This window comes from Cricetulus griseus (assembly GCF_003668045.3).
Source record: "Cricetulus griseus strain 17A/GY chromosome 1 unlocalized genomic scaffold, alternate assembly CriGri-PICRH-1.0 chr1_0, whole genome shotgun sequence".
Taxonomy (NCBI): domain Eukaryota; kingdom Metazoa; phylum Chordata; class Mammalia; order Rodentia; family Cricetidae; genus Cricetulus; species Cricetulus griseus.
The window spans coordinates 253,886,039-254,030,217 of record NW_023276806.1 but is presented as its reverse complement, the minus strand read 5'-3'; the positions used below and the strand labels follow the sequence as shown (position 1 = coordinate 254,030,217).

At 43.8% G+C, this 144,179-nt stretch overlaps 1 non-coding gene and 2 pseudogenes across 1 annotated transcript; 1 reads left to right on the top strand and 2 right to left on the bottom strand.

The window, feature by feature from the left end:
- The first annotated feature begins 11,849 nt into the window (after positions 1 to 11,849).
- LOC113831429 lies at positions 11,850 to 12,013 on the top strand. The gene has a single exon (XR_003481056.1). It is a non-coding gene; the product is annotated as a U1 spliceosomal RNA (small nuclear RNA).
- Positions 12,014 to 48,906: 36,893 nt separating this feature from the next.
- LOC100759791 lies at positions 48,907 to 49,969 on the bottom strand (annotated as a pseudogene).
- A 4,671-nt stretch (positions 49,970 to 54,640) lies between these two features.
- Positions 54,641 to 127,063, bottom strand: LOC113831891 (annotated as a pseudogene).
- Between the last annotated feature and the right edge of the window lie 17,116 nt (positions 127,064 to 144,179).

The following is a 144,179-nucleotide window of genomic DNA, read 5'->3' as shown; positions in this document are numbered from 1 at the left end:
CATCTTGCCAACCCTTCAACATGCTGACCCTTTGACAACTCTTTGTGCCCTGATTCCAGGCTCATATCACTGACATTTCTGCCTGAGCCTGGCCCAGGCAGCCAGGTATATATGCCTGTTGGTCCGTGTATACTTCTTTCCCTGAACCAGAGTCAGAAGACCCCAGGAGACAAATGGATATGTCTAGCCAAATCCTAGCACATTGGCCTGGCCCTGGGATACTCATTTCTAATCCCATCACCCAGCCTTCAGCAAAATAGCATCAATAAAACGGGAAGGGAAGCGATTCATTTACACCGAGTTGAATTTCCATTTTTCTAAGGTTTCCACACAATCATCCTTTATGAGATAAAGTAAAATCACATGTTTATACAGTCTCTCTCCCCAAGTCCCAAACATTTTAGCAACATTATCTAATGGAACACCTGGGGTTTGAGAAACAGGGCCTGCACAGCCAGCACTCCTGATGCAAACGCTTGTGAATTTTCCAGATGTATCCATTTCCCCTTCGCAGTAGCAAAAGCTTGTCGGGAAGCTGTCTCCTTCCCCCCTTGCCTGCTGCTGCCAAACCCAGCTCCACAATACATGTGTCTAGATGAATGTCTCCTTTGAATTTCCAGTAGCACGGAAGTCATTTTTGGATTTGTTTCTGCAAGTCCTTTGCCTGCCTGTCTGTGACAGGAGCAGTGCTAAGATTAAATCACAGGGTTGCAATTCTTCTCCCTCCTGCTCCATCTCCGATCTGGGATCAAGTTTTCACTCTCCGTCCCCGGAGTCTGTTAGGCTACCAGGCCCTTTTACTACATACAAACAGTTCTTATGGCTGCCAATCTCAGATCACTGAGGCTTGTCAATTCACAGGTAGCTTGTTTCCTCTGGTTCCTGGCGAGTGTCCCATTTCAATCCACCTTGCCCATTATAGCCTCATAAATGTCACCCCTCTCTCACCCTGGCTGAACGTTGCTCAGGGATGCCTGCTGTCCGTGGCAGGGGTAGGCAGAATACAGGGAAGCCAGCAGGCTGTATGTGTAGATAGTTTTCCTTTTTAAAGTTTTACTGAAACACAACTGCACCAATTTATTTATGCAGTGTCTGTAGCTGTTATCCAGGGATCTATGGTGACAGACTTCAAAGCCTCAGTTCACCATCTGCCCTCCCATAGATGGGACTTGCTAACCTTTGTACACACAGTAGGGCCGGCTTCCCTTAGCCCACCATGCAATGTGCAAGGCCTGGCCCCAGGGCCTGCTCTTCCTGCCTGCTCTCTGTGTGACCTTCTCCAGTCCCATCTGGCACTCGTGGCTGACTGCCTGCCTGGCCCTAGAACCCGTCTGTTCATGCCGGAAATACATAAGCCTCTGCCTGGAGCTCTGTGTGAAAACTCCTGGCAAACACTCACCAGTCACTCAAAAGTCTCAGAAGGCAAGACCTATGGTGTCACTTCCACACCTGTCCCCACAGCCAGCTGTCGTCCTCTTCAGTCCTCACTGACTCAAACGCTTCTACTGTCACACATCCACTGAAGCCTCATATCTCACAATTCCTATTGTCTAGGTGTTTCAAGAGGCTGGATTCTGATGGCTTTGAAGGATGGTAGCAGTGGCAGAGGCAGTGGCGGCGGTGGCCAAGGAATAGATGCACATATCAGCACGAAGTGAAGGCAGGTTGGCAGCATTGCTTTTCTTTCAGGCTGCTTTACCTGGGGCTGCCTCTAGAGGGTGCTGCCCACTCCGGAGGAAGGTGTTCCTCAGTGAGTGCTTCCTGGAAATGCCTTTACAGATATAGTTAATCAAGATTTACACCACGATATTTTGGGTTTTGCTTTATTTGTTTGTTTGAGACAGAGTTTAGTGAAGGCCAGGCTGGACACAAATTATTTGTCTAGCTGGGGCTAGCCTTGAACTCTCAGTCTTCCTGCCTCCACCTCCCGAGTGGTGGGGCCACAAGCAAGTACCCCCACACCAAGTGTTATGCAGTGTTAGTGACTGAGTCCAGACCTCAAAATGTGTTTTATCATTTTGCCTAATATTGTATTTGGGGCACAGTCGGACAGGTGGCCAGAGTATGCCTCCTCCCAAGATCGCCTCCATGGTGCAAGGATGGTTTTTGAGCCTAGTTGATTTTTAAGCAGCAGCTATCAGAGAAACTGAAAGTGGTAAAGCGGTGTGGCATTATCCTTTTAGAAGAGAATATTTACCACTATAACGAATGGTGCAGACTTTTAATCCCAGCACTCAGGAGGCTGAGGCAGGTGGATCTCTGAGTTTGAGGCCAGCCTGATCTACGGAGTGAGTTCCAGGACAGCCAGGGCTACACAGGGAAACTGTCTCAAAAAGCAAACCAACAAACTCAAAACATCTCTGTTTGTAAGAGATATATAATAAAACAGCAGTGTGTGTGTGTGTGTGTGTGTGTGTGTGTGTGTGTGTGTGTGTGTGTGTGTGTGTGCTGGGGGCGGGGTTTCCAGAAAGGAAGCAGACATACAATTCCTGTGTTGGGTCCCTAGAACCCATGTTCACTACTGCCTGTTACTCTAGCTCTAGGAGAACAGGCACCCTCTGCTGGCCGTTTATGCAACTTCACCTATGTGGCACACAGACACATACGTGTAAATAAGAAAAAAATAAATTTTAAAAATCATTCAAAAATCAAACATGTAATGAACTCAAGGTGTTTCTGACCCCACTCAGCCATGTTGTTTCATTCAGTGTCACCATAGCCTTTTCACAGTGCATGCTGTCACCTCAGACGGAGCCACCAAACACTTCCCCAAACACATCAGTGCAGGTTCAAGGCTACATTAAAGTATGAATTGCAGTATATAAAATACTTAGTTTTTAATTTTACATATACAAACGTATCTGCATCACATGCATTTAGTGACCACTGAGGCCAGAACAGGGCATCGGATTCCCCCAGGGATGAAGTTACAGGTCTGGATGCTGCCACATGTGTACTGGGGCTTTTAATATTTCCCGGTCAGCATTCTTTAGGTTGTTAGTATCACATGTCTTTGGGTTGTATGGTGTTAGAATGCTTCATTTTAAAAATTGCCATTTGAGTTGCTGACTTGCACTTCATTAAAAAAAAATGTTACATGAATTTTGGCTTCAGATTAGAATCGGAATTTCCAACAACTTCTAAGATGGCTCTAGACATAACTTCTGTCACTTCTATTATGTATTTATGTGAAGTGGCATTCCCAGCGATGGTGATTATAAAATCAAAATATTGATCAACTCTGTAAAACATTGAAGATACATCCTGTGCTATTGAATATTCAGCCAAGAATTAATTCTGTATGCAAAAGTAAAGGAGAACTTCCAGGTCATTAGTGTGCAAAGTTGCTTTTGTCCTAATAAATGGTGAAATTACAAGCACGGGATTGTCCTGAAATAAATTCTTTGTAAGTTATTATGAATAAATGTTTCATTCATGCACCTACTCATTTATCTATATCCCTTGATGATGTGACAGCTTCTCAGACATAAGGGGTTGATGTGGAAAGAATGTTGGAAGCCCTGGTTGAAACCATCTATTTGAGACTGATTCATATCTCTGGACACCAGTACACACATGCGCTCTGCATGGTAATGAGTTTTAGTTTGTTTTTCTTGTTACTGTATCTTTGTTATAGGAAACTCCACTGAGAATGCAATTGGGCTAGAGAACATTATTTTCCCTCTGGAAGTTCATACTCTGCGCATATTTAATGGGCTCATGAGTCCCCAGTCCCCACTCCTAGCTTGTTCCTCCTTCTGCCCTTTCCCCTCTGCTTGTGTTCACCAACCATCACCCCCCTCACTGGTTCTAGCTCTAATTTCCTCTTATCTGGTCCTCCCCATGGACTTCAGTCCCTTCTATTCAAGCATTAGCCCACCCCTCTTCCACCTACAGCTTCCTTTTGCCTCTGGACTCGGGCATCCCAGGTCTGTGTGGCTCTTAGAGACCATCTTCCCTGCTTTGTTGCAAGCAAGACTGTACGAGAACATTTCCCGACTAGTGTTAAATTAAGTCTTTTGAGATCCAGGGAACCTCTGAAATACAGCAGCTTATTTAGTTAGCTTTGACTGACATTAGCCAGAAAAGCACCAGGGCCAGAACCACCTTGGACCAAGAGCATCTTTGTAATGAAAAACTGGGGAAGTAGAGCATAAATTATTTGCAGAGAACCTAAAATGGCCAAAACCAAATGGGATACCATGAAACAGAAGTGTTTAAGAGCTTCTGGACAGGTTTGGATTAATAGCCACATGCAGTACTCCCCTTTGGGCTGTCTTCTAGGTCCCCATGCACTGGGGATGTGACTGCTTTGTCACATTTGCTTGTGGCTGTTAACAGATTACCATCCCTCATGTCCCCTTCTCCATGTCCTGTCCTTGTAACTGCCTTTTGAACAACCCAGGAACTTCTGCTTATCACTAGTGTAAGCAGGAGCTATTGCCAGGAATTCTGCATAGTTATTGTTTCCCTGGGAAACCAAAAGATTCCCAAACTCCCTTCCCCTTACACAACTGAAGAGTCTGTCTCACCCTTCAGGGCCCCATCATGTTATCAGTGGCATCATGCTCGAACTCTCCTCATTTTATTGTAGCTGGGCTGTTCTCACCCAAAGGAGGAGACCAGGACAAGCTCTTTTTGAATTTGGAGATTTTATTGAGCCACATAGACTAGCCAGGGTCATGCACTCTTGTGACTACAAGTCTAGAGTCAGCCCCAAGCTAAATGAGCAGGCCATTTATAGAGGTAAAAACCACAAGTTTGTTACACCCTGCGGATGTAGCCATGCTTGCTGTTAGCAAGTGTGATGGGATATGAACTTCTAATAAGAATAGGGCGGTTGTGTCACCATGGTATCTGTTTGATCCAGAGAGGAGCAGGAAGCCTTGTGGCTACAGAGGCAGAACAATGGCGGGTGAGTCATGGGTTTGGTAAAGTACTGTGTTACAGGGTCAGGCTGACCCCAGTTTTAGCCAAGGCTGGGTCAGGATTTAGCAAATATGTTTTTCAGAATTGAAGGCTCTCTCCCCTGCTATCCATGGAGGCCATCTCTTCTAATGCTCCAACTTTAGGACCTATCATGGCTACCTATGGCCATGAGCCTGCTGCTCTGTTTGTTACTTACGGTCCTCCAAGGGGTAAGATTGTCCCAGCTTCCTGACTACAAGCATGTTTCATTTTATGTGTGATGACACCCACAACCTGGAGCCTGATTGATGCACACTCATCTGACATGTGTGGCTTTTGATAATTCACTATAAAAATCTCACTGTCCCCAATCCCTGTCTTCACAGAACTCACTTTCTCATGGCAGAGTCAGTAAGGACAACACAGAAGGTGATCTGTGCTCAGAGATCTCATCCCCCAACTGTGCCCCTCACCCAACATTTTACCACATAAACTGTAGTGCCTAGAGGCCAGGCTCGCCCTCTTCCTTCCTTCTCTCAGAACAGCACTTGAGTTTGAGGCTCAATGCTAGCCTCTTCAGTCCTCTAGGACACTCGAGGTGAGAGGAAAGCCATATGGATGAATCAATAAGATATGACTGGTGGAAGTAACCCTACCAAGTGAGAACCATACAGACCCGAGGTCCAGACAGGCCCAGCCCTGTGACCCTGGCCAAAGTGTCTGTCAACGTTCCAATGTGTAATATTAAAGGAAAACACTTAAGGTTAAAATCATCATTTCCACATAAACACAAAATGATCACCAGTTAGGTTTAACTCATTACTTAGTAAGGGAACTAGTAATATGTGACAACCAGATGAAGAAAATGTTTAAAGACAAGCAGGTGCAGGTGTTAGGTTGCTAGTTCCTGAAACATTGGTATCTGAGAGTGGGGGGAGGGGCAGAGCCATTTAATCCCTTTGCAATGGAAGTCCCAGATGCCAGACATGGATCTACAGGACTTAGTGTTTGTACTTGAGGACTTTGGTCTTGGCTTTGGCCCGATCTTTCCTCACTATGTCCCCATTTCCTCTTATAGGAATGGTACTATGCCACTGTATGCTGGAAAAGCAATATAAAAATATTACAGGGCGTAATAGTTAAGAGATTGCTGCGTCTCATCTAGGAAGTTTTAGACTGTGGTGTGTGTGTGTGTGTGTGTGTGTGTGTGTGTGTGTGTGTGTGTGTGTCCGTCTGTCCACCTGTCTGTCTGTCTTTTATTGAGAGGCTTGAAGTAGGGAGGGTTTCAAGGGATCAATGCAATGTAGTTTCCTTGGCAGGGCAGATCTTAAAGCTGGACTTTGGAACAGTGTTGACACTATTAAAGACTGTGGGGACTTTCAAAGTTGGACTGACAGCATTTTGTAGCATGAGTTGAGTCTAGGGAGGTCAGGGCTGGCATGCTGTTGTGTGACTGGGAACTGTCCGCCATAGGCTCCTGTGTCTGAACACTTGACTGGCAGTGATAAAGTTTGGGAAAGTTGTAAATCTTAGAGAGAGGGAGCCCTGCAGGGGTGGGGTGGGGGCACCCAAGGAAACTAATTTGTAAGGCTGGAGAACCTCAGAAAATAACAGAATTCACAGTTACATTTGACTGGGGGAGAGGGGGTTCCAGTAGCTATGCCGGGCACTCCTGAGAAGTGCCATGCACTGGTCTCATTCATGCTGGGTGGGCTTTCCGAAGATAAAGTTGCTCTGAGTCCCCTATGCTCTTGTAAGTTACCCCTATAAATTCATTGGTTCACCAAACTAGGGTGTAATTGCACTATTCTAGTCTGTTGCAGGTATCTTCCTTGGGCGAATATTTTTTTTTTTTTCATATCTAGAAAGGAACACGGAACAGGTGATCAAGAAAAGTGAAGGAAATTATTAGATATTTGCAAAGGCGCTCACTAAGTCACTCCAGGGCCATGTTTCCTGGCACATTCATTTGCATTTTGAGGGGGAAAAGTCATTTGCATTACTATCAGTTTTCTTTAGGACTAACAGACTTGTAAAATAGCCCAAAGATAGTGCAGGGGCACAGGTCCCAGAAGAATCAGGGAACTTGGCAGGCTGCTCTAGATGAGCACTCAGCACTACCTGCCTTCACTTCAAAGTCTTTTACAAAATTTTACTATTGAAATATAGATCTCTTTGAACGTGTGGCAATAAAACACTTTTCTTGGTTCCTGGCTTCTCCTGGGTAGACATTTTGAGAAAATTCTCTTCTCTCTCATTCAGTATAATCAAGTCACAGAAAACACTACCTTTTAGACAAATGCTTCTGGGAATGTACAACAGGGAGGGCTCTGAGGATAGAGGAGACCGTGTCCACCTCTGATGAGGAGGATGGTCTTGGTGGAAGGAATCTTCCCCACTTCCAAGCTGTGTCTTATTCTAGCAGCATCCACCTCAGAATAAATCCTTAGGGCACAGGACACAGAGAACAGTTCTGTCATTTGGTAGCTTCTGGCCATGGCCACACCAGGATCAATACATGTAAAATATTATTCTTATATATGGTATGTGTGTATATTGTTATGTGTACATGGGTGCATGTAGCCACATGATTGCAGTCCTGCAGAGGCCAGAAGAGGGCACTAGAGACCCTGCAGCTACAGTTACAGGTGAGCCAGAGATGCTGCCGGGAACAGAACTCAGGTTTGCTGCAAGAGCAGAATGTGCTGTCAACCACTGACCATCTCTCCAGCTCCTGTTTATTTGTTTTTAATTATGTATATGCAAATGTGTGTGAGTGGTAGGGTGTGCATGTGTGTCTGAGTGTGTGTGTGTGTGAGTGGTGGGTGTGCATGTGTGTGCGTGAGTGTGTGTGAGTGTGTGTGAGTGGTAGGGTGTGCATGTGTGTGTGTGTGAGTGTTAGGGTGTGAGTGTTAGGGTGTGCATGTGTGTGTGTGAGTGTGTGTGAGTGGTGGGATGTGCATGTGTGTGTGTGAGTGTGTGTGAGTAGTGGGGTGTGCCTGTGTGTCTCTGTGTGTGTGAGTGGTGGGGTGTGCATGTGTGTGTGTGTGTGAGTGTTAGGGTGTGAGTGTTAGGGTGTGCATGTGTGTGTGTGAGTGTGTGTGAGTGGTGGTGTGTGCATGTGTGTGAGTGTGTGTGAGTGGTGGTGTGTGCATGTGTGTGTGTGAGTGTGTGTGAGTGGTGGTGTGTGCATGTGTCTGCGAGTGTGTCTGAGTAGTGGGGTGTGCCTGTGTGTCTCTGTGTGTGTGAGTGGTGGGGTGTACATGTGTGTGTGAGTGTGTCTGAGTGGTGGGGTCTGTATGTGTGTCTGGGTGTGCACATGCAGACAAGCCCTGTGGAAGCCAGAAGAGGCCCCAGATTCTTTGGTTACAGTTGTGAGCTGGCTGATGTGGGTGCTGGGAAGCCAACCCCGTCCTCTGGAGGAACAGGAGGTCCTCCCTCTTTACCCCCGAGTCACCTCTCTGTCATCAACAGTAGCCATCACCCTAGTATTGTTTTTCTCTCTCAAATGATGAGTTGGACGTCACAGTCTTTCCAGACTTTCATCTTACAGAGCTGTTTTCTGGGTGCTGAAGGACGTGGCTTCTCTCAGAAGACAAACCTAGAGCCATCCCAGGCAGGACCAGCTGCCTGCAGTCAGGTCAGCCCCTACCCCAGCCCTTCCTGCTGCTCTTTTCCTGGAGTCTCAAGGCTTCCTCCTGTGGGGCCCTCACTGTGTTCTTTTCTTCCCCATTTGACAGAGCATCTGTGAATCAGAAAGCACCAAGGTTAGCCCTGGCATCTAACCCCCCTTCAGCCTCTGTCTGCTGATGGGTGAGCCAGATCCTGTCGCTTTCCAGTTGTAGGTAGAATTTTCCAGAGAGCACCATTGGAGAAGGATGGGAGGAGGGAGAATTTGAGCCATGGTGCAGGTCCAAGCAATGGCACAGCCCCAGCCTCTCCAGAAGACCATGCCATTCAGGGAAATCCCCCACCTACAGGTATCTTCCAGCCACCACTGACTCCACCATCCTAGATAAGAAGGGCTTCCCTCTCCTGATTCCCTCTCATCATTGAAGCCATGTCACACCGGTAGACAAGACAACGTGGCCATTGTCTCATTAATTCTCTGATATCCCATCTTTGCATCAATTAAATGTTTCCACATTCCCATCTACCAGCTTGATGAACAATATTAGTTCAACGTATTACCAGGAAAGTAATTAAATATTTGTTCTGGGGTAATTGTATATAAATTGCATGACAATTGAGTTGGTGGTGTAATTAGTGAGTCTTAACTGGAGGCTCATTTACAATCAATGTTTAATTTACTAACAACTGTTTTGGCTTACATGTGAATTAGACGCCTGTTGTTGGCCACCCATACCCATGGCTTTCAGAACATGCCTTCTCCCTGGCTGGATGCAGTCAGTGATGAGGGTCTCCAGTGAGTGCTGAGCCCCGGAAGAGCTCAGGACTGTCTCTGCAGGATAGGAGTGTTAGAAAGAATGGAGGTGGCTACCTCATCCTGAGGATCTGCTGTGGCCAGGGTGCTGAGCTAAGCATACATGGGTAATGGGCCTGGGTAATTCATTCAGACCTAACAACAAACCTGTAACCAGACACTCCTTTATCAACTGCATTTTATAAAGGAGAAAAACTAAAGCAAAGGGGATTTGGCTTCAGGGGTTCATGGGGTCCACAAGCAAGGTCTAACTACTCTCCCTGTAATTTCCAGCCCATCTTTTAGCTAGTCAAATCCTTCTGAGTTATCCTATTCCACTCAAGACCATCTGTACGGCTGACTTCTTGCCCTTGCCCTTTCCTGATTTGTCTCACTTCAGAAGCACTCACCAATGTGTCAGTCAGCATGAGTTACAAATGTTGCTGTAACAAATAGTCCTGAAATGTACATGGCTTACACTGAGGTTTATTTCCCCATAATGCTATATGTCCAGTCGGGCTGTTCTGGTGGTTGTAAACACATATTATGTCCTGTTTGCTGGACTTTCCAGCTACCCACTTGAGCCTCTCTGCTCTAAGCAGTCTTCATCTTATGAGCCAGGTTGACAGAGGAAGCCAACAGTATCAGATTCAGTGTCTCAACAAGGAGAGCTGGCCCAGAAAACTTGCCTGGAAGCAGTGGGGTTTCTCTGGCTCACATTTGGTGTCTGAAAGCAAATATGTAGAGAGCACAGAATTTCAACAGGGCAGGGAATTTTTTTACCATGCTGTAGGAAGGGACCCCCAAAGACAGAGGACAAGCCTATCCATGGGGTTGGGATGAGTTTCCTTTCCCTGAGGGCTGCTTGCAGCAATACCTTAAACAGCAGCAGAACTTCCCATAGATCCCACCATTTCTCCCTGAATTCTCATCAGAGGGCTGAACTCCTGCAGATCTGCTCCAGGGCACAGCAGTCCTGCCATCTTTTCTTCCTTCCTTCTTAAGAATATTGTAGGAGGGACCATTGGCTCCCCAATAATGACATGGAGACTTGTTATTAATTATGAAAGCTTGGCCTATAGCTTAGGCTTGTTCCTACCTAGCTCTTATCACCTTACTAACCCATTTCTATCAGTCTTTGTGCTGCCATGTGGTTCATGGCTGTTATCTCTTCCTGCCTGTCTTGCTTGTTCTTCATCTCTACCTTCTTCTTCCCAGCATTCTCTCTGCCCCCAAAATGCTGCCTAGCTATTGGCCACTTAGCTTTTTATTAGATCAATCAGAGTGACACATCTTCACAGTGCACAAAAAGATTATTTCACAACAGAATATTCTAGAAGACACATAGTAGGTGCTCTGTCATTGTTCCTTAAGTCAGTGAATCTGATATAGAGAATGAGATTTCTTCAAAAAGCTCAGGTTCTGCATTCCTATGTGACACTATAAAGGTCCCTCCTCTTCCAGACTGTTCTGGAGACCAACAAGGCAGTAGATGTGTGAGTGATTTTCTACATAATTGACGAACTAAATGTAGATAAATCACCAGGAGCAGATGGCATTCACCAGAGAGGAGTAGAGGAACTCAAGGGTGAAATTGGGGGATTGTGGGCCAAAACATGTAAGTGCTCATTACAAAGGGATGTGATTGCCCAGCGAGCTAGAGAGGCTGGCTATGCCTCCGCCAGGGCCTCAGGGGTACTGCTGATGCCCAGGAAGTCCAGCCAGCTGACCAAATTTAGAATAAAGATGAGTGCCCCAAACAAAACCACTATTTGGGGAGAAAAGCTTCTTGGTTGCATAGGGAAAACATTCCTGTTTCAATATTCTAGAGCTCTCTATGGGGAACTCTAGAATACCGTGTATACAGACAGAGGCAAAGTGCAGCCAAGGGCAGACATGAGACTTATCTCTCAGATTCATTTACCCCAAGAAATGGATCTACTGAAAACAAAGGCAAACCAAACCCAGTCATCCTAGGCTAGCTGTTTTTGAAGAAACTCTTGTTTAAAGTAGACAAGAATATATACCTATTAATAATTTATAACCACAAAGATTGTATTAACTTCTCAAAGACATCTTTGAAAAGATTGCTTTTGCTAGACAGACATGGAACCAAACTGCCTCTCAATGTGTATTTCATCTTTGATCAGAGAAACTTATTTAAAAGTTTATTTAATTTTTTACTTTTGTATATATATGTAGTTTCCATGGAGGCCAGAAGAGGGCATCAGATCCTCTGGAGCTAGAGTTACAGGCAGTTGTGAGCTACCTGACCTAGGTGCTGGGAGCCAACCTATAGTTCTCTGTGAAAACAGCAACTGCTGAGCCATTTCATTGTCCTCCAGAAAGCATTTTCAGAGGGTGGCAGTTGATGCAGAAACTCATGCTGACATAACTGGTCAGCATGCTGAGAAGAAGTGTCCATTGAGTGTTCTAACCCAAACAAGGCACCAATAATACCCCTTTACAAAGTCCTTGGGGCATCACAGAAGGGGGCAGAAGGACTGTAAGAGCCTATATACTTAACTGGCAGGGGTGATACTGTGATCATGAAGGTGGTTTTCCCAGGGTAAGACTTATCTGTTGCACTCTGGATGTGCTGACCCCCGAGATTTCTGCAAATGCAGGAAACTTGACTGTATAATTTGAGGCAGTGGGGAACTGCATTTGTGCTCTCTCCTAAAAATAAATGAAAATATGGAAGAAAGAAAGAAGGAATGAAGAGAGATGAAGGAAAGATAGAAGAATGGGAAAGAGATAAAGGAAGGAAGGACTGTGAGAGTCAGAAGGAAACACTGTCTTCTGGCCTGATATGACCCTGCAATCATGAACACACAGCAGCATCTGTGGCGAGCTGTATAAGCTGTGTGTCCATGTGTCATCCCTTCCCCTGCATGTGCCCTCAAGTGCACACACACACACACACACACACACACACACACACACACACAGGCACACACACGCACACACACCCACACACATGCACACATACACATGCACACATAAGCTGTGTGTGCATGTGTCATCCCTCCCCCTGCATATGCCCTCAACTGCACACACACACACACACACACACACACACACACACACACACGTGGAAGAGAGAAGAGTTGGGAAGAAGGGGTCAGCAGGAGTGCAGGGCATTAGAGAGTGTGATTGTGTGAATATGATCCCAGTACAGTGCACACATGTAGGAAACTAACCCCGGGACTTTCTCATGCCAGGCAAGTGCTCTACCACTGAGATGCATCCATCTCCTGCCCTCTTTTCACTTCTGAGACAGGCTCTCAATAACTGCTCAGGCTGGCCTTGAACTTGGCAATCCTCCTGCCTCAGTGTCCCAAGGAACTGAAGGTTTCAAGGCCTGTGCCACTAGACCCATCTTTCTTGCAAAATTATCTTTAAACTGTGAAGTTGACAGAAAAGTGTTTATTAGTCAGCGTTTGAAAAATAGTACAGAAAACAAGCAAGTCACCCAGCTCACAGACCTAATACAAAACTGAAAACCAGGAAGCCTGCTTAACAATTCTGTGATCTTTTCAACAAGACACTGGAGGTCTTGATCCCCACAGATCCCACTTTAGGAATCTGCTTTATTAATCATGAGAAAGTAAGTGGGCCAATGACCAATTGTCACAACAATGGCATAGGACAACCCACCTAATAACAGAGATGACAGTGAGTGGCTCACAATTGCCTGTAACTCTAGCTCCAGGGAATATGATGCTCTCTTCTGGACTCTGTAAGCACTACACTAACACATGCACACAACAACACATACAAAGCTATAACATAATACAAAATAAATCTTAAAAAAACATTTAGTCTTTATTCCACCTGCATCCCCAGAAAGCACATCCTGCTAACCTGCTGTGGAATAATGCTCTTGTACACTGTAAAGATTTGTCACTCAAGCTTGTACAATAAAATGCTGATTGGCCAGTAGCCAGGCAAGAAGTATAGGTGGGGTGACCAAACTAAGGATGATGGGAAGAAGAAGGGCAGAGTGAGAGAGATGCCACTGGCAACTGAGCAAGCAGGACATGTAAAAAATGAGGTAACAAACCATGAATCACTTGGCAAAGTATAAATAGTATGGGTTAATTTAAGTGTACAAGTTAGCAAGTAACAAGCCTGAGCTATTGACTGAGCATTTATAATTAATATAAGCTTCAGAGTGGTTATTTGACACTGGACATTTGGGACAGGAAACATCTGTTTACACTAACCCAAAGGCCACTCTTGCCAGGGAAGCAGGTAGGCTATCTGCAGATCCTCACCTCTGCTTCTGTTCCTCCAGACACAATCCACACAGTCTCATGTCCAGCTTCATAGCAGAACCCCTGCTGTGATCTCCCTTTCCTCCTGATTGCATCTCCAATAGATCACAAAGACCTTCTTCTCCAACCTTCCTTTCTCCAACTCATGCCATTTTCTTAGTTTCCAAAACCAACAGCAGGCATTCCCTGGGAACACACCAGCTGAGGAGGCCAGGGAAACAGGGCCACAAAAACTTCATACCAGGCAACACACAGCCATCACACTCTCTGAAAATTTAGAGAGGAAACAGAAGCCAAGAAACAAACCATCCACCAAACTACAACTGATCCAGAAATCAGCAATAGAGCTACATTCATCTGAATCCCAGCTGCCCAGACATGAGCATAGGAACATAATCGGGAATGTTCTTCTGTGTATATGTTTGTCTTTTGGCTGATGAATAAAACACTGATTGGCCAGGCAGGATGATATGCAGGACTAGAAGACAAGGAGGATTCTGGGAAGTATAGGCAGAGAAGAGTTGTCATGTGATCCCAGAAAGTGAGATAGCTGAGTAGAAACTGCCACTAGCTAATGGTAGAGGTCTGGAGGTTTGTATGGGTAGATAGGAAGTGACGTAGCTGGACAGTAACATGATATAAACAGGGACAAACAGGAAATCGCTTTCTTGTCTTCTCTGTGGATACACTGAACAGATGCGATATAGACCCCAACAGAGTAAGAGGCTTGGACCTTTTCTCTGGTAAGACAAGACCACGTAGAAATACTTGGATTTATAGAAATAGGTTTATAATTAAGACAGAGCTAGCCAATAAGAAACCATAGTCACTGGCCAACAGCTTCATAAAGTGTCTGTATGTTTCTTTGGGGCAGAGAAGGGCAGCAGGACCTAGCTGGGCCAAGAAAACCTCATGTTACAGGAACATACAGTAACAGTCAAGGCGACATGTCTCCACTAGAGCCCAGCTATCCTACCACAGCAGGCCTGAATATTCCAACATAGCTGTAAAGCAAGAAAAAGACCTTAAAACAGTCTGTATGAAGAGGATAGATGTCCTTAAAGAGGAAATGAATAAATCCCTGGAAGAAATCCAGGAAAACACAAAGAAACAGTAGAAGGAAATGAATAAAACTGTTCAGGACCTGAAAATGGAAGTAGAATCAATAAAGAAAATCCAAACTGAGGGAATTCTGGAAATAAAATATTTAGGAATTTGAGCAGGAACTACAGAGGAGAGATTCACCAACAGAATACAAGAGGTGGAAGAAAAAATCTCAGGCATCAAAGATACAATAGAAGAAATGGATACAAAACTTCTGGCACAAAACATCCAGGAAATCTGTGACATTATGAAAAGACCAAATCTAAGAATAACAAAATTAGAGAAAAGATAAGAAACCTAGCCCAAAGGTCCAGAAAATATTTTCACCAAAGCCATAGAAGAAAAATTTCTAACCTAAAGAAGGATATGCCTATAAAGATACAAGAGGTATACATAATATCAAATAAATTAAAAAGTCCCATTGGCATGTAATAATAAAAACACTTAATGTACAGACAAATAAAGAGCATTAAAAACTACAAGGGGGATAGGACAAGTAATGTATAACGGCAGACTTATTATAATTATACCTGACTTCTCAATGGAGACTAAAAATCAAAAGGGCTAGGACAGACATGCTACAGAGTCTAAGAGATCACAGATGCCAGCGAAGAATACTACACCCAGCAAAACTTCCAGTCACCATAGATGGAGAAAATAAGACATTCCATGATAAAGTCAAATTTAAGCAATATCTATCTACAAATCCAGCCCTCCAGAAAGTGCTAGAAGGAAAACTCCAGCCGAGGTTAACTACAAGCATGAAAACAGGGAATACACATGAAAACACAGCTCAGAGCTCAGATCAGCAAAGTTAAAAGAAGGGAAACAACTCTCTCTCTCTCTCTCTCTCTCTCTCTCTCTCTCTCTCTCTCTCTCTCTGCCACCACACCACCACCACCACCACCACCACCACCACCACCACCACCACCACCACCACCAATATAACAGGAATCAACTATTGTTGGTCATTGTTATCTCTCAATATTACTGGTCTCAATTTTCTCCCGCCAAAGACACAGACTAACAGAATAGATGGGAAAACAGGATCCATCCTTCTGCTGCATCCAAGAAACACATTGGACATTACCTCAGGGTGAAGGGTTAGAAAAAGATATTTCAAGCAAATAGACTGGTTTAACTGTTTTAGTATCTGAAAAAAAAAAAACAACTCCAAACCAAAACTAATCAGAAGAGATATGAAAGCACATTACATACTCAAAGGAAAAATCCGCCAAGAGGACATTCCAAGTATTAACATGTATGCACCAAACACAAGAGCACAAGTTTGTAAAAGAAACACTACTAAAGCTTAAATCACACATTGACACTCACACACTGATAGTTGAAGACTTTGATACCCTACTCTCTCACCAATAGACAAGTCATCCACACAAAAACTTAAACAGAGAAATGCTAGAGGTAACAGAGATTATAAACCAAATGAACCTCAATAGAAATTTACAAAATGTTTTACCATGACACAAAAGAGTATACCTTCTCCTCTGCACCTCACGGAACTTTCTCCAAAATTGACCACATACTCAGACACAAAGCAAGACTCAACAAATAGAAGAAAATTAAAATAACTCCCTGCATCCTATCTGACATCATCATGGATTAAAGCTGGATACCAATAACAAGAGAAACAACAGAAAGCTTATAAACTCATGGTTCAATAATGAAAATCAATAAACATAATCTAACATATAAACAAGCTGAAATAAAAAACCACATGATCATCACATTAGATGCAGAAAAGGCCTTTGACAAAATCCAACACCATTTCGCGATAAAAGTCCTGGAGAGATTAGGAACACAAGGGAAAAGATTTTTTTAGCCATATCCAGTAGAAGACTAATATACAAAATATATAAAGGACTCAAGACATTAGATATCAGGAGAACCAATAACCCAATTAAAAATGGGTTACAAATCTGAGCAGAGAATTACCAATACAGGAAACTTAATGGCTGAAAATCACTTAAAGAAATGTTCAATATCCTTAGCCCACAGAGAAATACAAATCAAAACTACTTTGAGATTCCATCTTACACCTGTCAGAATGGCTAAGATAAATACCACAAATGACAGCTCATGCTGGAGAGGATGTGGAATAAGGGAGAACACTCCTCCACTGCTGGTTCGAATGTAAACTTGTACAGCCGCTGTGGAAATCAGTATGGTGGTTCCTCAGGAAGATGGGAATCTGTCTACCTCAAGATCCAGGTATATCACTCTTTGGCATATACCTAATGATGCTTCATCCTACCTCAAGGACATTTGCTCAACCATGTTCATTGCTGCTGTATTCATAATAGCCAGAACTTGGAAAAAACCTAGATGTCCCTCAACAAAAGAAAGGATAAAGAAAATGTGTTATATTTACACAATGGAGCATTATTCAACTGTTAAAAAATGACATCATGAAATTTGCACTCATCCTGAGTGAGGTAACCTAGACCCAGAAAGATAAATATGGTAGATATTCACTTATATGTGGCTATTAGCCATTAAATAAGTAATAACTTAGCTATACTCCATAGACCCAAAGAGGTTAGGTATAGAGGAAGGGACTGGATTGAAGCATGGCTCTCCATTGGAGGGGGAAATAAAAATGATTTCATGGGGGGGGATAGAGCAGGGAGTAAGAATAGGATCATCAGCTGGGAAGGGGAGAAATGGAAACCCTAGTGCAGTGGAAACTTCCTAAAATATCCGAGTATTGGGATCCTAATGAAGTCTTCAACTAATGAAGGAAACAAGTCCCCACTGGTTATCTCTTGTCACCAAGTGAAGCTTCCAGTACTGGATTGGGTTACTTCCAATTGAGCAGATAGTCAAGTGGGTCTCCTGGAAATCCCCAAACAATTCAGCCTGCTGCAAAAACAACAGGTTGGTCTCCACAAACTGACAACAAGGCCCCATTGCTGAAGACAACATCAACCCATTGAACATGGAGAAGTCAGTGAAGCTGGTGCCTTAATAGAGCCTTCACCTCAATGTTCTAGTGTCTTTGGTACGGGAAGGTTCTCTGAAGTCTACCAAAAAGAAAACATAAACACCTGGCCACAAAACTCATCTACAATTTGTCATACCCACACATACACTAGGCAATGGTGGCACAAAGCTTGTGGGATGACCAACCAATGTCTGATTTGACTTAAGTCCCACTCCACAAGATGGAACCCATACCTGGCTCTGATTGGGTGACCAAGAACCAGAGACTGGATAGGCCAGAGACCTAGGGCTAAAGCAGTACTGATGGTATCATCATCACCATCACCATCATCATAATAGGAGGATGAGAAGTAACAATAAATGACTCCTAATGATATTATGTTATACAAATACACACAGCCAGACATTTCAGAGTCAGACAGACAGACCTTGGAACACACCAGTTTAAATGTGATGACTCTGTGAAATCTCTCCCCTCAGAGCTCATAGAACCCCATAGAAGAGGAGGCAGGAGGAGTGTGGGAACGAGAGGGGATGGAGGACACCAGGGCAAGGCCCTCTAAAATCAACTGCACGGATCTCATATGAACTCACAGAGACTGAGCAGCAAGCATAGGCCCTACATAGGTCTGCACCAGGTCCTCCGTGTACATGCTATGGCTTTCATTGTCATGAGACTCCTGAGTATGTGAGTGAGTGGGTCTTATTCTTGTGCCTTCTCTTGAGGCTCTTTTCCTTCTGTTGGTTTGCCTTGTCTGGCTTCAGTGGGATGGGTTTTATCTTTTATATTTGTTGTTTGAAAATGTTCACTACCCTTAGCCATTAAGGAAATGCAAATTAAAACTAGTTTGATATGTCACGATACCTCAGTCAGAATGGCTATTATCAAGAAAAAAATAAAGAAAAGTGATGTCATGGAAAATGTGTCTTTAAACAATCCTAAGTAACTAGGGGGTGGTTGAGGAGGGTCTGAGGAAGCTGCAGCTGCCTGGTCACATGAGTCTTGCCAAGTGACCCTGATTCTCCAAATCAATGTTATTCTTTTATGACAACCTATCTTTTGCAAATACTGTTCCTTCTCTTGAAATGCCTCCTCCTTTTGAAAACAAAGACTGACTCATTCCCAGTCATTCTCACCTCCGTATCATCTATGGCAGTGGCAATGAGATAGGCATCATCTTGCTCCTTGGGCTGCTTCAAATTGTAACTAAAATAGTGGGGATTTTAGTGTTTTAAAATTAATATTCTACATCCTAGGGATGATGGGAGAGATTGCTGAAGGAATCCTAAAAGCCACCTGAAGCCTAGCCACTGCACGGGCATGCGCTAGTGAAGTGCCTGCAGAGCCCAGAAGGTGGCATAATATTGACAACATTATAACCTGTTACACTGCTGTGGAGGAGATGGCTCAGTTGGTGAGGTAAGCATGGGGAACCTGAGATCCATCCCCAGAACCATGTAGAGCAGCTAGGTGCTGTTGTATGTGCTTGTTCCAGCACTGAATATGTAGATACAGGCTGGCCCCTGGCACTTGTTGACCAGTCAGTCAGCCTAGCTGAATGAGCAAGCTCCAGGCCAACAGGAAAACCTGTCAATAAAACAAGATGGGCAACATCTGAAGAGCCACAGCCAAGGTGGCTCCCACATACCTGCATGCAACACACACACACACACACACACACACACACACACACACACACACACACACACACACATCATGCTACACTGAAGAAGGGAAGGTGCAGATGTACAGTGACCAGGTCACCTATCATTTATCCCTGGGGTGTGAACATAACAGAGGAGATTAGAGGGATAGAGAAAGAGTTTTAGAAAATCCCCACGCTCTCCTTTAACTGGCCCATGTGGGGCTCTCTGCTCCTTAGAGAGGAGCAAATAGATGCAGAGGCACATACATTGAGTCTAATTACATTGTTACTTATAGGTTCAATTAAACACTCTAGACATTTTTATAATGTAATTTCAGGTGGGATGCATTGCATCAATGGCATTAACCTTTAATCATAGTTCTTTCTCTTTGAAATGAAGTAATGACCACATTAATTAGTAACAAAATGATTAAACTAGAGTTGAAGCCATCAGGTGATGACTCCCCTCCCTGGTCCTCTCCCTACATTTAAATGTGGCCTTTTGATTTTCTTCCCCAGAGAAAACATGTCTCAGGATGTGGTGTGTGTGTGTGTGTGTGTGTGTGTGTGTGTGTGTGTGTGTGTGTTGGGGAAGGGGCTACAACCCCCTTCTCCTCCTCAAGGGTCCAGGGATGAAACCTAGGCACAGTGAGAGTCTAGTGAATTGGGATCTGCTGGGTCTGGTCTTGGGATGACTATTTGTCCTCTGGGTATTGGTAATTATCCCTTTTAAGGACTATTGTGTGGTTGTATTGGTAACGTTTTTGTGGGAGCCCACAGTATTGACTCCGTTCCATCTTGATTTAAGGTTAGAGAGTTCAAACCTATTCTTGCTCTTCAATGTTAAATCATGTATGGCCAAAGGTGTGGCCACTAGATGTCATGCTCCTCAGGAACAAATAACAGGATGTTTGACTTGGGGCATGGTTACTAAATGTTTTGAGAATTGAGGGAGTTACACTTGTTTGTTCCTTGTATCATGGTAAGGAAGTCTTTTGTCCTCCCCTTTTGCTTGGGGTACATAAGGGCTATGAGTAATAAACTTGGGGATGCTGCAGTATTCACTGAGCCCTCCTGACTATCGTCTGACCTTTGTTTTTTTCCCCTCAACCCTCACTCCCCTTTTCAGGCACATTTGAACAGGCTGGCTGTTCCCAATACTTTTCTCATCACTCTGTTTACTTTGGCTCACAGTTCTAAGGAACCCAGTCCATCATGGTGGAGATGGCATGGCACCAGGAGTGTGAGGCTTCTTGCTCACATCTCAGTGAATCATTAAGCAGAGAGAACCTGCAAGACTCAGCAGCTATCACCCCTGTGTTAGTTACTTTTCTATTCCAGAGAGATAAGAGTCCACAACATTTTACAACTAAACCATGCTCCTATGGCACCCAGTGGTGTGAACCTGCCAATCGTAACAGCACCAGGGCCTTGCTAAAGTCAGCTTAGCCATGGATGCCTGTTCACCATTCCTGGAGGCTCCCAGAATCTCAGCAGGCTGCAGGTAATGCAGCCACCCCCACTCCCTGTCATATCTGAGCCCTCACACTGTCCTCCCTAGCATGCAAACACTCATCCTCTCTCCCCTGTTATTTAGGGAGCTCTACTATGTGCCAGGGATCATGGGAAGTGCTGAAGTAATTAATACAGATATTGCTGCCTTTCTCAAACACTGTTAGGTTCAGCTACTTCCTGTGCAATACTGGGTTGATAATTACTACATGGAGAGAAGAGGCCCTAGGGAATGCTCCTCTGGAGGGTGCACCTGTGTGTGCATGACAGGTACCATGGAGGCGTTCCTGGAGGGGTGACAGCCAAACTGTCATTTAGGATAAATATTTTTGCTACTTACGACATTGGCAGAATTTGATACATCATGGGAGGGGAACAGCCTCTCACCATTTCTCTAGGTCTTTGATTGGCACATACCCACTGCCATCCCTCCATGGATCACCTGTAACCAGGGAGCTTATCCCAGGGTCCGTTAGCCTGACCACCCAGCTCAGCTCCTGACTTTCAGATGCATGTTAACTTCAGCTCCCATGTTCTGCCCTCAGCATCTGAGGTCTCTGGACAGGACCACACAGAGAACTTTAGTGCTCCCACCTAAGTGCTCACCAGCTTTCTCAGTTCTGCTTCCTCACACACCAGCCTCCTCTAGCCCCCATCCCTTCTGGCTCCAGCACTATAGTTTGAGCCCCAGTGGGTCTTCCCAGTGTCAAGTGACAGTTCATGACACATCACAGGGCTTCTACACTTAGACCTGGGGCTCTGAGTCTACACAGGACCAGCCTCCCATACCTCCATTATCTTTATGTGAGGAGTCAGCATGATATTTACACATTCACGTTGTTCCAAAACATACATCTACGGCTATGCCAGTAGACCTCTCCATAGATGCCCAATAGTCAGTCTTGACTATTGACCTGTGTTCTGTCCATCTTTGAAAATTTGCCTGGCTTTACTCTAGGACCCAAATGAATCTACTCACCTGTCCTTGGCTTCCTTCTATTTCCCCTTCTTATTTCTCACTGGCCTGCCTCTAACCAGCCCTTCTCCATGCCTCTCGTTGTCTGCCCTCCCTCCCTCCCTCCCTCCTTTCTATTTACCTTTTCATACCTTCATTCCTTATCCCCAGTCCCACTACTGTCCTCCCCACTTCCTCTATCCCAGGTGCTTCCATCTCACTGGTCTTGCTCTTCAGACATCTCATTAAAGGTAACTGCTGACCTGAATTCTGATTCCAGTGTAGCTATGATTATGCTCCACAGGAGAGCCCAAAACAGTCTTAACCTATTCCACAGGAACCAAAAACAACTCCCGAGAAAGAAATTTAAATTTAACTGAGGCTGCTCGGCCATCCATGAGAGATGTCACCACAGCCAGCACTGCCCATCTCCCTGCCATCCACATTGCCGGCATCAAAGATCCTCTCCAACACCTTAAACTGAGACTTTGACATCTCTTTTCTATCTTTTTCAGTTAATTAACTAGAGGATAGGGCAGTTGGTGAGCTTTGTGAGACAGGTCCTTTATCTCTGATTGTCCTCTGGGAATGAGGCACTTGGCAGGCCTTGGAGCCTCCATTTGTCTAAGACCCCAGGGGGGCAGGGGGCAGGGGCAGGGGGCAGGGGCAGGGGGCAGATTGGTAGCACAAGTCAGGAAATTCACATATGTCAGGAAAACTCTAGAACCAGAGTGTGTGGGTTAGTGCTCATTCCATAGAGGGTTCTAAGAAAGGTGGGAGTGCCAGGTGCTCCCTGAGTACAGTACTTTCCCCAGGGCCCACCAAGAGGACAGCTTAGAACTCTGGGGCAGGTCTCTGCTCCTAGATTCTTGTCCCCCCTCTTCATGAGAACAGCTCCTAGGGAGTCTCTCACAGTCCTTGTTGAAACAGAGCAGGCAGAGAGGTTACCCAGGGTGCTTGGCAGTGCCTGGGAATCTGCATTTATAGAGGTTCCCTGGCACACTTAATGTTCCATGCCAATGCTTTAACCTTGCTATTCAAGGTTTGTTCAACATACCCGAATGGGGACCAGCTGGAAATGCAGTTTCTCAGGCCCCACCCAGACCTCCTGGAGCAGAAGCCACACCTGACAACCTCTACTCTAGGAGTTCTCATTAAGTAGGAATGGAGACAGGTCAAGAGGAACCACTGTCCCCAACCTGCAGAGACAGGAACAGAAGCCAGTGAGTGGAGAACATCCTTAGACTGATCTTTCATTTTCTCTCTTCACACACAGCACAGCCACCATGGGCTTCGTCCAGCTTCCTCCTCTGGGAAGGCCCAGTCCTTCCCAGGAGACACTGTAGATCGCAGACCCCACCTGCCTGCGGCCTTAGGGTGCTGCTTTACACTCATGTTCCCTCAGAGGTACTGACCTGCCATGCTGCTCCACCTTCAGTCACTCATCAGTTTCTCCTCAGAGAGAGCAGCCACCACAACAACCTCCCTTCAGCTCCTAGAACTGATCGCAGGGCCTGGCGAGAGACCAAGAGGGCAGTTTGGAGTGGCATTTGCAATAGCTGCCATCATTATGTCTACTTATCATGCAACTTGAGAGGAATGCAGCGATTACATCTTTCACAGTTCACCGAGGAAATGCCAGGGCAGGATCTCAAGGCAAGAGTTGGATCAGAGGCCATGGAGGAGTGCTGCTTACTGGCTTGCTCACCCAGATTCCTTATAGCACCCAGAACTATCAGCCCACGGGCAGCACCTCATACAGTGAGTTGGGTGCCCCTATATCAAACATCAGTCAAGAAAATACACTATAGACATGCCCACAGGTCAAGCTGGTGGGGACATTTTCTCAAATGAGGTTTTCTCTTCCAAAATGATTCTAGCTTGTGTCAAGTTGACATAAAATTAACCAGGACAGTAAATGCTAGCAGTTAAATTTTAGTGACTGTGTATCACCTAACCAGGAAATTACATAACAAGTTAAGACTTACTATATGACCATCATTCCTGTGCTTTGTGTGTGTTAGCTCATCAAGAGGCCATGAGTGAGTAATCCTCACACTTTCCTGTAGAGAATTCAAAGCCCACTGAGATCATGAGGCTTACCAAGGTCTTAGCGTCATGTGGCTATTGACACAGACAATGCACACTTTCCTACTGCACTGTAATATCTCCTAAGTCCTCAGAGTTGACTCATGGCTGTGATAGACAGGGCTCAGGACAGGGGAGAACAGCATTAGTTCTTGCCTCAAATCTCTTTCTGCTCCACCCTCCAGCAATTTGCTCTTCCTGATTTTGTAAGCCAGTTGCATGAAGCTGCACTGTTTCTAGAGCTCAGAGAATTCTAGGACTTACTCCAATGTTATCACCACAAGCAAGACTGAAGGCTTTTGATTTTTAAAAACAGGCTGTTGTTCAGCTAGTTCAACAATGGATGCCTACCAATGGAAGGTCCAAGAATGCAGTAGTTGTTCAGTCCACAAGGCTGGATGATGTCTCAGCTAGGGTCCCAAAGAAGTGTGCCCTAAAGCCAGTGAAGGAATGGACTTGCTAGCAAGAGTGAGAGCAAGCAGGCAGAGAGTGAGCTTCCTTCTTCCTTGTTCTCTATATAGGCTGCCAGCAGAAAGAGTGGCCCATTCTACAGATGGATCTTCCCACCCTGAAGACTTGGATTAGAAGTTGGTGTAGCACTTCAAATGATGTAATTAAGCAAAATTCCCTGGCAGGTGTGCCCAGTCATTTGGGTTTTAGTTGATTTCAGATGTAGTTGAGCTGACAGCCAACAGCAGCCATCACAATATCCACTCTTTTTTTGCTTAGCTTTCTATTTGGAAAATACACATCAGGGATCAAGAGTTAAGATACTGGCTGCTCTTCCAGGTTTGATTCACAACACCCATATGGTGGGTCACAACCATTTGTATCTCTAGTTCCAGGGCATCCAGTGCCCCCTTCTGACTTCCTCAGGCACTAGGCACACACATAGTGCACAGACATGCATGCATATGAAACACACATGCACAAAAATTAAGTTTCTGGAAGGATCCAAGGACCTTGCCTTCTAGACACTTAAAATGACATGGACAAAAGTGACAGCAGTCAAACAGAGCAGTGTGGAGGTGCAAGTGGCACTGGCATGGAGCAGAGTCAGGGACAAGCTACTGGTGGAGCAAGAACAAGAATGTGGCCCTTCCAAGGTCTCATGTCACCCAACCCCTGAAGGTTCTTGACAGACACGTGATGAACACATGAAGTTGAGCTTGTCTTCCTCAGAATTTTCACATCTCAGCCATAGAGGACAGCTTTAGTTTCATTTGAGGAGATAAGCAGCATTCTTGACTGGGGGGACAGCTGGAGTTCAGGAATTAGGAAAATAAAGAAAGCTCAGAGAGTGAGTTGGCAGAAAGGAAGTGGTGCTCACAGACCCAACTGTCAAGTTACTATCAGGACAACCATGACCACCTGGTGACTAAGGCTCACATTTTTTTTGTGTCCTAGGAGCATCTGATCCTAGAGCAGGAGCCTTTAGTCAAGTTCACCTGCCACCAATCATGGTACACTTGAAGCCACCCTTCATTTTCCAAGTCCTTTAGCACTGTGGCCTGCCCTCCTAAGCTGACAGCCCTGGAAAAGGTTATCCGACACTCTGTCATGTCCTTGCGACCTTGGAGCATGTGGGAGCCTAAGTCCCTAAGCTGGTCCAGGTGAGAGCACTACTGGTGATATGAAGCCCGCATCTTGGGAACATTCCATTGAGGCAGGGAGAAGAGGCGTGCTGAAATTAAGTAGTAGGCACTTGTCTTTAACTCTGTCCCCTTGCCAGGAAATAATGTTTATTTGGGGCCAAAGAAACTCCCCCTACCCCACGAAAGGAGAAGCAGGAATTCCTGGGCTCATCACAGCAAGTTATCAGGAGCAGTATCTTAGGGAAAAATAAATAAAACAACAAAACCACATTTTCCTGGATGACACAGCTCTTGCAGCTGCTTAAACTCCAAACTCTGAAACCCTTCCCCAAGGCCTGAGGCATAAAATAAAGAGAGGAACTTTGGTATACTGGGCTTTGGGGCACAGCAGGTGTGCACAGAAGCTGAGGAAAAAGTGCCCCCCCCACCTTGGTTGAATGAGTTCAGGCTGACCTGCATTTCAATTAAGGGCTGACTACATATGGGAAGCAGGTGTTTGCCTTGGGAGGCGTGGTAGATCCAGTCAGCCAGCCTGACTTTACTGCTATTGGTGACTGGCAGGGATAGGGGTGGGACCTAGCTGCTAACTGAGGGAGAGGAGAACCTATGAGAAACCAGAGGCCGGGCTGCTCGCCCAGAATGCTTCACTATAAAACCCTGCTCTGCCTCTGCTCTGGACACTTGTTAGAGTGTCACTTTCTGCTGGGGGAGGGGGGTTGTCATATAAAAATCTAAAAGAAAAAGGGGAATGGGGGAACGGGGTGCTGGGAAGCTCTCTACAGCTCTGAAGCCCTGGGAAAGAACTGGGGGAGAAACTGCAGCTAGAAAGCTAAAGTCCCTTATCTTGGTGGCTTTTAAAGTAGCGGTACAGTCTTGCTGCTCCATCACTTCTGACTAATGGTGCCTGCCTGGTTGCTGCTCACTCTTAATGTTTTCTGGGATCACTGTCTCTCCCCTTCCTTGCCTTTCTGATTTGCTTTTACTCAGAACAAGGCTTTTTTCGTAAAACTCCTCTCAACTGGGAAGGAAATGCCTTCAACTCCTAGGTAGCTAAAACAAAGCTCTCTTCTACCCTACTTGAAACACCAGCTTGTCTAAAAAATCTTGCTCTGCACTGAAGAGTCAATTGGAGACTGAAAGGTGTGCGGTCTATTAAACTTACAGTAGGTTTGAGCTTTTCTAGTTAAAACTAAAAACCAGTTCAAACCGGCTTAAACTAGCGGTAGTCCGGAGGGGGCGTAGCTTAGTGTTAGTTCCTCCAAAAGCCAAATAACCCAAGTTCCAGTGTTGTCCAGTTATAGGAAAGCTTATCAAGTTCCTCCACTGGGAAAAACAAGTAGCTTGGATTCAGATACCGGGTCTTTAGGGGAGATTGGCTTTTCTCTCAGGCTTCCTAGTATTCTCCTTGGAGTAAACTGCTAAAGAGTGCCTTAGTAGAAATGGGATCAGCTGGGCTGCTGGGGAAGCCAAAGGGGTCCACAAGCCGGAAAGTGTCTTCCGTGCACTCCTCTAAAGAGAATCTGCCGAATCTGGGGGAGCAGGGGTATGTTAGAGGATTGCTCAAGGAGCAGTGCTCTGACCACTCCTGGGGTCACAGCAGAGCAGTGCCCCAGTTCTGAGATGGTCACATACCTTTGTTCACTTCAGGAGGGGAAAGCGGGTGCGTGTAGTGGGGGTGGGGTGGGGTGGGGTAGGGGTAGTACCAGGAACCATCATGGCCTCTGGGATATTGCATCTTCCTCTCTTACAGCTTGAGTTGCTCTTGAGTGTTTTAAAAACCAGTATTCTCCTGGAGAAATGCAAGCACCAACTCCCAGGTGCAGGGCTCAATACAGAATGCTGGCCCAAGTGGATCCAGGTGCAGTTAGACCAATGAGCTGTGTAGTCAGGATGGGCCCTGTGTCAGGGTGAATGCTCAAAAAGCCCAGTTTCTCCTGGGTGACTTACGTGGGGAAGCCAGCTATAGCTCAAAGAGTTTCCGTTTGCCTTAGATCTGTACCTAAAAGCATTCACCTGCTCAATGGACTTCTGACAAATGCAGCCACAGACTCCTAAGAACAGCTTTAACATGAGTGATGGCCAAGGTGAAGATGGGTACAGGCAGGACCAAAAAATCCATACTCCAGACAAATACCCAAAACGGGCAAAAGATAGGTTCAAGAATCACGTGAAACCTGAGTGGCCCAACAGGGAGCTCTAAGGGAAGAGAGGTTAAGGTACCTTGGATGGGGCTGATCTGAGGATGAGCTTGTGGAATGCTTGGCCTACAGGTAGACTTGGAATCCACAGTGTAAAGTTGTGATCCTTGGAAAAGTAGGCGAGTCCTGCCACTATCGGTTCAGCCTGGTGTGAACCAGAGCTGGGTCTAGTGATGCGAAGCTTAGCGGAAACTCCAGCTCTTAGTACTTCAGTGAATGTCAGTTCAAACTGGGGGTGGATCGAGGTTTCGTGTTCTGGGTGGTAAAGGGAGTTAGTGGTACCTAATTTGGAACCACTGCTGATGGTGCTAATTACAGGGAATTCATAGGCAAACCGTGCCAGGACTCGTGGGCTGCAGCTCACCTGCTTGGATGCTGGGTCTGTTTCGATCTGAACATGGGTTAGATACATTCTCAGTGATGACTATTCTTATCTCAGATCTGGCATTGCATGAGGCTGGAAGAGCAGAGCCCATCCCATAAAGCACACAGAAGCGACTAGCCAGTGAACTCGGTAACCAGGGATTTTTGGATCTTAATTGTGATAACTGAAGCCATCTGGGTTTTAGTTAGGGTTTGTTACAGTTGCTGTGATAAAACCTGATCAAAAGCAACTTGAAGAAAAGGCTTATTTGTCTTAATACAGCCCAAGTTTGTCCATTGAGGGAGCCATGGCGGGAATGGAAGGAAAATTTGGAGGAAAAGCCCTGCTTTACTGACTTTACTCCAAACTTGCTGCTTACTCCCTATTACTTCCTTAGCTTCTTTACATAACCCAGGCCACCTGCCCAGGGTTGGTACAATCCCCAGTGGGCCAGGCCCTCCCTCATCAATCATTAATCAAGAAAATGCCCTACAGACTTGGCCTACAGGCAATCTGATGGGAGATTTCTTTTTCAATGGTTTCCTTTAGCCAAGTACCTCTAACTTGTGACAAGCTGACCAAGGGAAAAAATAAAAAGATCCCAGCCTCCACTAGAATTGAACTCCACTAGAATGTTATTGGCAGTTGTCTCAGTTACTGATAGACCCATGACCAAAAGCAAGTTGGAGGAAATGGTTTATTCACTCGGTTCCATATAACAGCTCATCCTCAAAGAGGGCAGAAACTCAAACAGGACAGCAATCTGGAGGCAGGAACTGATGCAGAGGCCATGGAGGGGTGCTGCCTACTGGCTTGTTCCTCATGCTTGCTCAGCCTCTAAGAAAGCACTGGATGGTACCACCCACATCACTGGGAACTGGGCCCTCCTAGCACTGACAATGCCTTACGGCCAGATCTTCTGGAACCAGCACAGTTCACTTCTGGTTTTGTCTTAATCTCTAGATTACTTCCCTGCAACATATCCCCTTTGGCAATCTAGCCCCACAAAGGCATCTATCTGAACTTGGAGCCTATGTGGAAGAGGATGTGGGACCACATTGCCTCTTCCTCACTGGGGTAAACTCAGTCATTCACAAGGAACAGGGACACAAATGTGCTGGTGGGCAGCTCAACTGTCGGGAGCCAGCCCTGGTTAGAAATAAAAGTCTTTACAACCTCCATGCTAAACCGCCAATTTAGTCAAGCACCCCACCCCTTAGGTTAGTCCAGGACACCTGCCCAGGCCTAAAGGCCTTTAAAACCCATTCCTCTCCCTTACTTCCTTTCTTTACTTCCTCCTTTCTCTTTAAAAACTCCTTGCTTATGATGAATAAAACAGACCTTGACAACACATTGCTTGGTCTCGCTCTTTTCTTTCTCGCCCACTTATTTTCAGGCTTAGTCCGCCTTGGGACCCACGAATTACCAGAACCCCGAGGGCCGGGTCACTCAACCCTAGCCTTTTCCCGAAAGGCCCGTCTATGCCTCCTGGTGCACAGAATTCACTGTGCTGGGGAGGGGGTGAGCCCAGAATTCCCATTGCCTCTGGATTTCCAATACATGGCACGTGATCCTTGAAATAAAAACATGCTACTGCTTATTTTTGCAAGGACGAAAGGGTGAACAGAAAGGCAAGCCAAAAGAGCAGGGCTTGTCATTGCTCTCTGCATTTGAACATTTCTACTCATACTTGGAGAGGCCCAGAGGAGCGAACTCTGCCTCCGTTTGCTAAGCACACGGACACTAGTAATACATGGGTCCGAGGATTCTATATACCAAAGGAGGGGGGGTTGCCCAGGAATGTGTGGACATTTTATGAAGAGCCTACTTAATCAGGAACACTGGAGGACTGGGCAGAATCACCCAGCCGCACTTGGGCTGGTATGAGAGATGCCAACAGAGCCTAGGAATGACAGACAGGTGACTGCCTCTTGAGCAGGTCCAAACTTAAGACTAGTGTAGGAAATCCAGAAGGCAATGTCCTGAGATACTAATATGCTTTGGCAGACCTTTATCTAGGCAGACACTAAAGTACATTTTTAACTTCCCTGGTGTGGCCTGTTAGGCTAAATAACCACATTAAAACATTTGGTTACAAATACATGTATGTTTATTTTGAATAATGTATGCAATGTATCTTGACAAGCCCACCTTCTACTCTCCACTCAGACTTGTTCCAGGACACCCTCAACATGCTCTTAAAGATTCCTCTTTGAATGCACTGAGCCCATCCAACTAAGTGTTGACAACTGAACATAGGGGTGTGGTCACCCACTAGGGTGTGCCCAAACAGCCCTCCCCAAAAGACTGTCGCCCCTCCCCAAACAGCCACCAACTGCCAATGTCGTCTGAGCTGTGTGTGGGGCTGTGCAAGACTAACTTTGCTGGGAGTTTTCACTGGCTAGCTGGATCATGTGCAGGCAACCTTAGCGGCTCTGAGACCCTGTAAACAGACAGGTCCTGTCCAGGAGGAGGAACTGGACAGCATTGGCACTGTCCCTGACCTCCCTGTCCTAAATGTTCCCCTGGGCTTCATGGATGGGGTGAAGATATACAGAGGTGTCCTGTCTTCAGCTGAGCTCTGCTGGTCAGCTATTCTGTGTAAATTGGATGGTTGAGGGGGTGGGGTCATTGCATTTAAAAGCTACCCACTGCAATATGATCTTGACCTCAGTTGAGCAGCACAGATGAGGTACTGTCAGGGATGGGGGAACAGTCTAAGGCATTGTTGATTTTACCCCACATCCATCTTGGGAACATGCCCAGGCTTGTAGTCTCTGAAGACCTCCCCATGAGGCTCTGAAGGCAAGTTGGCAATTCGGTCCTTCACTCTGCCTGAACACTATGCCCTGGGGGATGTAGATTGACCATAGCACTGAGTTGCTGTTCTCCATGATAAGTGGGAGAATGATGTCCTCTCCTTGAGACTATAAGATCCTTCAAGCTCATGGGCTGACCTCACAGCAGCCATACCCTGATGCTGATCGTGCAAGCAGTTCAATTCTGCACGTTCTATTTCCATTGGGGGTAATGATGCTGTGTTTTCTCACTCCTGACTGCCTATGAGCACCAACATTGGAGGACACAGCCCTGTGTTTGATACTCAGGCTTCCTTAAGCCAGCACTTGAGTTTCAGGTGTTGGCATCTGGTCTGAGAACATGAACTCCAGCCCTTGAACACTTGCTGACTCCTCACAATCTGGGCTACCATGAGCCCAAGAGTCCTGCACCAAAAGCTACTTGTACAAGTACTTCTGAAGGAGCCTTGCCATGTGACGGACAGACCATTGTTTGCCAGTCCATCCAGTAGAAGGTATTCATGAATAGCTCATGGAGGCACATGATCAGTTTGGGCATGTCATTTCAACATGACCTTCAGGAGTGGGCTCAAACTTCTTTCCAGGGCTTCAGTATGAGCTTGACTAAGGTTGTCCCTGGGATGGACATTCACTTTCGAGGTCCCTGTTAACTGAGGCCAATGACATGGCAATTTCAGAGCCCTGGCTCCTGGCCTGCTGAAGCTAAGACTTCTACTCTCGTTTTTTGTAGAGTGCTAGACCTCATGCCCTGGGTGAAGGGACTTGCCCATAGGTAGGGTCACTTTCTACTCAGTTCTAGATCATTCCTCCAGGATGCTTAAAGGCTGTGTCTCAGCTGATCTTACATGTACACCACTGTCCTGCATAACATTGTGAACATTACTCGTTCATGTGTGGAAACTGAAGACTTCAGAAATCCTAGAGGCTGGACAGCAAAACCAGGTTTCCAGAAACTCAAAATTTAAGGAAGGAATCTGCAGGTCCATACTGACAATGGCTAGTTGCTTCTGTGTGCTGTTGTCAGGAGAACCCACTTCAGGACCACTGATTAACCTGAAGCCACATAGCTAAGGAAGATGCCTTCAACCAGCACTGGTGCATCTTTCAAGTCCTTGATGGTGGCACTAATCTTCAACCTCTCCAAGGATGTATATTGATTCACTTTCACTAGAAGTGGCAACTCTGAAGGCTTTCCATTTAGTCTTTTCAACCACGATAGCCCTCGCCCCACAGGTCAGGAGCAATGTGAGAATTATAACTTAATTATATCCAACTTAAACATTTTGGAGACTTGGGCAAATAACAGCAGGATGAGTTCTCCACTCCAGTGGGGACCTACTGTGAGTCAGACTTCAGCCAAGATTGCATTAATCACCTGGCTTCTATAAGCTCCTATTGTAAATGGAGGGCCTGGTGTTTCTTGATCTCCCAGAATCGATTCAGGACCAGCATCCAAACCCTGGGAAGTGACTGTTTGCTTTCCCATGAACAGTCGTGCTTGTGAAAGGTGGTAGTGCCTCTGCAGATGGACTGGAGAGACTAATAGTAAAACTTAGGTGTTACCAAGTTCTTCTCTTGGAACCCAGCCACCTCGTCATTCAAGGGGTTTCTAGGTCTGCAAACTCGAGTCTGGAAACTGATTTATAGGCTGATTCCTTTCCCTTTTGCCATGAACCAATGTAGCCTTTCATTCACTTTTTTGAACTGATCATACAGATGAAGCAAAAAATCAGTTTATCTAGTTCGTACCTGGGAACACCATGATTAACCAGTACAAGAGGTCCATTATGGGTCATGCCACAATAAAAAATTGCCTGCCTAGGCTAACGTTACAGGTTAGGCCATTACGGACATTGCTTAGTCTCTGCTTCCCCATTAACGATGATCGGCTGGCCTTTGGCAATCCAGTGCTGCCACCTGGTCTCTGCTATCTCAAGGCCCAAGGAGACCCACTGAAGTTAATTCAACTGAGCAGCATCTCCAGCCCATGTTGAACTGGTGCCCCTTACCACATTAGGACTAGTGGAAGACTTGTCTTCTGGGCCTTCTCATTGTGAAAGTGGATTTTAAAATAGTGCACCCACTCCAGTATTGCCTTAAAATCCCTGAGCCTTAAAATCAAGTTAGCCAAGGGATATTGGGCACCTCAAGTTCCCTTTTAGTAGGAAATACTTTGACAACTGGCTTCAGCCCACTGTTAGCATCTTTAATGGCTTCTATATTAAACCTAGACTATCCACTCAGTGGGCCTGCTTTGAACTCAGCCTGGTCCAGAGTTCTCAGCTTCAATAGGGTCCTCCCACACATCTCCTTCCAAAGGATCCTGTTCCTTAAAATTATGCCCTTTTTAGCTGCCAACATCCTCCAAGGCAGGGACTTGAATTTTCACTGTAATTCAGCCAACAAATGAGGCCTATGGTTTGACTTTTCCAGAACTTGAGCTCTGTGACCACTGCAGAGAAGAATCTCTTACAGGGTACACTCAAACTTTAGTGTTTACAAGCCATCTGGAGCTAGTCAATTGTATTAAGCTCACTATTTTCATTACTGTACTCGGATGTTAGAAGCTAACTTTACCATGGAGCCCTCATCCCTATCCCTTGTCATTCTAGAGATGCTAAGAGCAACCATCCAGCAGCAACATTTTCCTTTTTCCCCCAAATAGTGAAATTTCCTATACAGTCACCAAACCAATTGCTGCTCACAACTGGGGAATCAGAATGATGCAATGTATGTATCAAGTTTGTAATATAGTTGACACCATGGGCTTTCGGTACCCTTGAGCTCCCACAAGAGGTGTCAGTAACTAGAGAGGGTTAGAAAACTGATGTTGGCAAATTGGAAAGCCTTTTCCAGAAACTTCAGATTCAACATTGGTACTTGCTGTAGAACCAGTCTGGCACCAAATTTTGTATGTGTCAGGGGTCTCTAGAGAATTTAAAAGAATGAATCTCTCTATATTGACTGGAATGACTTGCAGTCTGTGGTCCAGCTAACTGAACAGAACATCCAAGAATCCAGGAGATGCTCATTCTGAAGCTGGCTGTTTTAGCTGGTCTTCAGTAGATGCTGGAATCCCAAAGTGCAGGCTCTAATACAAGTGTAACAATGGACTTGCTAGCAAGGCAAAAGCAAGTAGGTAAAGAACAAAAGCTTGCTTTCCCGTATTTTAGATAGGCTTCTGGCAGAGAAGGTGTGTCCCAGAGTAGAAGTGGGTTTTTCCAGTTCAAAAGATCTGAATTACAGGCATGTCTTCCTACCTCAAAGATGGAAATTAGAGGTGGATCCTCCAACTTCAAATTAAGCAAATGTAGGTCACAGGTGTGCCCTCCATTTTTTTGGGGGGGGTCTTTAGTTATTTCCAGATGTCTTTTCATGGTTGTCAATTACATCACACATGTAAATATCCAGGAACTCCAGTCCACCCAAGCCTGCACCTGATAAGCAGAGCCCAGTGACGTCACTTGCTCAAGATAACCAGACACAGGACTGAACTCCAGGATGCCCACTGGACAGTATATGAGCGGAGACCAAGAGCAAAACACTGCTGTCACATCTTCACGACTGCTGCAGAGATGTCACCTTGATCTACCCTGAAGTTTAGAGAGTCTGTCAGGGATCCCCACCCATGAACCAGAGACTACCATGAGAGACTGGACACCCCCCCCCCCGCCTTCAGCTAAGATAACTTCACACAACTGAGCCATGGAGATAGGCTTAGGGCCATGGTTAGGAACTTAGTGTGAATCCTGTGACCCTCAGAGTAGTAAAAATAGAACTTCTGTCATACCAACTACATGTACTTAACAACCTTCTTGCTGGAGACAGAAAACTGGTTCCTGGAAAGTGGATTGTTATTACCAAGGAAGAGCTAGAGCTCTTTCAATATGAAGAGCTGTAGACATTTCTTCCCTGGTCGAGAGATCATAGAATGTTAGACAATGAAGCAACACAGAAAATCGGAAATGGAGAGACTGGACTCCTAGATGAGCAGCTCCAGTGAGAAGCCCGATGAGAAGCACTGCCCTGAGTATCCCAGGAAGACACTGAGACTAAATTTTCAGCATCTCTCCTTCCCTCCTTGCAAAGTGTTAAATTCTCAACTCAAGCCAGCTCACACAGGTTCTCAGAATCCTTCCACTCTGTCCTTCCAGAGGCCCAGTTCCAATGACCACGGTGGCTCCTTGATGGATTTTAGGGTGCCTTTATTTCCTGTGTTTTAAAACTAGCATCCTCTTGCCTAGTGCTGGGATGACTGTCTCTAAATGAGTCTGGTCCAGTTTTCAGCCTGTCTCCAGATTCGGTCATCTTCTCCACAGCTGTGGATCTGTCCATCGCTCCCTCCCCCACACCCCTTTTCTTGCGGTATTTCTCTCCAAAAGTTTTGTAATTTTCACAATGATTCCGGGCTGTAGCCAGGAGTCTTTTCAGGAAGTTCTTTTCTTTTCCTCGATGTCTAATTCTGTCCAGGGTGGGTGACGTCTATGTGGTAGAGCCCAGCTCTATGAATCTTCTCACAGATGCTGTGCCCCGCCCCCATGTCCTCAGGGCACTTGTCCCCAAACAGCCTGACCTGGACAGTGTTGCTCCCACAGAGCTCCCTGGCCTATTCACACTGACTAAATTTTCCTTCATGTGTCTAATTACATGAAATGGGCACCCCTCTGCTCTTTCCCTTCCAGACCTCTTCTCACTTGCTCCTTGGTGAATTGAACAGTTTTCATCAAGGTCTGGCATCTATATTTCTGCTTCCAGTTGTAAGTGAATTGTTTGTGGATCTCTATGTACTGGACATACCAGCCTTTTGGTGTCTTGTTCACTTGACACAGCCCTTTCTTCCCAGCCACTTTGTGAAGTCTCCTCTCCCACCCAGTGACCTTCATGTGGTCATGTTTGGGTGGCTGAGGTACTTGTTGTACAGTGTTGTGGACTTCATGATGAAGCATCTCCTGAGAACTTCAAGAAAAGTCCTTCTGGAATTCCTCTGAAAAACAATCCACAAACTATTTTTTCAAAGCCAGCAAGAGGTTTTCTGAGATTTAGACATCCATAGGTACTTTCAAAGTCTGTCTTGGTCACGTCATTGCTTCTGGCTCATCTGGCAGTGCCACCCAAGCTTCTGGAGTCCTTTTGGCCTTGATCCTGTTGGCCTTTGGGCTCAGAAAAATCCATCCTGGAGTTGAAATAGACTCTAGTAAGAGGATCTTATAGAATGTGGAGACGAAGACTCACCCCAGCTGGCAAAGCATTCTGTGTGAGTAGCCTGGCCTCGGGTTCCCATTGGATCTCTTCTTGACATCCCATTCCCTGGAAAACACTTCATGTAAACCACAAACAGCAACAAAGGAAGCTGAGAATTTTATTTCTACAGCCATTTGAGGCTGGAACCCCCTTTAATCCCAGCACTCTGGAGGCAAAGGCAGGATCCTGAGTTTGATCCAGCCTACATAGCAAGTTGCAAGATTGCTCTAGGTATAAGACTGTCTGCTGCTGCTACTATTAACTGCTGCTAATCTTGTCAGGCTGTAGTGAATCCTGTAGTTAATAAACATCACTCCACTGGTTTCCTGTAACCAAGCAGTTGCATAACTGGAAGCTGTGCCAGCATGTTTGAGAGCCGGCACACAAGCTTTGATCTTTCTAGGTCCCTATTAAATGTCACCCATGTGGCTGTAAGGAATTTCCTTCCTACAATCAATGGCTTTGACATTGCCCGGAAACTACTGAAATTTCTGTTGGGTTGTGCTGTGAAGACTCTCCTAGCAGTGCTGAATTAGGAGTATCTCAGCAGTGAGGTCCCACTGCTGTTAAGATGGGAGGTCTGGCACACTTGTCTATTTGTGCCTGTTTTCATCCTCGAGGAGTTCCTGATTGACTTCTCGGTGACCACTTCTGGGATGTATGATCATTTGAGGTGATGTAGATGGCTCATGCCTGTTGATGCTCCTCCACTGATGGGTACCAAGGACATACTTGCAATTCAGGCACTTTAGGGGTCCATTCTACTCTATATGGGTCTTTGGAAGGTGTAGGTAGAAGATACCAGGGCTGCCTAACAGCACTGACAGCCTCTGCCTCAGTAGACTGAAGGAAAAACAGGAAAGGAAGATGAAGGCAAACCTGCAGTGCAGGCTGGCTCTCCTGGATATTTCCTTCAATCAAGGGTAGCCACTCTGATTCTCAAGGAGCTAAACCACTCCACTAGGAGCGGCTGCCTTTCCTCAGTCTTGCCTAAGACAAAGCTCTGAGATGTCAGGGAAGGAGGTCTGAAGATACCTAGGGGAAGACACTCTTCAATGCAGGAGCCTTAATACCATCTATTGCTCCAGTCCCTAAGCCCATTGAGTTCTCTGCATTTGAAAACATATTGCAGTCCACACCCTGTGTGCCTTATGTTGCAGTCCAGCTGGTCCTATCTCAAGAAGGTTCTGTTTCAGCTAAACTCCAGGTTCCCATGGAGCTTAAGAGGGAAATCGGGCATGAGGGACTGTCCCCTCTGACCTGGTGTCTGATGCCAGACCACCTTGCTTTTCATCAAAGCAGAAGGACCCTGAACCAGGTAGCTGGAAGTAAATGAGACTTGATCAGCAAATGAGACTTGATCAGCAAACACCATCTGAGACAGACAGTTCAGCATCAGAATACAAGCGGGGATAAACAGGAAATCATTCTTCTTTGCCAACATGCTGGGCAGTCCGTGGAGGACACCAGGAAAGTAATAGGTCCCTGGACCACTCTCCAGTAAGACGACATGGGAATACTTAGATTATTAGAATTGGGATAATTTAGACAGAGCTAGCCAAATAAGCTATAGCCTATGGCCAACAGAATCCTAATGTTTTGTGTGGTCATTTGGGGTTGATGTGGCTATGGGACCAGGCTGGCAGGAAGAGCACACATTACAGCATCCTGTGTCCACAGAAAGGCTAACAGGCTGGAGCTCAACTACTGCCCTCCTGTTTCTGTCTCCATATCTGAACTTTAAGGCTGGTGTGTGAGACTTAGTAACCTCTCCTGTTTCCATAGTGTCTTGAAGGGGGAGGGACTTTCACTCTGTTTCTCTACTTTGGTTCAAATTGTAGGATTAATTTCAACTCTGTGGGGCTATTACAAAAACATTTGTGCATGGGAAGTCTTCCTACTTGAAGTGGATATAAGGGTACTTCTTGGGTTTTATTTTCTTGGGAAATGAGGCCCATCTGGCTTTAATTGAACATAGTGAAACTGGGGCTGGGGTAAAGGCTAGGCACGTCATTGAATAAATGTTGGAGCCTGTGCCAAAAGATGAACTGTGATCCGGGATGGTAAAGTCTCTTTATTCAAGAAGACACCAGGGCAAAATGCAGGCCAGAGCGAGGTTACAGGAACCCAGCAAGCGCAGCCAGAAAAGGGCTAGGGTCTTCTGGTGCAGCCCTTAAAAAGCTCCCTTATGTCACACCGGCTTTCCTTCACCAAGCCCTTATGAGCGAGTCCCGGGTCCACCTGGCACCTGTCCCATGACTATTGGGCGGGGCTAAGGTGTCTCCCTACAATTCCCCTTTTAGTCTAAAAAAGGATTAAAACTTAATGGTGTAAAATATCCAAAACTAACCATCATAAAGGTGAAATACAAGAAGATAAAATCTGCTATGGCACATCTTATGTCTATTCCAGCTAAGTCTTAAAGTCATGTGGAAAAGGTGTCTAACTTGAACACCTCCTTCCAATGCCAACTCTAAACAATAAGAAGGTCATTAACTAGGCTTACACTACCCTAATAAACAATAATGGGGAATGGGGGCGTAGCATCTTCTAGGTTACTTCCTGCTGAAATGGGACGATGATAGTCATGTGGGGGCCCTGTGGAAAAAAAATGCTAGTACAGGGAGTCTCTAATGAGTTATGTCTAGTCCATGTTAGATGAGATTTGTTTGAAGATCTACGTTGAAATCCTCAACTTGATTGAAGTCATTACTCAAGGTTCTGGTTGGAGTGTCAGTCGAAACGGAGTGAGTTGAATCCAGTGCAGTTGGGGAGGTGTAGTCCAATTCTTTTTCCGGAGCATGCAGGGATTGCTGTCAGGCTGGTTCTTGTCGGCTATATGGGATTCAAACATAAGTGTCATCAGAGAAATGTTCGCTTGTTCATGTATGTGTACTGGGAAAGGCAATCCTTGAAGAACAATTATGAGATGGTGTAGGACTTGAAAGAGCCAAGAAAAGACAAAGACAGTCCTCTTAATTCTTCTATTCTGTATTACAGCAATTGGCTTCTTGATATAACACAAACTTTAAAATGTTAAATAACATGCTTGGATTTTTAGAGTAGGAAAGCCAAATCCAACTCTAAATCCGGCATTGATTTAATTGAATAGGGACTAGGAAATGAAGAGGCATAGTTATTTGAGAGACAGCTGTAAATTTTACCATATGGCACGTTCCTTTTGTTCGATGGTTATAGCTACGTTCTTTCCTTAAGTATCCACACATGTAGTGTCCTTTGACTTCTGGAGGAGGGTTCCTCAGTAAATACCTGTCGGTCATCCTTGTCGAGAGGGTTGTCTTCCTCAACTCGAATCTTGATCAATTTTGATGGTATCCAAAGATTTTCTTCTGTGGAGACAAATGCAAAACCCCTACCCCAACATAACACATGTCCAGGTTTCCATACCGAGGTCAGCACATTTTTGAAATACACTGGTTGGTTCAGTTCAGCAGTTTTTTCCGTAGTCCAGTGTCTTTCCACAGCTGTTTGTCCACTGTCATGGCATTAAGAAAGTTTAGCGTTAATAAAGCATTATGCAATCTGTTTGGGGGGTTTCGACTTACCAGCTTGCCTATGGAGCATCTCCTTAAGTGTCCTGTTAGACCTTTCAATGACTGCTTGTCCTGTAGGGTTGTGTGGTATACCTGTGACATGCTTAATGTTATAATATTTGAAGGACTGTTCCATTTTTGTGGAGACATATGCTGGAGCATTGTCAGTTTTTATCTGCGCCAGTATGCCCATAACTGCCATCACCTCCAGTAGGTGTGTAATAATGGAATCAGCTTTTTCAGAGTTGAGAGCAAGTAGCCCATTGGAAACCTGAGAATGTGTCAATGGTATGATGCACATATTTCAAATTTCCAAATTCTGTAAAGTGAAAGACATCCATTGGCCAGATCTCATTCCTCGGAAGGCCTTTAGGATTATATCCTGCTGGCAGTGGAGTTTCCTTATAAAAGGAACAAGTAGGATAAGTTTCTCACTATCTCCTTGGCTTGTTGCCAAGTCATGGAGAAGTCCTTCTTTAAACCCTTGCTATTTACATGATGCTTTTTATGAAATTCTGAGGCTTCTAGCACAGTGCCAATCAAATGATCGCTCTCGTCATTGCCTTGTGCCAGTGGGCCTGGCAGACCCATATGAGATCTGATATGTGTAATGTACAGTGGGTTACTTCTGTTTCTGATTGTTTCCTGTAACTGCAAGAACGAGGTTAGTTCAGTATTATCAGGGACGAATTCTGCAGTCTCTATGTGCAAGACGACTCTCTCTGCATATTGGGAATTAGTAACTATATTAAGAGGTTCCGTAAAATCCATAAGCACCATAAGAATTGCATATAATTCTGCTTTCTGTACAGATGTATATGGACTTTGAACTACTTTAGTTAACTCACCTGCTTTATAACCAGCCTTACCTGTTTTGTTAGCATCAGTGTAGAAAGTAAGAACTCTAGAAATGGGAGTTCGTCTTACAATGCGTGGAAGAATCCAAACTGTCTTATGAATTTAATTCTGTCGGTTTTGGGATAGTTGTTACTAATTGTTCCCAAAAAGTCGGTGAGAGCTCTCTGCCAATATTCATTATCCTTCTATAAGGAGGAAATTTCATCATTAAAGGTACTATAATCTCTGCTGGGTCTTTCCCAGTCAACTGATGAAGTCTTAATTTGCCCTTTAAAATCAAATCAGAAATCTTTTCTATATACGTCTTTAACTTTGTTCTGCTTATGTGGCAGGAATATCCATTCCAATATAGTGTCTTCCCTCTGCATCAGAATCCCAGAAGGGTATTCTCAGGATGATAAGATAACCAGAATGCAGTCTAGATCAAGGTTTATCCGATCTACATGCGCATCCAATATTCTGTTTTCTACCCATTGTAGCTCTTTTTCTGCCTCAGCAGATAATATTCGTGGACTGTTTAAGTCCTTATCACCTCTTAGTGCCATTTTTAAATGCTTTAAGTCATGTCCTTCCACACCAATAATCGTCTGTAATTGAGAAATTTCTCCTAGTAGCTTCTGAAGACTGTTAAGAGTTTGATAACGGTCCCTTCTAATTTGTACCTTTTGAGGTCCGATTCTTTGTAAGTCTATCTTCTATCCTAAATAGTTAATAGAATCTCCTCTTTGTATCTTTTCTGGGGCAATTTGTAAACCCCATCTAGGCAGAACCTCCTTCACCATTTTAAACATACATTCCAAAGTTTCCTCACTAGAATCTGCTAAAAGATCATCCATATAATAAACAAGAGATTGTGGAAATTTTTTTATGAATTATTTCCAAAGATTGTTGTACAAATTGTTGACACAAGGTAGGGCTATTTAGATCCCCTGCTTGAAGAGGAGTCTCAGAAATTTTGGCAGATTTCCAGCCAGGTCTTCACAGAACCCCCAGGAGTCAAACTGGCAGTGCAGACACATGGTCACGATGGGGCCACATTCCAGATGTAACCACTGGTCATAGGTCTTCATCTCCAAAGCTAACGATCTGAGGGGGCAGCCTAAGAATCTTAGGTTTCATTACAGATCTCACACTGGGAGCCTTGCTCACTCCGAGGAAGGAAGTTGTGTTCAGTTGGAGATACTTTTAATGACTTGGACCAAGCTGCCCACATTTCCAGGCTCCAAACTTCCTACATGCCACTAGCTATTTGCTGTCCCAGGGACTGTGACTGGCAGGTAAAAAACATACTTATTATGACAGAGCACACGTTACAGGACTGCTACTTGGGAATAATAGTGCTTAGGAACCAGGATCTCGGTATGGTAACTGACCTCCATGTTTCCTGTAGGGGTCATTAAGCTTGCCTGTAGGAAGTCTCCAAGAGAAGTGGAGGTACATAGACTTCCTGGGAGACTGGTTGAGACATAGGCTCCAGATGGGAAGCTATTCCTTCAATCTACTGAGGCAGAGGCTGTCAGTGCTGTTAGTCAGGCTTCCCTGCTGTCTTCTTTCTACCTACATCTTCCAAAGTCAAATGAACATTTTAAATGCATAGCAATCTTCCCTTTTCTGTCTGATTCTCAGGCTGAGATCTCCAAATTAAGGTGAATGTGCTGACAGAGTGACTCATTCCACAGTGAGACAGACTAAGAATGACAAAGTCGGGATTAGATAAACACTCGTCAAAGATGTCCACTTCAAATTCAGTGTCCATTCATATAATTAAGACATCTCATGAGACGATAGGAAATCTCTTTACCAGGGCATGTAACATTTTGCATATTCAAGATCCCACTAGCCTTGACTCCTCCACACTCGGGGACCTGACTTTGGTCAGAGAGGAAATTTGGGATAGTCTCCAAGTACATCATTAAAAGCTAAAGGCATTAAGAGTGGTCATGAGGTCAGCAGATAGAGCTCATTCATTGGTTTAGAGCATTTGATGGTCTAGAAAATCCATGGTGTCTGGTTCATTCCCCTGTTATGGATCAAAACTGTTAATACTGTTCCAGGGGATATGATGTCCTAGCCTTGGTGGATACTACTTGAATAGCACACAGATAAGCATGCAGAGAAAACACATAATATCAAAGTTTTTCCAAATGGCAGCATTGAATACGGCTACAATGCATTGGAGAAAATGGCTTAAATTAAGACTTGGCTGTTCAAACTGCTAGAGAACTTTCTATGACATGAAATAGAGCAATTCAGGTTTTTATCACCTGATGGCACTCATTCAGTGAGAGATTAGAATTCCAAAATTGCAGAGACAGGGAGGTGTAGTGTTTGCTCCATTGTTCACACTACTGACAGGTCTGTGTTAAAATGAATTGCCAAAGGTTGCCATTCAAGTCAGAATGGTCACTCATGTTCTAAAGTGTTCAGACACTAGACCTGAACTGACCATTCTTCACACACTAAACAGTTCTCCGTGCATATTAGCAAGCAGGTGTGTGCTTGTGATGAAGTCTCCAGAGATTATGTAGTCATTAGGTCAGCCTTTATGATCTATTTAACTGTATGGTACAATTGGGAGGTGGTTAACAATAGGAGGGGCCTGTCCAGAGGAGCAGGTCCTGAAGGTATGCCCTTGCAGTATCCTGCCCGGGGCTCTTCCTCTGTTCAGTTGTTTTCTCTGACCGCCATCAGGTAAACTGCTCCACTCTGAAGATATTCGGAACTTTGCTGGGAGTGAGTTTTCCCAGCCTAGGATTTGGAATATGAACAGATTAGGCAGTACTTGTCTAAGGATTCCAAGGAAGATAGGATGACAGGCACAGAACATCTTTGCCTGAATTGCTTACCCACTGACTAATTCTTGTCCCCTGTCCTTCCTAGGCCTCTATCCAAGTCAGCACTTCCTGCTCACAGGGATAGTCGGCACCCTGAGAGTGGACAATCCCTGCTCTTCAAGCCCTCTGTAGGTCCTAGCCTGAGGACAACTGTGGGGCTGTTCATCTGAATTTGGGATCTGAACCTTTTGTCATGGTCATGGTCATGTTCTTGTGCTCACTTCCTTTTTTTCATGCAAAACTGTTTTATTAGAATCTGTAATGCTAAGGATGGTGGGAAATAATATCCAGCTTAAATCCCTCAAACCAGAGAGGGATCACAGCTGAATAGTGAGAACATTGTATGCTCAACACCAAGTTCATTCTCCCTTCAACGTTATTGTTCAAAAAGAAATGTATGTGAATATGGTATAAATCTTTAAGTCACACAAGGAAAAGACAGACCTGGAACACACCTCATCCAGTCCATTATGCTCTGTACTATCCTGTGTCTATGGTCTTTCATACCCTGATTGTGCTAGGATACAATCCATACCATTTTCAAATCTCGTTTCCTGTCCATGGTTGGGCCTTCACTGTTGGCCCTCAGCCGATCAGGAGCCCCTGATTCTCCAGGGACACACCTCTCGTCTGAATCTATGAAACATTGTTTTTAAATAAATCCAAATCCCCTTAAACAGTCATTCTGTGTCTCTAATGCATCACTTGAGTCCTGGCTTTCATTTCTCAGAGCCCAGCAGTAATCTGTCATTTATACCCAACAGGAGCATAGTAAGGCCTCCAGGATATAGACACAGTATCCCTGGCAATCTAGACATCTGACTCACAAAGTAGACCTCTTTTGGCTCTTATAGCCAGTCATATTTCCATGAGATGAGAGCAATGTTGGGCAAATATGTCTGGCATGACATTACCGATGCTATCATAGATTTCTTCAGGAGTAAGGTGTACCTCCCAGGCCAGATGTCTCAGGTTGGCAGTGTGCTGCAGCAGCTTCTTCAGACTGGACACAGATAGGAAGTTCTTCACAATTCACCTCAACCAGCTGAGAACACTGGCTCAGGGCAGGGAGAGGGACACCAATTTGGAAGTCCATGAGCACATACAACCCCTCAATTTTAATGTCTGCAGTGTATCTGTCAGTCTCTCTAGCAGCATTCCTAGAAGTGGATGACTTAAATTAAAAAAGCTGACACCAGTCAGGTCCAGATGTGAGCTGATGGATGCTTAGATCCTGGGAAAGATAAACTCATATCTGATTCTGATAGCACACAGTGAGTGGTTGGAAGGGTCTCTAAGGGACTCCTCAAGGACCTGAGTACTTGGTCCAGTCTTTAATTCAGGAAGAATACCCCGTTAAATAGATATGCTTGAGCTTGATGAGTTGGGAGACCTGGGAAATGATCTTTCATCTCTTGGTTGCTAATCCATGGAGATGGAGTTTCTGAAGGTTCTCATCTTGCCCTTGTAAGCATTACAAGGGATCTCATGTCTCAGGGAACAGTCGCCTCCAGTATAGATCTTGGCTCTAATATCTCCAGCAGCTTTAGGGGGTTAAAGGCAGGGACGGCCCAAATCTCCAGCTTTTCACAGTTCACCTGCAGAACATCTTTTCTCTGCTTGGCCCATCAGTGGAAATACTCTGGACATTTACAGAGATGCCTGGACTTGAGGAAAAGGTTCATCACAGTCACAACCTGCTTTCCCTGTCCTATTGGATAACCCACCACTGGTTGGGTCTCACTAACGACATCTGGGGAGCAGACACGATCCTCTATTCCAGCCCATGCATTCCAGAAGTGAAGTGCTGGATCTTTGGGATGCCCAACATTTAGTTTGCAATTCCTAGGTCGATCATTTTGCTTAATCAGCAAATCAAGGCCACCCATCACAGCTTTCAAGATCACCAGATCGGGAATCTTCATCAGGGCTCCCAGGAAGGCATTGCTGAAGGGCCAGGGTGCCTCCATCGCTGTCAGGATATCTATTTTCCATGGAAGGCGCCTTTGAACAGTGTTGGGAAGAGTTCCATGGGTACTTCCTTCAGAGCAGATATAACCAGAGCTTCATCTTACAGCAGACTTCTCATTGCCAGCTGCTGGAGTGTGGATGGGGAGCTCCTCCTGAACTTCGTATACACAGGAGCTCATGCTCAGGCTCATGCTCAGGCTGAAATGGCTGATCCATGTAGGACCTCTTCCCCATACCTCACACTGCTGCCTCTTTCATGCCTGTCTTCAGTGTGGCTGTGGAAGAATGCCTGATGCTCTCCTTTGCTTATTTTTGAAGCATAGTTCTGAGATCTCTTGGCAGAGGTCCAAGCCTCGGAACTAGCTGCACTTCAGCCTGTTTCTGGCAATGTTCATGCTTTATACTTGGCCTCAAGTCTTGATAATGTACATTCATGGAAGACTTCTTAGGCTTTCAATGACATTTCACCTTCTTGGAAAAGTCTCTAGTCTCAAAAGACCAGACACTTCTATGTAACTCTGGGGCTTTGGTTTGGGTCTTATAGGAAACCTGAGCTGTTCAGGTTGGTCTTACCTAAATCAAGACATGTTTCCAAATGAGAAACCAGACATGTGGAAAATTCTAAATATCCTTCTGTACTCTGCTTGGGACGCTATATTTCTCCGGACATCGTTCAGATCTCCAGCAGTGTTCTGAGGATGTTGTGCATATGTGAGGTGCATTTTGGGTGTTCCATACTTCATGAATGCAAAAAAGTCCTTAAATGAAATGGGGGTGCTTCTCAAATTCCTTCTTTCCTGGGATCTTCAGCATCACCTTGCTGGATTTGACTAATTTCCTCAGGTAGTGAGAAATTCTGTGTTCATTCTGAAAGACAACTTGGATTTCAGTTTAAGAAAGGGAGAAATCTATTTCCCTACAGACTGGATGTGTCTGGGACAATGTAACTGCAAATTTTCAATTTGAATGCCAACATTCTGGTGTTGTAATGATGACATCCACCCCTGTGTTCAGTAATAAAGTATTCAGTTTGGGTCTTTGGTCTGTTATAGGGGTCTACCAATATACGTTGTTTCCCCCATGAATTTTTGGTTCATCCTCCAAAGCTATTCTACCACTCACAGCAGCATGATTTTTTACAAAAGGCACTGGATTTCTTAATTGTTCTGGGGAGGGTTGTCATACACTGAATGACTGGACCTTATTTGACATAAGGGGGCCTTCAAGAGCCCCCCCCAAGAGTTTCCCAATAGTAAAGGGTTGCCTAATTCATCTGTTGATCTACATTCACTGGTCCATTGTTGGCCTTTGCTGCATCTTCTACATAATCCAGAATGTTGGGGCCTTCTATTTGGGTTATGCCCAGAAGAATTATTTTTCTTGAAGTACATAGTAAGTTTTATTTAAAACATCCAAAATATCATTGTTACAGTTGTTAGTGAGATTATTTTACATCGCTTTTATGGAAATGCAGGGTATAGTTTACACCTGCCATATATCTGAGAGTGCTCAAAAGCCACTAGTGGCCCTTGGCTGCAGCGTCAGCCATCTCCCCGACATCAAGTTTTATATCTATAACTATTTTTACAGTTGACTATGAAAGCTTGTAGCACCTCTCCACCAACGTCATAGCAGCTCACCCATCCAGAACTTCAATTTGAGCTTAAGTAGATGTTCTGGGGTGAGATGAAGAGGCAGTATAAGCCTGTAAACCTAGTTACAGGGGATGCCAGGCAAGCTTAAAGTCAGCCTGGACTTGATTGCAAGTTCAAGGTCAGTCTGGGCAACTTGGTAAGACCCTGTGTCAAAAGAACAGTAACAAAAAACAAAAGGATTGCCAAGAGTGGTACTCGAATGCCAGCCTGAAACAAAGCCCTGAGTTCAATCCTGAGCTCTACTACAGAAAGAGGCATTGCGGAACATTCCTTTATACTGTCTGAAGATGTGTCACTGCGATTGACTTAATAAAGACTAAAGAGTTGAACAGCAAATAGCTAGGCAGGAAGAGGTTAGGTGGGACTTATGTGGACAGAGAGGACTTGGAGAGGGGGAAAGGCAGAGTAGCCACAGGATGGAGAGGAAGCAGGATGGGCAGTACAGAGTAAAGGTAACCGAGCCACGTAAAAGAATGTATTATATAAGAGCTAGTAGAAACCAGCCTAAGCTAAGGCCGAACTTTCATAAGTCTCTCTTTGGGCCACCAGGTCAAAAAAAAATGACAAATCTGTGTAAGGAGAGGGGCTAAAGGCGGGCCAGAATACATCATCATTGTGAAGTGGCTAACTATTTCTCTTCTGACATAATAATTGGTATTGGTTGATTATTGTCCTCACCCTTATTTACTTTTCTCTCTTTTAAGCACATTTTCTATTTTCATTACTACTCTTAAAATCTTAAGATGAGCTGGTGGTGATGGCCTATGCCTTTGATCCCAGCACTAGGGGGGCAGAGGCAGGCGGATCTGAGTTTGAGACCAGACTGATCTACAAAAGCTAGTTCCAGGACAGTCTCCAAAACCAGAGAAAAACCGTTTCAAAGATGAAGGTTGAAGGTTGTGGTAGCATTTATTGTGAAAACCAAAGCTACAATCTCTTCTTGAAGCCATTAAAACTAAAGTGAGTGAATATTTACTATTCAAATCAATGGTCAGTTCAATTTTATCTATTAAAGAATAGTTTGGATTATTTCACCTTGTCCATTATTACGTTTTTATACCCTGACAGATACAAGAATGGAAAATTAGAAGCAATTTTGTTTGTAAAGATAGGCAAAAGGCAAACCTAAGCCATAAGTCGGCAAAAACAAAAGAACTGAATGTTTCATATAATAATGCTTTACTTAGGAATCAGTGGTGGACTCAACAATTGAGACAACTCAATGTAGCTGGCCCAGGAGCAGAATAAAAGGGACATACAATTATCTCAATGATTATAGAAAAAAAATCTATTGAACTCAATATTTAGTATAAACTCCTATCTAATTAATAGAGAATGTCTTACATTTGACCAGACATCAGTTTAAAAAGTCATTAAATACTATGCTTAGCCAGGTGTTGTGTGATAGACCTTTAATCGGTGTTTGGGAGCTGAGGCAGAAGCACTAAGTTTCTGTGGCCAGCCTGGGCTATTTATGGATACCATATGTTGAACACCACTAAAACAAAACCATAGCAGAAACAGGACAATTAGTTCAGGGTCATTCTCAATTAGAGTTCCAGGGCAGCCTGGCCTAGATCCTGTTTCAAAACAAAATCCCAACAAATCAACAGACATTTGCTGGGCCTTGGTGGTGCATGCCTTTAATTCCATCACTCAGGAGGCAGAAACGGGCAGATCTGAGTTGGAGGCCAGTCTGCTCTACAGAGTGAATTACAACACAGCCAGGGTTATACAGAGAAACCCTGTCTGGAAAAACCAAAACAAAACAAAGGACCATGCTTAACAGAGAAATGGAAATTTTCCCATAAGTTCTATCAAGAGTCCTCACTAGCACAAGTGGGAGGTTATCCTGCGAGATCATAGAAAATGGAGACTCAGAGAGGAAACTCGTATTTGAAGGAATCTACTCATTTGCTGTGGCAGGGGTGCTAGACCTCTCAAGGGCTTGGGCGACGAAGAGTCATTGGGACTACACAGCTGCAGGGATTGGAATATGGACAAAGGGCAGTAGGAAAGTAATACTTAGAGAAGGTGGTGATGGGAAAGCCATGGTTTGTGACATTATAAAAGGAGACAGTGCCAGCCTCATAGTCTAAGAAAACCCCGATGTGGCAGGTGGCACTGTAATGGAGAGGAGCAAGGAGGTGAAAGAGTCCTCATAGGCTCTGTACTCATGCTTATGCTGCAACCCAATCACCCAGTATCTGCTCTGGGCCTGATATCTGGAGTATGCATTCTGCTTGCCCAGATACTGGCTGAAAGAACATGGGTTCCACCGGGTTACTGCATACACCCAGGATCCACGCTGTCTTCTTGGTCACATCCACCTCCCAGTATTTTCCTGAGAAGTGCTGAGAGCCCAGAACACTAGTCATAATGTTCCTCCAGACAGGAAGGCTTGGACAGCTTGGCACCCACAAACCTCACCTGTCTCCGTGTTTTAGACGGTACAAGATTTAAATTAGCCGTCTGTGGATTCAGACTCAGTCCACCCAGTTGCTTTGGACGGTTGTCAATTCTTGAAAGACTCACAGCATCTCTTTGAGATGCGGGGCTCGAAGCAAACTCTTCAGCTTGGTGGGGAGAGCTCGAGGCTTCCTCAAGGTCCAAAACTCCTTTTTGTGACATCACTCGCATCCTGCAGCAGCTCCACTGTGGAACCCTGGCACCAGTGCTCCAGATCTGAGATGAGATCTTTCAGTGACTGGCTCTGATGGATCAGGTCCCCCTCTGCCTTCTCTGATGCTCAGCCCCTTCTTCTCTTCTACTTCCAGTTTCCTCGGTTCCCTCTGCTCCTCCCAGTCCAGGCTGCTCTGCAGCTGCTTAAACTCGATCTGGATGCGGTGTCTCTCAGGCTCCACCTGATTTCTTCCAGGATTCCCTCTTCTCTTGGATAACAGCTTTTAGCCTCTCGGCTTCCTGCTGCTCCTTCCTCCGCTTCTTCAGAGACTCCTGGAACATCTCCTGGTAGTCCTGGGTCACCTCCATGAGGAATACCATGGTCATCCCACATTCCTCAAGAAGCATTATTTCTAGGGATGCCTTGGCTACAGTTTTTTCTCTGAGATCCTATTCTACCACAACTAAAACATTGAGTATTTGGATGTCTTTTCATACCTTTTGAAGATCACTTCCCTTACCCAACCTCAGTGTTAGTCAAAGCACTCAACATTGGGTGTTTGCAGGATCCATTCTTCCATTGGTGCCGATTTGATTTTCAAGGACTCATGCACCTTTTCCCACTTAAATTAGCATTTTCAAAAGCTAGAGATTGAACCAGTACTTGTCAAGCTTTTAGATCTGATACCCTACTCCTATTTTTGTACAGCTTTCGTCAATTTTTGCAAAAAAGTCACTGAGATTCCTTTGGGGCCTTGTCTAAACTTAATAGAATTATTTTCCCTAGTTCTTGAATCTGGCCACTGTGTGAATTTTGAACAGAGGGAAATGTGCATAAAGAAGCAATGTTGTGGGTAGGCACTGCCTGAGGGTTGTGGGTGGCTAACTGTTTTGAACCCAAGCACCTCAGGAGTTTGAGGCCTGTGGAGTTGGGAAGCACCTGGAGGCTGTTGTAGAGAGGCTGCAACAACAGGAAAATCCCAGACTTACTCAGAAGCTGCTCTGGGGCAGCAAAGCCAAGGGCAAGTAGCTATATTGTGTCTTTTGTGCCTGAGTTGGATGCTAGATGTGTTTATCAACTTACCAATGAAAAATCTGGAGTGAGATAACTGGAGTAAGGACCTGTGTGTGATCAGGTCACGGTGGCTTCTCTGCCACTTCTATCTCTTCCATTCCTGCATCCAAAAGGGCTGAGATCTTGTTGGCCCTGCCTTATTACTTCCTGTCTTTGTGTCAGTTCTCCAACACTTCTATTGGTCAGCTAGTGGGTAGCTCTGCCCTGACTCAGAGCAAACTGTTGTGATGTTCTGACTGCATTCTGACAAGAGATGTTCACTTGTGCATGTTGGAGGCAGGGGGAAACATGCCCAGCATAAATACTATGGTGTCCAAGCCGTGTTTCAGTCAGACTCCAGAGAGATCAGTGACTTTTTAATGAGACAGGATTTCTGTGTAGCTCTAGTTCGTCCTGTACCTTGCTCTGTAGACTGGGTTGGCCTCCAATTCAGGTATCTGCCTGGCTCTGTCTCCAAAGAGCTGGGGTTAAAGGTGTGTGCCATCATGCCCAGCCTTTCTACTTTTAAATATAAACAACTTATTCATGGAGAGATGATGGCTGGGTATTTTGAAGCCAATAAATGTGGATGGAAAGGAGTCAGAGCAAGTTTGAGCAGATACTTATTAGGAAAGGATTCACATTAGTCTTACACAACCAAGTATGTCGGGGAACAGAGCTGCATGCATGTGGCCCTCATATTTAGTTTTGCCACAATGACCATGCCCAAGTGTGCATGGTGTGAGTTACTTATACTAACCTCCAAGTGGGTGTGGTCAGCACTTTCCCCTAGAATTCCCCTTTTAGTCTAAAAGAGGATTAAACTTAGCAGTATAAATTAACAATCATAAGGGTGAATAACAAGTTATAATAATCTACCAATGTCATATTTAAGGTATAGTTGGAAATAGATCCAGTTTAGTCATCTGAAACATATCCAAGCTTGAACCTCCTAAACCCAGCATGAATCGCTAGGAACCTAGCCCTAACTAGCTGTCAACAGTGGGAAACGAGGGGGGCAGTATTTTCCTGAAGAACTGTGACGATGACAACCTCGTGGGGTCCTGTGGGAAGAAATGTTAGTTGATGAATGTCCTGAATGGGTTATATCCATACATGTCTGGTGGGAGATGCTTGAAGGTCCGGGTTGAAGTCCTAATCTTGAGTGAAGTTCTTGTGTTGATTGAAGTCAGTACATGAAGTTCTGCCCAGAGTGTCAGTTGAAACGAAGTAAGTTGGATCCAGTGTGGACTCAAGGAGGAATGGCCCATTTTCCTTCTGGAGCATCCAGGGATTGCTGTAAGGCAGGCCTTCATTGGCTGTGTGGGACTCAAACATAAATGTTAGCAGAGAAATGTTTGCTTGTATATGTATGCATACCGGGAAAGGCAACTGTGGGAAAATAACAATTATGAGACGGTTTACACCTTGAGAGAAAGCCAAGAAAAAAATGACAGTCCCTAATCTTTCTCCTATTCTGTATTACATCAATTGGCTTCCTGGTACAATACAGAAACTCTGAAGTTTATTTTTAAAACGTGCTTGGATTTAGAGGAAAGCCAAATCCACCTCTAAATAGGAAATAGAGAAATAGAATTCTGAGAGAGCTGTAAAGTTAACCATATGTCACATTCTTTTGTCTGATGGTTATAGCTACCTTCTCTTAAGTATCTACCCATGCAGTGTCCTTTGACTTCTGGAGATGAGTTTTCTCTGGATGGTAATATGACCAGAATACAATCTAGATTAGGGTCTACACGATCTATATGTGCATCCAGTATTCTGCTTTTCACCCATTGCAATACTTTTTCTGCTTCAGTGGGTAATATTCATAAACTGTTTAAGTCATGTCCTTCCACATCCATTTTTGTCTGAGAAATTTTCCCTAATTTCTGAAGAGAATTAAGGCTTTGATAACTCTAATTTGTAGTGTTTCAGTCTGTTCTTTGTAAGTTTATATTGTAGCCTAAATAACAGAATCTCCTCTGTATCTTTTCTGGGGCAATCAGTAACCAACAATTAGGCAGAACTTCACCATTACATAGTTCCAATGTTTCTTTATTAGAATGTCATCCATGTGTAATGATAAAGAAGGGATTGTGGAAATTTGTTACTAGTGATTTCCAAAGGTTTCTGTATGAAGTGCTGGCACATAGTAGGACTATTTAGCATTCCTTGTGACAAAACCTTCCACTGGAATCTCTTAACTGGCTGTGAATTGAGAGTTGGTACAGTAAACACAAATTTTCCCTACGCTTTTCTTGCTATTGTGAAAAAACAATCTTTCAGATCAATGACTATGATCGGCCATCCCTTAGGTATCAAGAAAGGCAAAGGCATTCCAGGCTGCAGAGAGCCCATTGGCTGAATTACCTCATTGGTTGCTCTCAGGTCTGTCAGCATTCTCTACTTACCTACCTTTTTGATAACAAATAAGGAAAATATCAAGGGCTGGTAGATACTTCTATAGGCCCAGCCTCTAGGTGTTCTGTGTTAACTTTTCTAAAGCTTCTAGTCTCTGAGATGTCATAGGCCATTACCCTACCCAAACATGCTCATCTGTGAGCCATTTTAATGGTAGACCCTCAGAGGAGCCTAAGGCCCTATCATTTGTACTTAGCTTCTATGTAGCCTGGATGGTTGGTAACTGATTTCCATAGTGACTTACCAATTTTCTACGATCTAAAGATTGTACATAATATTTTCCTCCGGTACCAGGGGTACCAGGTACAAATTAATCTGAGTATTCCATTGCTGTAAGAGATCATGACCCCAGAGATTTATTGCTATGTCTGACATAGGGTTTTAGCCTTCCTTTCTGTTCTTCCAGTCCAATGCAGACCATTCAATCAACACTGTCGAACTCTAGTTACATTTTCAATTCCTAAATTGTACATTCACATCTCTAAGAGGCCATCTCTGAGGCCAGGACTTTTGGGTAATAGTTACATCTGCACCAGTGTCAACTAAACCAGTAATAACTTTAATTCTTTCAACTGAGTCCTCCAGGTAATCCCACCATCCTTGATTTGAGAGGACCATGAATTCTGTAGAGTATCTTCCAAAGGTCTCTCTGTCAAACTGTCCTTGGGTTTCATGATTGACTTCAGTGTCAGCCTGGCACAAATTGGAATTACTGGAGTAGGAAGCTGCATGAATTTTCCTGACTGCCTTAATGTGATAAGGCCTGCCACAAACCCCAAGTGTTGGCTGCACCTTCTGGTGGCAGCCCAGACAAAATGGGCATGGGAGAAGGAAGATCGATCACCTTGCTTTTGATCACTTGGACTTGACTTCCCTGTGACTACTGAGTTGATTTGTCCTGTTGGCATTTTTGCTGGTAGCAGATTTGGCTTTTAGGAGCTGACACTGTGGAACAGGGGGCACATTGGGTTATCCAGGAACTTCTAGGCTTCTAGCACAACACAGACTACTGAGGCACACCCTGCACACCTACTACAGCAAATTCTAAGCTTCTCTGGTATGGTTTGATTACCATTATTTTAAGTGTTATTCTTTTTTGCTGTAGAGAACCTGACAAATTTTAGCCAGGGTAGAATGTTGTGACAGATCTGACCATGTTTTTGAGAGGACTTTGGTAATACTGGAACTTTGGAGTGGAAAAGAGTTATGTGCTCAGAGCTTAGCGGGGGCTGTTCATTGGGAGCTAGGAGGTACTGCTGAGAGCAGTGTGGAAATGGAGGACTGTGTACCAGGCTTTTTCTTTTGGGAGTACCAACCAGCTTCTAAATCATGACTTGTCTTTATAATTTCCCAGCCTTTATTTAGCTCTTATTTTAATATTTTTATATTAATCATTTTTAATCTGCATCTTAAAGGAGAAAACAATCAAACATCATTCAAATTTACATCTTAAAGGGGAAACAAGGAAAAACATGAGTTTTAATTTTCATCTTAAAAGAACAAGTGAAACAGATGAGGTAACAGGGCCTGGTGAGCTACCTGAATAAACACAAGGGAACATAGGCAGGCAGGGCTCAGGAAGCCATCTGACCAACAGGAGGCAGAAGCCTAGGTGAGTGTTCCTGCACCCAGGGGTGCTTCAGAGCCTGTGTAAGGATCTGGCACTCTGAGCAATGGTACCTAAGAAGCTTGGTGATCAAGTCCTGGGCCCCCTAGGGTACTGGTTACAGAAACCTCAAATCCATCGAATGAGGCCAGTGAAGAAGAATCTATCTTTAGTTCATTTCTCCTTGCTCTGTCAGTCTCTTCAGGGCACCCTTCAGATTATCACTACCTATCAATGAAGAACTCCGTGTGTGTCTGCCTTTGTATATCTCGATGTAGGTGCTGGTCTCAAAGGCTGGATATCCCACCAGTAGCTCATAGAGCATCCCAATACACCAGACCCATCTTATCATATATTCTCCCATTAGTCATTTCTTGGGCCAAGTAGTCCAAAGTCCCACACATTTTCTATCTTCTGAGAAGGGGAACATGCACAGACCAATGAGTCTGCAATCTTCACTTCACCCCTGAGCCCCAGCAGGAGATTCTCTGGCGTGATGTCCCTGTAAATCACCTTATGCTCATGACAGTAGGTCAGGGTGTTTGTCAACCTCTCCATTATTGTAGGTGAACCTTGATCTCCACTTCCCTTTGAAGCTGGTACCCCAATCCCTCCTCCTGTCTGGGACTTGAATAGTACCTTCAGGGTCACAATAAAATGGTTTTCCTTGAGCCAAACCAGACAGGGATCTGGGAAGAAAGTTGGAGTCAGAAGAGACTGGTCCAGTCAGAAGAAAAACTGGCCAGTGGCCAAGGAAGCAGCAATACAGATAATTGGGTAACCAGCCAGGAGCCAATGTGGCCAAACATAGATAATATGGGTTCATCTATATGTAAGAGCTAGTTAGTAACAAGACTGAGATATTGGCTGAACACTTGTAATAAGGTTCTGAGCAATTGAATAGCTGTAGAACAGGAAAACACTAGCACCAGACATTCTCTGTGACCTAACAAGGTCCCATTCCATATTTCGTATGGTGCACTGCTTGGCTGCAGCTCTTAAAGGGGTTTCTGAGATGGCTAGCTTTGGTTTCTAGAAAAGTACACTCAGCATAGATTGCCAACTAACAGCAAGGTGGGTGGTATGTCTTACATGTCTTTTGAAGGGACTTCGAAGGCTTTATCTCATGGGAAACCTACGCTCTGTTTCTGTCTTGAAAGATAGCTATAAAACAATACTTTGTTGGTTTGGGTTGGCTGAAATCCTCACTGACAGGGTTGCTTGCAAACTTGGCTCAGCACATGAGTGGTGAGCCAAATGCCATGTGGAGTCAGAACTAGATAAGTTTATTAAGTACTCAAAGGAGCCAGGTTTACACCAGGTGCCTGCTTGTCCATTCAACCCAAGAGGCGAGGGAAAAAAATGAGGGCCAAGTGCTTTCGTATATTTAAAACCTGTCTCTGTCATTCTGACTGCATCCAAGCAGGCATGGTCAGCGACACCTGTGCCAGCCCCAAGTGGGAGTGGTCAGTGTTTCCTCCTACAATTCCCCTCTTAGTCATTTTGTATCACTTCTATGGCAATCTGTAATCCACAATGACATAGAACTTCACTGTTTCAAACATTTGTTCTGATGTTTGTTACCATCCATGTAATGAAGATTGGATTGTGGAATTTTCTTACAAATTATCTCATTTTTTTTTTGTAAAGTGCTGGCACAAGGTAGGATTATTTAACATTTGCTGTGGCAAAACATTCCACATCTCTTAACTGGCTGTGAATTAAGAGTTAGAGAAAAATTTGCATTTACTGTACTATCACTTATAACAGAATTCTGAAAACATTCAGATCAATGACTATGATCAGCCTTCCCTTAGGTATCAAGGAAGGCAAAGGCATTTCAGGCTACAGACGGCCCATAGGTTGAATTACTTTATTGATGGCTCTGCTGTACCTGCACTAACTTTTCTAAAGCCTCTAGCTTCTCAGAGGTCATATGTAGGGGAAGCTGTAGCCACGCCTACTTAGGGGCTGGCTACAGGTGTGCCTGATCATGCCTGCCAGGGTGAGGAAGAGGTTCAGGTGGCTGGTTCACTTTCGTTTTCCCTTTTGGCTTGTTGTACAGACTGCTGCCACACCAGCTGGTAGGTAGCTCTGTAAGTTAGGCTCTTCCCTATTAAATACCCTTATATTTCTACCTGACTCCGTATTGGTAATTTCCCACTATATCTGGTATCAGGAGTGGGATCTTCAGAACGACCAGGCTTTGAGTTATGAGTGCCACAATTCAAACTTAGTCCAGAAACAGTAGGTCCATCTTCCTTCTGTTCTGTGTGAACCTGCTCTTTTGGGGAATTTATATTTTTAACAGCTATTTGAGAATTAGTTACTGAAGAGGGGCATTAAATCCAAACATATCTCAGAACCACTGTCATTCTTCCCCTCTAAATGAGTGTTTTCTTCCTGAATGATTACTTCTTTAACAGCTACTTCAGGGTAATCCTTTCCGAGGAACACTGTTAGCCGCAACTGGTCTCTCGAAAGAGCCTCTAGGCAAAGAGCTGGCAGGAGCATTACAAATCACTGGGGGATGCACTACCCATTTTCCACTAGTTGTAGCCTGAACAACACCGACTGAACTCTTTGCACACCACTCAACTGAGCCAACTCCAAGGACTGCTGCTGTCCCTGCTCCAGCCTTTGAGTAACTGATGGCCGAACTGCAACCTCTGCACACCCCTGTGGATTGACAATTGCTCTGCTCTCAGATTTTCTGAAAGCACCACGTCTCCCTGGGAAATTCAAGGACCTGGGTCCTGAGTGAAGACTGAACAGCTACAGGAAATCCAGATGCAATAGGAATCAAGAGCTGCATGGTGTGATAAGATGAACTATCAGGCTCAGCAAAGGTCCCAACCCAGAACATGTAGTTTTGGGTCAACACAAAACATGAGGGCAGGTCCTGAAACAGATCTTGGTCCCCTAGAGTGGGGCTGCATTCAGAGGCCTAAACCATTTGGAAAGGTACTGGATCAGCATACTGGACGCTGTGACAACTGGTAAACCCCAGATGACCTGTGAAATGAGAGGTCAGCCTGTGTGGATTCATCAGCTCATTGGAACCTGGTGACATGAACTTGGATGATAACCCTGAACTTCTTGGGTGTTGAGGGCTCAGTCACAGGAGATGGACATTTATGAAGGGCATGCTGCCTAAGGATAGAACTGTCCCCACTAACTTCCTACCTGCATCATGTGTTCAGAAGCCTGACAGGCTGGAGCTCATCTGCTGCCTTCCTACACCTGTCTCAAGATCTTTAGCCTGTGGGACTTGGTAATATTTCTTGCTTATAGTCTTGACAGGGACGGGGTTTCATTTTAGCTGATCTAGTTTTTCTCTTGTAAGAGTAATTTCAATCAGGTTACATTATAAACATTGCTTAAGGTGGGCCAATCCAAGCTTAGGAACCGAGACTCCCTGGTCTGAGATGGCCAGTCCCAGTGGATAAACTGACCCACCCTAACATCAACTGCATCTGTGACCTGCTGGACTGTATGAAGGGACTGTCCCTGTGGAATATACCACAGGATGTCCATGACTCAGGGGAAGGATCACAGCAGGGATAAGCAAGAGTTCGGGTGAGGGTCCAGTGAAAAAACCATTACCAGAGGCCTTAAACTCATTGCAATGAACTTTTTGTGCATGGTGCTCATTGGACTAGAGTATACTGGGTGCCTCTAGGATGGATGATATGAAGTGTGTTAAATTGGGGAATGAGGTTGTTGCATTTTTTGTTAAAATGATTTGTGAGGGGGTTACTTGGGGATGATCAGGGTTGAGCAGGGAGCATATAGTGTCCCAGGGATGAGCAGGGTTGGGGTGCATAATGTGTAGTTGTCAAATCTCCAGGATAGCTGCTATTGAAATAGTGAACAATTTCTCAGAGCTTTTGTGGAAGGACAGGATATCTTTGAGCTGTCATAGACACGAGAAAACTACCATGGCTTGTCTCTTTTATAAGAGATGAGGTTCACTTGGCCCTCAGTGAACATTAGTGGGGTCTGATGCAGCCTAGAACAGACATGCCTAGATGGCTTCCTTGACTGAGGATTTCCTACAAAAAAATGCACTCTTAGCTCCCAGAGCGGGAAGCTAAGCTGCCAAGATTCTTAGGATCTCTACCTGTGCTTGTTCTTGGATGGTCTGCATGTCCATAGCCACCTCCTCCTCCCCAGGCAGAGAACTTGACTGCTGAGGCGCTAACTGCTGAAGAGGAAGCTGAGGTATCTTAACAGAACCCTCCTTGCCAGGGTTTGCCACTGTACACCCAGGAGTCACAAATAGTAAATAGCAATGAAGGGACACAGTCCAGATGAAGCTATTGTGCAAATTCAGTGCTTTTGGTTTCAGGTCCTCATGTCCAAAGGTAATGAATTGAGGTGGCTGCATAAGAATTGTATCTGTTATCTCTTGTCCCCTATCAAGACTGAACTGCTTCCAAGATTCTAGATGGAGCTCTGCCCACACATTGGGAGTCTTGTTCTCACCCTAAGGTGGGAAGATCTGTTCAGCTGGAACTATTGTGAAGAATGAGATTGGACACACTGCCCAACCATTCTTGGGATCAAATTTCTTTCCCTATCCCTAGCTATGTTACACCAAGGACTGAATGGCACTGAATGGCAGGTGACCAGATTTGTAATGTGACATGGAGCTCATGCTGCAGAATACTACTTGGGAATTGTGTGGTAGCTAGATGTTTATGCTGTAGGAGCCTCTGTACAGAGCCACGTGGAGGGATCTACAGGATACAATTCATGGGGGAATGAATTCAGCTTCTTTGACATGTGAACCCTAGATTGACATTCTGGTTCCCAACGTCCTTGTGTGTTCTCATGAGGGGCCATTAGATTGCCAGTAGGCAGTCCTCCCTGAGAAGTGGTGCATAGAATGTCTAGGACTCCATGGTTGAGGCATAGGCTCCAGATGGGGAGTGTGTGAAGCACCTTCTAATCCCTCACTGGATCTACTGTAAGGCTTGTCAGTGCTGTTGTCTATGTACATCTACCAACGATGAAACGAACACTTTAAGGCATGGATATCTTCCCTTTCCTGAATGGTTCTCAGGCTGTGATGTCCAGGGGGGTGAATGTGGTATTAAATGATGACTGACTCCAATAGAGAAAATGCTGGAGTAAGAATGACAAAGCTAAGTTTTATAAACACTGGCCAATGGTGGGAATTACTAAAAATGCAGTATCCATTCATTAATTCCATAAGACAGCTCAGATGCTTGAAATCACTTTACAGTGGTATAGCACTTACATACTGCATATCCCTCCAGCCTGACTCCTCCACAGTAAGGGACCTGACATTGGTCAGAGAGGAGGTGAATAGTCTCCGAGTCGATCATCAAAGCTAAAAGCATTAAAAGTGGTGGCATTGAGGTCTGGAGAGAGCTCAGCCAGCGATTAAGAGCATTTGCTGCTCAGAAAAGGACCTGGTTTGAGGTCCATTACCCACATTGTGGCTCACAACTGAGTTCTGATCCAGTGGATAGGATGTCCTTTTCTTCATGGACACTGTACACACAGTACACAGATGACCAGGCTGGCAAAAACAGTCGTGTAAAACAAAACAAATGTTTTTCTTTGTGTAAGGGGAGCACTGAATATAACCACAACATATTACCGTAAATGCTTCAATGTGCTTGGCCGTTCAAACAGCTAATGTTTATGCTGTAGGAGCCTCTGTACAGAGCCATGTGGAGGGATCTTCATGGGGGAATGAATTCAGCTTTTTTGACCTGTGAACCCTAGACAGGTGTGATTGCCATTTAACCTCAAATTCAGAAAAGGGGAAGGTAATCTTCTGCATAGCTCATAGGACTGACTGGTCCGTGTTAATTGGACACCAGATTGCTTCCAGTAGAGTGAGTAGAATTCTTCAGTGTTTCAGACACTGGACATGAATGGGCCATTCTTCATACCCAAAGCAGCAGCTCCCCAGGGCATACCTGCTGAGTGTACCTCAAAATCCTTTGGTCCTGACACACTAGTTGGAAACACCCACAGCAGACAGAACAAAGAAAGTCAAAGCAAGTTAAGACTTCTGTCATGTGAGCTGCCCAGTGCCCGTACCAAGACACCATCTGTGCTCAATGACTGTGAGTCTCTTCTTCGGGCTTTATTTCGTTAGTGGATCTATTAGCTCATAGAAGCTGAGATTTCAAATAGCTTGTGTGACAAGTGGGTAAATAACAAATGTCTCAACTGGACAGAGGTATAGGAGAGCCAATGTGGCAAAGCATAGATAATATGGGTTCATTTGTATATAAGCAGTGTTTAGTAACCATCCTGAGGTTTGGCTGAGCATTTGGAATGAATATTAAGCCTCTGAGCAGTTATTGGAAAATGGCTGTAGAACAGGAAAACTCCAGCAACAGACATGTCCCTCTTTCTACCTGACTCTTATCTCTAGAGCCTAGATTTCTCCTACCTATTCTCTCTGCCGATCAGCCCTGCCTATCCCTATACTGTTTAGGTATTGGCCATTCACCTTTTTGTTAGTCCAATGAGGTGCCTTAGGCAGGCAGGATGAAACGAATGCAAGCCATTTTTACATGAGACAAATGCAAGCAATTAATACCTCTTTGCATTGTTAGCAAAGACAGACGAAACTAATATCTTCATAGTTTAATATTCTGCAGCCTAACCAAATGTAACACATCTTTAAATAGTTAAAATAATATTCCACAACAAACTGGCTCATGACATTTTGGAGGAGATCAAAGACTATTAGTGCCATGTATAATTTATGGGATTCAGGACCACTGAAGTGAAAGCTTTGCTTTACTTGAGGTACTTGATACTCATTATTTGGAGCTGAGAAGTTCATGGTGATTAAGGAGAGACCGGCATCATTGAGGAACACAAATCTGAGTATTCAGGTGTCGGCACACAGAAACTGGTTCAGTGGGGCTGAGTCTGCATCTCACCCTGTCAGGCCAACTTGGTAATATGAGACTTTCAGGTCAGACTAATTCTAAAAGCAAGAATGGTCATGGAGATCACCTGAGGCTTGTTTGGTACCATGTGAGACCAGGCCATCATATGGAGGACAAGGAGGAAAGCTGTGTGCTTGTTTTCTCTTCAAGGCTTGTTCAGACTGCTTTCTTTCATAGAACCCAAGACCACCAGTACATGTCATGGGTGGCACTTCCCATAGTGAGCTGGACCCACCCACATCAATCATCAAGAAGATGCACATCAGGCTAGTCTGTAGGCCAATCTGGTGGAGCATTCTTCTCGACTAAGGTTTCCTCTTCTAAAATGACTATAGCTTATGTCATGTTAAGGACGATGGCTGGGATACTTGAGCTGCAAAACAAGAAACCTTTCTCTGAAAACAGGATATTAAATTATATAATACCATGGCTTATAGCATATTCACAGGCTTCAGGGTTCAACGGTGACTTTAAAGTATCTGGATTGTTAGATCAAAAGGGGAAAACAGAAGTTAGGCATTTACCACTAAGCAAACAGAACTAATCTGAAGTGAGCAGATGGAATACTTGTATTCCATCCTGGTGGGCTCTGCTAGACTTTGCTTCCCCACACTTAGTTTTGCCCTATTTTGGTAGGCTGCTTCTGAGAGCTTTTCTGCCAATACCAGCCATTAGCAGGCCTTTCTCACTTGTTCCAGGAAACCCTACCATTTGATCTAAAAAGCCACCTTATGGGAGACAACTAGTTATGCATATATGTATAGCTTGGAAGTGTTAGGGAACTAAATTTTTAACCATGCTTTTATTGAATAAACCATGAAGTAGCATTAAGCAGCATTATTATTCAATCTAAGTAGCCATAGAAAAAAGGCTAGGTTGAAAACTAAAAGGGAAACATACCAATTATATCCAAATTATGTAATTAGCATAAAATAGAAATGCTAAATGTTAAAAGTGGTAACATACAACTTCTAATCTCTTAGACTACATAGAGCAAGACAGGGTCATAGCATAATCTATTTGTAGTGTGTAACTGATACCACAACTTAGTCCTTTCACTATGGGGTTGGCTATTCTGTTACTCTAAATCCCACTGGAGACATTTTGTCAAAGATCCTGTGTTCTTTCCTGATGCTTCACTGATATTTAAGACTGTTTTAAAGTGACCAGACAGGTAAAAAGATGGCATTCTGGTCTGTTTGCACAACAGAGTGGCCTTGAGTAAAAGTAGGTTTCATAGATGCCAATATGAGGCCCCAATGTGGTGAACAGCCTATCGACGATATAGCTCAATGGACTTGGAAAAGAGGCCTTGCAGACTGACATATTCAGGTCCTCCTTGTGGTTAGGGAAAAATCTCATGTGGGATCTGTGACTTCACAAGGTCCCATTCCATATTCCATATGGTGCATTGCTTGGCTGCGGTTCTTAAAGCAATTTCCTGAGATGGTTATCTTTGGCTTCTAGAAAAATACTATCGGCACAGTTTCCCAACTATGACAACAAGGTGGGTTGTGTATCTCACATGTCTTTTGAAGGGACTTGGAAGGCTTTGTATTGTATGGGAAATTTAGGCTCTGATGTAGCTGTCTTGAAAGATAGCTATAAAATAACTTTCTTGGTTTGGGGTTGGCTAAATCCTAACTGACGACAGGGATGCTTGCAAACTTGGCTCCTCATCACATGAGTAGCCTCCATCCCAATCATTCCACTTCTGAACCCCACCCATGTGTAAATTTTATAGAAGTGTGTTCCTGTGTAGCTTTCAGGACATGGCTCCTGGATTTTTCATCTCCCTGCAGCATAGGATTTTCCTGAATCCCAATCTACTTTGTCCAATGACTTCTCTGTCCTTCTGTATCATTTGGGTTGCTTTCCTTATGTAAATATTGAGCTCATCTAAAACAAGAAAAATATAGACTGAGGAAATCATACTTTGAGGTATCAACCTCGAAATCCTTTTGAGGCAACAGTCTGTCCTGCCCCATTTGAGGATATGATTTCAGGGCATGTCCCACTGGAAGGCAGGCCTGACTTCTCTATGGTCATACCACTTGCATTTCATGAAAGAAAGCAAGTGCCTAGAAACTCAGTCTTGTAGGAGTCCATTTACCAACAAGCTATAGTTTCCAACAATTTTGCGTGTTCTTGGGGCTCGGCATGAGTTTTGTTGCATTCTCTTAGGATTCAGCAGGTAGATGCAAAGAGCCACAGCCTGGCCTGTGTAAACACTTTTCAAGTAGGGTCCTTGTCTGGGTCTGTTACTCCACCCTTTAGGAGGTATATATTAATTTTCTCTATAGTCATAGAACATACAGAATGAATCTCTTACCTCGTACATACACCACACACACACACACACACACACACACACACACACACACACACACACAGAGACACGTGTGCGTGCTCATGCATAGAGGGTGAGAGTGAGAATAAATGAGTGAAATTATTGGAATGACTTGACTGTTGGGGTCCAACAATTATATGTGAACCACAAAGTTGAAAGTGTCTTACTGCCTCAAGATCTGGATCACAAGTGTGGCCTCTATCTCCAGATGTAGTTCATACCAGATATAGTCAAGTTTACAACCAAGAATAGCCATCAAGGAAGCTGTCTCTAGTTTAGGAATGTTCATTCACCACCTCCTGGTGCAATGGAATGAGAAGTGCCTTACATGTACACAGCCTTTGTGCTGATCTTAGAGGTCCAAATATCATTGATCCCATTGGTGTGTGCGAAGGTTGAAGACACTGGAATGAATATACATGAAGGTAGAGTATGAATCACAGAGCAAAGATCAGTATGAAAACTCAGAATTAGCCTGGGGATTAAGAATAGGGCTTTCCCAAAAGTGCTCAGACTCCAGCTTAGACTCCCGTGCTTATATCTTGCTTGTACAAATAAAGCCTCTCTGAAGGTCAGAATGTTTACCACTAGCTAACCATAGGTCTGGTGGCCCGTACAGACAGACAGGAAGCGAGATAGCTCGGCAGACACAGGATATAAGCAGGGAGACACAGGAACTTTAGTTCTTGTCTGAGATTCTGAGGGAGGGATAGGTGTGGCTATAGCTTGCTCCTCTCTGAACTCTTAACATTTTCCTCTATATCTGACCCTTGGATTTTATTCAATTAAGTGCATTTACAGACTCCCACTTCCTGTTTCACATGGGCTTTGACTACCAAAGACACGAATGTAGCCTTTTGGGGGTCCTTAGGCTGACCTTGACTATGCCATCATGTATCATCCTGAGACTGAAACCAAACAGGAACACGCATTTCTTCTGGTGTAACCCATCTCAGGCTTAACTCACCAGGAAGAGAACTCTGGTCACAAGGCTGGGGTGTTAGTTCTGTAGCTGTTCACACAGCAAAGTATGGTATGAGAATACTAAATGATGAAGCAATCAGAATGGATGACTGCCCAGACTCAAGTCAGCAAAGTAGGAGGCTGGAAATGCCCATCACTCTTTTCTCAGTTCAGACTGTTCTGATGTGAACTCTCAGGCTTGCTGTCTGTTTTGTGTTCTGTGTAGTTCACAGGACTTGACTGTCGGCTTACTCTCATCTCCTTGCAGCTTAGGAGTGTGCCTCAAAGGCTTGCATGACTCCAAGATCCTAGCACCATAGTAAACCCTGAGGGGAAAATGGAAGGTCAGGGTACCAAGCAATGGAGTATAAGGATTCACAGGAATTTGGGAAGCTCAACATCAGATGAACCAAGTCTCTTTAGAATTAACTTGATAGCCTTCATTCCCTTAACATTGCTTTTTTTTAGATAGGGTTTTACCATGTAACTCTGGCTGTCCTGGAACTTGCCAAGTTGACCAGGCTGCCTGAGCTCAACAGATCACCTGCCTCTGCTCTCAAGTACAAGTACTTTGAACCAAAGGTGTAGACTACCATGCTAAGCTGGTGGACACTTAAAGCATCCTTCAAATCACCATGTAGCTATCTAATCTAGTTTAGAGCTATGCTGTGAGGTCAACAGGCCTCTCCTAGACATCTGCCTTGCCCATGGCAGCTGTTTGTTTAGTCTCTGTTGGCAGAGGCCTTGCTCATTAGGAAGACCATGTGATGGGGTAGGGCTGGCTGAGTCTTAATGAATGGAAGAGTAACCACTAAGGAAAGGAAGGGAGGCAAAAGTGAGCGTCTTAAATACACTTCTCAGGAATTACTATTAAAAGGCTTATTCCTCTTTGGTCTAAGGCTCTGGCATGCTACCTAAATGCCCAACTGCTTACTAGGATACCTTGACCTTCCAATCAGGTTCTACCACATCAGTAAAAGAACTTGTCAGGTTTGCTCTACCTTGCTCTTTAATGTTTTGTTTTTGGGGGTGTTACAGGCATTCCACAGTGAATATCAGAGGACAGCTTTGTGGAAGTTGATTCCCACATGAACTCGAGTGCTTTTACACACTACACCATCTCTCTGGTCCCCCTTTCCCTGTTTTGTGACGTTAATTTTAAAACTGAGTGTTCATTGTCGACTACATATCCAAGCATATCTCCATTTGAACTTAGATCCTCATGTTTGAGAAGCAAGCAGCCTACTGACTCTGCTTTCTCCCAGCCCTGATCTCAGACTTCTGATACCTCCTTCCCCAGTTCATGAACACTGGGATTGCACACATGCACATGCCAGTTTATGCAATGCTGGGGTTAAAGCCCAGAGCTCTGTTCATCCTAGGCAAGCAGTCTACCAACTGAGCTGTGTCCCCAGTCTGTCATTCCTTCTAAGAATCTGAAGTACCACATGTGTCTGACTTGGTCAGGGGCAGATGTTTGACCAGATATCCTGCAAGCATTGTATCTGTCAATGAATCTCAATTTATTTGACTCCTGTAATTTCACAATTTGAACTTTGTATTTATGCTCTTCAGTACTTCAAGAAAGGAAAACCCAAACACCCCATTGTTCCTACAACTGAAGGTGGAGCGTGCATGTGTGTTTGTGAGAGATCACTTGAAGTGGGATGAGAACTGGATCTGGTCCCCAATGTGTGACCCAAGGATTAAATTCGGGATGTCAGCCTTGGATAGGAGCCTCATCACCGGTGTAGCCTTCTCACCAGTCTAACTTCTGGCTTCTTAATTGGTTGGCTTCCTTTGGAGTCAGAAAATATTGAAGTTTTTGATTCTCAAATTCCCCCTGTAGAACAATCTCCCCTCTCCCCCACTACCCCAAAATTACTGCGTGTTTTCACTTGTAGTTCCCTGATGAAGATGCATCCAACCCTTTCTAAAGATGGTTTCCCCAATAGTGGTCTGGTTAAAGTTCAGACCATTTTCCAAAGCTTCTGATTTTTTATGTGCATTGGTGTTTTGCCTGCATGTATTTGTCAGGTCCCCAAAATTGAAGTTATAGTTTTAAGCTGCTATGTGAGTGCTGGGAATTGCACGTGGGTCCTGTGGAAGAGCAGTCCGTGTCCCTAACCCCTGAACCATCTCTCTATCCCCTCCAAAGCTGCTTCTATTTAATGGAATCTTGTTCATCTACCATCCAATAATCCTCTAATGTCTTTGATCATATACAGTTTCATAATATGGGCTTACATAACCAAAATGCAAGGACACTTTTCCTGAAGTCCCTGAAGGACTGGGAGAGTCCATTAGCACAGCCACAGCCCCATGATGAAGGGGCAATGGAGAGAGCTGAGGCGTGGTACCATGTAGCAATGTTAGAATGCCTGAAGAATGTTTAACAGACCATTGTAAAGGCAAACCCAAGTTTCAGAGGAGCCCCAGCATTTTTTTTTTTGATTCCAGCCCAATGGGAAGTGAGGCCAGCCTTGAGTCTACGAAACAAGCTGTGTGGGGTGTGGACAGTAGAGACAGAGGTGCCACTGCCAAGCCCTTGGAGCCCAGAAGATCATGAGTCCACACTGTGGACTTGGGTTTTGCTTCGGAAGTTGTGACTGTGCCTGATTATGCTCTCTTTGAGTAAGAAAGTAATGGCTTATTTTATAGGAGTCCACAGTTAAGGCTTCCTGAGCTTGGCCATGGTGCTGTCCCAGCACTCAGGGGACAGAGACAGGGGGACTTCTGAATTCCCGGCCAGCTTCATCTACACAATGAGTTCCAGGACAGCTAGGGATACACAAAGGAACTATGCTTGAAAAAAGACATTTGAAAGTTAGTAGTCTTCAGGTAATTTAGAGGTAACCCTGGATATTAGAGACATGTAACTTTAGAGGTCAGGATATTTTAAAGACTGTGACTTGTAAAAGTTGGAATGGTTTGTTAATGATACCTTGGGGGCAAGAAATGAAAGACTACAATTTTACACTGTTTACCTGTAACATTCACAAGGGTCAGTCATACTGATTAGGCCAACTTGACAATCTCTTGGCAAGAGGGACCCTCAGATGAGAAAATGCCCCCTGTAGGTTGGCTTGAGGTCAAGGCTGTGGTGCATCTTCATTGCCTGTGGGAAATCTTCCAAGTGAAGTGGAGGTGTATAGACTGTTAAGGGCCATGAAGAGAGCTGCACGATCTGAAGAAATGAGGATTCTCATGTGACCAAGAACCTGAATTCCCTCAGCATCTGAGAGCCATTTTAACTTTTCAGATTCATAAAACAGGAGTGTCTCCATGATTCACAGGACTCTTTTGTCTGTTAAAAGGACCCCTGAAGGTTGTCAGCGGAGTTAGTAGGATCGCTCTTGTTCTCCAGTGCATTGGATACTAGAAAGAATCGGCTGTTCTTCACCCCCAAAGCAGATCAGCTCACTGTGCATACCTGCTGGGTGTCCCACAAAATCATTGGGTCCTGAGACCCTAGTTGCAAACAGCCACAATAGACTAGACAGATCAAAGAATCCCTCAGCACTTCAAGAAGTCTCATGAGGGCTGCCCAGTGCCAGTATCTGGTCATCTGTGTGTCCACATGGCTATGAGTGTCCTCTGCATGCTTTTAGCATTTCTATGCATTAAATCATAGACCCTGTTACAAGAGGGTAAATACAATCAAATGACACAAGTGGACAGAGGGAGAGGAGAGCCAGGACCATGTGTGTAGGAAATTTGTTTTCACTCGGGGCACATGAGACTTGTTGTGTTCATCTCTGTGGATGCCTTCAAACTCACCTCTTACGTGCTGCTTTTGAGACCTTTACATCTGATGTATAGGTATGTGTCTAGGTACACACAGTTTGAGGTCAGGTGCTCCTAGCTTTGAAGCCACCTGTCTGTTCCTGTTGTAGGAGCCTTCGTATGTAGGCATGATCATAGCAAACACTTGACAACTCCCTAACTCTCTCCTCTGGGAGCGGGACTCAACAGACTAACCTTCCAATCATGCTTGTTGTCAATGACCAGTCCACATATTTAAGTTATAAAGTCATCTAAGTACTATCTAAGACGGCTTATTCCAGAGACTGTCCTAGGATCCTTCCTGTTGCATCTTCTTGCTATAAGTACCTCATATACTTAGATCATATGTACTTACAACCCCTTTAACACTTGTGTGGCAGGTATGTAGGGAAACGACCATCTCCTAATGTGAGTTTGCCTTCCTTGTCCATACTTCTCATTGCCACTAACTTGGTCATCTTAAATGGCTCTTCAGGGACTCGGGTCAGTGAAAGATATGTGGACCCTATGCTGTGGTTAAACCTAGTCATGTGACAAAGCCCAAGAATTCCCTTGAGCTGCATAGGTGCCGAAGTCTACTTGCTCTCACTTGTCCATGTTTTCATCCCTGCGTTCCTGACTTCCGTGACCTCTGCTGGAATTCATGCTCATTTTGCAATGGCCTAGCTGGACCATGTCCTGTTAGTGCCCCATCAGTGGAGGAGCATCAGGGACATGTGTGCAAATCCTGGCGTAGTATTGACTCTGGCTCCATTCCACTCTATCTGGGTTGTATTCTGACTCATCCCAATGTGGATGCTTGTAGCTTGTCTGGATGGGTTTTATCAGGGTCCTGTATTGGTGTGGATTCCCAGGCTCCTGTCCTGTGACATGGGCAGTCATCATGAATGAGGTAGAGAGACAGCCTAAGGATCTTGTCACCAGAGTCCCTGCTTTGGAAGGGTTTGTGCTCTTCTGTATCTCTGGCCTTGGTGTTTCATTTTGATTCTACACCAGTGCCTTTGAAGCACACAGATGATCCTACTTGTGTACTATGATTGTGGCAGGGCCCAGATTCCTGGTTACCTGTTTTGATCTTTGATTTTAATTCCTAAGATGGCGTCTATGTACCTTTCTGTCCCACTGAAACTTGCTTGGACAATGGTAGCCTTAAACACTCAGATTTGAATGAAGCTTGATTGCTGCCTTTAAGGCTATGCTCCTCTACCATGACCAGATAAGAATCAAAATATCTGCATTAATATATATCACTGTACTTAAACTTTAAAATCTTCCTGTTGGACATTTCAAATACTCTGACAAGAGATTTCAGGTATGAATTGACACAACTATCCTCCTCAACACACATTTGGCAGAAGGTATTTAGCCACAATGTACCAGCTACACTGGACTAACATAAACTGTCTCAAAACTCATTTAGCATATTGTAGAAACCAATATTAGAATAACTTCCTGAAGATTTTCTAACTCTGTGACCATAACACTCTGGGGACAAAACTATAAATGGAGACGGAACTTTTTGGTCCTAACTGCCTGGCCTAAACTACACAAGCTTATAAGACAAAATGATCAGGCTATAGCTCAGGCTTATTACTATCTAGCTCTTACAACTTGACTCATGTCTATAATGAATATTGTGCTCCTTGTTTTACCTGTCCTCGAGCATCTTGCTTCAAGGGGAATGCTTACCTTCTCTGGATTTTTCCGTTTGGCTTTACTAATAGCCTTGTAGTGTCTTTGTATTGTCCAAACTGGCTTATCAACCAGTAAGCAATTCATACACACTGTATATAAGATTGCCCCACAGCACAAAAGTAGGCAGCTGACTTCAACATCCCAGGCTAGTGTGGGCTGCATTAAATTCGACACCATCTCAAAAGATAACCAAAGCTGATGAGGGATAACTTCATGTAATCCCTGCAATGTGGGACAAGGGACTCTGGGGTTTCACCCTTGGGCCAGTCTGCTCTGAAAACAAATATGCCTCCACCTTGCAAATTAGAAAGTGAGCAAGACACTCCCATCTGAGAAACCCAGGCCAAGATCTGGGGAAACACTGGGCAATGGCATCTGCAGGGAACTATACCTGTGCCCTGCCTCTCCACTGCTGGTCCTTAAAAAAGCCACAGGCTTTAAGTCAGTGAACTTTGAAATGCCCCGCAGGAGCCTGCATAGCCTGGTAGGGAATCCAGCCAGGCTAGCTGAGGCAAACCCTCTCTTGCTTCCTGGGAACAACCACAACATCCCTGTCTGCCAGCACCTGTGGTGACTAAGGGAGCTATTCCCTAGTTCCCGGGGCCAATGAAGGAGCAGCTACCCAGAGGGCCAACTTCCAGGAGCCTTGACATGGGTTAGGAACAGAACTCACTGCTTGTATCACCCCATCCTGGGCCTCTGCTCTCAATATCTCTGAGCCGGTCTGAGACTGCTTCTTACCACTGTAACGAGGCCCTGAAGTCCTGTCTGTCACTAGGCTTCCTTTTAGGGTGCAGCAAGCACCAGCCAACCCTCAGGTGCCAGACACAGCCTTGCTGGCTGCTGTTACAACAGGCCACAGTGGGAGGCACCGCCCTCAAAACACTCACAGCCTCTGCACCAGCTCAGTGAGCTGCTGAATGTTTTTGTTTTGGTTGAACAAGCCATTTCTGTCTTCTAGTAGGCATCTCTTCATTCAAAAATGGCCTCACTGTAGCCCAGGTTCACAGAGGCCATGGGTGGTGCTCCATGCCACAGGGCTGGGATGTGCCATACATGTTGCCTCTCTGCCAGGCCTGCCAGTGTCTGGAAGCTACCACTCTGCTTCTCCATGTTAGTAGCAGCCCTGCTCAGGTTGCTGGGCAGATCCAGGGGCTGTCTTCTGTCTCTCCTCTTGGGACTGGGGACAGAGGTCATGAAGGTTCTGGTATACAAACTGGGCATGTGCCCTGTTTTTTTCTAACCTTAGGAAAGCATGACGAATAGCTGGAATGTCATTCGTTTCAGCTAAACTGACCACAGTGACATTGCTTAACCCCATTAGCAGGGTGGCCAAAAAGCCTCTGTTCAAATGAGATTCTACTTTCTCCTTCTTTTGGATCATTTCCAAGTAGCTTAAATTTCCTTGGGTTCTAGCTTCTGGCATACTTACTTCCATTATAGTACATGCTCCAAGAACAACCAAAAGAAAAGGAGGCACCACAGGTTTCTGGATCCAAGCCCTGACAAGCACAGGTTCTCTCTACATTCAGGGCACAGCGACAAGTAGAGGGGGCACTGTATTTACTCAGGGCCTCTCCAAGATCTGAGTAGAGTTGGTCAGCCAAGGTCTTGGGATTCCTTCCCATATTATAAGAATCGGAATCACAGCAACATCACAGCTATGGCCAGCTTGCTCTCAACCAATCACAGGAACTTCTCAAGGCTCCCTTTTCGAATCACCCATTTGACAATCGGGCATCCCTGAGAACTTTTGCCTTCTTTACCAGGAGAGATGACTTTCAACCCTAAGAGCTTCACCCTCTGTCCAAACCTTTCTTCCATGATTGTTCTCATAGCTGCCACATTAGGACCAGCTCCTAGATGTGTAGAACAAGTTAATGAAAAAGATGGTCCTTTTTATACCCATCTGGATGATGTGATATCATATTGAGTCTTGATGGGAGTATCCAATAAACTTCCATAGGAAGTTTTAAGAGTTTGGAAGGTGAGGCCAAAAAATTGTTGAGCAGAGCCAGCTGTCCTTTTGGTTGCTGTTTTTCCGCAGCTGGGATGTGGCTCTCCGGATCTGAAGCATGAACATTAGTAGATAAAACTGTGATGGCCCCTGATATCTCCACTCTCATTGGTTCCTTTGAGAGAGTCAGGGACTTGTGGTTAAAGAATGAGCTGAGCTGAAACTGCTTCAGATGCTGCTCCGAGGTCTCAAAGATGCTCTTTGGCTGCCCATCATCACAGCTCAGTGGGGAAATCTCTTGCTTTATCCTTCTGAACAGATTTTCTTGGGGTGCTGGCATGGGGCGTTTACAGGAAGAGGGTTTGGACCCAGGCTCAGTCTTGATTACCCTGTGCATCTGATTATGACAAGAGTCAGCCTGGGACTGCTGTGTTTGCTGCTGCTCTTGCTTCTGTAAGAGGAGCCACCTTAGGGTGGCATGCTTCTGAGTGTCCCTCTGAGGAGGGGTCTGCATCGGATTTCCTCCTGGCTTGGGGACAGGGAGTGCCTTTGCTTGATTAGGCACCCCGAGTACCTCTGCTGAGCTACTTCAGCTAGTCTTGCTGCCTGCTGCCCAGATGACGAATTCTGGCTTCTGCCTTTTAAATCCCTGCAGAGCCAGAGCTTGTGGAGGCTTCTGTTCTTGGATGGAGAAGCACCTGTGATGAATGTCCTGATTTGGGTTCACTTCACTTGGAAAATATGGCATGTTCTGCAGGCTTGGTCTTATTTCCCTCAGAGTTCAGGATATAGAGTTTGCTGAGTCTCAAACTGGGTGTGTATCATTTGAACAGGAATCTGATTTGCTGGGATTTGATTGGAAGATATTCAGGTACGAGTAATTCTTACTACTCGTATTCTGTCCTGTCTCTAACAGCCTTTGGCTACTGTGAGTTTGGAAATTACTTGATTTTTTGAATACTGGTTTTCACCACTGTAGCATTCTTCCACTTTAATCCTGCCAGATCGTGGTACTTCTCCTTGCTTCTCATTGCTACCTTGGAGATGAGAAAAGGTTTGGGGCATTTGTTCTTTATTCTTTGTAATTGCTGCTGATCGCAGTTCTGAGGGAAATTGGAGTTCTGGGATACTTGTGTTTGGGCTGCCTGCTTAGCAGGTTTATGTAATAAAAAGGTTGAAAATGGTTCAGTCACTGTGGCCTGTTGACTCAAGTGCTTATTAGTGGAGGGATCCACTCTTTGCTGGAAATGAAACTGAGGAACACTTGGTGCTTGCCCGTGGGTGTCAGGAGAGGGGTCTGCCTTGGAGATGCACCCCTGGTATGAAGCTTGTTGGCACTGTAGATGTTGGTCCCCCATACCTGGTGAGTGGCCTTGATTCATCTCCATTTGGTATGTTTGCGACTTCTGCTCAGGTGGAACTGTTTTCTGGATGTAAGGTAGCCTTGGGAATCCTCCTGGAATGTTCACATTTCCAGTGCACTACTTGGAGGACATCTGTCGGGAAGGGCTGGCCTGATAGTGAAGGACTGAGTGAACCATTGTATCCTTCGGGACAAACACCACACACTTCAGGGACTTTCCGCCCTCAGCTGTCATTCCTAACATTTGGAGTAGGTGCATCAGAGTGGGAGGAATCCGATTATGTGCCCTCCAAAGCCTGTAGCCTGGCAAACATAGTCTCACATAGGGATTAATCTCATGAGTCATGAGAATTCTAAATTTCATAGAATCAGTAAGTTTCCTTATTTATCTACGTGAGCTTCTAAACCTTTGATAGTATCTAAATGGCATGTAAGCTGCATTTTAAATAATCCAATCGTAGACTCCAGCTTTCGGGTCTGTATCTGTAGATTCCTCAGACATGGAGCAAACAGCCTGTGCTAGGTCTCCAATCCTGTCTCGGTTCTTAGCTATTTTTGCATTCAAAGCATCAGACATGGAACAAATTTTGGTTTCTACTTGGCCAGAAGTTTTTTGTTTTGTTTTGTTTTTTTTTCTACGTGTTAGTACTGTATTATGGCCAGATTTAGTATTCTCGACTTCTGTACATAAACGTTCCATGTCTTTCATTTTAGAAGTATGACCCTGTGTAGCTTTCCGGACTTGGTTCCTGGCTTTGTCATCTCGATGTAGTGCAGGAGTTTGCCTGCATCCCAATCTATTTTGTACAATGAAGTCTCCGCCCTTCTGGATCATTTTGATTACTTTCCTTAAGTAAATAATTGAGCTCATCTAGAAGACTGAGGAAATCATACCTTGAGGCATCAAACTCAAAATCCGTCTGAAGGTAACAGGCTGTACTGTCCCTTTGGGGATATGATTTCAGGACACATTGAGATGGACTTCCCACTGGAAGGCAGGCCTGACTTTTCTAGGGTCATCCCATTTGTATGTCCTTAAAGAAAGCAAATGCCTAGAAACTCAGGCTTGTAGGAGTCCTTTTGTCAACAAGCTAGTATTTCCACCAGGTTTTGCTTGTTGTTGAGGTTCAACAGAGTGTTGCTGCCTTCTCTTAGGATTCAGAGGTAGATGCAAAAGAGCCACAAGCTGGCCTGTCTAAATGCTTTTCAGGTAAGGTCCTTGTCTGGGTATTTTATTCCACTCTCTTGGAAGTATTTTTGTCAAGATTCTCTGGAGTCATAGAACTTACAAAATGAGTCTCTTAACTCCTACACACACACACACACACACACACACACACACACACACACACACACACAGAGGGTGAGAGAGCAAGAGTAAATGAGTGAAAATATTGGAATGACCCGCCTGTTGGGGTCCAACAATGGTTATGTGAATCACAAAGTTCAAAATCATGCGATCCAGATCTTGAGGCATAATAACATGTGTGGCCTCTATTCATTCCAGTCAAGTTGACAATAAAGCATATATATCAGGGAAGCGGTCCATAGTTGGGAATGTTCACTCACCACCTTCTTGTCCAATGGAATGAGAGACTTGGGCTCATATGTACACAGGCCAGTGCAGGAGACATTTGTGCTGATCTTAGACGTCCAAATATCATTGATCCCATTGGTGTGTGCTAAGGTTGAAGACACTGGAATGAATGTACATGAAGGTAGAGTATGAATCACAGAGCAAAGATCAGTATGAAAACTCAGAAGTTAGCCTGGGGATTAAGAATAGGGCTTTCCCAAAAGTGCTCAGACTCCAGCTTAGACTCCTGTGGTTATACCTTGCTTGTATAAATAAAGCCTGCCTGAAGGTCAGTGTTTACCACTAGCTAACCATAGAGGTTGGTGGCCTGTACAGACAGAAAGGAAGTAAGATACCTGGGCAGAAACAGAATATAACAGGGGAAACCAGAATTCTAGCTCTTGCCTGCTAAAATGCTGAGGAGAGAGCAGTCAGGTGTAGCTATGGCTTGCTCCTTCTCTGATCTCTTAACATTGTCCTCTCTGACTCCTGGTTTTTATTATATTAAGAATTGCATTACACAGGAAGGCTCCTACTTCCTGTACTAAATGTGCTTTGACTAGCAAAGGCATGTTGGGGGTCCTTAGGCTGACCTTGACAATGCCATCAGGTTTCATCCAGTGACTGAAACCAAACAGGAACACACATTCTAGTTTAACCCATCTCAGTCTTAACTCATCAGGAAGAGAACTCTGGTCACAGGCTGGGCTGGGAGAACTGTAGCTGTTCTTACAGAAAGTGTGGTATGAGAAGAAATTGTAAACAAATGCTGGGTCTAGTCTGGGCAGACATCCATTCTGAGCTAAATTGTTTCATCAAAGTAGGAGGCTGGAAAATCCCCTCATTCTCTTTACCCTTTAGACAGATCCTGGTGTGGACTCTCATGCTTGCTGTCTCTTGTGTTCACTGTAGCTCACAAGACTTGACTGTCAGCTTCCTGTCATCTCCTTGCAGCATAGGAGCATGCCTGAAAGGCTTGCATGACTCAAAGATCCTAGCAACATAGCAAACCCCAATGGGAAGATGGAAGCTCAGGGATCCAAGCAATGAGTCTGAGGATTCACAGGAATTTTGGATGCTAATCAGACAACCCAAGTCTCTTTAGAATTAACTTGATGGCCTTCATTGTCATGGCCCGGCATGTCTCAGCCCCAAGCCATGGCAGCCATGAGGTTTGGCCTAAGTCGGGGAGCATGGACTTGGAAACTCCTAGCAACCCAAATGAGATAAAGACCAAACCCAGGCATCTTGTCATCTCAGGAGGGCTCTCAGCTGATGCTGAGAAGCCATGGTTTATTGAGAAGTCCGTTTAAATAGTCTTCCAAGGGCAGGAGCAGCATCAGGAAGCATCTATTATGATGTATACAGTTGATATCGAGTGACTCTATTAATTCAAGCATTACCTAAACAGTTCCTAGTCACGTAGATGGAGTTCTCAGCCCAGGTGTGGGACTACTCAATGCTATTCCATAATGGAACTTTTTTGGTCCCCAACACCTCTCTTAAATTAAGAAACCTATGCTTCTGTACCTGGACAGATGACTGTGCCTGTCTTAGGAGATTCCCTTCAACCTACCAGGGATACCCATCATGGAATCACACATTCTGTCATGCATGTTCTGTCTTAGGATTCCCAGAAGGCAAGGAAAACTGTACCCATCTCTGGCTGGAACCAGTCTCTGTAAAACAAATCAGGTTAATAGGGGCTGGATTCCTGAATCAGAAAAAAATCCTCTGGGTGGGAGGTAGCACCTGAGCTCTCATGGCTACAATTGTTCTCCTGTGGGATGGAGACATATAAAGGTTAAAACGACCTTTTAAAATCTCCGTGGGAATGACTTGAGTGCCTCTGATACAGACACTACTAAAGTTTGCTCTCCTAAACATATTTCTATCCTAAGGCTTGTAATTATGTTACATTTCTGTTAGAATGAACTGACTTCTAGTTCCTAGTAACATTTGCATAACACATATAGCAAGGTTACAGCCATTAACAATTTCATCATGAACATACATTAGGGTGAGTTACAATACAATGAAAAGACAATAAGATAGTGAGAATATCTGTGGGGGTGTGAATAATTTCACAATTCTAAATGTCTTTTTTTCCTTTCTTACCTGCCTGGGACTCAATGTCCTCTGAAACTTTCTATTTCTTGCTTAAAATTCAAAGTTTTGAAATATGTCAAGTTCTGAAATCAGGTTTGTAATATTATACATAGTCTTTGAGTATTAACTGAGAAGTCTTTTGTCCATATCTCATTAAGATTGTGTAGGGGCTTCTGCCACTCACTCTGGTTTATGCCAGTATCCAACTGTCCCAAATGGGTCCTTTTTCCCAAGGGGAAAACTGGCAAAACAGTTTTGTGCATCTAGGTGTGGCAAGAAAGCAAGCTGTTTGTTTTCCCGTTCTTAGTCTGCTCTTGGATGAACACTCTCGGATTCAGAGAGGTGGATATAGTCCATCTGTAGGGAAGCTGGGACTCTGGAAAGAATCGAAAAACTGGAACTGGGTGTGTGTCTCCTTTATTCCTCTGGCTGTAGGACAGATGTCCTCAAAGTTCAGGAACACAGGTCCGTCCAGTGTTTCACTCTAGCTGGTTCAGACGGTCTTCCAAGGCCTCGGGTCCAATTCCCTCTGCTCCATGCATCTTACCGACCGCTACAGCAGCCAGCACACCTCATTCTCCACTTTGGAGAAAACAGACATGCTTTCGACCCCAAATAATTAAAGGGTCTGGTCCCTCTATTCATCTCTCCATTTGACCTGCATGAAATTCGCTAGAGTTCTGTCATGCCAAAATCTGTCTGCAGCAGATTGCTCATTGGCATCCATATTTAAAAAGTTAAACAGTGTGTGGTTTAATGCATCATGTGGAGACTGGGGGCACAGCTCCCCCCTTTTGTCTTAGAAGCTGTGTTTGTAAGGAGGTGTGAGCATGTTCTAAAATTCCTTGTCTTGGAGGATCACAAGGAATCTGTCTTATGATCATTTTCCCAATGAGTACAAAATAACTGAAATGTCTCATTATAATATCCATCTCTATTGTCTATCTTTACAATTTCTGGGATTCCCATCTAAGTAAAAACATCTTAAAACAGTAACTTAAAACATCAAGAAATCTGAATACGTGTCCATTGCCACATGTATGTATTTTTAACTTGCCAAACTCTCTAATGAGTAACATCCATTTGCTATAGATGGTTAGGGAGTAGACCTTGAGGATTCACCCCTAAATTAGCCATAGGTAGATATTGTGGACATTTTACATGTTTTTGTCCTGCAGTCTCTCTGGTTAAGCCAAATTTTTTTCTTGTAACTTTCTTCAAAATAGCAAAAGTCTAAGACAGAGCTTTCTCTATTTAAGGCAAATCAACCAATTTTGTTAATCTGTTGACTCGTTTCAGGGAAAAGGCCTTATTTAATACATTCCCAGTGTGATCCATAAACCATGGGAATTCTTAAGTGAATAACTTTTTGCATTTGCTCAAATATCTTAACCTGTCTATTACTGGATCTTATGCATGGAACTGTCTCTTACCTGAAAAGCCTTAAAGACATAGTGACTGTCAGTATACAAATTAAATGAATTATTGACTAGGATCTGAAAGATTATTGCAATTGCTCCCAATGTGACTATTTGAGCTGAAGCCATAGCTGTCTGCTCTGTCTATTCTTTTCCATCAATAACATATGTAAACGACTCATTAGAGCCATCAGTAAAAATTAACATAGTATACTTTTATAGCATTGTTTTTTACAATTTTTGGGAATATAAGGATGTATCAGAGTAAACTGTAACAGCCTATAACCTGCAAATGGATTATCAATTTTTCCTGAGCATAAACAACTGCCCATGAATTCTGAGTCTACCTGTTGCTTGGTATAAGGAATATTTATCATATTTGGTTCTCTTAAATACTTCCTAGAATCCCCATGGCATTTCTGCATCATGTAAGCTACTGCTTTAAGGGTTTAATACTTAGGCTGGTGAGACAGGTAGATGTAACCATGGTAATGGTTCCTTCTGCCATAGAACAGAAGTCGGACTATGTTTTGTGGGGAGCACATAAGCTTCCCATGGTTCTGCATAGTCAATATATCTGATGCTGAATCGCCTCCTCTAATTATAGAAAGACTTGTCTACCTTAGTTGTCTGGGTAAATTGGTATCATTATCTCCTTATAGAATCTTATTTAAAGGATCATTATTAGATGCCCCCAAAAAGGGACTCAACCATTGAATATTTAACAAATTGTAACAAAAAAATTGTAAAATATCCTTTCTAATTGTTATCTATTAAGCCATCATATGTCCCAAACAATTTTTGAGATTTAAAGTTTCTGAGTAGCCTTTTCTAATCTAACCTTCAAAGCTGACAAGCTGATAAAACCTCATTTGCATCTTGGCTGACCTGGCCTAATTTGCCATTTACAAAGACATATTCAAGCTGTGAATCTAACAGGGTGGCTGTGTCCTGAGGCTTCTTTTCGTAAACCCTTCTTAAAATCATGCATCAATTTTTATTCTAGGTTTTCCTTTCTAACCGTAAAAATTTAGGAAGATCTGTATCCTTTCCTCTGCCAAGTATTCCAGAATCATCCATAGATTCCTCATGCCCCTAAGCCAAGGCTATAGACTTCTGCTATCTTTTTTATTGATCTCCTAGGGCTCAAATCATAATTTTTTCCTGTTGAAACACTGACTGACTGGATGCTCTTGATGACAATGGATGCTCGTTCTGATTATATTTAAAGTGATTTTTGATAGTTTTAACTATATCCAAGGCAATTTAAGCATCTCTCTAATCATATCCAAGGCAGTTTAGGCATTTTCATTGGCCCACATTTATAAATTCACAATCGCATCACGCATCCAGGTGTGGCCACACCGTTCATTCATAACTTGCATACATCTCACATTTCTTTTTGCCTAGGTTATGATCAGTTTGTAGAAAAGAAAAATCCCTAATTGAAATTTCTCCTAACACAGTAACTATAGCCAATCCTTGATATATGAGTATCCAAAATTTGAACAGATCTAAGCTTAAACATGTTGCCCTTTCTTCTCCATAAGTCTTAAAACAGTTTCTGTCTGGCTGTATCACTAGCATTATATACATTTGACTAGCCATCTGCCATGGCTGCAGTTCCCAAGGCTGCAAGTTACCCCTAGGAGCTTTAGGTGGTCCGCCGCCCCATCAGCCATTTTGTCTAGCCTGCCGCAGACGCGGGCACAAGGTAGCACCAAGCCGCTGGATTGCGGCCACTGCCAGGACTGACCTTGGCCTTAGCTCGACTTTTGTCCTCCGAGCCACTGCAAAATCTATGGCTGTATTTTGGGCACAAGCCTGATCCCCTATTTTCTCTTCTGGTGGGACTCTGTCTGACCTGGTGCCCTTCCTGATTATGTCCCAAGCAACCTCTAGAAGGCTCTGTGCATTTTTCTCCCTGTGCCTTGCTTTCTCTGTAGGAATAACATTTTTAATTGAAGTTCCTGTAAGGCAGCCACCATCACTAATCCCTGAGTGTAAGCTAGGTCCACATCTGAGAAATTCTTAATGAGCTCGCCTATGTCAGTCCTTCCTGTGAGGCCTTAGTGTGGCCTGGCATGCAGTACTGGCATGCAGTACCGGCATTCTCATGAGCTAGCTGTTTCACAATCAAAGTTGCAACACCTGTGTCTCTAACTTTTTTGTACACTGTCCACACAGGCCTAGAAACCAATTCTGAACCAACTCCTAGGTCCCTGCCTGCTTTCTATAATAAATATCCTCCTCCTGACCAGCAGGCCTTGGTTACCCACATTCAATTTCCTAGAGGTGAGGCTTCTACAGTAACATTCCCTATCAGCCTCTGGGTAAAACTGCTGTTGGTCCCTACTGGACACAAGACATTTTTAGTTCCTTGAGCTGTTGAATGGTATTGGCGCATGCATCCTGCTTATGTTCCCCTGATCCTCTCTGATCTGAGGAAACCTGTAAATTTTCCATCTCCTGTAAGCAATTTCGCTAAAATATTTAAGTCTCTTAGCTCCTGCTGAATTTTCCCATTGAGTATTTGCCTTTCTGGATTCCCAGCTTAAAATGAAGGCGTTGAATACTCTCCATCTTGGTACTTATTAACTCTCTCTCCCTGCTCCTCCCAATCATTTATCCTGTATATTCTTTATCATCCAGCAGCCCCTAAGTAGGCTTGGAGGTTTTTGTTCTCCATTACATTCCTAGATATCTCCTGCAGTCCTGTGTGTAAGGCCACATCTGTCTTCCCAAACCCGGCGCAACTCAGAACACTGACAGAGTCAGGGTGGTGGCTTTTGCAAGCGGGAAGATCCTTTATAAAATTCTTAAACTCTCAAATCTCCTATATTTGCTTTTGCTTTGTTTTGGCTCTCCTAGCTATTAAACTATACCCAAGTAAATATACAATCATCTGAGTAACACTTCCGTGCCTGATTTTTCTAACTATTTACATTTTTACATTCAAGGCTAACTTACTTCTCTTTACCATCTGGCTAATAATATTCTTGTTTCATATTTACAATGACCTGTATTTTTTTTTTACTCCGGAGTTCAACACATTACATTTTACTACTTTATTATCTGACTGACATTTCACTCTCACATCCACTTTGTGCACCTTCTATTACTTTAAGGGTTAAATAACCAGTTTACCAGTAACTTGTCTCTTTAAATTTTCTGTGATTGACTGTGATCTCTATTCCAATCCAACTCTTAGGAGTTGAGGTACCCCCTTTCCAGTGCCTTTCCAGTCCAACTCTCGGGAGTTTGAGGTACCTGTTTTCTAGTACCTTTTGCAATCCACACTAACATCTTACTTGTTGGCCAGCCTTCTGAGGGTGAACCCTCAGGGTCCACTTTGTCTCCCAATCTCGGTGGGACCTCCACTTGTGGCTGCCCTTGGCCACCATGAAGTCCGAGTATCAGGTGACAGCCTGGAGATTTGGATTAACCACAAGATGACTGGTCCTTTTTCTGAGAGAATGTCTCCTGCCTTTATTGTGGGTCAGCCTTATATACAAACTTACAAAAACCCCATGTGAAGGGTTCACAACACGATATTGATGCTAGTGGGGTGAGATGTGGAAAACAGGAGATACCTGTGATGCTGAAAACAACTCTTAGAGGCCCCATGGGGCCTGGGTTCCCAACAGGCAGAAAACCAGGTTGCTAATGGGAGAGGGCTCCTGTTGTAGAAATACTACTTGGGAATAATGGGACCATTTAGTTACCATGCTGAAATCCTGCTTCCTAATCTGCTTGTATGTGTTCATGAGAGGTCATTAGATTGCCTGTAGGAAGTCTAAGTGAAGTGGAGTATCGATTGTTAAGAGCCATGAAGGGAGCTCAGGATCTGAAGAAATGAGGATTCTCATGAGACCAAGAACCTGAATCCCCTCAGCATCTGAGAGCCATTTTATCTTTCCAGATTCATAAAACAGAGTGTTTACATGATTCACAGGGCTCATTGGTCCATGTTAAATGGACCCCTGAAGGATGTCAGTGGAGTTAGTAAAATGATTGCTCTGGTTCCCCAGTGCTTCGGGCACTAGAAAGTGGCTGTTCTAAAACCCTAAAGCAGCTCACTGTGCATACCTGCTCGGTGTCCCCCTTTGGTCCTGACACCCTAGTTGGAAACAGTCACAGCAGGCAGATCAAAGACTGTCTCAGCACTTTAAGAAGTCTCTCATGTGAGCTGCCCAGTGCCAGTATCAGGTCATCATCTGTGTCTACATGTCTGAGTGTCCTCTGCATGGTTTGAACATTTCTGCCCATTAACAACAACATAGATCCTGTGATGAGGGTAAACACAAATGATACAACTGGACAGAGGTAGAGGAGAGCAGGGCAAGGTGGATAGTAAGGAATTTGATGTGCCTCCTTGTGTTCATCTCTGTGGATCCCTTCAAAATCACTCCTTACATGCTGCTTTTGAGACCTTTTTCTTCAAGGTCTGTCAGGTCCTCTGAAACTTGAAGCCACCTGTCCATCCCTGTTGTCACAGCTTCTTTATGTAGGCATGATCACAGCAAACACAATTACCTAACCCTCCCCTCTGGGAGTGGGGTTCAGCATTCTAACCTTCAAATCATGCTTGCTGTCAATGACCAGGCCACATCTTGAAGTTATCAAGTCATCTAAGTACATCTAAGACAGCTTATTCCAGAGACTGCCCTGGGATCCTTCCTGTTGTTATTTCTTGCTATAGAAGTACCTCATAGACTTAGGTCAACTTATTTACCTACCGAGAAGCCAAAATGTGTCAAGAAAACTTTGTAACACTTGTGGGGAAGCTCTTGTTGAAATATCGCCCTCCTACTGAGAGGTTGCCTTCTCTTTCCATCTCAATGTTGCTAAGTTTCATAGTTACCTTAAATAGCTCTCCATGGACTACTCCAATCTGTGAAAGATAGGTGGAATCTATGCTACAGTTAAAGGAAGTCATATGTGATAAGGTAGAGACTAAGAAACCCTTTAAAACGTGAGTGTTGAAGTCTACTTGCCCACTTACTTGACTATGTTTTGGCCCCTGTGTCCATGATTTCTCAGTGACATCTAGTATTCATGCTCATCTTGAGGTCTAGCTGGGCCATGCTGTGGATGCCCATCAGTGGATGGATATCCAGGACATTTTTTCTTTTTTTGGTGACCTTCAAATGACAGATTGGAGCTCAAAAGTCAGGTAGGGATCCAGCCAGGCTAGCACAGTCAAAAGAGGTGATGTCAGCAGAAAGCTGGATTCGGCTAATGCTTTCACAAAGACCCAACACCAGATGTGGTCTTTACATCTGCAGGCACCAATTGTCCCTACCCAAAAGACTCAGAACTGTCCTATGTTCAAGCCTACAAAGCCCCCTCTTCTTTGCTATAGGCATGGCTTTGCCAAGATAAAGAATGTTCACTAATCCAGAGGGAGAGGAGGGCTCATTGATGTCAGGGTCCAGAGAGGTCTCAAATGCATGGGGGTCTCACTGAAGAGCTGGTCATGGATGTTCACACTCAGTTGTCAATATGTGGCTGGAACAGTCTGCTGATGGAGTCTAATTAGGCTTCCAGATGCTTTGTTCAGGGGCATTCTGCTTTGAAATCCCAGGTGGTTTGGCTTCAGATGCTAGGTCATCAGAGGGGGCAGTCCCTCATGCTCATTTCCCCTTAATCTCCTTGGGAACCTGGAAATTAGGTGTTGCAGAACCTTTGTGAGCTGGGACAAGCTGACCCACAGTACAAGGCACAAATGATGTGACTGCAATGTAACTTCATGTGTCATCTGGAGAGAATTAATGACCAACCACTGCCCCATTCCCCAAGCTCATTTAAGTCCCCTGCATTGAGGAGTGTCCACCTCTAGGGCTCTTTTGGACCTCCTTGGAGGTCCTTGGAGTCGGCCCTGAGCTTTGTCTTAGGAAGACTGAGGAAAGGGAGGTTCTTGTTGTTGGGCTTAGCTCCTGGTTGTTGGAGACTGAGAGGGCCATCCTTGAGTGGAGAAAATATCCAGGAGCCGGCCGGTGCTGCCTCTTTAATGCCTTCATGCTCCTGATCGAGGAAGTGATTATTGCTCTGCTCTGAGCTTTTCTTAAAGCACCAGCTCTCCCTGCCAAATTCGGGAAACTGACTCCCGTGTGGAGATTCAACACAGAGTCCCTGTTGGATCTGGATATGCTGTGGCCTAAGAGCTGCATGATGTTTCAGGGGTGAACTGTCAGGCTCAGCAAATGTCCCAATCCAGCACATGTAGTTGTCTCTCAGCATCATAATGGACTGGGACAAGTGACAACCTCAGATGGCCTGAGAAATTAGAAGCCAGCCTGTGTGGATTCATCAGCCCCTCTGAGTCAGGAACTTAGATGATCCTGAAGGTCGGGTGTTTTGAGAGCTAAGGGTTCAGAGTCACAGGGGACAGACATGTATGAAGGGTAAGCTGCCTATGGATAGAACTCTGTCCCATGTTTCCCTAACTGCATCCTGATGAGGGAAGTCCTTCTGTATATTTGTATCTCTTATGGGTGATTAAAAGAACAGATTGGCGGATTGGCTAGTTAGGAAGCAACTTAGCTGGGCTGAATCAGAATATAAGCAGGGACAAACAGGAAATTGTCTGTAGAGAACCAAAGAGTGCAAGCTGTGCAGTTGACATGTCCTAGAATAGAAGTGGAGGTGTACAGACTTCCTGGGATATTGAGACATTAGTTCCACACAGGATGAGTGACTAAAACCACTGCCAATGTTTCATCTGGATTCTGTGGCAGAGTTTGTCAGTGCTGTTGGTCAGGATGCCCTGGTATCTTCTGTGACTGGAGTGGGTAGAAGCACTCTCATGGTAATTCTTCCCCAGGCAGCAAACACAGACTCCCTTTCTGAAGTTATAACTTCAATGATGCCATTCTCCTCCTCTCTCTTTTGAAATTTCACTGTGTGATTTCTTTGGCCATATTGGTGGCTCCTTTGGTCATCTTGGGTTTCTTAGAAATCGGCTTCATTTTGGTGTCAACAGATGTTTGGGGAATAGAACATTCTTGTTCTGAATATCCATTTTGCTGGAGTCTCGAGTAGACTTCAACTTTTTTACTGTCTGTACTCATGATAGCAGCACCATTTCTAAAGAGTGTTCTGAGACACCTCAGTTAAATAGGTGGAAGGGTGTACGGCAGGGGTGGGTGGTGCTTTTAGCTTGGATACTGAGGATTTGATATCCTTAGAAGATGCCATGAGGAGTGGAGGAACTGGTGGCTTCTGGACTGTGGTTGAAGAAACAACTGATTCTGGTGGTAGTCGTGTGGCAACCTCCTTCTCTTAGCTGGGACCAGTGATGAAATGACTCCCTCCTCATTGAATTCTTCCTTAAAGCACAGGAAACGAACTTGGCTGTTCAAACAGCTGATGTTTATGCTGGAGGAACCTCTCTCCAGAGCCAAGTAGAGGGCTATGCAGGATACAATGAATGGGGGAATTCAGTTTCTTTGAGACAGGACCCCACTAGCTGAATGCTCCCCCAGGGACTGTGAAGGGCAGGAAACCAGGTTCCTAATGGAACAGGGCTCCTGTTGTAGAAATACTACTTGGGAATAATGGGACCATTTAGTTGCCATGCTGTAATCCTGCTTCCTAGTCTGCTTGTATGTGTTCATGAGGGGTCATTAGATTGCCTGTAAGAAGTCCTCCAAGTGAAGTGGAGGTGTCTAGACTGTTAAGGGCCATGAAGGGAGCTCATGAACTGAAAAAAATGAGGATTCTCATGAGACTAAGAACCTGAATTCCCCCAACATCTGAGAGCCATTTTAACTTTTCAGATCCATAAAAGATGGAGTGTTTACATGATTCACAGGGCTCATTGGTCCATGTTAAATGGACCCCTGAATGTTGTCAGTGGAATCAGTAGAATGATTGCTCTGGTTCCCCAGTGCTTCAGACACTAGAAAGAAGTGGCTGTTCTTCACCCCCAAAGCAGCTCACCTTGCATACCTACTGGGTATCCCCCAAAATCATTTGCTCCTGACACCCCTGTTGAAAGCCACAGGAGACAGATCAAAGAATCCCTCAGCACATTAAGAAGTCTCATGTGAGCTGCCCAGTGCCAGTATCAGGTCATCTGTGTGTCCAGTTGGCTATGAGTGTCCTCTGAATGCTTTGAGCATTTATGTGCATTAACACCACAGACCCTGTGACAAGAGGGTCAACACATTTAAATGATACAACTGGACAGAGGTAGAGGAGAGCAGGGCCAGGTGGATAGTAAGGAACTTGATGTACCTCCTTGTGTTAATCTCTGTGGATCCCTTCAAAATCACTTATGTACTGCTTTTGAGACCTTTTTCTTTAAGGTCTGATGTATGGGTATGTGTTTAGTTTTATGTAGTTTGAGGTCAGGTGCTCTTAACTTTGTAGCCACCTGTCCGTCTGTTGTAGGAGCCTTCTTATGTAGGCATGATCACAGCAAACACTGGAAACTTGGTATGTTGAGCCCCACTCCTAGAGGAAAGAGTTATGTAGCTGTCAATCATGCTTGTTGTCAATGACCAGGGCACATCTTGAAGTTATCAAGTCAGCTAAGCACATCTAAGACATCTTATTCCAGAGACTGCCCTGGGATCGTTCTTCTTGCTATTACTTGCTATAGAAGTATGTGATAGACTTAATTCATCTTATGTACCTATCAAGAAGCCAGTATGCTTCAAGACATCCCTCTTAACACTTGTGTGGCAGGTATCTTATGAAATGATGATCTCCTAATGAGAGGTTGCCTTCTTTGTCCATATCTCATTGCCACTAACTTGGTCATCTTAAATGGGTCCTGAGGAACTCAGGTCAGTGAAAGATGTAGAAGCTATGCTGTGGTTAAATCCAAGTCATATATGACAAAAGAAAAAGACCCAAATTCCTTGAGCAGCATACGTGAAGTCTACTTGCCCCACTTGTCCATGTTTTGACCCCTGTGTTCCTGACTTCAGTGATCTCTGCTGGGATTCATGCTCGTTTTTCAATGGCCTAGCTGGACCATCCCCTGTTAGTGCCCTATCAGTGGAGGAGAATCGGGGACATGCTTGAAAATCAAGCACTTCAAGGGTAGAATTGACTCTTGCTCCATTCCACTCTATCTGGGTTGTATTCTGACTCACTGTAATGTGGATGCTTGTAGCTTGTCTGGATGGGTTTGACCAATGTCCTGTATTAGTGTGGATTCCCGGGTTCCTATCCTTTGACATGGGCAGTCTCCATGAATGAGGTATAGAGATAGCCCAAGGATCTCGTTACCAGGGTCCCTGCTGAAGGGCTTGTGCTCTGCTGTATCTCTGGCCTTGATGTTTAATTTTACTTCACACCACTTGTTTTCAACCTCAGATGATCCTACTACTATACCACTATTGTAGCAGGACCCAAATTCCTGGTAACATATTCTTCATTTCTATGAATTAAGTTTAATTCCTTGATAGACTCTATGTCCCTTGCTGTCCCACTGAATTTTTATTGGACAATGGTGGCCTTAAACTCTCAGATTTGAATGCAGCATGATTGCTGCCTTTAAGGTCATGCTCTTCCATGACCAGATATGAATGAAATATCTTAATATTACACTACTTAAACTTTAACCTCCTTTGTGTCATTTTTCAAACACTTTGACAAATATCCTCCAAGCTCCTAAACACACATTAGGCAGAAGTTATTTAGCCATAATATACCAGCTACATTGGACTGCCATAAACTGTCAATCTCATATTTAGCATAATGAAGATACCAATAAAAATTAGAATAACTCCCTGAAGATATTTCTAACTCTGTGACCATAACACTCTGGGAACAAAACTGTAAATTCAGACAGCTTTTTTTGTCCCAACTGCCTAGCCTAAATTGCACAAAAGGTTATAACACAAGATGATCAGGATATAGCTCAGTCTTATTACTAACTGGCTCGTACAACTTAAATTGACTCATGTCTATAATGTATATTTTGCTCCTTTACTTGTCCTCTAACATCTTGCTTCAAGGGGAATTCTTACCTTATTTCTCTGGATGTTCAGTTTGGCTTTCCCACCTAGCCTTATACTGTCTTGGTGTTATCCAAATTGGCTTCATTACCAATGAGGTGAGAAATACATATACACTGTATACAGAAGGATTGCCCCACAGCACAAAGTATGCAGCTGACTTGAACATACCTGGCCAGTGTGGGCAGCATTAAGTTAGACATCATCTCAAAAGATAACCAAAGCAGATGAGGTGATAACTGCATGTAATCCCTGCAGTGTGGGACAAGGGTCTCAAGGGTGTCAGCCTCGGGACAGGCTGCTCTGAAAACAAGTATGCCTCCACCTGTGCAAATTAGCAAGTGAGGAAATTATTAAACCCTAGGACAGTGTCAAAACCACTCACTCACGTCTGAGAAACCCAGGCCAAGATCTAGGGAAACACTCGGCAATGGCATCTGCAGGAATTATACCAGTGCCTTGCCTCCCCACTGCTGGTCCTTTAAAAACAAAGCCACAGGCTTTTGTCCATAACTTTGAAATGACCCTCAGGAGCATGCATAGCCAGGTAGAGATTCATCCAGGCAAGCTGAGGCAAATGAGGCAACATCCCCAGAAATTCTGATGGAGCAAATGCATTCATGACTCTACACCAGATGGGACCTTCCCATCTGCAGGCAACAACTCTCCCTGCCCAATAGACTCAGCATGTCCTGAGATCAGGCCTATAAAGCCACTATTCCCTGTTGTAGTCAGGTCTTGAGAAAGATCAAGAACATTAGATAATGCAGAGTGAGAAGGGCTCAGTGACATCAGGGTCTAGAGAGGTCTCAAATGCATGGAGGTCTTCACTGAAGAGCTTGTGATGGATGACAGCTGAGCCTGAACATTCTGTGGCTGGGATTATGTCTGCTGATGGAGTGTCATTTACTTCAAGCTGCCTGGCTCAGGGCCATTGTTCTTTGAAAGGCCAGGTGGTCTGGCATCAGAGGGGACAGTCCATCACGTCCAATCCCCCCTTAAGCTCCTTGGGAACCTGGAGTTAAGCTGTTACAGATACTGTGCTGGGACCCGCTGGCCTGCAGCATGGGCCACACAAGGTGTAGCTGCAATGTGTCTTCATGTGGAGAGAATTAAACGGGCTTGAGGGATGGGAGCAGTGGATGGTCATTAAGGCTCCTGCATGGAGTGTCTTCCCCTAGGATATTTCAGACCTCCTTCCCTGATATCCTCTGAGCTTTGTCTTAGGAAAACTTGAGCACTGACATCAGGAAAGGCAGCTGCTCCTATTGGAGAGGTTTAGCTCCTCCTTGAGATTGAGAAGGGGCCACCAGCGAGTGGCGAACATATCAAAGCTGCAGTGCAGGCTGGATGCCTTCATCCTCCTTTATTATGGACTGACTATTGCTCCGCTGTTGCCTTCAGTCTACTGAGGCAGAGGCTGTCAGTGCTGTTAGTCAGGCTGCCCTGCTCTCTTCTCTCTACCTACATCTTCCAAAACCTTAATGAAATTTTTTTAAATGTGCAGCAACATGTCCTTTCCTGACTGACTCAGGGTGAGATCTGCAAGGTACAGTGATTGTGATGAGAGCAAAGACTCACTCCAAAGTGTTTCAGATTAAGAATGACAAAGTCAGGATTTTATAAACACTGGTCATAGGCTACTGAATTTGAAAGTGGACTCATCACAGATCATATAATTCCTAAAAGACTACTCATGGGGGACTAGGAAATCACTGTACAGTAGTTTGCACTTACAAATTGAAGATCCTCCACACTTGGGGACCTGATCTTGGTCAGAAGACTGAAGAGAGTGTGACAAGTAAATCATGAATCCTATAAGCAACAAAAGCTGGTGAAATTGTCAGAACTCAGCCTGTGGTTAAGAGCAATTGCTGCTCTAAAAAGGACTTGCTTTCAGGTCCAGCACCAAGTTGTGACTCACAACTGTGAGTTCCATTCCAGTGGGTAGGATGTCCTAGCCTTGGACACTGTACACAAAACTTGCACAGAACCATGCAGGCAAAACAGTCTTAGGTACACACAGTGAGGGCAGGTGTTAGGGAGGCCAGAGACTTTTGGATCTCCCTAGAACTCCAGTTTTAGTGAGTATAAGCCACATGCTGTAGGAACCAGGATCCTAACTTGGGTCTCCTACATAGTAGTTTGTGCTCTGAACTTTTGAAGCCAACTGTCCACTCATGTTGTAGGAGCTTTTTTTACTTGGCCATGATTGATCACAGCCTGGGCATTGACAATTCCCTTCCTCTCCCCTCTGGTGTTATAGGTGTAGGGCTCAAAGCCCCAACCTTTTAATCATGCCTGTTCCTTTGCACGAGCAGTGCACATTTTCACTAGCATGTAAGACTGATCTCATTTCAGAGACTCCCCAGGGATCCCAGGAGCAATGCTCAGAAGGGAGCAAGAGTCAAGTTTTCCATTCACAAAGCTATGTGGTAGCATCATGTGAGTGAGAAATCTCTGTGAAGGTGCAACAGGAAAGAGTCTAGGGGTACCTCATACACTTAGGTCATCTTATGTACCCTCTCCCAAGCCAATATGCTTCAAGACTGCTCTTTAAACACTGGTGGGGGCATGTATGTTGTAAAATGGCCATCTCCTTAATAAGAGATTACCTTCATACATCTCATTGCCACTAACTGTCAGTCAATAAGTGGCTCCTCAGACTTGTGTTTAGGACAGAATGTGGAACCTATGCTGTGGTTAAACTAAGTCTATGTAGAAAGTAGGAAAAGAGCAAGAATTCACTTAAGGAACAAAACTGCTGAAGTCTATTTGACTACCTGTCCATGTTTTGATCCCTGTGTTCCTGACTTCAGTGATCTCTGCTGGGATTCATGCTAATTTTTCAATGGACTAGCTGGACCATCCCCTGTTAGTGCCCTATCAGTGGAGGAGAATCAGGGACATGTGTGCAAATCAAGCACTTTAGGGGTAAAATGACTCTGGCTCCATTCTACTCTCTTCTGGTTTTATTCTGACTTGTCCCAATGTGGATGCTTATAGCTTGTCTGGATGGGTTTGACCAGAGTCCTGTATTAGTGTGGGTTCCCAGGCTCCTGTCTTTCACATGGAGGTGGGGAGGACAGCCTAAGGATCTTGTCACCAGGGTCCCTTCTTGAAGGGCTTCTGCTCTACTGTATCACTGGCCTTGGTGTCTCATTTTGATTCTACAAATGTTTTGAACCCAGATAGACGTAGTGCTACTATACCAGATTTGTAGCAGAGCCCTAATTCCTGGTTATATATTTTTGGTTTTTATAAATCAAATTGACATTCTAGTTGGGGTCTATATGTCCTTTTCTGTCCATTGAAGCTCAAGTTGTTGGACCATTGTGGCCTTAAATACTCAGACTTGGTTTCTTAGTATGCCATTAAGGTCGTGCTCTACCATGACCACATAAGAATAAAAAATACGTGTGTTAATATCACACTACTTAAACTTTAACCACCTCTTGTGTCATTGAACACATAAGATAGTCTAGGTATGAATTCACACACCCATCCTCCTACAAGCATCTGAACACACATTAGGCAGAATGTGTTTAGTAAGAATATACCAGCTAGCCTGGAATAACATAAACTGTGTCAAAATACTTGTATACTTAGCACAGATTGCAAATACAAATAAAAAATTAGGGAAAGAATAACTCCCTGAAAATCTAACTCTGTGACCATCGCACTCTAGGAACAAAAGGGTAAATGAGCTTTTTTTGTCCCAACTGCCTGGTCTAAATCTCACAGAAGCTTATAATACAAACTGATCAGGATATAGCTCAGTCTCATTACTAACTAGCTCTTACAACTTAAATTGCCTCATGTCTATAGTGTGTATTTTGCCACATGACCTTTGTTTTACCTGTCCTCTAGCATCTTGCTTCAAGGGGAATGCTTTCAGCCTTATTTCTCTGTATTTTCAGTTTGGCTCTACCAATAGCCTTATACTGTCTTGCCATTGGTCAAATCAGCTTTATTGTCAACCAGTGAGTAGTACATATACACAGTGCACAATCTCAGGATAACTAGTGTATGTGGTGACAAGTACCTGTAAATCCCTACAGTCTGAGACAGGGCCTGGGGAGGGGGGGAGGGCAGAAGCCTCGGGATGGTGACTCCAAGAAGGAAATGATGAAATTAATCCTCTGCCTTCCCATGATTAAAGTGGAATGTGCCAAATTAGTGAACACCAGATCTGAATGGCAAAACCCCACACCTCTCTGAGAAACCAAGGGTAACGATTGAGGAAACTCTGCACAATGGCATCTGCAGGAAATATTTCTGTGTGCTGCCTCTCCACTGCTCCTCCTAAAAAATCGGCCAAGCCACAGGCTTGTTCCCATGTCCTTCACATGACCGAGGAGAGCTTCCACAGCCAGAGAGGGATCCAGCCAGGCTAGCTCGAAGGAGATATCCCCAGAAAGCTAGATGGAACTAATCCATTCAGAAATGACTCCCCACCAGATGTGGCCTTTGCATCTGCAGGCACCAATTCTCCCTGCCCAATAGACTCGGCATGACCTGAGCTCAGGCCTATAAAGCCACCTCTTCGTTGCTGTAGGCAGATCTTGGGAAAGATCAAGAAATTTAAGTAATCCAGAGTGAGAAGGGCTCAGTGATGCCAGGGTCCAGAGAGGTCTCAAATGCATGGATGTCTTCACTGAAGAGCTTGTCATAGTTCAGGCTCAGATGCTATCCATCTGTCTTGGATGGTGTTTGCTGGAGTCTCATTTACTTCCAGCTACCTGGCTCCAGGGTCCTTTGAAAAGCAAGGTGGTCTTGCATCAGACACCTGGTCATCAGAGGGGACAGTTCCTCATGCCTAACTTCCCTCTTAAGCTCCATGGGAACCTGGAGTTTAGCTGAAACAGAACCTTCTTGAGATAGGACTAGCTGGACTACAACATAAGGCACACAGGGTGTGGACTGCAATAGGTTTTCAAATGCAGAGAACTCAATGGGCTTAGGGACTGGGAGCAATAGATGGTATTAGGGCTCCTGCATTGAAGAGTGTCTTCCCCTAGGGCTCTTTCTGACCTTTCCCTAGGGTCAGCCCACAGCTTTGTTAGGCAAGACGGAGGAATGATCTGTGCTAGGGGCAGTGGCTTTAGCTCCTGGGTGTTGAGACTGAGAGGGCGACCCATGAGTGGAGAATATATCCAGCCTGCACTGCAGCTTTAATGCCTTTATCCTCCTGTCCCGGGGATTGGCTATTGCTCTGCTCTCTCAGCTTTTCTGAAAGCACTAGGAAACTGGGTCCTGAGAGAAGATTGAACAGCAGCCACAGGAAATCCAGATCCAATAGGAAACAAGAACTTCATGATATGATGAGTTGAACTGTCAGGCTCAGCAAAGGTCCCAACCCAGCACATGCAGTTTTGGGTCAACACAAGACTCCAGGGCAGAGTCAGGTACAAGGTCTTGGCCCCCTTGAGTGGGGCTGGCTTCAGAGGCCCTGAAACATCTGGCAAGCATACTGGACCTGTGACAACTGGTAAACTCCAGATAACCTGTGACATTAGGACCAGTTTGTGTAGATAAATCAACTCATTGGAACCTGGTGACATGAACTTGGATGATAACCCTGAACTTCTTGGGTGTTGAGGGCTCAGTCACAGGAGATGGACATTTATGAAGGGCATGCTGCCTAAGGATAGAACTGTCCCACTAACTTCCTACCTGCATCATGTGTTCAGAAGCCTGACAGGCTGGAGCTCATCTGCTGCCTTCCTACACCTGTCTCAAGATTTTTAGACTAGCCTGTGGGACTTAGTAACATTTGTTTATAGTCTTGACCGGGAAGAGAGTTTCACTCTAGCTGTTCTAGTTTTGTTCTAGTAGTAAGATTAATTTTAAGCAATGTTTATAATGTAGCCTGATTAAGCTGGGCCAATCCAGGCCTAGGATTCGGGTCTCCCAGGTCTGATGTGGTCAGTTTATCCACTGGGACAGGCCCACCCTAACATCAACTCCATCTGGGACCTGCTGGACTGTATGAAGGGACTGTCCCTGTGGAATATACCACAGGATCTATAAGAATTGGGGAGGAGGGGTAACAGCAGGGATATGCAAGAGAAGTGAAGGACCATTGAAAATGAACCATTACCAGCTGCTTGACTTCATTGCAATGAAATTTTGTGGTTGGGGCTCATTGGACTAAAGAGTATGCTGAATACATACCTAAGCACCCAATGCCACTAAGGATGGATGATATGAAGTGTGTTAAATTGGGGAATGAAGTTGTTGTATATTTTGTTAAAATGATCTGTGAGGGGGTTACTTGGGGATGATCAGGGTTGAGCAGGGAGCATATAGTGTCCCAGGGATGAGCAGGATTGGGGTGCATAATGTGTAGTTGTCAAATCTCCAGGATAGCTGCTATTGGAATAGTGAACAATTTCTCAGCTTTTGTGGAAGGACAGGATATCTTCGAGCTGTCATAGACACTAGAAAACTACCATGGCTTGTCTCTTTTATAAGAGATGAGGCTCACTTGGCCCTCAGTGAACATTAGTGGGGTCTGATGCAGCCTAGAACAGACATGCCTAGATGGCTTCCTTGACTGAGGATTTCCTAGGAAAAAATGCACTCTTAGCTCCCAGAGGGGGAAGCTAAGCTGCCAAGATTCTTAGGATCTCTACCTGTGCTTGTTCTTGGATGGTCTGCATGTCCATAGCCACCTGCTCCTCCCCAGGCAGAGAACTTGACTGCTGAGGCACTAACTGCTGAAGAGGAAGCTCAGAGGTATCTTAACAGAATCCTCCTTGCCAGGAGTCACAAATAGTAAATAGCAATGAAGGGACACAGTCCAGATGAAGCTATTGTGCAAATTCAGTGCTTTTGGTTTCAGGTCCTCATGTCCAAAGGTAATGAATTGAGGTGGCTGCATAAGAATTGTATCTGTTATCTCTTGTCCCCTATCAAGACTGAACTGCTTCCAAGATTCTAGATGGAGCTCTGCCCACACATTGGGAGTCTTGTTCTCACCCTAAGGTGGGAAGATCTGTTCAGCTGGAACTATTGTGAAGAATGAGATTGGACACACTGCCCAACCATTCTTGGGATCAAATTTCTTTCCCTATCCCTAGCTATGTTACACCAAGGACTGAATGGCACTGAATGGCAGGTGACCAGATTTGTAATGTGACACGGAGCTCATGCTGCAGAATACTACTTGGGAATTGTGTGGTAGCTAGATGTTTATGCTGTAGGAGCCTCTGTACAGAGCCATGTAGAGGGATCTACAGGATACAATTCATGGGGGAATGAATTCAGCTTCTTTGACATGTGAACCCTAGATTGACATTCTGGTTCCCAACGTCCTTGTGTGTTCTCATGAGGGGCCATTAGATTGCCAGTAGGCAGTCCTCCCTGAGAAGTGGTGCATAGAATGTCTAGGACTCCATGGTTGAGGCATAGGCTCCAGATGGGGAGTGTGTGAAGCACCTTCTAATCCCTCACTGGATCTACTGTAAGGCTTGTCAGTGTTGCTGTCTATGTACATCTACCAACGATGAAACGAACACTTTAAGGCATGGATATCTTCCCTTTCCTGAATGGTTATCAGGCTGTGATATCCAGGGGGGTGAATGTGGTATTAAATGATGACTGACTCCAATAGAGAAAATGCTGGAGTAAGAATGACAAAGCTAAGTTTTATAAACACTGGCCAATGGTGGGAATTACTAAAAATGCAGTATCCATTCATTAATTCCATAAGACAGCTCAGATGCTTGAAATCACTTTACAGTGGTATAGCACTTACATACTGCATATCCCTCCAGCCTGACTCCTCCACAGTAAGGGACCTGACATTGGTCAGAGAGGAGGTGAATAGTCTCCGAGTCGATCATCAAAGCTAAAAGCATTAAAAGTGGTGGCATTGAGGTCTGGAGAGAGCTCAGCCAGCAATTAAGAGCATTTGCTGCTCAGAAAAGGACCTGGTTTGAGGTCCATTACCCATATTGTGGCTCACAACTGAGTTCTGATCCAGTGGATAGGATGTCCTTTTCTTCATGGACACTGTACACACAGTACACAGATGACCAGGCTGGCAAAAACAGTCGTGTAAAACAAAACAAATGTTTTTCTTTGTGTAAGGGGAGCACTGAATATAACCACAACATATTACCATAAATGCTTCAATGTGCTTGGCCGTTCAAACAGCTAATGTTTATGCTGTAGGAGCCTCTGTACAGAGCCATGTGGAGGGATCTTCATGGGGGAATGAATTCAGCTTTTTTGACATGTGAACCCTAGACAGGTATGATTGCCATTTGACCTCAAATTCAGAAAAGGGGAAGGTAGTCTTCTGCATAGCTCATAGGACTGACTGGTCCGTGTTAATTGGACACCAGATTGCTTCCAGTGGAGTGAGTAGAATTATTCTTCAGTGTTTCAGACACTGGACATGAATGGGCCATTCTTCATACCCAAAGCAGCAGCTCCCCAGGGCATACCTGCTGAGTGTACCTCAAAATCCTTTGGTCCTGACACACTAGTTGGAAACAGCCACATCAGACAGACCAAAGAAAGTCAAAGCAAGTTAAGACTTCTGTCATGTGAGCTGCCCAGTGCCAGTACCAAGACACCATCTGTGTTCAATGACTGAGTCTCTTCTTCGTGCTTTATTTCGTTAGTGGATCTATTAGCTCATAGAAGCTGAGATTTCAAATAGCTTGTGTGACAAGTGGGTAAATAACAAATGTCTCAACTGGACAGAGGTATAGGAGAGCCAATGTGGCAAAGCATAGATAATATGGGTTCATTTGTATATAAGCGGTGTTTAGTAACCATCCTGAGGTTTGGCTGAGCATTTGGAATGAATATTAAGCCTCTGAGCAGTTATTGGAAAATGGCTGTAGAACAGGAAAACTCTAGCAACAGACATGTCCCTCTTTCTACCTGACTCTTATCTCTAGAGCCTAGATTTCTCCTACCTCTTCTCTCTGCCAATCAGCCCTGCCTAGCCCTCTACTGTTTAGGTATTGGCCATTCACATTTTTGTTAGTCCAATGAGGTGCCTTAGGCAGGCAGGATGAAACGAATGCAAGCCATTTTTACATGAGACAAATGCAAGCAATTAATACGTCTTTGCATTGTTAGCAAAGACAGACGAAACTAATATCTTCATAGTTTACTATTCTGCAGCCTAACCAAATGTAACCCATCTTTAAATAGTTAAAATAATATTCCACAACAAACTGGCTCATGACATTTTGGAGGAGAGCAAATACTATTAGTGCCATGTATAATTTATGGGATTCAGGACCACTGAAGTGAAAGCTTTGCTTTACTTGAGGTACTTGATACTCATTATTTGGAGCTGAGAAGTTCATGGTGATTAAGGAGAGACCCCGGCATCATTGAAGAACACAAATCTGAGTATTCAGGTGTCAGCACACAGAAACTGGTTCAGTGGGGCTGAGTCTGCATCTCACCCTGTCAGGCCAACTTGGTAGTATGAGTCTTTCAGGTCAGACTAATTCTAAAAGCAAGAATGGTCATGGAGATCACCTGAGGCTTGTTTGGTACCGTGTGAGACCAGGCCATCATATGGAGGACAAGGAGGAAAGTTGTGTGCTTGTTTTCTCTTGAAGGCTTGTTCAGACTCCTTTTTCTTATAGAACCCTAGACCACCAGTACATGTCATGGGTGGCACTTCCCACAGTGAGCTGGGCCCACCCACATCAATCATCAAGAAAATGCACATCAGGCTAGCCTGCAGATCAATCTCTTGGAGCATTCTTCTCGACTAAGGTTTCCTCTTCTAAAATGACTCTAGCTTATGTCATGTTAAGGATGATGGCTGGGATACATGAGCTGCAAAACAAGAAACCTTTCTCTGAAAACAGAGGATATTAAATTATATAATACCATGGCTTATAGCATATTCACAGGCTTCAGGGTTCAACGGTGACTTTAAAGTATCTGGATTGTTAGATCAAAAGGGGAAAACAGAAGTTAGGCCATTTACCACTAAGCAAACAGAACTAATCTGAAGTGAGGAAATGGAATAATTGCAGAGCCCACCAAGATGGAATACTAGACTCTTCTTCCCCACACTCAGTTTTGCCCTAATTTGGTAGGTTGCTTCTGAGAGCCCTTCAGGCAAATAACAGCCACTAGCAGGCCTTTCTCACTTGTTCCAGGAAACCCTACCATTTGATCTAAAAAGCCACCTTATGTGAGAGTACTAGTTAAGATGTATGTGTGTAGCCTGGAAAACGTTAGGGTACTAAATTTTTAACCATGCTTTTATTGAATAAACCATAAAGTAGCATTAAGCACCATTATTATTCAATCTAACTAGCCATAGGAAAAGAGGCTAGGTTGAAAACTACGATATGGAAATATAACAATTATAACCAAATGTATGCAATTAGCATAAAATAGAAATGTAGGGTCTTAGCATAAATCTAGTTGTAGTGTGTAACAGATACCACAACTTAGCCCTTTTACTATGGGGTTGGCTACTCTGTTACTCTAAATCCCACTGGAAATATTTTGTCAAAGATCCTGTGTTCTTTCCTGATGTTGCACTGAGATTTTTTTTAAGACTGTTTTAAAGTGTCCAGACAGCTAAAAAGATAGCGTTCTGGTCTGTTTGCACAACAAAACCTTGAGAAAAGTAGGTTTCACAATGTCAAGATATGAGGCCCCATTATGGCGAACAAACTATCGCCAATACAACTTGAAAAGAGGCCTTGCAGGCCGACATATTCAGCTCCTCCTTGTGGCTAGTGAAACGTCTAATGTGGAATCTGACTTAAGAAGGTCCCATTCCATATTTCATATGGTGCATTGCTTGGCTGCGATTCTTAAAGCAATTTCCTGCGATGGTTAGCTTTGATTTCTAGAAAAATATACTCAGCACAGATTCACAAATGAGAGTAGAGTGGGTGGTACATCTGACATGTCTTTTGAACGGACTTCAAAGACTTTGTATCTTATGGAAAACCTAGGCTCTGATGTTTCTGTCTTGAAAGATAGCCAACCCCAATCCAAGAAAGTATTTTATAGCTAAAGTCCTAACTGACAGGGCTGCTTGCAAACTTGACTCAGCACATGAATAGCCTCCATCCCTATCATTCTACTTCTGAACCATATGTAAATCTTATAGAAGTGAGGCCCTGTGTAGCTTTCAGGACTTGACTTCTGTCTTTTACATCTCTCTGCAGCATAGGAGTTTGCCTGAATCCTAACTACTTGGTACAATGACTTCTCTGCCCTTCTGGATGGTTTTGGTTGCTTTCCCTATGTAAATATTGAGCTCATCTAAAACAGAAAAACCTAGACAGAGGAAATCCTACCCTGATACCTTCAGAAGGATTTCGAGTTTGAGGCAAGAGGTAGGCTGTCATGCCCCTTACGGGATATGATTTCGGGACAGGTTGAGAGACAGACTTCCCACCGGAAGGCAGGCCTGACTTGTCTAGGATCATACCACTTGCATTTCCTTAAAGAAAGCAAATGCCTAAGAACTCAGTCTTGTAGGAGTCCATTTATCAAGGTAGTGTTTCCAAAAGTTTTTGCTTGTTTTTTGGGGATCGGCAAGTGTTTTGCTGCCTCTTCTCTTAGGATTCAGCAGGTAGATGCAAAAGAGCCATAGCCTGGCCTGTCTAAATGCTTTTCAGGTAAGGTCCTTGTCTGGGTCTTATACTTCCTAAAGGGTGGAATAAGTTTGTCAAAGTTCTCTAGAGTCATAGAACTTACTGGAGAGGGAGAATTTATTGGAATGGAATGCCTGCTGTGGTCTAACAATGGCTATCTGTGAATCACAAAGTTGAAAGTCAAGTTGTTTTCCTGCCTCAAGATCTGGATTATAGGTGTGGCCTCTATCTCCAGATGTGGTTCATGCCAGATATAGTCAAGTTTACAACCAAGAATAGCCATCAAGGAAGCTGTCTCTAGTTTAGGAATGTTCATTCACCACCTCCTGGTGCAATGGAATGAGAAGTGCCTCACATGTACACAGCCGGGTGCACGAGACATTTGTGCTGATCTTAGAGGTCCAAATATCATTGATCCCATTGGTGTGTGTGAAGGTTGAAGACACTGGAATGAATATACATGAAGGTAGTGTATGAATCACAGAGCAAAGATCAGTGTGAAAACTCAGAACTTACCCTGGGAATTAAGAATAGGGCTTTCCCAAAAGTGCTCAGACTCCAGCTTAGACTCCCGTGCTTATATCTTGCTTGTACAAATAAAGCCTCTCTGGAGGTCAGAATGTTTACCACTAGCTAAACATAGAGGTCTGGTGGCCCATACAGACAGACAGGAAGTGAGATAGCTGGGCAGAAACAGGATATAAGCAGGGGAAAATCTCTAGTTCTTGTCTGCTGAGATCCTAAGGAAAGGGGATAGGTGTGGCTGTGGCTTGCTCCTTCTCTCTGATCTCTTAACATTTTCCTCTATATCTGACTCCTGGTTTTTATTGGATCAATTAAGAAGTGCATTTACAGACTCCTTACTGTACGGCATGGGCTTTGACTAGCAAAGACATGAATGAAGCCTTCGGGGCCCTTAGGGCTGACCTTGACAATGCCATCAGGTTTCATCCTGAGACTGAAAGCAAACAGGAACATTTCTTCTAGAGTAACCCATCTCAGGCTTAACTCATCAGGAAGAGAACTCTGGTCACAGGGCTGGGGTTGGAGAACTGTAGCTGTTCTCACAGCAAAGTGTGGTATGAGAAGAAATACTAAATGAATGATGAAACAATTTAGCTCAGAATGGATGGCTGCCCAGACTCAAGTCAGCAAAGTAGGAGGCTGGAAACACCCCTCATTCTTTATGCCTGGTGTGGACTCTCATGCTTGCTGTCTTGTGTTCTGTGCATTTCACAGGACTTGACTGTCAGCTTCCTGTCATCTCTTTGCAGCATAGGAGTGTCACTAAATGGCTTGCATGACTCCAAGATCCTAGCACGATAGTAAACCCCAATGGGAAGATAGAAGTTCAGGGAACCAAGCAATGAGTATGAGGATTCACAGGAATTGGGATGCTAATCATCAGACTACCCAACTCTCTTTAGAATTAACTTGATAGCCTTCATTCCTTTAACATTGCTTTTTTTGTAGACAGGATTCACCATGTAACTCTGGCTGTCCTGGAACTTGCCAAGTTGACCAGGCTGTCCTGGGCTCACAGATCACCTGCCTCTGCTGTCAAGTACAAGTACTATGAACTAAAGGTGTGAACTACCATGCTAAGCTGGCAGACATTTTAAAATTACCATGTGGATATCTGATCTAATTTAGAGCTATGCTGTGAGGTGAACTGGCCCCTCGGACATCTGCCTTAGCCATGGCAGTTGTTATTTTAGTCTATTCCAGAGACTTACTCATTAGGAAGACCATGTAGAGCTGAGTTTTAATGATTGGAGGAGCAACCATTAAGGAATGGGAAAGGAGGCAAAAGGGAGTGTTTTAAATATAATTTTCAGGATTCACTATTGAAAGAATTATTCCTCTTTGTTCTAAGGCTCTGGCATGCTACCTAAGTGGACAAATGATTACTCAAATATCTTGACCTTTCAATCTGGTTCTACCACATCAGTAAAAGAACTTGTCATGTTTTCCTTACCTTGCTTTTTAAAGTTTTGTTTTGGGGGGTGTTGCAAGCATTCCACAGTGAAAATCACAGGACAGCTTTGTGGGAGTTGATTCCCACCTGAACTCGAGTGCTTTTACCCACTATATGCCATCTCTTTGGTCCCTCTTCCCTTGTTTTGTGACCTTAATCTTAATTTGTGCAAGGGTTCACATTAGGGGATATGCTTGTGTATGTGGGTGACAATTTGAACTTATATCCTCATGTTTGAGTCTCAAGCAGGCTACTGACTGTGCTGTCTCCCAGCCTTGATCTCAGACTTCTGATCCCTCCTGCCCCCAGTTCATGAACACTGGGATTGCACACATGCACATGCCAGTTTCTGCAATGCCTGGGTTAAATCCCAGTGCTCCACTCATCCTTGGCAAGCAGTCTGCCAACTGAGCTGTGTCCCCAGCCTTTGTCATTCCTCCTAAGAATCTGAAATATCACATTTGACATGAATTTTGAGGGGCAGATGTTTGACCAGATGTCCTGCAAATGAATGAATCTAGGTTTCTTTCACTTTGTCCTCCTGTAATCTCACAATATTAACTTTGTATTTATGATCTCTTTAGTACTATTTTGGTTTTCCTTTGTATAACATAACTCCTCGTTGTCCACACAACTGAAGGTGGAGCGTGCATGTGTGTTTGTGAGAGATCATTTGAAGTGGGATGAGAACTGGATCTGGTCCCCAATGTATGACCCAAGGATTAAATTCGGGATGTCAGCCTTGGATAGGAGCCTCATCACCGGTGTAGCCTTCTCACCAGTCTAACTTCTGGCTTCTTAATTGGTTGGCTTCCTTTGGAGTCAGAAAATGTTGAAGTTTTTGATGCTCAAATTCCCCCCTTTAGAACAATCTCCCCTCTTCCCCACTACCCCAAAATTACTACTGAGTGTTTTCACATGTAGTTCCCTGATGAATAGAGATGTGTCCACTCCCCCTGCTAAAGATGTTGTCTCCATAGTGGTCTGGCGGTTAAACTTCAGATCATTTTTCAAAACTGCTGATTTTTAGTACCTGCATTGGTGTTTTTGCCTGCATGTATTTGAGAGTGTTGGGGTCCCCAAAATTGAAGTTACTGTTGTAAGCTGCCCTGTGAGTGCTGGGTCCTGTGGAAGAGCAGTCAGTGCCCCTAACCCCTGAACCATCTCTCTAGCCCCTCCAAAGCTGCTTCTATTTAATGGAATCTTGTTCATCTATCATCCAAGCGTCCTCTAGTGTCTTTGATTATATATGGTTTCAAATTTTGGGTTTACATAACCAAAATGCAAGGAGACTTTTCCTGAAGTCCCTGAAGGACTAGCAGAGGCCATTAGTAAATGTGCAGCCCCATGATTGAAGGGGCAATGGAGAGAGCTGAGGCGTGGCACCATGTGACAATGTTAGAATGCCCAAGGAATGTCCAACAGACCATTGTAAAGGCAAACCCAAGTTTCGGAGTAGTCCCAGTATTTTCTAGATTCCAGTCCAATTGGAAGTGAGACCAGCCTTGAGTCTAAGAAACAAGCTGTGTTGGGTGTGAACAGTAGAGACAGAGGTGCCACTGCCACACTCTTGGAGGCCAGAAGATCACCACACTGTGGACTTGGGTTTTGCTTTGGTCTGGTTGTGACTGTGCCTGATTATGCTCTCTTTGAGTAAGAAAGTATATGGCTTATTTTATAGGAGTCCACAGTTGAGGCATCTGGAGGTTGGCCTCAGTGTTGCATGCCTTTAGTCCCAGCACTCAGGGGACAGAGACAGGGAACTTCTCGGTTTGAGGCCAGCTTCATCTACACAATGTGTTCCAGGACAACTAGAGATACACAAACTATGCCTTGAAAAAGACATTTGAAAATTTGTAGTCAGATATTTTAGAGGTCACCTTGGATATCACACACATGTAACTTTAAAGGTTAGAATGTTTTAAAGACTAACTTGTAAAAATTGGAATGGTTTGTTAATATGAATGATACCTTGGGTGCAAGAAATGAAAGACTACAATTTAATAGTGATGTTTACCTATAGCCTTAACAAGGGTCAATCCTGCTGATTATGTCAACTTGACAGTCATTTGGCAAGAGGGACCCTCAGATGAGAAAATGCCCCCTGTAAATTGGCATATGGACAAGACTGTGGTGCATTTTTTTGATTGAGGTGGGGGAGGGCCTAGATCACTGGACTTGGATCGCTGGGCCTTGAGTGCTGTAAGAAGGCAGAGTGAGCAAGCCAGTCAACAGCACACCTATGACCTTTACCCCAGTTCCTGCCCTGAATCCTTTAGGAATGGGACTGACTGAACCACCAGGTTTGTAAGCCTAAATAAATGCTCTCCTCCCGAGTTGCTTTTGATCCCAGGCTTTCTATTGCTCTTAAGAAATCCATCCATTCCAGGCATGGTGGCATACATCTTTAAAGCCCAGCACTTGGGAGGCAGAGGCAGGCAGATTTTTGTTTGACGCCAGCCTAGTCCAGTCTACAGAGCTCTAGGACAGTCACGGTTATACAGAGAAACTGGATCTTTCAAAAGACCAAAGAGAAATCCCTGTCTCAAAAAAAAGAGAAAAAAAACTTTAAGGTAATCCCTCTTAAAGCTTCTTTTTAAGGTCTTATTACATTGTTCCTAATGTTTTTTCCTAATCAATCGAAACCCCATCTTGGCCAAGGCCCTTTCTAACAAACTCTCTCCTGAGGGTAAATATGTTGGCTCCTTTCCTCGACCAACAACCATGGGGCTTCTAGTCTCCAATGACCTGCTTGGTCTTCACAGCACTCTAGCTTAGATCTTGCTGAAGCAAGCATATACAATGGGGAGTCCCCATCTACTTTCTCACTAATCACAAATCTGAGTTCTGGGTGGTGTTCTGAAGTAGATGCCATGTAAGCTATTACAAAAATCAAACTAGATACTTTCAATTACTAAAGGCTAGTGTGTGACACACTTGGCCATATTCATTAAGATAATTTCACCTCACAATGAACCCCCACCAGTCTTAGACTGAGAATTCAAAGAGCATGCTCAGTTGGTACCTGACTAGGGAGCAGGCAGCAAACAGCCCTGCTTACATATTCTTAAAGGACATTCAGAAAGTCATCTGTTACTTTGTTACTACTACAATGCTGGGCAAGCAACTTAAGGAAGGGCTTCTCTGAGCTCAATGATTTGAAGGACTAGTCCATGGCAGGGAAGACATGGAAACAGTGATAGGTGGATGGTTACATGAGGACAACAGTCCAGAAGCAGAAAATGCTGACTGCTGATCAGCTTGATTCTCTTTAATCAGTCCAGGACCACAGACATCATTAAGGTGGGTCTTTCCGTCTTCATTAACCCAATCTAGAAATACCTTGTAGGAGAGAATGATCTGGCAAACGGGGAGGTAGCATTTTGTATTTCCTTGTTGGGCATTTGTCTCTTGGAAAATTCCTCGTATTTCTTTGGCCACATTCAGGACACAGCAAGTAATCTTCTCCTGGTGTTGGAAAATACAGGCTGGCAATAGGAAAGAGATCATCCTTTTGGAAATGTCTGGACCCCAGGTACAACCCATATCCTTTAGGCAAACCTGGCCTGTCTTTCCTGCAGGGAACAATCTGTCATGGAAACACACTACCTATATCCAGGGGCTGTGGCTGAAAAGTCTTTAAATTGGAGGGAAGAGGTTGGTAATTAGCATCTCCAGGCTGAGCCACTCTATTGGTAATTCCACAGACGGCAAACAGACTTTCTGAAGTTTTAAGCTGAATTATGCCATTCTTCTCTCTCTTGGTATTTTGATGCATGGGCTCTTTAATGACCATCTTGGGTTTCTTGGGAATCAGCTTCATTTTGGCCTCAAATGTTTGAATATGACATTCTTGTTCTGAATATTCGTTTTGCTGGAGTCTCGAGTAGATTCAACATTCTTTCCATTTCTACTCATGATAGGAACACCATTCCCAAAAAGTGTTCTGAGACACCTCAGTAATAGGAAGGATGTCTGGCAGGGAGGGGGGGTGCTTTATCTTCGACAATGAGGATTTGATATCCTTAGATGGTACCTTGGGGATGGGGGGGGTGGACAACTGTGAAAGCATGTGGCCTACGGTTGAAGAAACATCTGATTCTGGTGGTAGTTGTGTGGTAATCTCCTCCTCAGTACCTGGTACCAGTGTTGAAATTACTTCCTCTTCATTGAATTATTCGGAAAAGCACAGTAAATGTTTAAATGAACTTGGCTATTCAAACAGCTAATGTTTATGCTGGGGGAACCTCTATCCAGAGCCAAGTAGAGGGAGCTGCAGGATGCAATGCATGGGGGAATTCAAATTTGAGACAGAAACCTACTTAGCTGTATGCTCCACCAGGGACTGGAAAGGGCAGGAAACCAGGTTCTTAATGGAACAGGGCTTATGTTGTAGAAATATTTCTTGGGAATAATGAGATTGTTGAGGCACCATGCTCAAATCCCGCTTCCTAATCTGCTTGTATGTGTTCATGATGGGTCATTAGATTGCCTGTAGGAAGTCCTCCAAGAGAAGTGGAGGAGTATCAAATGTTAAGAGCCATGAAGGGAGCTCATGATCTGAAGAAATGAGGATTCTCATGTGACCAAGAATCTGAATTCCTCCAACATTTGTGGGGGCCATCTTAACTTTCCAGATTCATAAAACAGGGATTGTCTCCATGATTCACAGGACTAATTGGCCCATGTTAAATGGACTCCTGAAGGCTGTCAGAGTTAGGACAATGATTGCTCTGGTTCTCTAGTGCTTCCGATACTAGAAAGAGAAGTGGTCATTCTTCACCCCCAAACCAGCCCACCAGTTCATACCTACTGAGTGTCCCCCAAAAAACATTTGGTCCTGACACCCTAGTTGGGAACAGCCACAAGAGACAGATACAAGAATGTCTCAGCACTTCAAGAAGTCTGTCACATGAGCTGTCTGGTACCAGTATTAGGACATAATCTGGGTCCAATAGGATTTGAGTGTCTCTGCATGCTTTAAGCATTTCTATCCATTAACTGCACCATAGACCATGTGACAAGAGGGTAAAGTCAATTAAATGACACAGCTGGACAGAGGTAGAGGAGAGCATTTCCAGGTGATTAGGAAGGAATGTCTGTATCCACTAGGGGCACATGAGACTTGATGCACCTCCTTGTGTTCATCTCTGTGGATCTCTTCAAAATCACTTCTTACATGCTACATTTGAGACCTTTTCTTTAATGTCTGAGGTATAGCTATGTGTTTACGTACACACAGTTTGAGATCAGGTGGTCTGAACTTTGAAGCCACCTGTCCACTCCTGTAGTAGATTTCTTATGTAGTCACGATCACAGCAAACATGGACAATTTCCTAACTCTTCCCTCTGGCAGTGGGACTCATCAGACTTAACTTTCCAATCATGTTTCTTATCAATGAACAGTCCACATCTTGAAGTTATCAAGCCAGCTAAGTACCATCTAAGACACCTTATTCCAGAGACTGCCCTGGGATCGTTCCTGTTGCCATTTCTTGCTATAGAAGTACTTCATAGACTAAGGTCATCTTATGAACCTACCAAGAAGCCAATATGCTGCAAGACAACCTTTGTAACACTTTTGGGGCAGCTCATTGTGAAATGTCATTCTCCTAAAGAGAGGTTGCCGTCTCATTCCATTTCAGTGTTGCTAAGTTTCAGACATTAAATGGCTCTTCAGGGACTCTGGTCTGTGAAAGATATGTGGAACCTATGCTATGATTAAAGGAAGTCATATGTGACAAGGTAGAAACAAAGAATCCCCTTGAGCAACATGAGTGTTGAAGTCTACTTGCCCACTTACTTGACTGTTTGGCCCCTGTGTTCATGATTTCTCAGTGACTTCTTCTGGTATTCATGCTCATCCTGAGGTCTAGCTGGGCCATGCTGTGAATGCCCCATCACTAGAGGGATATTGGGGACATTTTTACTTGTTTTGGTTCCCTTCAAATGACAGATTGGAACATGCAGGCCAGGTATGGATCCAGCCAGGCTAGCATAGTAACAGTAAGTGATGTCTCTAGAAAGCTGAATTCAGCTAATGCCTTCACAAAGGACTCTACACCAGATGTGGTCTTTGCATCTGCAGGCACCAATTCTCCCTAACCAAAGTACCTGGACTGCCCTATGCTCATGTAAACTAAACCTCTTCATTCATTGCTGTCTGCATGTCTTGGCAAAGATCAAGAAAGTTAAGTAATCCAGAGTGAGAAGGGCTCGGTGACATGGGGTCCAGAGAAGTAACAAATGAATGGAGGTCTTCACTGAAGAGCTGGTCATGGATGTTCATGCTCAATTTTCAATATTTGGCTGGGATTGTCTGCTGATGGAGTCTCCTTGGGCTTCCAACTGCTTGTCTCAGGGTTATTCTGCTTCAAAAAGCCAGATGGTTTGGCTTCAGAGGCTAGGTCATCACAGGGGACAGTCCCTCATGCCCAATCCGTTCTTTAGCTGTTGCAGAACCTTTGTGAGCTGGGACCAGCTGGCCCACAGTATAAGCCACACAGGATGTGACAGCCATGTAACTTCATGTGTCTTCAGCTGGAGAGAATTTAAATGGGCTTGGGGAATGGTGAGGTGGATGGACATTAAGGCTCCTGCATTTGAGGATTGTCCATCTCTAGGGCTCTTTCAGACCTCTTTTCCTGGAGTCAGCCTCGAGCTTTGACTTAAGACTGAGGAAAGGGAGGCTCTGGTTGTTGGCCTTATCTGCAGGTTGTTGGAGACTGAGGGCCACCCTTGAGTGGAGAAAATATCCAGGAGCGCCAGCCTGCACTGCATCTTTAATGCCTTCATGCTCCTGACTGCTGGATTGCCTATTGCTCTGCTCTGAGCTTTTCTTAAAGCACCAGCTCTCCCTGCCAAATTCAGGAAACTGACTCCTGTGTGGAGATTCAACACAGAGGCCACAGCATATCCAGATCCAACAGGGACTAAGAGCTGCATGATGTTTCAGGGGTGAACTGTCAATCTCAGCAAATGTCCCAACCCAGCACATGTAGTTTTTGGGTCAACATAGGACTCCAGGGCTGGGCCAGGAACCAGATCTTTGTTTCCTTGAGTGGGGCTGACTTCAGAGGTCTAAACCTTCTGGTGTTGGGGGGGGGCTGTCTCTCAGCATCATAACAGACTGGGACAAGTGACAACCTCAGATGACCTGAGAAATTAGAAGCCAGCCTGTGTGGATTCATCAGCTCCTCTGAGTCAGGAACTTAGATGATCCTGAAGGTCGGGTGTTTTGAGAGCTAAGGGTTCAGAGTCACAGGAGACAGACATGTATGAAGGGTAAGCTGCCTATGGATAGAACTCTGTCCCATGTTTCCCTAACTGCATCCTGATGGGGGAAGTCCTTCTGTATATTTGTATCTCTTATGGTTAATTAAAAGAACAGATTGGCAGATTGGCTAGTTAGGAAGCAACTTAGCTGGGCTGAATCAGAATATAAGCAGGGACAAACAGGAAATTGCACTCTTTTGTTCTCTACAGGCAAGCTGTGCAGTTGACATGTCCTAGAATAGAAGTGGAGGTGTACAGACTTCCTGGGATATTGAGACATTAGTTCCACACAGGATGAGTGACTAAAACCACTGCTAATGTTTCATCTGGATTCTATGGCAGAGTTTGTCAGTGTTGTTGGTCAGGATGCCCTGGTATCTTCTGTGACTGGAGTGGGGAGAAGCACTCTCATGGTAATTCTTCCCCAGGCAGCAAACATAGACTCCCTTTCTGAAGTTATAACTTCAATGATGCCATTCTCCTCCTCTCTCTTTTGAAATTTCACTGTGTGATTTCTTTGGCCATATTGGTGGCTCCTTTGGTCATCTTGGGTTTCTGAGAAATTGGCTTCATTTTGGCATCAACAGATGTTTGGGGAACAGGACATTCTTGTTCTGAATATGCATTTTGCTGGAGTCTCGAGTAGACTTCAACTTTCTTACTGTCTGTACTCATGATAGCAGCACCATTTCTAAAGAGTGTTCTGAGACACCTCAGTTAAATAGGAGGAAGGATGTACGGCAGGGGTGGGTGGTGCTTTTAGCTTGGATACTGAGGATTTGATATCCTTAGAAGATGCCATGAGGAGTGGAGGAACTGGTGGCTTCTGGACTGTGGTTGAAGAAACAACTGATTCTGGTGGTAGTCGTGTGGCAACCTCCTTCTCTTAGCTGGGACCAGTGATGAAATGACTCCCTCCTCATTGAATTCTTCCTTAAAGCACAGGAAACGAACTTGACTGTTCAAACAGCTGATGTTTATGCTGGAGGAACCTCTCTCCAGAGCCAAGTAGAGGGCTATGCAGGATACAATGAATGGGGGAATTCAGTTTCTTTGAGACAGGACCCCTCTAGCTGAATGCTCCCCCAGGGACTGTGAAGGGCAGGAAACCAGGTTCCTAATGGGACAGGGCTCCTGTTGTAGAAATACTACTTGGGAATAATGGGACCATTTAGTTGCCATGCTGTAATCCTGCTTCCTAGTCTGCTTGTATGTGTTCATGAGGGGTCATTAGATTACCTGTAAGAAGTCCTCCAAGTGAAGTGGAGGTGTCTAGACTGTTAAGGGCCATGAAAGGAGCTCATGAACTGAAAACATGAGGATTCTCATGAGACTAAGAACCTGAATTCCCCCAACATCTGAGAGCCATTTTAACTTTTCAGATTCATAAAAGATGGAGTGTTTACATGATTCACAGGGCTCATTGGTCCATGTTAAATGGACCCCTGAATGTTGTCAGTGGAGTTAGAATGATTGTTCTGGTTCCCCAGTGCTTCAGACACTAGAAAGAAGTGGCTGTTCTTCACCCCCAAAGCAGCTCACCTTGCATACCTGCTGGGTGTCCCCCAAAATCATTTGCTCCTGACACCCCTGTTGAAAGCCACAGAAGACAGATCAAAGAATCCCTCAGCACTTTAAGCAGTCTCATGTGAGCTGCCCAGTGCCAGTATCGGGTCATCATCTGTGTATCCACCTGGCTATAGGTGTCCTCTGCATGCTTTGAGCATTTCTGTCCATTAACGCCACAGACCCTATGACAAGAGAGTCAATACAATTTAATGACACAAGTGGACAGATGTGGAGGAGAGCCAGGGCCATGTGTGTTGGAAGGAATTTGTTTCCACTTTGGGCACATGAGACTTGATGTGTTAATCTCTGTGGATCCCTTTAAAATCACTTATGTACTGTTTTCCAGACCTTTTCTTTAAGGTCTGATGTATAGGTATGTGTTTAGGTACATGCAGTTTGAGGTCAGGTACTCTGAACTTTGAAGCCACCTGTCCATCCCTGTTGTAGGAGCTTCCTTATGTAGGCATAACAGCGACAACACTGACAACTCCCTAACCCTCCCCCCTGGGATTGGGTCTCAACATACTAAGCTTCCAATCATGCTTGTTGTCAATGACCAGTCCACATCTTGAAGTTATCAAGTCAGCTAAGCACATCTAAGACAACTTATTCCAGAGACTGCCCTGGGATCGTTCTTCTTGCTATTACTTGCTATAGAAATATGTGATAGACTTAATTCATCTTATGTACCTATCAAGAAGCCAATATGCTTCAAGACATCCCTTTTAACACTTGTGTGGCAGGTATCTTGTGAAATGACGATCTCCTAATGAGAGGTTGACTTCTTTGTCCATATCTCATTGCCACTAACTTGGTCATCTTAAATGGCTCCAGGAAGACTCTGGTCACTGAAAGATGTGGAAACTATGCTGTGGTTAAAGCAAGACATATGTGACAAGAAAAAGACCAAGAATTCCTTGAGCAGCATAATTCTACTTGCTCACTTGTCCATGTTTTGACCCCTGTGTTCCTGACTTCAGAGACCTCTGCTGGGATTCATGCTCATTTTACTGTGGCCTAGGTGGGTCATGCCCTGTTAATGCCCCATAAGTGGAGGAGCATCAGGGACATGTGTACAAATCAAGCATTCTATGGGTAGAATTGACTCTTGCTCCATTCCATTCAATGTCAATATTTGGCTGGGATTGTCTAATGGAGTCTCCTTGGGCTTCCAACTGCTTGTCTCAGGGTTATTCTGCTTCAAAAAGCCAGATGGTTTGGCTTCAGAGGCTAGGTCATCAGAGGGGACAGTCCCTCATGCCCAATCTGTTCTTTAGCTGTTGCAGAACCTTTGTGAGCTGGGACCAGCTGGCCCACAGTATAAGCCACACAGGATGTGACAGCCATGTAACTTCATGTGTCTTCAGCTGGAGAGAATTTAAATGGGCTTGGGGAATGGTGAGGTGGATGGACATTAAGGCTCCTGCATTTGAGGATTGTCCATCTCTAGGGCTCTTTCAGACCTCTTTTCCTGGAGTCAGCCTCGAGCTTTGACTTAAGACTGAGGAAAGGGAGGCTCTGGTTGTTGGCCTTATCTGCTGGTTGTTGGAGACTGAGAGGGCCACCCTTGAGTGGAGAAAATACACAGGAGCGCCAGCCTGCACTGCATCTTTAATGCCTTCATGCTCCTGACTGCTGGATTGCCTATTGCTCTGCTCTGAGCTTTTCTTAAAGCACCAGCTCTCCCTGCCAAATTCAGGAAACTGACTCCCATGTGGAGATTCACACAGAGACCACAGCATATCCAGATCCAACAGGGACTAAGAGCTGCATGATGTTTCAGGGGTGAACTGTCAGGCTCAGCAAATATCCCAATCCAGCACATGCAGTTTTGGGTCAACATAGGAGTCCAGGGCTGGGCCAGGTACCAGATCCTAGTCCCCTTGAGTGGGGCTGGCTTCAGAGGTCTAAACCTTCTGCTGGTGGAGGGGAGTAGCTCAGGATAATGGACTGGGCCAAGTGTAAACATCAGATCTGTGAAATTAGAAGCCAGCCTGTGTGGATTCATCAGCTCCTCAGCCTGGTGACAGGAACTTAGATGATCCTGAAGGTCGTGTTTGAGGGCTAAGGGTTCAAAGTCATAGGAGATGGACATAAATGAAGCATAAGCTGCCTAAGAATAGACAGAAGTCTGTCCTGTGTCTTCCTAACTCCATCCTCATTGGGGTTCATCTCTATATTTGTATTTCTCTTGGTTAATGAATAAAACACTGATTGGCTGGTAGGAATGTGTCATACCTGGGGAGAATCAGAATATAAGCGGGGACAAGCAGGAAATTGCTCTCTTCTGTCTATTCTCTGCAGACATGCTGAGTAGTCGACATGTAGGACATCAGAGGAGCAATCAGTCCCTGGACCTTTCCTTGGTAAAAGACCACATGGAAATACAGATTATTACAAACAGGTTAACTTAAGACAGAGCTTGCCAAATTAGAAGCTATAGCCAACAGCCAACAGATTCATACTTATTAAAATTTTGTATTTTCATTTGGGGTTGATGTTGCATGTGGGAAGAGCTCACATTACAGTGTCTGGTATCTGCAGATGGTTGACAGAATAGATCTCACCTGCTGCCTGCCTTTTTCTGTCTCCAAAACTGAACTTGAGGCTGGCATGTTGGACTTAATTATGTCTTGTTTCATAGTGTCCAGAAGGGGAGTGACTTTCACCCTCCTGTTTCTCTACTTTTTTTCAAGTATATGATTAATTTCAATGTTTTATGTGGGGCGATTTTACAAAATTATTTTAAAAGTTCTCAACTTTCATTTGTGAATGGGAAGTCTTCTAGTTGCAAGGGACACTAGGGGATATAACAATATTTTTTTTTGAGAAATGAGGCTTACCTGGCCTTTATTGAACATAGTGCAGTTGGGGGTGTCTAAAAGTTAGGACAACCTTTCCCTTTCCCTAAGAAAGCTCATTTGACTGGATTATGTCAGAAAGATCTACGGAAAGTGAAGCTAAGTAGCTAAGACACAGAGTTTCCCCAAATGTGTTCCTTCCTGCATTGTCTGACTACTACCTGGGGAGAAGCAAGGTGCTCTGAACATTGAGATGCCGTGCTTGAAGAGGAAACAGACATTTGGCAGACCTTCCTGCAATGGTCTTAATTGAAACCATGGGAGTCACAAGTTGAAACTAGCAATGTAGAAGCATGGCCACAATGGGCCCCCATCCAGAGACTACCGATCAGAGTTCTTGAGCTACAAATTAATGATCAGGGTGGAGGAATGAGACTCCTTATGATTCACAGCAAATCTCACAAGTGTCTGATCTCCAGAGAAGATTCTAGAAGCTCTGCACTCCCATAGGGAACTTTGCTACCTTGATGCAGGAAGCTCTGTTCAGTTGGGAAGCCTCTTTAATGATTTTTCCTCACTGTCCACCATTGACTGGGACCAAACTTCTTTCCTTGGCACTAGCTATCTGCTGCCCCAGGGACTGTGACTTTGGCAGCTAACCATACTGCTATTTATGATCTCATGTTGTAGAAATACACTACTTGGGAATAATGGAAGTGTTTAGCTACCATGGTGAGATCTGTTTCCAAGTCCCATGTGTTACAGAAATACAACAGTATATGTAATAATAGTAATTGGTATTTCATTGTGGAAGATTACTTACACCAAAACCCAGGTTAGTCTTGGCAGCCTTTTGAGACTCTACCAGAACCCCAAAAGAGAGGCCAAGGTCCTCCTTCCCAGCTCTTCTATCACACATGTATACCTGTGACCACAGGACTTACGGTCCTGTGGGATTACTCCCTACAATTTCCTTTTGTTTCAAGTCTAAATATTTCTTGGACTAAAACTAAATTTTATACAAAATGTCTTAACATATGTAAACGCATATATACGTAGAAGATGGAATGTATGCACCAATAAAAGTAGAAAGACTTTACACAGTAAGGCAAATTGTGATATACAAATCATACGTTAAGTTACATCATTTGAGTAGCTCTAACAGTGTAAGTTGTCTATAGCTAATAATCACTAAGGTGAATCACAATAAGCTATGTTTAGCATGAGAGAGATTATTTTATCTATCCCATCTAAACTCTAAACTCATGTGAAAGAGATATCCAAGTCTGAATACCTCCTTACAAACCCAACCCTAAACAATAGAAAACTAACCCTAACCAGGTGTACATTATCCTTTAATGTCAACAGTAGGTAAAATGGACATAGTATTCTCAATTACTTCCAGCTGAAATGGGTTGACGTTATGGGATCCTGTAGGAAGAAAATTTTAGAGTAGTGGAAGTCTAAGTGGACTAGCTACAACATTTGTACTCAGTCTGTGTTTGGCAGATTCTTGGTTGAAGTTCTTGATTGAAGTTCTCATTTTGATTGAAGTTCTTACCTGAAGCTAGCTGCTCTGGAGTTGTCTAGATTGATGTAGTCCCAAACTGGTTTTAGAGTCGTGATTGTCAGTTCAAAAGCATTGAGTTGGATCCAGTGGAAATGATGAAGTGGGGCCCCTTTTTCTTTCTGGAGAGTCCAAAGATTACTATTAGGAAATTTTTTGTTTGCTGTGAGGGACTTAAACAGAAATTTCAACTTTTATATGTAATGCATACAGGGAAAGTGACAATAAGGAAGATAATGACTATGAGGGAGACTGGGCTTTTAGAGAAGGAACCAACTATAGACAAGTGACAGTCCCATTTTTTTGTTCTGTCTTACATTAATTGGCCTCTTGATATAATACAGAAACTCTAACAAAATGCTTGAGTTTAGAGGAGGGGAGCCAAATCTGACTCTGAAGAAGCGTTGGTTTAGGTGAATTGGAACTAAAAGGTATTGGAAGTAAAGAGAAATAGATTCTTGTATAGAAATAGTTTTAAAGTTTACCACATGGTAGATTCTCCTTTTGTTTGGTTCTTTTTGTAGCTACTGCTTTTATTTATCTACACGCTCAGTGTGCTCATGCTTTTTGAGACCGGTTTTACTGTGAAGGCAAGAACAAACACTCCCCTTTCCTTTGTGAGGCTTCTATACAATTTGTGGGATATAACTTGGTGGATGATTTGTCATTTTTACTCTTCAAGAGGTTTCTCCTGTTTGACCTGAATCTTGATCAACTTTGGTATCCAAAGCATTTCTTCTCTTGTGGAAACAAATGCAAAATCCCTTCCTGAATGTAACATATATCCTGGTTTGCATACTGAGGTCAATACTTCTGAACTGAATCTGCCAGTGTACTCCAAAGAAGTATTTTTTTCTGTAATCCAGGGTCTTTCTGCAGATGTTTGTTCTTTCTCATTACAAAGTCTAGTGTCAATAAAGCATTATGTAACCTGTGTTTGGGGGTCTTTGTTCCCCCTTCCTGTTTATGGAGCATTTCTTTTAAAGTGTGGTTAGATCTCTCCACTACTGTTGTCCTGTGGGATTGTGTGGTATACCAGTTTTATTTGAAAAACTGTTCCAATTTCCTGAAGCACATACTGGAGTATTGTCAGTTTCTATTTGTACAGGTACACCCATAATGACCATTACCTCTAATAGGTGTGTGATAACAGAATCTGCATTTTCAGAGTAAAGATCAGCGGCCCATTTGAAACCCTGAAAATGTGTCTATAGTATGGTGTACTGTACAGCAAGCCGAAAAGGTGAAACCAAAAGTGAAACCCAGCCACCTGAAGTTCTCACTCTTAGGCACACTTTTAGCCAGCCCCTAAGCAGGCATGGCTACAGGTTCCCCTACAATTCCCCTTTTAGTCTAAAAGATGATTAAAACTTTACAGTGTAAAGTTATTCAAAATTAACAATCATAAAGGTAAAATATAAGATACAACAATCTGCTTATGTCACTTCCTAACTGTCTATTTTAACTAAACCCTAAAGTCATCTGAAAGAGGTGTCCAAGCCTGAACACCTCCTTACAATACCAACCATAAATAGGAAACTATCCCTAACTAGGTATATATACTATCCTAAGTGACAGCAATGGGGGAAGGGGCATAGCATCCTCCAAGTTACTTCCTGCTGAAATGGGATAATGATAGCCTTGTGGGGTCCTGTAGGAAGGAAATGCTAGTATAGTGAAAGTCTTGAATATATTGTATCCAGTCCATGTTAGATAGGATTCTCTTGATAGAAGATCTCGCTTGAAATCCTCAACTTGATTGAAGTCAGTATCTGAAACTTTGGCCAGAGTGTCCATTGAAATGGATCAAGTTGGATCCAGTGCAGTTAAGGAGGTATGGCCCATTATCTTTCCAGGGTGTCCAGGGATTGCTGTCAGGCAGGTCTTCATTGGCTGTGTGGGACTCAAACAAACAGTTAGCAGAGAAATACTTGCATGTGTATGTACACATACTGGGAAAGGCAACTATGGGAGAATAACGATTATGAGAGGGTGTACACCTTAAGGAAAGAGTCAAGATAAGACAAAGATAGTCCCCAAATTCTTTTTTTTCTGTGTTATACCAATTGGCTTCTTGATACAATACAGAAACTCTAAAGTTTAGTTAAACAATGTGCTTGGATTTTAGAGGAGGAAAGCCAAATCCACCTCTAAATCCAGCATTGGTTTAATTGAATAGGGAATAGGAAATAAGGAGAAATAGAGTTCTCTGAGAGACAGCTGTAAAGGTTACCATATGGCCCGTTCCTTTTGTTTGATGGTTATAGCTACCTTCTCAAGCTACCCATGCAGTGTCCTTTGCCTTCTGAAGATGAGTTTTCCGGTGAAGATAAAAGCAAAACACTTCCCTTTCCTTTGGGAGGTTTCTATTTAGTTTGAGATATACCATAATAGAATACCAGTCATTTGTTGTCCTCGTCGAGAGGTTTTTCCTTTACAACTCAAATCTCGATCAACTTTGATGGTATCCAAAGTTTTTCCTCTGTGGAAAACAATGCAAACCCCTACCCCAATGTAACACATGTCCTGGTTTCCATATACAGGTTAGTAAATCTTTGAAGTACACCGGCTGATTCATCTCAGCATGTTTTTCTGTAGTCCAGTGTCTTTCTGCAGCTGTTCGTCCTTTTTCATTGGCATTAAGAAAGTTTAGTGTTAATAAAGCATTATGCAACCTATGTTTGGGGGGTTTAGTCTTCCAAGCTTGTTTGTTGAGCATCTACTTTAGTGTTCTATTGGATCTCTCAACCACCGCTTGTCCTGTAGGATTGTGTGGTATACCGGTGAGATGCTTTATGTTATAATATTTGAAAAACTGTTCCATTTTTTGAGGAGACATATGCTGGAGCATTGTCAGTTTTTATATGTGCAGGTATACCCATAACTGCCATCACCTCTAGCAGGTGTGTAATAACAGAATCAGCTTTTTCAGAGTTGAGAGCAGTAGCCCATTGGAACCTTGAAAATGTGTCTATAGTATGATGCACATATTTCAAATTTCCAGACACTGCAAAATGAAAGACATCCATTGGCCAAACCTCATTCCTCCGAATGCCTTTAGGATTGCAGCCTGCTGGCAATGGAGTTTGGTTATAAAAAGAACCAGTAGGGCAGATTCTCACTATCTCCTTGGCTTGTTGCCAAGTGATGGAGAAGTCCTTTTTCAAACCTTTGCTAATTACATGATACGAAATTTTGAGGCTTCTAGCACACTTCCAATTAATAAATTATCAATCTCATCATTGCCTTGTGCCAGTGGGCCTGGCAGACTCGTATGAGATCTGATGTGTAATGTATAGAGGATTACTTCTGTTTCTGATTGTTTCCTGTAATTTTAGAAACAATGAGGTTAATTCTGTATTATCAGGAACAATTTCTGCAGTCTCAATGTGTAACACGACTGCATATTGAGAATCAGTAACTACATTAAGAGGTTCTGTAAAATCCATAAGCGCCATGAGAATTGCATATAATTCTGCCTTCTGTACAGAGATGTATATGGACTTTGAACTACTTTACTTACCTCACCAGCTTTATAATCAGCCATACCTGATTTGCTGGCATCAGTGTAGAAGGTAAGAACTCCAGAAATGGGAGTTTGTCTTACAATACATGAAAGAATCCAGACTGTCTTTTTTGTGAATTTAATTCTGTCAGTTTTGGTATAGTTTTGCTAATCATTCCCAAAAAGTCAGTAAGAGCTATTTGCCAATATTCATTATCCTTCCATAAGGAGGAAATTTCTTCATTAAAGGTACTATAATTTCATCTTTTCCAGTCAGTTGAAGTCTTAATTTGCCCTTTAGAATCAAATCAGAAATCTTTTCTGTATATGTCTTTAAATATTTATTCTGTTTATGTGGCAGAAATATCCACTCCAATATGGTGTCTTCCCTCTGCATCAGAATCCCAGAAGGGTATTCTCTGGATGGCAAGATAACCAGAACACAGTCTAAATCAAGGTTTATGCAATCTACATCTGCATCCAATATTCTGTTTTCTACCCATTTTAGTTCTTTTTCTGCCTTAGCAGGTAATATTCTAGGCTGTTCAGGTCCTTATCACATTTAAGGGCCATTTTTAAATGCTTTAAGTCATGTCCTTCTACACCAATAATCATCTGTAATTGAGAAATTTCCCATAATTTCTGAAGAGAATTAAGAGTTTGATCACGATCCCTTCTAATTTGTACCTTTTGAGGTCTGATTCTTTGTAAGTCTATCTTGTAAACTAGTTAATAGAATCTCCTCTTTGTATCTTTTCTGGGGCAATCTGTAACCCCCAATGAGGCAGAACTTCCTTCACCATTTCAAACATATGTTCCAAAGTTTCCTTGTTAGAATCTGATAAAAGAATGCCATCCATGTAGTGATGAACAATAGATTGTGAAAATCTCTTGCGAATTATTTCCAAAGGTTGCTGTACATAGTGCTGACACAAAGTAGGACTATTTAACATTCTTTGTGACAAAACGCTCCAATGATACCTCCTAACTGGCTGTGAATTAAGAGTTGGTACAGTAAATGCAAATTTTTCTCTATCATTTCCTGTAACTGTATTGTGAAAAGTCTTTCAGATCAATGACTATGACTGGCCATCCTTTAGGTATTAAGGAAGGCAATGGCATTCCAGGCTGCAGAGACCCCATTGGTTGAATTACCTTACTTATGGCTCTCAGGTCTGTCCGAATTCTCCAGTTAACTGACTTCTTTTTGATAACAAATACAGGAGAATTCCAAGGACTGGTATATTCCTCTATATGTCCAGCATCTAGCTGTTCCTGTAGTAATTCTTCTAGAGCCTCTAGCTTCTCAGAGGTCAAAGGCCATTGTCCTATCCAGACATATGTGCTTAAGGCATGCTCAGTGTCTTACATTACTTCCAGTTGATGCAGGATCAAGACATAGCCCTTACTCACTCTCACCTCCTTCTTTAGAACCTTGTCTGTCCTCATGCCACCATGTCTTAGCATGATGATACTAGGCTTACCTATCATTGTGTGTGTGTGTGTGTGTGTGTGTGTGTGTGTGTGTGTGTGTGTGTGTGTGTGTGTGTGTGTATTAGCATGTGTATGTTTGTGTGTAGAGAGAGGGGAGAGGATAGATTGGATGAGGGGTGTTGTTTTTCACTAGAGAATGGAATACCTAGCAAGAACTGACACAGACCTCCATGTATATGTGGTGCATTATGTGGAGATAATATGGTTCTGGGTGGGTTTTGAACCTAAACCTATTAATCCCTGATATCAAATTGTGTTCATTAATTAGTGAAATACAAAGAGGAGAACATGTGAGTGGATAAATCAAATGGGTCTCTTATAAAACACACTGTCCAATCTTTTCTTTGTATCTTTCATGAGGATCCAGGACTCCCCATGGTGTGGTCCAGAGACAAGAACTGTATCCTCGAACTGTGTCCTCGGGGTGTGGGAAATTTGCTTGCTCATGAGTTTCCAGTCCCTGAATGGCCTGTATCCAGATGTTGTGGGCCCAAACTGGCCCTGGTCATTAGTCATCTTGGGTCACTTTGATGGTGGATCTGAGGAGAAATCCATGTTCAGAGACATAGTGGGTGTTCTATCCATGGATGAATCACATAAGGAGAGATGACCTCAAGGCTGTCCAGAGAATTCATGTTGACTGGAAGGTCCCCAGCAGCTCTGTGGATGACACTAGCACTCAGGACACCCCCTTCTGGGATAATTTCATCTTATCTGGGCCTCAGACCCAGGCAGGAGTATTTGTTGAGCATGATATAGCTTCAGCATCTCTTGCCCCTTCCTTCCACACCCTCCTCCTGAAAGACTAGACCTTCTAAAACTTGGAAAGGCTGGTTCACTGGGTCTCCTTTTTGAGGGGAGAAATGGGGGAAGAGCACAAACAGGGCTTCTGATTAACCAGGGGTCTCCATTTGATCATGGCTATCCTCACAGGTCAATTTGTATTTCAGAATATGGAAAGTTGCTGTTACATTATTTGATTTCCTTTGTGTTAGGGATGACAAAATATCTTCACAGGAATAGGCAATTGTTTTCATAGTGTCTATGATCCATAGTGTCTGTTTCATAGTGTCTATACATGCTTCTTCCACATGGCCCAGCCAACTGCTTTCCATGACCTCACATTTTGTTATCCTATGCCTGGGGGACCAAGAGTAATTGTGCAATGATGGTATGACAGGGCATTGACAGGTGATAGGGAATGGCTAACTTTGTGTGGGTGATGAGCATGGGCTGTGATTTCTTCATATGGAAAATATCCTGTGACAAGTACGTGTAGGGGAATTCCCATGCTTCACATATTGCCTGTCAGGGCATCATGGTGTTTTCCTGCCATTCCAAAGTCACAAAGCTTTGTTTCCTGCATTGTCAATAAGGATATTCTCCAATTTAATATCCCTATGTGCAATGCATCTTTGGAGATAGTGCACTGCTGACACAACCTGTTTGAATATTAGTCTAGCTTCTTCCTCCTTTACGGTTTATGTCCCTGAGGAACATGTCTAGATCCTTTCCTGCAACATACTCCATGACCACATAAGTCTTTTTCAGCGTGTCAATGACATGAAAAATCAAACTATGTTTCTGTGTTTTAAAGCCTGAAGGATATCTACTTCAGAGATGTTGTCAGCCACAGCATTGTGATTTTTCTCAAGCACCTTGACAGCAACCTCTGTATTAGTAGGAAGGTGGCAGGCAAGCTTCACTTCCCCAATTGAACCACAGCCTAGAGATTTTAAGATTCTAAAATCCTTTTCAAGGATGTCCTCTTCCAAGGGGCAGGCCATGATGTTTTCCTCAATTTCAACCAATTTATCTTGTTGGCAGTTCCTGGGGAAAACTGTCAGAGCCCTGCCAGTATCAGCTCCAAGCCACAACAGCCATGAGGTTCTGCCTGAGTAGGGGAGCGTTGGCTTTGAAACTCCTAGCAACCCAGCAGTGATAAAGACCACTTAAAGGCTTACAAAGGTGGGCTTTAAGCCACATAGTTTTGGGCCCATGGCCCCTTACATCTCCCCCTTATTTTTTCCTTAACAAAGGAGGGAGGTGAGGACTAGGCCACAGGTAGCATTCTTAGGGGGTCTTTGTTCATGACCGTCTCTGTCTTAGGTTAGTTAGACCTTGCCACTTCACTGACTTTACCCATCTTTGGGTGATAAAAACCCGCCATCCAGGGGTCCCATGTCTTAGGTTAGTCCAGGAGGGAAGGAAGTGCCTGTTGTCGAGGCAATCATTTGTACCCGGGGCTATCAGTGTTGCATGCCTAGGGATGGCAAGTTTGGCTCTAAAGCCTGTGACTAGACCTTTAAGAGTTTAGAAAAATTAAGCCTCTCTTGGTGGCCCAAGGGGTCCAAGGGGTCGCTTAGCTCGCACTGCTCAACACACTGTCCGTTGTCTGGATCCCAGGTCTGGAGACGGCGATACTAAATAGAAACAAAATCTTTGGAAAGCGATGAATCTATTTGACTTTTTATAAAGCAAGTCATTTTTTTTGGAAGGCCCATGGGCCAAAAGAAATTGGCAGCAATGATCCTATAAGAGGTCCCAGGAGGGATGGTAGCAAAGTAGAAAGCTAGAGGGAAATTGTTTCATTGCTGAGGAAAGACTTACTGCTACTAAAATACATTTGATTATATATACTGCTAAATTAATCCAACTTATGCATTTTAAAAATGCTTTGACTTCAGAATTTAAGTCAAAGGACAGGCTACTTTTTAAAAGTTTTTGTGTTTCCACAGAAAATGAAAAGCTGTGGATTCCTTCCAGACTAATATGGTTTGATCAAGCAAACCCCCCAAAAGCTGAGATAATACAGCCTTACACACTACAAAATCAAGGACTTGGTCAGATTTCTGTGTTTTATCATGATCCCTATGGCATGAGCATCGCCCCCAATCAGCAGGAAGCAGTTTAGAAGGAACAATGCCCAAATTCCCAAATATTGTTTATAAAAGTCTGTCATTTAAATAGAGTTGGTTATAAATTATAATGAGCATAGTCCATTTTTTAAAGAAAAAAGGAAAATAGGATATAGGAATGAATACTTTTCATTGGTATGGATTTTTATTTGATACAATTTTAAGGTCAATTTATTGTAACAGGCAATATGCAAGTGAAAATCTAGCAAAACCTGACACATGGACAACATGCATATGTTGGGCTTTTTTAGAAGATAATATGGTACTGAGCAAGTACTGAAATCTAGCTATGTGGAAGGCTTGGACTTTATGGTTGTAAACCTAATAAGCCCTGATACCAAGTTGTGCATGTTTATGCAATGGTGTGTGTGTGTGTGTGTGTGTGTGTGAGAGAGAGAGAGAGAGAGAGAGAGAGAGAGAGAGAGAGAGAGAGATTTCAAATAGGCATTCTTCAAACCATTCAAAGACCTACAGAGTATGGCATTTAAAATGGTTTATGGTTTTTCATGACAGTGAAACACAACTGCTTCTGGCAAAATCAATTACTTCAGGAGGAAGATCGGCAATGAAGAAACTCATTGACATTGACATGACAGAAATAGCCATATGAGCAAGAAACTGCTCTTGCCTGGATTATTTGACTGCATGCTGTCCAAACTGGACATACAGGTCCCACAGGAAAGTGACTGCTGAATTTGCCTAAACAAGATGGGTTCCTGCTTCATGGAAGAGTCTGCCATACATTCTGCAGGACACAGAAAAATGACCAACAGTCAATACAGGCAGACAACTTAAAATCTCCTGTTTTGAATAAAGCACTGTTTGGTTAGTGGGCAGGCAGGAAGGATAGGCAGGGCTACCAGACAAGGAGAATTGTGGGGAGTAAAAGCAGAAAGGTGTCACATGAGCCCGGGAAGAGAGGACACAAGTCAGGCATTCTCCAGCAAGATAAGATGGATGGAGAATGTTCTCTGTGATTTCAAGGCCAGCCTGGTGTACAGAGTGAGTTCAAGGGCAGCCAAAGTTACAAAGTTACAAAGTTCCTATTTACTCCAAATAGGAAAGTAAAAGCAAGAGTAATAAAAAGCCACATAAGATGGAAAACAGTCTGGATACTGTATGCTATTGTATTATCTTTGAATTTTTTGGTTGCTGAAGAGCAAAAGCTGCTAACAGATATTTGATTATAAATGTTGCTGGATTAATTCAACTTATATATTTAAAGATGCCTTGACTTCAAAAATTTAAATTTAATGCTACATTACTTTGGAAAAGAGATTTTATTTGTGTTTCCACAGAAAATGAAATGCTGTGGATTCCTTCCAGACTAATATGGTTTGAAGACCACCCTCAGGCAGTGACCCAGGTTATCCAACATTCCAAACAGCTGGGAGTAGGCAGCCTTGCAGACCACTACAGCCAGGATTTCTGGGTTTTCTTAGAATCCCCATGACAGCGCCCCTGAAAAGCAGGAAGCAGTTTGGAGAGAATGACACCCACATTCCCAAATATTGTTTATAAATTTTTGTTTTCATTTAAATGGGGTTGGTTATAAATGGTAATGATCACAGTCCATCTCTTTTTAAAGGAAAAAAAGTGGAATAGGATATTGAAATGAGAACTTTGTATTGGAATTGATTTTCATTTGTTGATATAAATTCAAGGTCAATTTTGTTATATGTATATTTCTCTTTAGCTATTGTGTTTATACAGCCCTTTTAAAATGTAATGTATAATAAAATACAGATTGTAGTCACCTGAAATAGTCAAATTTCTAGTTTTGTTAGATTTTCTATAGATATTTCAAATGGATAGATGTTCTTCATACCTTTCAATATGACATTTAAAATAGTATAGGGGTTTTCATGACAGTGAGACACAACTGCTCCTGGCACACCAATTATGTCTGAGATGAAGATAGGCATTTGTTGCGTCTATCTCGACCAGCAAGAGAAACACGACCACGACTCTTCTTCAAGCAGTTTATTCAGGAACCTTGTACATCAGCTACCTCCCCCAGGCCCCCGGCAAGCCCTTAAAAGCTAGCTCATTACCCAATTAGCTCACGCCACCTGGCGATCCCAGATAGGTCACAGAAGGAGGAGGCACACCAGATCTACTAAGCCCTTCCAAATAAGGCTTGTTTACAACTAAGCTCGGTCTCCCTGGCATCCAGTCAGATGCCATCTTGGGGCTGTGGCTCCCCACAGTTTCCCCTTTTTTATTTAAAACTAACACAACAGGCAAGGGTAGAGATCTGATCACTGAAATCAAGGGGCTTTGTAATGACCCCATGCCCATTTATCAGCCGAGCTGGTGCCACACCTGTCCGATATCTTTTCTCAGAGATGAGAGAACGATACCAACCCATATGCAATCAGACATGCCCTTCATGAAGACTCTTCAAGAGGCTTGAACACTGACTTCAAGTGCAGTACTTTGTCTCGCAGCCTGAGCAGGATGACTGCTTAGCTCTTTAGTACTGTTAGCCAAGCCTGAGGTGACTGCCCTGCCTCCAGGGCCATGAAGGCTTGTGCAATCATGACATTACTTTTCTGCTGTGTGACCCTCATCCTGCAGATACACCATAAGGCTATGAAACTAACTAGGATAAGCATTCCTCCCAGGGCACCCATTCCTGCCCACTCAGATGATTCATGGCTTGAGTGATCCATGCAGACAGTCCTTCGGCAACAGAGACATCAACCCAGGTGGAATTCACATTCACAATAGAGAGCCTCAGGTGCTGCATCAATTTGTCGAAGTCGCCAGACCAATTACCTAAAAGATACTGAGAAAGCTGTTTAGACATATTCTCTCTTCTGTCTAAAAATGGTCATGGCACTCGGACTTTCTACTGGAACAGGAACATACCTGGGCATCCTGGTTACCAGGGCTAAAGGAAATTTACTTCCATCCCAGCATAGGGAATAAAAGCATACTTGAGACGTGTAATTTAACTTCCTTCATTAAGGCCGGCAGAGGTGCTATCACTTATCACAAACACAAAAGGAGGCCAGACACACACAGGGGTAGGGGAAAAAGACAGATTCCTTCTCGGAGCAACCAGCTTAACCGTGCTCTCAAACAGACTTGATGTATTCCATTGAAAGGAGGCGTTTCCCGCCCCTCCTCCATTAATCATAGCTAAAGGGGAAAGATGAGTGCAGCTACCATTAACACCACAAAGCAGCCAATGATTGAAAGGATTAGAAGCTCCACGTTGATTGGGATTTTGATAAGTCCAATTATATCCAGGATCTGTTTCATTATAAATTCCCACCTAGCCTAAAACTAACATTACCTTCTATTGGACTAATATCTTTATCTAAAGGCAAATAAAGTAAATTCAAACTTAAATTGCTACTAAAAAACCTAGGAAAAAACTTGAGCCAAATGCCTAATCGGCATAGGCTTTGGGAACACTGACAGGATTCCCCACCGCTGATCCGCTGCCATCTCGCCTATCAGCATCACCATCATCAGCATCACCATCATCAGCATCAGGTGAATCAAGCTGCCTTTGAGCCTCGCCATCTTCGGGAGCAGGGACTCGTCTGGTCAATCTTTCAGGAACCCACAGAGGTTCTTGATGATCAACACAAACAGACCCTCTTGCCCATGATAACACAGGGTCGAGACCCTTCCATAGGCCAGAAATGACATCCTTCCACTTGACAAATCCTTTGTCAACGGGGAGAACACTGTGATGGCGATCAGCGACTGAACGGCCATCCACATCCAATTGAAAAAAATTAAGAGTTAACAGGGCTAAGGATATTCTCTCTTTAGGGGTACGGCCTTGGCCTATTCCCCCTTTTTGTTTTATCAAACATTTTTTTAAAGTTTGAGCACGCTCAACGATGCCTTGACCTTGTGGATTATAAGGAAGGCCATGTCTCAGATCTACGTGCATTTGTCTACAAAATGCAGAGAAGGACGCAACAGTATATGCAGGTCCATTATCAGTCTTCAATTGTTGTGGCATACCCCAAGCAGCCCAAGCCTCTAGACAATGGGAAATTACATTTTTTGCCTTTTCACCCTTAAGGGGGTAGCATGTATCACTCCTGAACAAGTATCTACAGATACATGTACATATCTTAATGTGCCAAATTCGGGAATATGAGTAATATCCATTTGCCATATTCTAAGTGGAGCCAATCCTTTAGGATTCACTCCCCAAGTGGGTGGATGCAAATATATTACACAATTTTTGCAGGCTTTAACAATATCTCGAGTGGCCACTCGAGTTATCCCAAAGCGATGTTGTAAGGTTTTTGAATTTACATGAAATTGAGAATGAAATTGTTGAGCTCTAACAAGCAGAAGGGATGTAAAAGTAAAGTGCATTCGGATACATTTATCCACTAAATCATTCTTCTCACTAACTGGTCCTGGCAATCCAGAATGTACCCTAATATGTTGAATATAAAAGGGCTGTGAACGCCTCCAAATCAACTCCTGCAGCTGTATTATATATGGCTGAATAGGGCTATTTACCTTCACCTTCCCAACAACTTCCAAATCTTTGACCAAATTAACAACATAATTGGAATCTGAAATTAAAGGCCTCAGGGATTTTCCTAAACACTTCAAGGACTATCTGAAATTCAACAATTTGAGGTGACCCTGGCATAAATTGACAAACAACTGGGGCACTCTCTCCAATTACATAAGCACCACACCCAGTCTTGGAACCATCAGTAAAGACCGTTACAGCACCCTTAATGGGTTCTCTTCGGGTCACTTTTGGAAAAATTACTGGATGTTCTTTCAAAAAATTTAAAATAGGATGTTTAGGATAATGATTATATCTCCATTAAAGCTGCATTTTAAAATAGCCCCTTCATCTAAGGAGGCAACCAAAACTTTTATCTGAACAGCAGAATAAGGAGTAATAAGCACATCAGGTTGACATCCAAAATATTGCAAACATTGTTGACTCCCCATTGAAGCAAGATAAGCCACGCTGGTAGGATAATGTTCGACTGATTTATTCACTGAACTTCTGGGGTGGATCCGTAAGAGTGGTGCCCCTTGCCATAGCACTCCTGTGGGCTGACAAGTGGTTGCCAATATGCACAGCCAAATGGGTTGATTAGGGATGCATCACATCAAGGACACTGTACTCAATCCTTGTTCCACCTTTTGCCATGCCAATCATGCTTCATCAGTCAGCATCCGAGGGGAATTTAAATCAGAATTCCCAATTAATATATCATACATGGTCTCAACTCCCGATTAGACAATTTCAAAAATGGCAGAATCCAATTTATATCACCTAATAATTTTTGAAAATCATTTAAAGTTTGTAATGTATCTAATCTAAGTGTTTTTTTTTTTTTTGCTGCACAACACAATCTTTATCTTAGCTCCTAAATAGTTAATGACAGTACCCTGCTGGACCTTTTCTGGGGCTATGTATAATCCCTTCCTCTCCAAGGTCTTTACCAAATCTCTATATGCTAAGTGCAGCAATTTCAACTCCTTACTAGTTAACAGAATGTCATCCATATAGTGGACACATCTCACAGCAGGGTATTTCTTTCTAATAGGAGCAATAGCATAACACACAAAAAGCTGACACATAGTGGGGCTATTGGCCATACCCTGGGGTAAAACCACCCACTCATACCGCAAATCGGGTTCTTCATGATTAATAGAAGGTAAAGTAAAAGCAAACCTAACGCTATCCTGCTCATATAATGGTATGGAGAAAAAAAATCTTTTATATCCACTGCAATAATGGGCCTATCCCTGGGTAGGGCTGAGAGCAACCATAAACTGCGATGCACAGGCCCCATGACTTGCATCTGTTTATTTATAGCTCTTAAATCATGTAATAACCTCCATTTCCCTGACTTTTTCTTTATCACAAAAATAGGTGTATTCCAGGGAGAAACAGAGGGTTTTATATGCCCTAACCTTAACTGTTCTTGAATTAGAGATTTGGCCACGGCAAGCTTTTCAGAGGAGAGAGGCCACTGAGGAACCCAAACTGGCTCCTCTGTATTCCAGGTAATGGGAATGGTATCCTCAATGGCCCCTAGGAAAAACCCAAACCTTGCCTATGGACTCGAGGCTTGGCCTGCACAGGGGATCGTCAGCCCAGTAAAAATCTTCCTATCCCATAAGATGGATGGTGGTCCATGGCTTGCATCATGTTCTGAGCCGCAGTGGAATAATTTCCTTCATTGGTAAGCTTGTATCCCATCTCTTTCAGTAAATCTCGACCCCACAAGGTCACTGGCAATTCTAAGACATAGGGTTGTATAACTCCAGAATGGCCGTAAGCATCCTTCCAGGTCAAATCTCTGGCACTTATGCTAGGAGTTTTTGCATACCCCAAGCCTTGTAAAGTCCGAGAAGATTCTTGAACAGGCCAAGCAGAAGGCCAATCCTTGTTTGCAGTGACGCTTTTATCTGCTCCAGTATCTAAGAGACCCACTATCTTCTTTCCATCCACTATTAGCTCCAATAATGGGCATTGTTCTAAATCTAGGGCCACATAGGCTATGTCCAAACCAGAAGACCCAAACCCTCTCTCTCCTATTTCTACATCTCTGGCTGGGAACTTTGCACGTAAACTGGGTAAAATCACAAGCTGTGCTATACGATCCCCTGGCGAGATAGATGTTATTCCCCAAGGTGAGAACACCATGACTTTAACAATCCCTGTATAATCTGGATCAATAATGCCAGGGTGGATAATAAGTCTTTTCAATGCTGAAGATGACCTTTCAATTAGCAGGCCTGGATCCAAGGGCTCTTTAAAATCAGTCTCTATCACTTGAGTCCCCATTTGAGGAGTCAATACGAGTCTGGAGGTGGAACAGAGGTCCAATCCTACTGAACACTGAGTGGCTCTCTGCGCTGCTGGGGGGCCTCAGGGTTGGCCATCCCTCCTCTCGAAGGTCCTCCATGTCCCCATACATTTGAGGGCCCTGAGGTCAGGGGCCCCTCTGCCCGTTTTTTTGGACGGGCTCCTCCGTATCCCTGTGTCAGAGGATGACCGTGGATATCTCTTACTGATCTACTCTCATTGGCCCAATGGTTCCCCTTTTTACACTTTGGGCAGAGACCAGGTTGCTTTGGGTGGTTCCCAGTTCCTGCCTCATGCCGGCTTCCACTTTCAGGGTATTGCCTTTTAAGATGCCCCATCTTTCCACAGCGGAAGCAAGCTCCTTTACCTCCCTTCCGGGCTTGCATAAGTTGCATGACCACGGCCTCGAGACCCGCATTGGTCAAGGGTCCACCTATCTCCCTGCATACCTTCATCCAGGCCTCAAATCCTTTGTTTTTATAGGGGGTGATTGCCGCCTTACATTCCTTTGTGCATTGTTCAAAGACAAGCTGTTTTATCAAGGGCATGGCCAGGTCGGGATCTCCAAATACCCTTCCAGCTGCCTCAACCATTCTGGCAACAAAGTCGGAAAATGGTTCCATGGGGCCTTGAATGATCTTAGTAAGATTGCCACTCACTTCTTTATTGGGCAATGATTTCCAGGCTCGAGTTGCTATATTATTAATTTGCTCGAAGACCTGTAATGGATATTCCCTCTGTTGTTGAGCAAATCGGCCTTGCCCCAGGAGCATGTCCACATCCCAGGCTGTGTTTCCTGCCGCACGATTGACAGCAGCCTGCTCATAGGCATATTCTATTAAAAAGGCTTTCCAATCTAAATATTATCCAGGGGATAAACAAGCTTGCACCAAGCCCATCCAGTCGTTTGGAGTCATGCAATGGCAATTAAGAGCTTCAGCCTGTGCTGTTGTAAAAGCTGCAGTTACCCCATAAGTGTGGACAGACTCAGCAAGCGCTTTAATCGTTTTGAAATCAAGGGGCTCATGATAGTGCTGCCCCTTGTTATTCTGAAAGACAGGATAACACAACTCATGTCTCACTTCCTTCCATACCTCCGGGCAAAAGGATTGCCCCCCCCCAGCCGCCAGGAGAGGAAGTTATGTTAAATGGAGGAGGGGGCGGACCTGGAGTAGTAGGCTCCACCTCACAGGACTCAGAGCGCTTCCGCAAAGATGACCTCTCCATTTTCTTCACTAGCAATTCTAGTTCCTCTTCTGAATCTGAACTACTCTCTTCAGAACTGTCCTTTTCCAATATCATTGAGCACTCCCCCTTCAGCTGTTCTAACACCTCCTGCCCCTTTTCTACAGCCTTGCAGCATCTTTGATTCTCTAGACAGCTGCGAACCAGTTTCCAAATAGGCCGTGTCTCTGGCTTCAGCATTCCCTGTGCCCAGGCAAAATCTAGATCTTTTCCAAGCTTGTCCCAGCAACTGGTAGTAAGATTGCCTGAGACGGCAAACCAGGGGACCACGGTCTCAACCTCCCCAAGAAATCTTTCTAATGTACTCTTTTTTAGCTTCAGCCCTTTAGAGTGCAACAGCTCTTGAAGAGCGAGATAAATAGGTTGCGATGTCGAATTCCCCATACTTTCACTTTTGGTTACTTCTACTATGTCTGTTCACAGAAAATTATCGCTCCTTACCAGAGACCTTATTGCCTGTTTACCTAGGTCCTTAACTTGGTTCCAACTTACCTGGGACTTACCAGTCGACTGCCCTGACTGCAGGAAGTTCTGAGCCGTTCACCCATGGAGAGAGGTTCCCTGTACGGGCCACCACTTGTCACGTCTATCTCGACCAGCAAGAGAGACACGACCACGACTCTTCTTCAAGCAGTTTATTCAGGAACCTTGTACATCATCTTCTACCTTCTACCTCCCCCAGCCCCCCCCCCTCGCATGCCCTTAAAAGCAAACTCATTACCCAATTAGCTCACACCACCAGGCGATCCCGGATTGGTCACAGGAGGCACACCAGATCCACTAAGCACTTCCAAATAAGGCTTGTTTACAGCTAAGCTTGGTCTCCCCGGCATCCAGCCAGGCACCATCTTGGGGCTGTGGCTCCCCACAGGCATTGAAGAAACTTGTTATGGAGCTTGCTTTCAACATGGTGAGACTTGCCATTTGGGCAAGAAACCTCTCCTGCCTAGACTTGTTTGAATGTTGCTGCATAAACTGGACATGCAGGACCCACAGAAAAGTGACTGTAGGGAGGCACCATAACCATGCCTCCTAAGGGCTGGTGTTTATCTGAATAAAGATATCTTAACCTTACAGACCATGGATCATCGGCTCTCATAATACCTGGTGCCCTGAAATACCTGGTGCTCTGTGCAAGCCCCATTCTGGGAGGGCCTCTGCTTGAGGAGCCAAAGTCCAGGAAAGGCCCCACATCCCAGAAGCCTCGTGACTCAAGAGGGCAGAGGATACTGCTGCACTTTAGATTTCAGCATTGCTCGGACCTGCCCATGCACGAAAACTCACAGGCTTGCGCCCTGACCTACCGCATGCAAACTTCCAGCGAAAACAGCTGCTGCAGTTTCTGTGGCCTGCAGCTGCTGGCAGAAAAACCGTGCATCCTCCATGGAGATGGCTCACTGTGGTGTCCCCCTCCTGAGCTAAGATTCCCAGCTCCAGGTCCCAAAGCGGCACTGCAGCTGCACTGCCTGCCACTCCGGTTCAGTCACAATGCCGTGTCCAGTTTCACCTGCCCAGCTTAGTCTCCACCCAGTACTGTTCGAAGGTTTTCCCAGACCTAGTAAACACACCCCCAATCCATTGTTAACATGCTCTATAAGATTTTTCAAGAAATTTCAGGTCCAATTCAACACAACTGCAAATGAACAACTGCACCACCTGCTGGTCAAAAGTGGTTACTGTATCTGGAGTGGAAGCAGCCTGATTCATCTAGCTGAAAACATCTTGCTGCATCTGGAGTACAAGCTGACTGGTAAATATGGCCAAATATTTACCATTCGCTCAATTAGTAACATTTCTGCTTCTTAAGTAAATTCAATGTTGAGGAAGCGGTTGATCTGTCAATAATTGGCCTCTATGCCTTACTATCTGTTAGCATGCTAATGCACACATTATCACTAGCCAGAGGCCTTAGGAACAAGGATAAAGCTAATTTTACCACCTGCCTACAGGACATGCAAGCTTTACGTAATGAGGTTTTAGAGACCAGACTGACCCATGATACATTTATGCAGCATGTAGAACAGAAGCTAGGTTTTGCTCTATGTCTTTTACGATACAGGCAGAGCGGTCAGAGGACCGTAATGAACTAAAGAAAATATGTAGCTGACAGGAAACTCAGATAGGCTCTCTGTCCTGTAATCTGGATACCAAGATGCAAGATACCCAGGATAGGTTTAAACAATTGGATAATGCCATTAAATCAATGGCTGAAAAATACAAGAGGGTAAACAATAGTTGAATCTAGGTTTGAATGTTTGCAAGATGATATACAGAACAGGGCTGACAAATCAGAAACGTCCATCAAGTCGATTGCTGAGAAAAATCATGACCTCCAGGCTAAACTTCAATTCCTGAATGGCAGTTTCCATGCCACCCAGATGCTAGGTAGAGACTAACGTATTAAACACCTAGAAAACCATATACAAGAGTAGTCACAGCAATTTATGGGTTCGCTATCATGCCTAGAATCTTTTATGATTAAGGAGATTGAAACTTTTTGTAAGGATATCGTTACTAGATTAAAGGATCGCTTGGAGGATGAGGAGATGGAATCCTCTCCAATCTGAGGCACCTACTACACCCAGGTATCTCAATCATTCTAAAGTCATTATGCGTACACCATGGTCTGCCCAGAAACATTGGTAGAAATGCCACCAACTAAAAAAACACCCCCAGGGACAGGTGGCTTATGTATGGCAGCCTATACAGCTGAAGGATCTTAAGCATATCAAAGAATCATTTGTCTCATATGGTCTTCATAACCCATATGTAAAACAGCTATTACATTCATGGGCCACCTTTAACAGGGTGATGGCTGCAAATTGGGTAGGACTGGTGTCAGCTGTACTTGAGAATTCTTGTCAAATCAAATGGAAGGTATTAATAAGGGAAGAAAGGAAGCTTCTTGAGAGTCAACCCATTAGAGACGGCCATGAAACTGAAAAGATTCTGGATGAGGGTATTTATGCTGAACCACAGGTTCAGGCTGAATATGATGACCATTTGCTGTCCCTATGCAGGAAAGCAGCACTAAACACCTGGGATAAGGTTCGTGAGCCAGGTGAACTTATACCAGAAGCTTATACCAGAATAGAACAGGTACCAACAGAACTATTCAAGGACTTCTTAGAATGGTTGACCAGAGCAGTAGAACTGCAAGTAACAGATCTGGCAGTAAGACATTCAATTGTATATACAATAGCTTATGACAATGCAAACCCAATATGCAAAAGAATACTTTTGCCTTTAAAGATCAGATCAGCTCCGCTAGAAGAATTTGTTTTGCATACAGCCCCCATTGATTATAATACACAAGGTGCTGGAGTCTGGGCAGGAAAAGCTATCCCAAGAGATTTCAAAAGGCATCAGGAGATTAAAAGTTCCAGAGGTGGTGACAGAAGGGCTTGGAAAGGAGAAACACCTTACAGGGATCAATATAGGTACCAAGAGGCCAGGGTTCATCATTACTATGAACCAGAACCTCTTGTAGGAAGAGCCCACTCAAGGAGACCACAAAGACGTTCAGAAATCTAGATGTTTCAGCTGTTTTAGATTGGGACATGTAAGGAGAAATTGTAGGCAAAGAAATTCTAATGACCCCTCATGTGAAAGACTGCCTTCTGGATTGTGTAGGATGTGTGGTAAGGGCAGACACTGGACTAATGAGTGTAGATCAACCAGGGACATGCTAGGGAACCCGTTAATGCCAGGAAACTGAAGGGGGATACAAGAAGGCCCCCACATTGAAAAAGGTCTGGTCGTTTTCAGTAGCTGTGGAAGACAATCTCTCACAGGATGAATGGATAGTTCTTTGTCTATTGTGAAAGATGACACTGCTATAGATGGTAGTTTGGCTAGCGATGAAGAATCCGATAAGACTGCACAAGAAAAAAAGAACATATTTTAGCAGACCTCCATCAAAGATGAGACCTCATTTAAAAGTAAAAATCAATAATAAAATTAACAGTATAGTAGACACTGGTGTGGACATCACTATTATTATGCAAAGTCCTTGCCACTTAGGGAAGCAAATGTAAAATTTTTGGGAATTGGAATTCTATCTAGAGTTCAATAGAGTGTTCACTTGGTGGTCTGCATTGGACCGGAAAGACAGAAAGGGAAACTAAAACCTTCCAAGGCAAATATAGCTATGAACCTCTGGGGTCACTATCTTACAGCAATGGAAAACTCAAATTAACATACATCCAGTGTCAGATACGAATTATGTACGATCGCTGGATAGTAGAAAAGACCTGGTAAGATGCTATGGAAACGATTACCAACCATCTAGGCTGTACAGAAACTAAATACAAATGATAGACCTTCAGAGGAACCAAAGGCCTGCCATTAAAATATCTTACAGATGAACCTGTCTGGATAGGACAATGGCGTTTGACCTCTGAGAAGCTAGAGGCTCTAGAAGAATTACTACAGGAACAGCTAGATGCTGGACATATAGAGGAATCTACCAGTCCTTGGAATTCTCCTGTATTTGTTATCAAAAAGAAGTCGGTTAACTGGAGAATTCGGACAGACCTGAGAGCCATAAGTAAGGTAATTCAACCAATGGGGTCTCTGCAGCCTGGAATGCCATTGCCTTCCTTAATACCTAAAGGATGGATGATCATAGTAATTGACCTGAAAGATTGTTTTTTCACTATATCATTACAAGAAAGTGATGGAGTGAAACTTGCATTTACTGTACCAACTCTTAATAACTCACAGCCAGTTCAAAGATATCAATGGAAGGTTTTGCCACAAGGGATGCTAAATAGTCCTACTTTATGTCAACACTTTGTACAACAACCATTGGAAATAATCAAAATAAATTTTCACAATTCCTCGTTTATCGTTACATTTATTTTTATTCTTTTATCAGGTTCTAACAAGGAAACTTTGGATTGACATGTTTGACATGAAGGAAGTTCTGCCTATATGGGTTACAGATTGCCCCAGAAAAGATACAAAGAGGAGATTCTATTAACTATTTATGTTATAAGATACACTTACAAAGAATCAGACCTCAAAAGGTACAAATTAGAAGGGATAGTATTCAAATTCTTAATAGTCTTCAGAAGCTGCTAGCCAAAATTTCTCAATTACAGACGATTATTGGGGTAGAATGACATGACTTAAAGCATTTAAAAATTGCTTTTAAGGTAACAAGGACCTAAACAGTCCACGAATATTATCTGCTGAGGCAGAAAAAGAACTAAAATGGGTAGAAAACAAATTATTGGATGCACATGTAGATCAGATAAACCTTGATTTAGAGTGTATTCTGGTTATCTTGCCATCCAGAGAATATCCTCTGGAATTCCGATGCAGAGGGAAGACACCATATTGGAGTGGATATTTCTGCCACAAAAACAGAATTAAAAGTTAAAGACATATATAGAAAAGATTTCTGATTTGAATTTAAAGGGCAAATTAAGACTTCGTCAACTGACTGGAAAAGATCCAACAGAAATTCTAGTACCTTTAACTAATGAAGAAATTTCTTCCTTATAGTAGGATAATGAATATTGGCAAATAGTTCTTACTGACTTTTTGGGAATGATTAGCAACAACTATCCCAAAACCAACAGAATTAAATTCATAAAAAAGACAGTCTGAATTCTTCCATGTATTGTAAGACAAACTCCCATTCCTGGAGTTCTTACCTTCTACACTGATGCTAACAAATCAGGTATGGCTGGTTATAAATCTGGTGAGGTAAGTAAAGTAGTTCAAAGTTCATATACATCTGTACAGAAGGCAGAATTATATGCAATTCTCATGGTGCTTATGGATTTTACAGAACCTCTTAACATAGTTACTGATTCCAAATATGCAGAGAGAGTGGTCTTACCCATTGAGACTGCAGAATTTGTTCCTGATAATACAGAATTAACCTCATTGTTTCTAAAATTACAGGAAACAATCAGAAACAGAAGCAATCCTCTATACATTACACATATCAGACCCAATACGGGTCTGCCAGGCCCATTGGCACAAGGCAATGATGAGATTGATCGTTTGTTAATTGGAAGTGTGCTAGAAGCCTCAAAATTTCATAAGAAACATCATGTAAATAGCAAAGGTTTGAAAATCGACTGCTCCATCACTTGGCATTAAGCCAAGGAGATAGTGAGAAACTGTCCTACTTGTTCTTTTTATAAACCAACTCCACTGCCAGCAGGCTGTAATCCTAAAGGCATTCGGAGGAATGAGATCTGGCAGATGGATGTCTTTCACTTTTCAGTGTTTGAAAATTTGAAATATGTGCATCATACTATAGACACATTCTCAGGGTTCCAATGGGCTACTGCTCTCAACTCTGAAAAATCTGATTCTGTTATTACACACCTGCTAGAGGTGATGGCAGTTATGGGTATCCCTGCACATATAAAACCTGACAATGCTCCGGCATATGTCTCCACAAAAATGGAACAGTTTTTCAAATATTATAACATAAAGCATTTCACCTGTATACCATACAATCCTATGGGACAAGTAGTGGTTGAGAGATCTAATATAAAACTTAAGGAGATGCTCCACAGACAGTCTGGGAAGTCAAAATTCCCCAAACATAGGTTGCACAATGCTTTATTGACACTAAACTTTCTCATTACCAATGGAAAAGGACAAACAGCTGCAGAAAGACACTGGACTATGGAAAAAACTGCTGAAATGAATCAGTCAGTATACTTCAAAGATGTACTAAGCTCTGTATTGAAATCAGGATATGTGTTATGATGGTGTAGGGGTTTTGCATTGGTTTCCACAGGAGTTGAAAAACTTTGGATACCATCAAAGTTGATCAAGATTTGAGGTGAAAGAGACAACCCTTTCGACAAGGATGAGTGACAGGTATTTTACTGAGGTACATCTCAAACTGGATTGAAACCCAAAAAGGAAAGGGAAGTGTTTTGCTTCTGTCTTCACAGGAAAACCCATCTCCAGAAGTCCAAGAACACTACATGGGTAGATGCTTAAGAAGAGAAGGTAGCTTTAACCATCAAACAAAAGGAATGTGCCATACAATAAACTTACAGCTGTCTCTATTTCTCTTTATTTTTCTAGTCCATAATCAAGTAAATCAATGCTGGATTTAGAGGTGGATTTGGCTTTCCTCCTCTAAAATCCAAGCACATTGTTTAACTATACTTTAGAGTTTCTGTATTGTATCAAGAAGCCAATTGATGTAGTACAGAACGAGAGAAGAATTTGGGGACTGCCTTTGTCTTTCTTGGCTCTTTCCTTAAGGTGTACACCATCTCATAATTATTTTTTCCCGATTGCCTTTTCCAGCATGTATACATACACAAGCAAACATTTCTCTGCTAACACTTATGTTTGAGTCCCACACAGCCAATGAAGACCTGCCTGACAGCAATCCCTGGACACCCTGGAAAGAAAATGGGCCATACACCCTCCACTGCACTGGATCCAACTTACTCCATTTCAACTGACATCCCGACCAGAGCTTTGGGTACTGACTTCAATCAAGTTGAGCATTTCAACCTAGATCTTCAATCAAGCAAATCCCATCTAACATGGACTGGATATAATCCATTCAAGACTTTCACTACTCTAACATTTTCTTCCCACAGGACCCCACAAGGCTTTCATTGTCCCATTTCAGCAGGAAGTAACTTGGGGGATACTATGCCCCTGTCCCCCATTATTGTCTATTAAGGTAGTGTAAGCCTAGTTAGGGATAACTTACTATTTAGGGTTGGGATTGGAAGGAGATGTTCAGGTTTGGATACCTCTTTCTGATGACGTTAGGGTTTAGCAGAAATAGACATAGTTAGGATGTGCAACAGCAGATTATTGTATCTTCTTGTAATTTACCTTTATGATAATTTTGGATACTTTACAATGTCAAGTTTTAATCCTCTTTTAGACTAAAAGGGGAATTGTATGAAGACACCATAACCATGCCTCCTAAGGGCCGGCTACAGGTGTGCCTGACCATGCCTGTCAGGGTATGGTCAAGGTGAGGTCAGGATGATGCATGATGGGTTTTTAAGAAGCAGCAAGGCACATGGACTTCCCTTCTCTCTGGCCTGGCTGCCTTGCTGCCCCTGGCACACTCTGGTTTACATTTGTCTGGTGTTTATCTGAATAAAGATATCCTAACCTTACAGACCATGGATCATTGGCTCTCATAAGTGACTGCTAAACTTGCAAAACAAGATGGACAGTCCTGAAGGGTTCCTGCTTCATGGAAGGGTCTGTCAGACATTCTTCAGGACACAGAAAAATGATGAACTGCCAATGCAGACAGTTTAAAATTTCCTGCTTCACTGAGAAGTCTGCCAGGCACACTGTGGCCTATGGGCCAAAGATGAATGCCCCAACATTACAGAGGAACTTTGTGTGATTATCCAGGTAATGAGATGTCTCTGTCAATTCTAGAGTTTATATATTATCCTTCTGTGGTCTTTGATGGAGTTGAAGTTTCCTTAGTTAGGATTAAAGATACATATAAGACTTTAGACTCTGACATTAGGACCAAATTGAAACATATACAAAAGGGGCCCCTGACTCCACAGGCAGAAGTCTTAGCTGTGGCCTTCAAGGTATACCATGGGAGAGATGAAAAGGCCCCAAAACAAAAATACCTAATGATGGCTAAGGCCTCTCAGTTGGCTGAAGCAAAAGCCCAGGCTCTCTGTTTTCCTAAAACCCAAGAACCACTGTGTCCTTGTTTCAAATGTGGTTGGGAGGGTCACTGGGCCCAGGCCTGTCAGAACCCTCATAAACCACACAGACCATGTCCAAGGTGCCATCAAGAAGGGGACTGGAATGTTGATTGCCCCATTTCCCTTGTGGTATGAGGACATCAATCCCAGATCACCTTTCATCTGACCTCCTTGGTCTGGACATTAATGACTGAGGGGCCTGGGCTCCCTTGGCCTGACCACCACCATTTGACAGGTAGTTATCACAGTACCAGGGTGATTCATCTTTCTGGACACCAGAGCCACTTTTTCAGTCCTGATTCAGTTCTCGGGACCCACCACTCCTCCTTGCTCCTCTATTGTCAGAGTATCTGGGACAGCCTTATCAGGCTCACTAAATCCCACCACATAACTTATCTTTAAGGGTATCCCCCTTACCCATTCCTTCCTAGTGATACCAAGCTGTCCCATCCCATCCCATTGCTGGCAAGGATCCTTCTAACCAAAGTGGGAGTGTCTTTTGCTCCTCCTATCTGCTTGACTCCAGGATCACCAGCCATTCCCTTCTCCAAACCACACAATCTGATATACTTCTACCCTTACTAAACTCTCAGGTAGATCCTCAGGTATAGGACACCAAAACCCCTCTATAGCCAAACACTCCTCTCATCATTCAACTACAAAACCCCACCAAATATATAACCAAGGCTCAATAACAACTTTCACTCCAAAGTCTCAGGGGACTTAAACCCCTCATCTCTGAACTCCTAGATTCTTTCCTAGGAGTTCTGTGCCCCACTTCTTCCCCCTTTAATACTCCCATAGTTGCAGTTAAAAACCTAATGGAGCCTACCGCGTGGTTCAGGATTTCTGACTTATCAACTGAGCATTAGTTGTCCTTCATTCTTAAACTCTCCTCTCCATCATCCCCTCAGAAACCTCTCATTTCTCTGTGCTTAACATCAAGGATGCCTTTTCTATTCCTCTGCACTCCCAGCCACAGAATATCTTTGACTTTACTTGGACTGACTCAGACACACACATTTCTTCCCACTCACTTAGACAGTCGTATTTCCAAGGGACATAATCAAGCTGATGACGCAGCTAGAGCTGTGACTCTCAGGGGCCTAGGTCCCCATCACATGCCATAAAGCATTCTCATATTACAATTCACAATTTCATCACCATCTACAGATACTCAACAAATTTTATCCTATCCCTAATAGTCAGGCTTTGTCCCACTTTATTAAAACCTATTTACAGCCTACCTCTTAGGATTTATCCTATTTAAAGACTATCACTGCTTCTTGTAAAGTTTGACATACTTCTAAATCTACCTCCAGGCATCAGTCTCCCTGTCCCATTCATCAAGCCAGGGGATCCCTCCCTGGATCAGACTTGACTTCTCCCAGATGCCTACAGTTTAACACTTCAGATACCTTTTTCCTAGTGGATACCTTCTAGGATTGGTAGAAGCTTTTCTCACCACTAATAAAAGATCACAGATTCTGATCTCCTTTTTAGGGAGATCATCCCCTGTTTTGGAGTTCCAACCTTCCTTCAATCATACAATGGCCCTGAATTTACCTCTCAAACCTCACAAACTTTAGCCAAAGCTCTTAACATCCCATGGCATTTCCATATCCCCTACTATCCCCAGTCTTTGGGCAAAGTTGAAGGCACTAATCGTTCTCTCAAATAATCTTATCAAACTCTCCCAAGAACTTCATACAGATTGGATAAAACTCCTGCCATGGATAGGGATGCATAGGTTATAGGTTAATTTTACTGGGGGGAGATCACTTACAAGAGAAATGGATAACCCAGGGACAGTGCTCCGAGCATCCAATCTTAGCTGCCCTCTGAGACCTAACCAGAATAGAGAGACAGAGAGACAGAGACAGAGAGACAGAGAGCCTGTCCTCTCTTCAGGCCTAAATCCCACAGGCCCGTACATACACACCTGTGGCCACACCCAAAACAGGTATGGTCAGCACCACAGGTACCTAGTAATCTCTCCCTACAATTCCCCTTTTAGTCTAAAGAAAAGATTTAGACTTGATACAAAACTATATACAAATATGACAAATTTCAAGTATGCACTAGAAGGAAAAGTAAGAACATCCACCCTCAAGATCTACAGCCACTAAGGCAACAATAGCAAATGGCATGAACTACATAACTTGTCCTAGGGTAAAAGTATAACAGATACTCTCCTGCAACTAAGATCCTTCCAAAGAAGCTACTCCTCATCTCCCCCTTTTGAGCTCATGTATGGACAGCTGATTATGCCTCCTGACCTTACATCTCAGCTGTTGCCTCTCCCCAATCACCTTCTTACCCCCGTGTTGCACTATCTTCACACTCTTCTTTGGAACTTCACCTACCATTATCTGCCTCAGCCCCATCCTAATCCCTTTCCCTCTCCAATCAACACAGGAGACTTAGTTCTCCTCTTTCCTCCATGACACAATTCTCCTCCTCTTTCTCCAAAATGGATAGGTCCTTTCAGGGACATCCTTACCATCCCAACTGCTGCTAAGCTCAAGGAACTCCTTCACTGGATTCATCTTTCTCATCTCAAACTTGTTATATCATTGGTCCAAGATAATCCCTCTTACATTTCAACCTGAACATGACCTTATTCTCTTAAGTTTCAGAAGATACCAGTCTGCCTCTGGTCTCAGAAGAATGAGTCCTTCTGCCAAGACCCAAGGCTGACCCTATTGGGTCATACCTTTTCTTCTACTCCCCTTGCTCATGCCCATCAGTAGCGAACTCTATATTTGGAGATTTGAGGTTCAGGAAACCTATACCCTGCATTCCAACCAGACCACTCACATGATGGGATCTGGAGACTACCCGCTAGCTGGTTGCAAAAAGGAGGTACTTATCCCTTTAACACCTAAATCAATTTCTGAAACACTTGCTCCCTATGCTAGTTTGCTCTATGATGACACCAAAGATTACTGTCAATGCTGGCCAGAAACTTATGGAGGTTGCCCTTATCGATATTCATATTCAGGAATGCACTCTACCTTTTATGCAGAATGGGGAACATTTTATATTCTGATTAAAGACCCATGGCACCCCAGATGGGAGACAGGGGTCATTGATAAACATTACTATAGCAATTATTACAGCTGCCCATTAGGGACACTCAAAATACAGAAGATACATATCCCACTCTCTCAAACCCTAGGCATAGACATGGTAGAAGTGGTCCAAAGCTCCTCAAAGGTTCTTACTTCCCTAATTTCACCCCTTTGTGGTGATACTGATTCCACCTCCCTGTCATATCATCTCTCATTTCAAACCTTAATCTCTGTATATCAGCTATTGAATAATGTCTTGCCTGACTATTATGAAAAATGCTGGCTGTGTGTCCCTCCTGCGTCAAACTCAGAACCACCATTTGTGGCCTCACTCATTGTTTTATTAGACTCTCCTACCTTGCCACTAGTAAACTGTTCTAGGTCAATCTCTCCCATATCTTTCTCTTCAGTATTGCAGATTGCTTTAACTCCTCAGGGTTTAACTCCTTGTGGGTACTCTGGATTCTGCAGACTGCAATAATACCATAACCCTCAGTAGTACCACACAGCCCCTATGTCCAAACATGCACAACACTTTTCAATTCTCTGTGGCATACGAGTGAACCATGGCCTACCGGCTAGGTGGTTAGGAACTTCCGCTCTGGTGTTACTTTTCCCTAAATTAGGGGTGGCACATGATAAAGAGCCCTTGCCAATTCCCATCACTGAATTTATAGCAGCACAGCATGACAATCAAGCAATCCAGGTCATACCACTTCTGGCAGCCCAGGACATAACTCAGGTGTGGCCACTGGAGCAGCAGGACTGACTACTTCCCTAACTGTGTACCATAGGCTTTTCTCACAATTCATCCA